Here is a 144,179-nt window from a genome sequence, read left to right as displayed (position 1 = left end):
CTATATATACATGATTCGCGCTCCTGTGGTTTTCACGTCTCTCCCAGATAGTGTCAGATTGCCCGTCAGTACACCAGTCATCACATTTAACCCCTTGATTGCCAGAAACATGCTCATACACAATAAACTTCCATTGCTAGTATAGTGTCTGAACGAATCAATCTCTTTTATCAGATCAGCACTATACCAGCATTCATATTAGTATAGTGTCCCCGAAAATGCAGCGTTAGCGGGATCAGCCCTGGCACCTGCCAGCACCTGCGTTTAGCCCCTACGCTTACCCCCCCTTCTCCCCCAGCAAGTGCAATGTCAGTAGGTCACTGTCCCTTGATACATTGTACACCAAACAGTAGTGTTCGCAGAATCAGGCCTGATCTCTTTTAACACTTGCAGGTAAATTTTGATGACTCTCATATGCAGCCAGTGCCAGTACTAGTGCCATGCTACCTTTTGGTGAACTGGCGAGCACCAGCGGCCTAGAACATCCTGGTCTTTCACATACCATCACTGCAGTATCACTTGGTGACGTGGCGAGTCCCATAAGTGCAGTACAAGCTGGTGCGGTGGCGAGCACAAGTAGTGTCTCACAACCGCCAAGAATTCGCACACAGGCCCAAAGAGCCCCTAGTATCCTTCTGGATGTGCTTGCAAATCCCAATTGGCAGCCCACAAATTCTGCAGCACCCGTACTTCCCCCATTCACTGCCCAACCCGGAATTCAGGTGGAAACAGCAAATTTAACTACTCCCCTTAATGTTTTGGAGCTGTTTTTCACAGAATATCTGTATGCATTGATTGTGGATCAAAGCAATTTATATGCACAACAATTTATCGCCGCCAACCCAAATTCAAACCTTGCCAGACGATTCGCATGGAAACCCATTACGGTTTCCGAATTAAAATTTTTTTTGGGCCTAACCCTCAACATGGGCATTACTAAAAAAAATGAATTGCGGTTGCATTGGTCCACAGAGCCAATTCATCATATGCCTGTGTTCTCTGCTGCCATGGCAAGGCATAGATATGAGAGTATAATGTGTTTTATGCATTTCAACAACAATACACTCTGTCGTCCTCGAGGTGACCCTGAATTTGACCATCTCAACAAAATTCGGCCCCTCGTAAATCACCTTAACCAAAATTTGCAGATGTCTGTACTCCTCAGCAAAACATCTGCGTTGATGAGTCCCTCATTAATTTTTCTGGCCGCCTTGCATTCAAACAATTTCTCCTCAGCAAGCGTGCCAGATATGGGGTCAAGATGTATAAGACCTGTGAGATGGCAACAGGCTATACTTATAAGTTTCAGACTTACGAGGGAAAAGAGCTCACATAGAGCTCCCCAGTGCCCACACTACATGGGACTTGATGTCATCCTTTTTCTATACGGGGTACCACTTACACGTGGACAATTTTTATTCAAGCGTGCCACTATTTAGGGCTCATATACACTGCAGCTGATAAACTCACGTTCAGGAGCTTTTTTGCGTTTTTTCCAGCAGCCCCTGAACTCTTTTATGTTTTCCTATATGTCCATGTACACAGTCGTTTTACAGGCAGTTGAGTTTACAGTTTTTTTGTTTTTTTTAATGCACCAAACTTGCGTTCAGGAGTAGATTTTACCGGCGTTTCAAATGCTTGTAAATGCGTATAAATGCGGTTAAACGCGTTTATAATGTGTTTGCGTTTAGAAGTGTATTTTAACTGTTCCATGTCCAGATGCTGTCCGGTGCCTTCTGGTGCCTTTTTCATCATCAGAAATGCATACAAAGTGTGGACCTAGTACACCATTGCAGTCAGTTCCAGGTTTTGCGTGAAGGAAAAACGGTAGAACGTGCTGCATTATGTTCATGATGGGATCCACAGTGAATACAAACAGAAAAAACAGGTCATGCTCTCTCTGCTTCTGCTCTCTCAATGTCTCTCAGAATGTCTGAAATAGTTAATTATTTACTATTTTTCAGTGCATTCTGGGCATTTGGGAGGGTCTCCTGAGATTATCTTTTAAAAACACTTCTAAACACAAACGCACATAAACACGCATCAATGCGGTATGCAAACATGGCTAAACTAAAGTTTTTTAACCTACGTTTTCCAGCAGTCAGTTTCCAACATTTAGAAGAGTTTTCCAAATGCCCCGTGTACATGAGCCCTTAGACATTTGTACAAACTTGGAACTGGCGCACGTGGCAACATGTGACCTAATGTGTGCCTACCATTAGAAGTGGGTGGATGCAGGGAGGTATATTGTAATGGTGGGCATACCACACACTTTTTCTGGCAGAAATTTCTTCTCTTTTTTTCATTCAGCCCACAGGCTGCATACAAAAAAAAAAAAAAAAGAACATAGCATATTATTATTATACAGTATTTATATAGCGCCAAAGGGTATGCTCAGCACTGTACAGTAGCAGGGGGGACAGAACATGAGACAAGACAGTAACAATACAATACACGAGGGGTTCGAGGGCCCTGCTCTTTCGAGCTTACAATCTAGGAGATATACCGAACAAGGACCAGCGACATACTGGTACATCACTGGACTTTGAATAGTTATACTAGGATGATGCCTACAGCTACAGGCATCATCCTGGTATCGTTTTTTTCAGCCGGCGATTGGCTTTCATGTAAAAGCAATCCTAGTGGCTAATTAGCTGCAGGATTGTTTTTACAAGCAGTGGGAGATGATGCCCCCCCCTCCCCTGCTGCCTGCCACGGTCTTCTCGGGCAGTCCTGTGCCATCTGGAGAACCTGAGAATGCAACCAGTGTTTCTGCCAGCTGACCATAGAGGTCATTGGAGATGAAAATGGTGCCAAGCATATCTATAGTCTAAGAAATTGGAAGCTACGAGCATTTTATTACATCAGTTTCGCAGCGCCATTTGTAAATTGGGAAAAGCATCTGATCACACCGATCTTGGTTTTATTAGATAAGGTAATTAGATTAGGTAAGGGGAGAGGAGATATCTAGAGTCTCATAGACCCCAGATTTCTCAAAAAAGAATATATGACAATGCAAATTGAAGTTACAGGGGATATTTGCATTGATAGCATAAAAAGTGATAAAAAAAATAAATGAAAGGGACAGTGTAAAAATAATATAAAAATCAAAATAACTTATAAACAAAAAAAAAAAAAGCACCCTCGCCCCCCTGCGCGCGCACACCTGTGTGCTCGAGCGTTGACCCTGTGGCGATATGTAAAGAGTGGTTGCACCATGCATGTGAGGTATTGCCATGAACCTCAGATCAAGGGCAGTAATTCTAACACTAGACCTCCTCTGTAAATCTAAAATGGTAGCTTGCAAAGGCTTTTAAATCGTTGCCTATGGATATTAAAAATGTATGCAGTTTGTCGCCATTGCATGGGGCATGTGCAACTTTAAAGCAAGTCATGTTTGGTATCGATTTACACGCCGTACTATCATCTTTTATATTGTACCAAATAATTGGCCAATATATTGTGTTTTTGTGCATTACAAGTAAAAAAAGTGTATTTTTTTTTAAATTTTGTTTGAAAAATGGATGAAATTCCTGGTAATAGACGTGAAGGTAACAGGGAATTGCAACTTAGACAATGGGAGGTTCAATGGATCCATCGTTTAGATATATTAACCCCTAAAGGGTTAAATTCATATTTTTTCTGTATTTATTTCTTCAAAATAATTCTTTTATGGTTTATAATTTTTTGGCTTTTGTATATACGTGTGTGTGTGTATATGTATATATGTATATATACAGTGGGGATCGAAAGTTTGGGCACCCCAGCTAAAAATTTGTATTAATGTGCATAAAGAAGCCAAGGAAAGATGGAAAAATCTCCAAAAGGCATCAAATTACAGATTAGACATTCTTATAATATGTCAACAAAAGTTAGATTTTATTTCCATCATTTACACTTTCAAAATAACAGAAAACAAAAAAATGGCGTCTGCAAAAGTTTGGGCACCCTGCAGAGTTAATATCTTGTACTGCCCCCTTTGGCAAGTATCACAGCTTGTAAACACTTTTTGTAGCCAGCCAAGAGTCTTTCAATTCTTGTTTGAGGTATATTTGCCCATTCTTCCTTACAAAAGTCTTCCAGTTCTTTGAGATTTCTGGGCTGTCTGTCACGCACTGCTCTTTTAAGGTCTATCCATAGATTTTCAATTATGTTGAGGTCAGGAGATTGTGAAGGCCATGGCAAAACCTTCAGTTTACGCCTCTTGATGTAATCCCCCATGGATTTCGAGGTGTGTTTAGGATCATTATCCATTTGTAGAAGCCATCCTCTCTTTAACTTCAGCTTTTTCACAGATGGCATCAAGTTACCATCCAAAATTTGCTGAAATTTTATTGAATCCATTTTTCCTTCTACTCGTGAGATGTTCCCTGTGCCACTGGCTGCAACACAACCCCAGAGCATGATTGATCCAACCCCATGCTTAACAGTTGGACAGAGGTTCTTTTCATTAAATTCTGTGCCCCTTCTTCTCCAAACGTACCTTTGCTCATTCTGGCCAAAAAGTTCAATTTTAACCTCATCGGTCCACAGAACTTGTTTCCAAAATGCATCAGGCTTGTCTATATGTTCATTTGCAAAGTTCAAAGGATGATTTTTGTGGTGAGGACGTAGAAGAGGTTTTCTTCTGATGACTCTTCCATGAAGACCATATTTGTACAAGTATCTCTTTATAGTGGAATAGTGTACCACAACTCCAGTGTCTGCCAGATCTTTCTGGAGGGATCGTGCAGTCAAACGTGGGTTTTGAATTGTTTTTCTCACAATCCTGCGAGCTGTTCTGTCTGATATTTTTCTTGGTCTTCCAGATCTTGCTTTAACTTCCACTGTTCCTGATGACTGCCATTTCTTAATTACATTCCGAACAGAGGATATTGACATCTGAAAACGCTTTGCTATCTTCTTATAGCCTTCTGCAGCTTTGTGAGCGTCAACTATTTTCAGTTTCAGTTTTCTAGACAACTGCTTAGAAGAACCCATGGTGCTGATTGTTGGGGCAAGGTCAGATGAGTCTGGGCATTTAAAACCTTTGAGCTTGACATCACCTGGTCTTCCAAGACGATGATTGAGAACAATCCATGACACTGGCAGGTCTCAGCTTGGCAAAGGGGGCAGTGCATGCTATAAATTCTGCAGGGTGCCCAAACTTTTGCAGACGCCATTTTTTTGTTTTCTGTTATTTTGAAATTGTAAATGATGGAAATAAAATCTAACTTTTGTTGACATATTATAAGATTGTCTAATCTGTAATTTGATGCCTTTTGGAGATTTTTCCATCTTTCCTTGGCTTCTTTATGCACATTAATACAAATTTTTAGCTGGGGTGCCCAAACTTTCGATCCCCACTGTATATATGTATATATATATATATATACTGTATATACATATGTACTTTTTAATTTCTTCTTGTTTTTTCCTTAATATATATATATGTTCTTTTTATAATAGGTATTTATGTCTACATTCCACATCTTTAATATGGCAACGTTTTTTCCTGACAGAATTTTCACTCTTAAACCACCACTTTTATTAGAAGATGTTCATCTGATGTGTATTCAATTTGTGGTTAATTATATAATTGATTCCAATTATGATGTATGTATATTGTTTTTTTTTTTTTTTGTGTATTTAAATGTGTTCTGATCTGAAGAAGGGAGTTACCATAATAGCCAAAAACGTTTTGTTGAACACTATGATGTATGGCTTTGTCCATTTTTTTGGATTACCCATTTGTATGGTGATTTTTCAAGGATAAAAGTTTATGTGCAGCAATCCAATTTTTCTCTCTCTCTCTATATATGTATATACACTGTATGTATGTATGTATGTATGTGTATATATATATATAATTTCTTTTTTCATGTATTTTTTTGTTGACCCTGCTATTTGACTATAAGATTCAGTTTATTGTGTCCTTGGATGTGCTGCCAATCCAAGTCCTCTCCATCCAGCTTTGCCTTACCACCATTGTGCTCCATTTTGGACCTGTCCTGTTATTCTGGCGATTTACAGGGATGCTGTGTACTTTTCATCTTCTGCTTGTCCACATGAGGACGTTGTGATGTATTATCTGTTCGTAGTGGCTTTGTTACAGGAACTTTTCTTTTGATGATGATGTTTTATATACTTTGTTTCTTGCTTATCCACATGAGGGAGTTGTGATGGACTATCCTCAGGGGTGTCAAACTGTGGCCCTCCACCTGTTGCAGAGCTACAAATCTATTGAGGCATTGCAGAGCTGACAGTTAAAAGCATGACTCCCAAAGGCAGAGGCATGATGGGACTTTTAGTTTCTGAACAGCTGGAGGGATGCAGTTTCACACTTGTATCTGTTTGTAGTGGCTTTGCTGTAGGAATCTTTCGTTTGATGATAATGTTTCCAACCTCTCTTTTAGTGGTGAAACCGGATGTGACATCGGACCACGATTGTGCAACTTCTGATGTTGAGCAGTACGTCCAATGGCGCCATCTTGGATTTGAGCAGTAAGTGTATGGAGGGGAGTGGCCCTTCCACACACCATGGACACATCTGGTCCTCATTTGAGGTTGTCCATGGCATGTGAACCCTCCCCCTGTATATTCGCAACCCCTGGATGGTCATTTTTCTTTCTACCTACTGCATAATGGCAGTTTGATGTTTGTTTCCTGAAGTGAGGTAAAGTGGCTATACTTATGGCTTTTTTTTTCCTGGATTCTCTTTTGGTACTTTATAGAATTTATATGGAATTTTCAGACAACCTTAAATCTATATCTCTATTGTGGATCCATTTACATCTCATCGCAGTCTGAGGTAAATCTTGTTAGCTCTTATGGGGCATGCACTGTGGTCTTACATTTTATACATACCACTTTTTCTTAGAAAAGTATTATATCTTTGTGACCCCCCACTATTTTGAGGAGTGCATGTTTATTGCTCTATGATTAGATAACATATAGACATTGTAGACAGTCTTTTTTTGGACTTCTTAGATATCTACATTCAAATCTACCTGAGATTCTGTTCTTACTTTTCTGGGGGACAACACCCACCATATAATTGCATCTTAAATAAATTCTCCATAATCGTACTGGGTATGTACATATTATGCTTAATTTGTTGACACATTATGAAATTGTATGGCTGATGTGTACTTCCCTTTTTTTCTAATTACTTTTGGGCATCCCCATACAGGGCTGCTGTTAGAAACTGTGGGGCCGCATACAGTCAACCTGACATATTTATCAGACCCTTCCCCCAATCTCCATCCTGAAGGGTCCTATTGTGTGCCTGCAGCTGCTGGTGGGAAGGAGAGGTGGGAAGCCAGAACTGTGGGGGCCCAGGCAGCTGGGTGAATCAGATGTGCGCAGGGAGGGTGATTGGCATAGTGGGCGGGGGGGGGAAATTACTGGAACCAATTCCCTGTATGGCTTTCTCTGCAGCAGCTGAAAACCAGCGGGAGGGAGTGGTGAAGAATCCAGCTTTCAGATGCTGCAGAGAGAGCCATACAGGGCATTGGTTCCCGTAATTGCACCCCTAGCGTGCTGATCACCCTCTCTGCCCACATCTGATTCACCAGCTGCCTGGGCCCTCTGTTGGCCCAGGCAGGAGGACTGGTGCTACCCCCTTATCCACGGCCCTGCCCCATATGGGGACTAATTATTACAATTACAGTGGTCCCCCAAGATGCATTCCTTTACATCTATTTATTTTTGTTATTATATGATAATTCCATAAATACATATGTTTTATATACATTTCCTTACTACAATTGGCTCTCTTCAAGTCATGTAGACAGGATCTTTATTTTGGTATATTTGTATATACTTTTTTTGTTAAATTTGTTCATTCTTTTCTTTATTTGCTTTAGAGATTTTTTTATATTTAATCCTGTATATTTCCAAGTAAATAATTTCCGGGTCCTGAAGAAGCGGGGGCACCCGCGAAATGCATTGACCTATGTCCTCGGATGCCTTTTATATGTTAACTCAATAAATTTTGTAATTTTATATATATTTCTGTTTGCAAATCTTTGTGAACCCCAGGGGTATATTTAAAGTCCCACTTTAAATTACCTATTTTTATTTACTTCAATGCAGATCAAGTTCCTTTGTGATTGTACACAATTTACGTTAACTCATACATTTTTTACATGTATGAGGGACCACTACGGGCAGAGTAGAAGCACAGCTGGGAGCCAGGTTTGCCCCAAGCTATGCTAATTTGTTTATGCAGTTCTGGGAGAACCAGTTTATCTGGAAAAATAACTAATTCGGTGCAAACCTGGTCCTATATGTCAGATATATCGATGACATATTAATAATCTGGGATGGAACAGATTTGAAATAGAGGGGATTTTTGGATCATTGTACCCAGAATCCATTTGGCATCACATTCACCCATGTTTTGGATGACGAGTGCCTCATTTTAATTGATTTGGAACTCAGGGCAGACCTGGTGGAAATATTTACTCCAGGATACATTTCAAGCCTAGCGCAGGTAGGTCCTTCCTACAGGCAGGCAGTCACCAGTTACCTTATGGCTGTACCCACAACAAAGATTATGAGGCACAGAACCAATTCCTGAAAACAAAATTTAAATAAAAAGGATATGAGGAGGAACATTCAGAAGGAACTTTCGAAAAAAAAAAAAACAGAGCTATGATGACCCCACTGTATCCAATCCCTGAGAGAAAGTGTCCCATGCACATAATACATCACTGTTTCATTTTAGTTCACATTACTCTAGTAAAGCATTCGTGCTACAACAAATAGTCACATAGAATTGAAAGATTTTAAAACAAGACCCAGTCCTGGGGAGTACACTCCCAGACAAACCCAAATTCATATACAGGAAACCACGTGCCCTAAGTAGCTACTTCTAGCAGGGTCAGAAAAAGTGGTGGTACTAGGGAAATCTCCCATAACCTGTGGAAATCCTGGTTTGACCAGAAAGGGAGTTTCAAGTGCGGCATCAGGAATTGCCGCACTTGCTCAGTCATGTGGCACCATAAGCAGGTGTTCGTGGGGGCAGATGGTAGAATTCACACCATTAAACAGTTTATTAACTGTGGAACCACTTATGTAGTGTATGGGATCATTTGCCCGTGTGGTTGTCTTTATGTGGGATGGACATCCTGCCCCCTTAGAACTAGGATTGGTGAGCACAAGAGTGGCATCTCCACTGGGAAAGGAAAATATTCTGTCTCTCATTACTTCAAGGCAACTCATAATGGTGATCTATCGGATCTCAGAGTATTTGGCATTGAGACCACAAAGGATGATCTAGACCCAGGGAGAATACACCAGAAACTGTGTATGAGAGAAGCCTACTGGATCTTCACCTTGGGGAACCTGGCCACTATTGGACTTAATGAGGATCCAGAAATTCACACTCTGATCTACAGCTACAGGTCCCACTCTTATTATTAATAATAATAATAGTATTACCATCTATCCACTTTTGTGATCAATCATTCAGTCTATAAGGTGATATTCAAGAGAGATATTTGGCGCACTTAGAGGAAAAAGACCAGATTTATTATGTGATGGCCAGTATATGAACCACACAAGTGAAGTTAAAGTGCAAAGGTGGTTAAGGGATAATCCAACAATGCTTGACTCAGTGGCAGCCGATTCAAAAACAGCTAGAAGAGGCTCTGTGTGAACCATAAAAAGGCGAGAAGCAGTGCCATCTAAGTGCAGCAATAAAAACAAATTATTTATTTCCACAAACTTGGCAATTCACAATAGTAGTAGTCAAATGAGTGCTTGTCAAACTGGTTTCAACCTCTGTGCAACTCCTGTCTGGTCCCGCTGCAGGAAGGTCTCCAATGCACTTCCTAGTTGGTGTGGATCCTCAGGCCTGACAGGAATGATGTCAGCTCAAGGGACAGCAGCAGTAGGCATGGCACACATTCAAAACATTCACATTCCTTCATCCGGCATAGAGGGAGCATGTATTGGCAAATGATAGTGGCAGACTATAGTTCCCAGCCAACCCATGGAGAGGACGAAGTGTCATCATTTGACACTTGATGAGATTTTGATGAGATGATTCCATGTTATTGCAGATGTGTATACAAACATTCTAGATGATAATAATAATGCTACCTATGTCATTTAGAAAAATGAAATTAAGAGAAAATAAAGAATAGAAAAATATTTTGAATCATGGAAGGATGGCCAGCTACCAGAAATAATAGGAAATAGATGTAACTATGTATAAGCTAAAGCGCTAGAGGTATCAAGTGTGTGGGTGTAATTGTAAAGTATATGATATTCACAAGCCGGTACAATCAAAGCATATGGTGTATGAACAAACATGTAACATAGTTAGTCTGGCTGAAAAAAGTCCATCCAGTTAAAAAAAAAAGTTATAATCCTATACCCACCATTGATCCAGAGGAAGACAAAAAACCAGCAAAGCATGATCCAATTAGCTCCTGCAGGGGAAAGAATTCCTTCCTGATCCCCCGAGAGGCAATTGGATATTCCCTGGATCAACTTTACTTATAAATGTTAGTATCCAGTTATATTGTGTATATCAATGAAAGAATCCAGGCCTTTTTTAAAGTAATCCACGGAGCTGGCCAGAACCAACTCTTGAGGGAGTCTATTCCAAATTTTCACAGCTCTTACTGTGAAGAAACCTTTCCATATTTGGAGATTAAATCTCTTTTTCTCCAGACATAAAGAGTGCCCCCTTGTCCTCTGTGATGACCTAAGGATGAATAACTCTACACCGAGTTCACTATTTGAACCACTGATGTATTTATACTGTACATGTTGATCATATCCCCCCTTAATCTCCTCTTCTCAAGAGAGAATAAATTCAGTTCCTCTAATCTTTCCTCATAGCTGAGCTACTCCATGCCTCTTATCAGTTTGGTTGCCTTTCTGCGGATCAATTAAAATGCTGGGGAAATTAGGGCAAAAATGTCACCAAGAGACAGACGAGAGGGGCAGTGGAACCCCCCATACAGCTCCACATCTACAAAATGGTCAGCTTACCTCCCAAAAAAGGGGGAGAGCAACAATGAAGACAATGCTAAAAACACACATCTGGAAAATATTTAGAGAACTGTGCTGACTTCAAGTTCCTCATTCAATCTGCCAGGGGCCAAAGTGCCCAAAGTGTACATCCAAAAAAGTCTCTTTCACAGAGACGTTTAGAACAGTCATGGGATATGGCCTCATTGATCCAGACCATCATAGCCTGAGTGGATTTTCGGTGAAATTCCAGGAAGTGCCTGGGGACACTGTGTTTGTCGATGCCATCCTCGACAAAGAGACGGTGCTTCCCAAACCTTTTTCTGAGGGTCCGGATGGTACAGCCTATGTACAGCAAGTCACATGAATAAGAGAGACTGTAGACCACGTATTCAGATGAAGAGGTGTGGAACTCAGGAATGGGGTAAGTTTTACCTTTCGTGGTGAAGTCTCTCTATCCATGTCTGACATGCTTGCATGTGAGACACCTGGGTTTACGGCACTGACAAATGCCTTTGATAATAGAGAAGGTTAGAGATGACCTATCTTGGCCTGAATACCTTTGACCTTACACAGGGTTATTTTACTTTTGATATTTCGGGCCTGTTTATATGAAACTTTGGGCTTGCCTGTAAGTGATTATTTTAGTATGCACCAGTGTTTTTGTAATATATGTTCCATATTTCTGAACTGTGTATAGAACTGGGTAGTGAACCTGAGAGGTTGTGGAGTACAAGTGGGTGTCTTGCTTCTATCTACTTTGGCCCCATCAGTGAGATAAAGGAAGAAAACTCCCTCCACAAGTGTGCTGGGTTAACCTTTCTCCAAGAATTTGTCTTTTAGAGAATTACAATGGGCAATATAGTCTGTGTCATGGTTACAATTGTGTCTGAGCCAATTAAATTGGCTTTTTAGTGTGTTTTATACCCAATGATGGTGGTAATTCTGAAAGTATGGCTAAGAGTTGCCTGCCGTGGGCTTGGTGGGCATAGAAGGTATTACCCTCATGACATAGTTCCAAATGTAGAAAAGTCAGTGTTTCTGCATTACAGACTGAGGTAAAGGACAGCCCCATGTTGTTATTGTTACAGTGTGCTACTAATGACTCCACTAACTTGGCTGAGCCATCCCCGATGACAATAATATCATCTATATAACACCCATAAAAGATGATATGGACTGAATAAGGGTTGTCTCGCCAGATTGATGTTCCTAAAGAACCTTTGCGAGAGTAGCATAGCTAGGGGCAAAATTTTCCCCCATAGCTGTGCCCTGGGTCTGTAAGTAGTAATCCCCGTTAAATTAAAAAAAATTATGGGTCAAACCAGGGGCGGACTGACCATTCGGGAATTCGGGCACTGCCCGAGAGCCCAGAGTCAGTGGGGGGCCCCATGAGATGCCCCTGGTATCTTTCATAGGCTTTTTGAGTGTGGGCGAGGACACAGGGGCCCCATGATCCCCTATTGCCCGGGGGCCCCATGAGTTGTTAGTCCGCCCCTGGGTCAAACAAAACTGTATGGCTTCTAAAATAAAATTTGCCTGTGTAGGGTTAAGTAAGGAATCGTTTGCCAAGAAGTGTTCAGCCTTCAAACCAACCTCATGGTGTGTGGATATATAGTGGGAGTTAATATCGAGTGAAAGCCATAAGTATGTAGTCTCCCAGATCTTCCATGCCACTCAGCTTTCAGAATGGCTGAGTGGCAGAATGGAGTCAAATACTGTCTATGAAGAGTAATAACAAGAGCTATATGAGAGAAATAACTATACAGCCTCCTGTGAGTACATATGTATACATATATTTTGATAATGAATGTTTTGAGGCACAGTACCATGGTAGAGCCTCTTGAATGTTCGATCTCCCTACATAGGAATGTATGTAATATTTTTTTTTCTTTATGTGTGACCTTTCCATGTGCACTTCTTTATTGTATGGCTCAAATTAAATTGCCCCTACTCTTTTTGTTGGGGAGGAGCTTCTGGATATTATGTCATGGTTAGCAGATGGTGATGGAGGAATCTTATCTTTCTGGCTCTGAGGAAGAGGGTTGCCCTTGAAATGGGTAAGCCATTCTTCGATTACTGGATGGCATCCGGTGTCTGAAGGAAAACTGGGTCCCATTACCTATGGTACTAAGAGGCTGCACTTGATAAGCAATCTTTTACATATTCTTTGTGAGTATAATTTTATCATCATTTTAATAAATTTACCTTGGGATAATGCACTAGGCTGTGCAATCTCTGTCTTTATTACAGTCTGTTTTCGCCATCTGTGTCCCATTGGTGAGATTCACCGTTATTTTTTGGATGACAAGACAAAATGTGGGTTTTTCTAGAAATAGAGAATGTTAATCTCCCTAACAGGGCACAGACAGCAAGAAAAACTGACAGATGTTCTAACACCTCTCTGCTGTAAAAGTACAACAACAACAAAAAACCCACACAATACCACCACCACCACACATCTCACCTTCAGTTACACTTTCTTGCAGTACAATACAAGAGTTAAATAAAGAAAAACAAATTAGACAAAAAACTGGTGGGGGCGTGGCCTGGATGATGAGGTGGATGGCCGCACACTAGCTGAGCTCTGTGCTCCCAATTGTCTTCCCACAGCTTAGCGATCTCCCGGTGGTGGTGAAATGGGCAAAATCTTCAGGCATGCACTGTAGACATGCCAGCATCGTTCCTCTGCCACCTCATCAGCCCAAAATATCTCCTCCATATTCAAAGCCCAGGCATCTTCTTGTTCAAGCACGCTGGCAGACAAGATGGTGCAGGCCTGCCCAGAGGCAGATCACAGTAAGGAATTGCTTTCAGTGACAGAGGACTTGGTAAGCCATACTCCTTTGTCTGATCTCCCTCTCACTTATGAGGACATGACTACCATCACTGCAAACATTAAAAATACATTCTCTACAGCTATGATAGATTTGAAGGCTGACTTATTAGTTCTCTCAGAGAAACTGACTTCTGTGGAGTGTGCTGGAAAACAAAGATATAGAGCCATCTTGCGGCTTGAGCAAATGGCTGATACACATGCTCCACATCTCATTGACATGAATAGACACATTAACCACTTGCCCTCCAGAGGATTCACCCCCCTTCCTGACCAGGTCATTTCTGCGTTATGGCGCTGCGTTACTTTAACTGACAATTGCTCGGTCATTCCAGCCGCACCCAGATTAAATTTACGTCCTTTTTTTCCCATGAATTGAGCTTTCGTTTGGTAGTATTTGATTGCCTGTGCGTTTTTTTTGCGCTAGAAGCAAAAAAAAGACCAACAATTTTGAGAAAAAAAAACTATATTTTTGACAGTTTGCTATTAAACATGTCCAGTAAAAAAAATTATTCTGCTACATGTCTAAAAAAAATCTGTAAATTAATTGGTTTACGCAAAAGTTATAGCATTTACAAATGGTGGTATAGATACAGGGATTTTTTTTCCCTACTACTAATGGTGCCGATCAGCGACTTTTAGCAAGACTGCGGGACTGCAGTGGGCATGCTAATCTTGGGGGCGTTGGACTAACTTGGTGTCACTAACATCCCCAGTGACACCAATACAGTGATCAGTGCTAAAAAACAGCACTGACACTGTACTAATGACACTTGGTAGGAAGGGGTTAATGTGAGGGCCGATCAAAGGGTTACCGATGTGTAGGGAGTGTTTTACTAGGGGGGCGGTGTGCTTCACTTTAAGCACACTGATCGGGATGTGCACAGCCATCCTGAGCAGTGTGCCCGAGCTGACAGGGAAGAAGACTGGTTGTAAATAAAACAGTCTTCCTCCCCGCTGGTGATTGTGGGTAATCACCGGCCGGGAATTGGCGATTGACATCTTTGGCCATGAATGGCGGCACGGGTAGGGCACGCACCCCCTACCTGGAAATGCAGAATCATATATATATATATATATATATATATGTGATTTTGTACACACGTGCTGCCGTGTAGCAGTATATCTGCTATATGGCGGAGGGTAAGCAGTTAAGGACTTGGATAATAGCTGTAGACACAATAATATCAGGGTGAGAGGTATTCCTGAGGCTATACCTTCTGAACAAATCAAACCGGTACTTCAGAAGGTTTTCAATACTTTATTGGAAAGGCCTGAAGATACTTTGTTTGAGATTGTTAGAGCTCACTGATCTCTGAGACCAAAAGGCTCAGAGTCCTTGCCTCCAAGAGATATTATTTGCTGCTTACAAAGCTTCTCTCTGAAGGAGGACATCCTCGCAAAAGCAAGAGCAAATGATCAAATCGTCTTTAATGATGACAATATTATTCTATTCCAAGATTTGTCCCTCATCACTCTCAAAAATAGGAGAGCATTACGCCCTCTATTGGAAGCGTTAAAAGAGAAGGGGCATACATACCGCTGGAAATTTTCATTTGATTTAAATATAAATCTTAATGGCAAATCACTCTTGCTACATACTCTTACAGACTTACCCTCCTTCTGTGTGACGCTGCAATTGCCATTTACCAAATTATCTGAATGGTACATGAAATTCCAACTTCCAGAACAAACTCGGAGTCCTCCACTCACTCCACTCAATTCTCCATCCAAACAAGAAAAACAAACTACCAAAACACCAGGGATTGACAACAGGTCGACTATCCTTCCAATCCAAAACATCTAGGACACCAAGGGATCCATTTTGAACTATATCTGCCTTCACTCCTGGTTCTATCCAATAATCTCAGGCTATGCAGGCTATACTTACCCTACCATAACTTTTATATAATACTTTTGGCCTCCAATAAACTGGGCTAGAAATACATGCTGATGCATCAATGTGATATTACAAAGTTACACAGTTAGTGTGACTGAAAAAAGACAAAAGTCCATTGAGATCAACCATTAAAAAAAAATTATAATCCTACACCCACAGTTGATCCAGAGGAAGGCAAAAAAAAAAACCCAGTAAAGCATGATCCAATTTGCTCCTGCTGGGAAAAAAAATTCCATCCTGATCCCCTGAGAGGCAATCGGATATTCCCTGGATCAACTTTACCTATAAATGTTAGTATCCAGTTATATTCTGTGTATGTAATAAAGAAGCCAGGCCTTTTTTAAAGCAATCCACTGAGCTGGCCAGAACCAACTCTTGAGGTCTATTCCACATTTTAACAGCTCTCACTGTGAAGAACCCTTTCATTGTTTGGAGATTCAATTTCTTTTCCTCCAGACGAAAAGAGTGTCCCCTTGTCCTCTTTGATGACCTCAGGGTGAATAGCTCTACACCAAGTTCACTATATGGACCACTGATGTATTTATACATGTTGATCATATCCCCCCTTAATCTCCTCTTCTCAAGAGAGAATAAATTCAGTTCCTCTAATCTTTCCTCATAGCTGAGCTCCTCCATGCCTCTTATTAGTTTAGTTGCCCTTCTCCGTACTTTCTCCAGATCCCCAATGTTCTTTTTGTGAATTGGTGCCCCAAACCTAACTGCATATTCCGAATGAGGTCTTACTAATGATTTGTACAGGGGTAAAATGATATCTCTCTCTCTGGAGTCTATACCTCTTTTAATACAAGAGATGATTTTGTTCACTTTAGAAACCGCAGCTTGGCATTGCATGCCATTATGAAGCTTGTGATCTACCAGAACACCTAGATCCTTCTCCACCATTGATTCCCCCAGTTGTACTCCCCCTAGTATGTATGATGCCTGCATATTCTTAGACCCCAAGTGCATAGCCTTACATTCATCAATAATAAATTGTAACCTTATTACATTCCTCCTTGTTTTTATGCTAATCTTTGCTTCCATACAGGCCTACCTGCCTAGTTATGATGATTAATTTTATGTTAAGCAGCTAAACAACTTAGCAAATTGCTTTTTGGTTTAAGCTGCACATCGTACCCTGCTCCTTTTTAGCCTAAAGTGACTTAAAACCTTATTTGTTCCAAAAGGGTAATGATTGTTATTTTTTAGGTGGTATGTGCTATGAAACATCTATGCACATTTCCTGTACGGCATACCCCTTGGCTTGCTGTGGGTAGATTGACCTATGCTCTCCCTGCTTTATATGTATCAATATGGAACTTATATATATTTTTTTTTCTGATAACATCTTCTAGGTCAGGGGTGGGCAAACTTTTTGACTTGAGGGCCGCAATGGGTTCATATATTGGACCCGGGGGCTGGACCAAGAGTAGATGAATGATGTGTATGTGTCATCCATAGTAAGTATAGTAATATTCCCCCATAGTAAGCATAGTAATTAATCCCCCATAGAGTAATTCATCCCCCATAGTAATTCATCCCCCATAGTAATTAATCCCCCATAGTAATTAATCCCCCATATAGTAATTAATCCCCCATAGTAATTCATCCCCCATAGTAATTCATCCCCCATAGTAATTCATCCCCCATATAGTAATTCATCCCCCATTATTATTATTATTATTACATCTAGTTTATATAGCGCCAAAGGGTTTGCTCAGCGCTGTACAATAGAGGGGGGGACAATACATGAAACATTACAGCACCTACAAACAGCACACGAGGGGTTATAGGGCCCTACTCTTTCGAGCTTACAATCTAGGAGGGAGGGGGTAGTGGTACAGGAGGAAGTGGCTGTGGGGGATAGTGTGGTAGGAGGAATGAAGGAGAGCAGCAGTTAGGTGAGGGTGGGGTAGGCTTCCCTGAAGAGGTGGGTTTTCAGGGAGCGCCTGAAGGTGAGGAGGGAAGGTGACAGTCTGATGGATTGGGGTAGTGAGTTCCAGAGGATGGGGGAGGACCTGGAGAAGTCTTGCAGACGTGCGTGTGAGGAGGCGACCAGGGAGCAAGATAGAAGGAGGTCCTGTGAAGAGCGAAGGGTACGGGTAGGGTGGTACTTGGGAATCAGGTTGGTGAGGTAGTTAGGGGCAGTGTTGTGAAGGGCTTTGTAGGTCAGAGTGAGTAGTTTGAATTTGATGCGTTGGGCGATAGGGAGCCAGTGGAGGGATAGGCAGAGGGGGGTGGCAGAGGTGGAGCGGGTGGTGAGGTGGATGAGTCTGGCCGCTGAGTTCAGGATGGTCTGAAGTGGGGAGAGCCTGCACTGGGGTAGGCCGGTGAGGAGGGAGTTGCAGTAGTCAAGGCGTGAGATAATCAGGGAGTGTACGAGTAGTTTAGTGGTGTCTGGGGTAAGGAAGGTGCGTATTTTGGCGATGTTCCGGAGGTGGAGCCTGCATGTGTTTGTAAGTGATTTGACATGAGGTTGGAAGGAGAGGTTAGAGTCCAGAATGACTCCAAGGACTTTGGCTTGCGGGGCGGGATTGATGGTGGTGATGTTAGTAGTGATGGATAGGATGGGGGGGGGGCACGGGCAGGAGGGAAGACGAGAAGCTCGGTTTTGGAGAGGTAATTCATCATAGTAATTCATCCCCCATAGTAATTAATCCCCCATATAGTAATTCATCCCCCATAGTAATTCATCCCCCATAGTAATTCATCCCCCATATAGTAATTCATCCCCCCTATAGTAATTCAATTTACTTACCTTTGCTCTGCGCGTTCCTCTCGCTGTGTTCCCGCGCCGTTCCGGTCTTCAGGGCGGACTGTGAGAGGAGCCTAGCTCCCCTCACGTTCGTCACGCTGCCCCGCCTACACACATCCTGACAGTATCACGCTCCGCGGGCCGGATTAACCACATGCCGCCCAGCCACCGCATATAAACGGTGGCAGGGCGGCGCTCGTAGGCAAAAGCACGTTTTAAAACGTGTGCCTACAAAACAGGCAGGGGGCGCGCGCGAGGCACGCGCCCGCCCTACCTGTCCCGCGGGTGTCAGCAGCGGGTCCCCGCCGCCGGGTCACGGCCGGTTTTTACCGGCCGTTTTCCCGCGATGAGCGGTGAACACTGAAACAGAGCAGGGCTGCATTGTTTACACACAGCCTGCTCTGTGACAGTTCGCCTCCAAGCTGCAGAGGGAGAATACAGTTTCTCTCCCTGGATCAGCTCCCCCCTCCCTCCCCCCGTTCAGTACACACCCCCGCCCCTTAGTAAAACACTCCCCTCACACAGTGAACACTAAAAATGTTAACCCCTTCCTCCCCAGTGACATTAGTACAGTTTCAGTGGGTTTTTTCACTGATCACTGTATTGGTGTCACTGGGGATGTCAGTGACCCCAAGTCAGCTCCCCCCCAGTGTCAAAATGTCCGCCTCAGTCCCGCAGTCCCACCATAAGTCGCTGGTCGCCGTCATATGTCGCTGATTGCCGCTATATGTCGCTGATCGGCGCCATTATTAGTATAAATAAAAATTAAAAATCCCAGTATCTTTCCCACCATTTGTAAACGCTATAACTTTCACGTAAACCAATTAATTTACACGTTTTGGGTTTTTTTTTAGCAAAGACATGTCGCAGAATGCATTTTGGCAGAAATTTATGACTAAATTTGATTTTTGCATTTTTTTTTACTGGACATGTTTTATAGCAAAAAGTCCAAAATATTGTTTTCTTTTTCCTCAAAATTGTCAGCCTTTTTTTTATAGCGCAAAAAATAAAAACCGCACAGGCGATCAAATACCACCGAAACAAAGCTCAATTTGTGGGGGAAAAAGGATGTAAATTTCATTTATGTACCGTATTGCATGACCGCGCAATTGTCCGTTAAACTAGCGCAGCGCTGTATAGCAGAAAAATGGCGTAAATTGCAGTATTTATACCATAGTTTGTAGACGCTATAACTTTCATACAAAGCAATCAATATACACTTATTGGAATTTTTTTTACCAAAAACATGTAGCAGAATACATTTTGGCCTAAATTTATAACCAACTTTGAGTTTACTAAATATTTTTTATAGCTGAAAGTAAAAAATATTGTTTTTCTTCAAAATTTTTGGCCTTTTTTTGTTTATAGCGTGAAAAATAAAAAGCGCACAGGTGATCAAATACCACCGAAAGAAAGCTCTATTTGTGTGAAAAAAAGGACGTAAATTTCGTTTGGGTGCAGCATTGCATGACTGCGCAATTATCAGTTCAATTAGTGCAGCGCCGAGTAGCAAAAAGAAGCCTGGTCATTAAGGGGGGTAAATCCTCTGGAGCTCAAGTGGTTAAAAGGTCCGCCAGGCCGTAGTTTGCCCATTGCTGTTCTAGGTTGTAAGCCCAAAGAATATGGGTGTAGTTAGAAAATGTGTGCCCTGCCGTATAGCTTAACCTGTATCTTGGCATGCTAGGCATATATGTTTGTTAGGGCTAAAATTCTATGTTGAAGATAGAATACTGATTTTTTTATTTCAGACTATATACAACATTACCGATCAGTAGACGATGCTGCATAATTTTCAAATTTACTTAATATCTTTCTGCGCTCTGCCACCCACCATCATATGGGAGACTTTACAAATTTTTCTTTGGTTTTTAGTTTTGCCATTTTATGGGAAGACTTTGGGTTCAACTTTATGTTCAGTTGATAGTTGATATTTTGAATTAAGGAAGCTGAAACCTTTATTTCCTCCCAAGTACTCCACCAGTAGTAGTTCTTATTGCTAGTGAAAGTTTGTCACAATTACAATATAACTACAATTTGATATTGCATTAGATACTGGTTATCGATAGGCGTTGTTCCTCTTTCTTACTGGTACACCCTATATTCATTTGAATAGTTTGATTCTTCTATCTAGTTCTTCTCTTCCTTTCAACCCCCCCCCTCCCTTTTTTTTTCTGTTTCTCTTTATTAATAGTGTTGATCATCCATACCTGGAGTTCCTGTGGATTGTCAGGGTGAGGCCCAAGCATCTCACATCTTAAAGCGGAGTTCCACTCATGCTGTCAAAAAATAAAAGTCAGCAGCTACAAAAACTTTAGCTGCTGACTTTTAAAAAACAGCCACTTACCTGTCCCTCTGTCCCGTGGTGTGTCCCCCGCAGTCCGTTTCACCGGCCGTCCTGTATTCCAGGAGGCCGGAATCTTCAGTGTGGGCACCCGGCTGTGACTGCTTGCGGCTTCACAGCCGGGTACCCACTACCCATGCGCAAAAAGCGGTGCACCTTGTGAATGGTCCTGTAGTCTTCTGGGACCTGTCACATGTCCCAGAAGACTACAGGGAGGGAGGGAGGACACCTTCTGTTTCCATTCGCCTAGGCAATCGGACCGGAAGTGGGAGTGGGTACCTGTCAAATTTGGGTACCCGCTCCCCCCCGCCCCCCAAAGGTGCCAATCCTTCATGGGGAGCAGTCCTTAAAGCGGAACTTCCCCTTTTGGGTGGAGCTCCGCTTTAATATCGAATAGCTACCCTACATTTTATTTATTATACGTACGGTGAAATTTCCTATTGGTATTGCAGTACTTCTACCCTGCAACTATGACATTTTCTGCCTTAGGGAAAAATCACACAATTATATCTTTCAACTGCAGGGGATTGAAGCTTACTTCGTGAGCTTAAAAAAAGGTGGGCCTCAGCTGTTTTTTTCTAAAGGAAACCCACTTTCGTACAAAATGTATCCCTAACATGCTAAACAAAAATTTTGTCCAAGTTTTTCATGCTACCAACCTGACCTCTAAATCTAAAGGAGTTTCTATATTGGTGGGTAAAGAGACATCATTTATTCTCACTCAACAACTAGCGGATCTGGAAGGCAGATACTTATTTCTTAAAGGTACTTTGGCGGGTCGCCCAGTTACATTAGCTAACGTATACTTCCAAATAACTCACATGTCTCTTTCTGGAAAGTAATAGTTGATGAGTTGAAATGTTTCTCCTCTGGCTGTATTATTTTTGGGGGGAGATTTCAGTGTACCTCTAGACCCACTTATAGACACTTCTACAGGAAAGTCCAGTGTAAGCTTTAGATTACTCAAGAGAATAAAATATCTTTTGCGTTCTCTAACACTGGTTGAGACCTGGAGAACGCTACATCCAGAAGATAAAGATTATACTTGCTATTCAGCTCCACATAACAAATACTCTAGCATAGACTATGTCTTTCTGACACAGCGAGATCTATCAGATTTACATTCAGCTAATATAGGAATCCAATCTACTTCAGATCATTCCCCTATTTCCATGTGTCTTGCTGCCACAAACTCTCAAGCACAAAAAATCTTTAACTGGCGTTTAAAGCTCTTCCTGCTGATGGATCTTGAAATCCAGCAGCATATAACGGGTGAGATTACCAGCTTTTACTCTCTCAATTCTACAGAAGATTTAGCTCCACTGACATTCTGGGAAGTACATAATTGTACACTGAGAGGTGAATCTATAAAGTGGGGGGCCAGGCGCAAGAAGGAAAGAGAACAAGAGATTGTACATTTATCTAACATAATTGCATCTCTGGAAGCACAACAAAAAAAATAATTGGCTCTTCAGACAGCAACTGAACTCAAAGAAACTCGTAAATACCTGCAACAAATTTTACATCTGAAAGTAAAATGCATTCTGTTTTTACGAAAAAGCATTTATTATGAATATGGAGAAATAAGTGGCAAATTCTTGGCTAGGGCCTTAAAAGATGCACAATTAGCTAACAATATCCATGGCATTAGAAAATAAGATGGCAAATTGGAATACAACAGAGAACTTATTGCATTGAGAATTCTACACAAAATTATACAACCTCCCACTACAACACAAACCTCCTACTCTACAGGGTACTAGGGAACACATTCTTAAAGAATACTTACTTAATAGCAAAATGCCTACCTTAAATGCTAGGAGATTGAAGATTTGGAACAACCTATAACTGACGAAGAACTAATATTTGCTATCAAAGCATTAAAGTCAGGCAAAAACCCAGGACCCAATGGGTACGCTGCCTAATACTACAAAACTTTTCAGCAACTATTGAAAGCTCCTCTCTTACGGGCATTCAGTTCTCTTAGCGAACCTCAGGAAATTCCTAACTCTTTCTCCTCATTACGGTACTCCCAAAACCCAATAAAGATGTGACAGACTGTAAAAGCTATAGGCCAATCTCACTCCTAAATTTAAACCTAAAGTTACTGGCAAAGATCCTGGCTAACCGTCTATGACCCTTTCTCTCTAAATTAATCGGCCCTGAGCAAGCTGGATTTATGAAGAGAAGTGAAGGATAATCAAAGCTGTAAACTTAGTACATAAGATGAGCCTGGACAAAGTCGAGGGCCTTTTCCTGTCCACGAACATGGAGAAGGCCTTTGACAGGGTGGCTTGGGATTATATTTAGACACATTGGCTTAGACACCAAAATTATTTCCTCTCTTTACTGTAGGCCTTCTGCTCACATTAACATCAATGGTTCACTCTCTGAACCAGTAACCTGTCAAGGTCCTACCTTTTCCCAGAGGTTATGTTACTCCATGTGCTAGCATCCATCTTGGATTTCTGCTGAGCATGATGGGAATCTTTTATGCCTTCAGGTCTCTGAGGTCCATCCCCCAGAGGGGTGTGGCTGAGTACATATAAGCCTGGGATCTGCACATGCTCTTTGCACTTGTGTCTTGTGTCTTTGTCTTGCTACAGCTCTGTGTATACGCTCGTGACTCTTCTGGTATTCTGACTCGGCTTGTGACTAAGACCATTCTCTGTGTTTCCCTTTGATTTGACCTTCCGTTGCTGAACCCGGCCCTTGACCTGTGATTCTCTGTCTACTGTTCTGTACTGTTTTGTCCCGTTGTTTTTGACCCAGCTTGTCTGACTACGCTATTGTCATTCTCACCAGCTACACGCCATTGGCGGCGGCCATTACCGCAGCTGGGGTGTCTCAGGGGCCGCGACCTGGTCCCTGGTTGCGTCAAGTCCATCCCCACCATCAGGGGCCCTGGTGAAGGGCAGCCTGGGACTTAGACTCCGCGCCCTGAGGGACTTCAGTCTGTTGGTGGTGGTTGTCGTCAGCCAGTGCGTTACCCTGCCACTAGGCCTACCTGTCCGTTCCACAGCCCTGCCCTGACATAACCATATCCAATGGTATGAGACAAGGCTGCCCTCTGTCTCCATTGCTCTTTATTTTAGCTTTAGAACCCTTATGCACACTGAGAATCTTAACCCTTCCATATGTGGCCTTATGGCACAGGATAGAGAGTTGAATGTTGCAGCCTGTACTGATGCCCTCCTTTTTCTCTTGACACAACCCCGAACATCTATTCCATGATTTTGGTTATATTACTAATTTAAAAAATAAATTACCATATATCTGAAACCTTGAACGTATCACTCCCATCCATAAAATTATTAGAGATACAACTAAATTGTCCTTTCAAATGGGAAGCTAAGGCTTTAAAATATTTGGGAGTTTGAATTACATACCATACAAGTAAATTGTTTGAATGTAATTTTCTATCCCTGCTAACATCTATAGAATGGGACCTTAACCAATGGACAGTTAAACACTTTTGGCAGAGCTTCTATTATAAAGATGACCATTCTGCCACGCATACTATATACCAGGGCTCAATATTTCAAGTCTTGAGCTACTAGCCAGGCCTTAAGAGTTACTCGCCACCCAACCCCTACACTGCCCCTAATTCCACCCTAAACGCCCTCGTAAATTATCTCATGAAATGACACTGTTAATTGTTACCCACATTACATCCAATGTCACCCTAAACACTCCATCATACTTAGACCATGCACTGCATACAACCATAACCCTCCCATAATCTTTCACTCACCAAACCATAACTCTACCAAATATATCCTACCTTCTATCCAACCAAGCAGTACCTCAAATACCCCATATTCTACCACCCATAACCACATCATCCTGAACCTGTCCAAACCACCCATACATGTATGTTTACACACAGACACACATACACACACAGACACATGTACATACACTCACACAGAAACATTTGTACACACACACAGACACACACACAGAAACATGTACACACACACAGAGACATGTACACAAACATGTACAGACACATATACATGTATATACACACAGACACGTGTACACACACACAGACACACACACAGAAACACATGTATACACACACACACACAGAGACACATGTACACACACATGTACAGACACAGATACATGTACATACACACAGACACATGTGCACACACACAGACACATGTACATACACACACATATACATACATAAATACATGTACACACAGACACACACAGATACATACTGTACACACAAACATTTCAAGGCCTGCTATATACCATGCATGATCTATCCATCCATATCCCATCCACATTTTTTAAAGCTTTACAGACTCCCCAAACTAAGTTTGTTTGGGCAAACAAAAAACCTTGTATTGCTTTTCATTTAATGACTAAATCAAAATCCAATGCAAGTATGGGTCTCCCAAACTTTAGACAGTACTATCATGCTGTTCAAGTTGCTAGAACAATCGATTGGAACTGACATGCAGGAACCACAGGTGCCACGTTGAAGAAAACTGTAATAATGGGGTGTATCAGTTAGTATAATGTCCTATACATTGATGTCCCAAATATATAACATTAAACAAAAATATATCAAAGAAATACTATGTCTTTTGATAGTATAATAGGGACAAAGAGTAAACTAGACGTTCAATATGTATAACATATGAACAAATATATTAATTAGACATTTAAATCACTCTTTATCTCCCTCTAATTTGAGATGTACTATCAATAAAGCAGGGGAGAAACGAATTAGGTGTTAAAAGTTTTTTGTTAACCACTTCCTGTCCAGACACTTTTACCCCCTTCCTTTCCAGGGCAGTTTTCAGCTTTCAGCGCTATCACACTTTGAATGACAATTGCGTGGTCATGCAACACTGTACCCATATGAATTTTTTACCATTTTTTTGAGACAGATAAAGCTTTATTTTGGTGGTATTTATTCACCGCTGGGATTTTAATTTTTTTTGCTATATAAATGAAAAAGTCCAAAAATTTTGAAAAAAGTGTTTTTCTTATAAAATTTTGCAAATAAATAATATTTCATCATAAATCTTGGGCAAACTTTATTCCGTTATCTTTTTGGTAAAAAAAAAAAAATACACCAAATTAGTTATAACCAAAAAGTATAATTTTTAAACTTTTTTTTTTCATTTTTATTTTATTTTTTTATATTATTATTTATGGGTTTTTTTTGTTTTTTTTACATACCGTCACCCTAGCAGTTCAGTGTCACCATGGTGACACTGTACTACTTGTGGGGGGTGATGAATATTTTCTTTTTTTTTACTGTGATTGCTTTTACACCCATATAGGATGTAAAAGCAATCATTTCTCTTTCTCTCTGTTTGCATTCTTGCAGCCATTGAGAAATACTGTGTGAGCTGTGATTGGTCAGAGCTTGTCACATGGTACAAGGCTGTTGTGAATAGCCTTGTACCATGTGACCTCTGTGATCATTCACAGATTTCACAAATAGTAAGCAATGATGTCACAAGTGACATCTTGCTTACTACTTTGCATGTGATCACTGATTGGCCAATCAGTGGTCACATGATCAGGACCTCGTACAGAGGTCCCGTCCAACGATTGGTGTTTCACTGTGTCTGGAGGACACAGCGGGCACCGGATTGCGGTGTTGCGCGCTCCCAGGGAGAGCGCACAACTAGAAATAGAGGATGCCGTTTATGAACGGCAACCCGCCCCTGGAGTGCCACCGTCCTGCCGTTTAAAAACAGCAGGCGGATGGCAAGTGGTTAAAGATGATCACTTACATTTTTGATATTCACCATGTACATATAAAGACACGGTGCTATAGTAGTCGAGCCTTGAAAGATTTGCCATTCAGACTATAACCGATCAAGAAGTCCAAAATGAAGCGTGGTACATGTAGTTCCGCCTGGGACTGAACACCATTTAACAGCTGCCTCCAAGTTGCAATCCTTAGGGCCTCTCTTAGACTCTGCCTTGTCCCAGACATTGATGGCCACGCTCTTGAAAGGTACTCCACATGCACGGGTGAAGCTAGACCCCGCCTAGATTGTGGCTTGCCTGTGAAGGTGGCAGGAACCTGGCTGCATGTGTTAACCACATGCCACCCAGCCACTGTATAAATATGGCGGCAGGGCGGCACGGGCAGGTAAAACCACGTTTTAAAACGTGTGTATTGTAAACAGGTAGGGGGCGCGCACGAGGCACGCCGCCGCCCTACCTGTCCCGCCGATCACAGCCGCGGATCTCACTCGCCGGGTCACAGCCGGTCCTTACCGGCTATCTCCCGGCGATCGGCGGCAATCAGTGACAGAGCACAGCTGCTGTAGTTGTGCTTTCTGTCACTTCCCTGACAGCTCGAGGACAAGCTGATTGGGACAGAAGAGTTTCTCTCTCCGGATCAGCCTGTCCCCATCCAGCACACACCCCTGCCCCCTAGAAAAACACTCCCCCTCACACAGATAATCCTTCCCTGAAAAATAAAGTTAACCCCTTCCTCCCCAGTGCCATTAGTACAGTGTCAGTGTTTTTTTTTTTGCACTGATCACTGTATTGGTGTCACTGGGGATGTCAGTGACCCCAAGTTAGTACCCCCCAATGTCAGAATGTCCGCCGCAGTCCCGCCATAAGTCGCTGATCACCGCCATTATTAGTATAAAAAAAACCCTAAAAATCCCAGTATCTTTCCTGCCATTTGTAAACGCTATAACTTTCACGTAAACCAATTAATTTACACGTATTGGGTTTTTTTTTTAGCAAAGACATGTCGCAGAATGCATTTTGGCAGAAATTTATGACTAAATTTGATTTTAAAATTTTTTTTTACTGGACTTGTTTTATAGCAAAAAGTCCAAAATATTGTTGTTTTTCCTCAAAATTGTCAGCCTTTTTTTTTATAGCGCAAAAAATAAAAACCACACAGGCAATCAAATACCACCGAAAGAAAGCTCAATTTGTGGGAAAAAGGATGTAAATTTCATTTATGTACCGTATTGCATGACCGCGCAATTGTCCGTTAAACTAGCGCAGCGCTGTATAGCAAAAAAATGGCGTAAATTGCAGTATCTATACCATAGTTTGTAGATGCTATAACTTTCGCACAAAGCAATCAATATACACTTATTGGGATTTTTTTTTACCAAAAACATGTAGCAGAATACATTTTGGCCTAAATTTATAACCAACTTTGAGTTTACTATATATTTTTTATAGCTGAAAGTAAAAAATATTGTTTTTCTTCAAAATTTTTGGCCTTTTTTTGTTTATAGCGTGAAAAATAAAAAGCGCACAGGTGATCAAATATGACCGAAAGAAAGCTCTATTTGTGTGAAAAAAAGTACGTAACTTTCGTTTGGGTGCAGCATTGCATGACCGCGCAATTATCAGTTGAATTAGTGCAGCGCCGAGTAGCAAAAAGAGGCCTGATCATTAAGGGGGGTAAATCCTCAGGAGCTCAAGTGGTTTTATGGGTTAAGTTTAGATAACATGTCCACCAACTTTACATGACCTTAGCCTTTACAGACATAAACATTAGTAGACTGCAAACTGCATGTATTAAAACTAGGGATGCGCCGAAATGTTTCGGTCGAAAACACCCCGTTCGGCCGATATGAAAAAAAGCAACCATGCAAGTGCTGAAAAACCCCGCCCCTCACCGCCACCACCTGCCCTCTGCTGCTGCCACTGGCCACTGCTCGGTAGTTCTCAGCCTTACATGATAAACCATCACATGATCCCGGCGCTGGGCATAGAGATATTAGTGAAGAAAAGATGGCCTGCACTCATGTCCATGCCCTTGGAGGACCGAAGCGATGTCACTTTGGTTCTGGCCATTTTTTTTTTCTTTTAAAGCACTAGATCAATGTGGTTTTTTTTTGATCCAATGCTCTACATTGCATTGGAGAGATGTGGTGTCTTATTGACCCCATATCTCTATATAAGGAGGAGCTGTTACTAATTATTTCTATCACAAGGGATGCATGAATTTCTTGTGATAAGAATAAAAGTGATTAAACTTTTTTTAAAAAATGTATCAAATTTTTTTGGGGTTTTTTGCACTGTCCCTTTAAAAAAACATTTAAAGTGCCCCCGTCCCCTCGTTCTCGCACGTAGTAGTGAACGCATATGTAGGTCATGCCCACATATGTAACTGGTGTTCAAACCACACTTGTGAGGTATCACCACGAACGTCAGAGCAAGAGCAATAATTCTCACACTAGACCTCCTCTGTAACTTTACACTGCTAACCTGTAGACATTTTTAAAGCTTCACCCTTTGAGATTTTTAAGTACCACAGTTTCATGCCATTCCACGAGAGTGCACAATTTTAAAGTGTGACAGGTCGGGTATCTATTTAGTTGCTATAACATCCTCTTTCATATTTTACAAAAAAAGTTGCGGTATATACAGTATTGTTTTTTTGTTTGTTTTTTTAACCACTTCCCGTCCACCCCATGTATGGGAGCCAGATGGGAGCAGTGCAGGGGAGGGTTGCCATTCATAAATGGCGCCCACCATTTTAGCTGGTGCGCGCTCCCTGGGAGTGTACGGCAACGCGATCCGGTGCCTGCTGTACGGGACCTCTGTGTGAGGTCCCGATCATGTGATCACTGATTGGCCAATCAGTGATCACAAGAATAGTAGTAACCAAGATGTCACTTCCTGACATGATTGCTTACTACTTGTGAAATCAGGGAATGATCACAGAGATCACATGGTACAAGGCTATTCACAACAGCCTTGTACCATGTGACAAGCTGTGACCAATCACAGCTCTCACAGTATTTCTCAATGGCTGCAAGAATACAGCCAGAGAGAAAAAGAAATTACTGCTTTTACAGCCTTTATGGGTGTAAAAGCAATCAGTGTAAAAAAAAAAAAATATTCATCACCCCCCACAAGTAGTACAGTGTCATGGTGACACTGTACTGCTAGGGTGACAGTATGTAAAAAAAAAAAACCCAAAAAAACATAAATAATAAAATAAAAATGTAAAAAAGATTTTTGAAAAATTATAGTTTTTGGTTATAAACTAATTTGGGTTATTTTTTTTTACTGAAAAGATAACTGAATACATTTTGGCCAAGATTTATGAAGAAAAATTATTTATTTCCAAAATTTTATAAGAAAAATACTTTTTTCAAAATTTTTTGACTTTTTCATTTATATTCAGTAGCAAAAAAAATAAAAATCCCAGTGATGAATAAACACCACCAAAATAGTTTTATCTGTCTCAAAAAAATGCTAAAAAATTCATATGGGTACAGTGTTGCATGCCCACACAATTGTCATTTAAAGTGTGCCAGCGCTGAAAGCTGAAAATTGGCCTGGACAGGAAGGGGGTAAAAGTGCCTGGACTTGAAGTGGTTAATCAAAGTGTATTTTTTTCCAAAAATGTATTCATTTTTAAAAACTGTGCATTTCGGTTTTCGGCCAAGTGCATTTTGAATTTTCGATTTCGGCACCAGAATTTTCATTTCAGTGCACCACTAATTAAAACCCATCCCGACCTAATTTGTTTATACAGCTTGGAGCATGGTCAGGACTGGGATTACTATAGAGAATAAAGGTCACCTATTGCTGCATGTTCCAAGTTGAAAATGACAACTGCCATTATTTAGTTGGCTAAGCATTTACAGCTCACACTATTGGCTAATTCCAATAGCTATTCTCTATATTTAAAGCTCACGATTATATTAGATTTTCTAAATTCCTATCTCACATTGTTCAGCTTCCCCTGATCAGAACAGTGCTTACAGGCCTCAAGTCCGGCTTTCTTCATAGCTAGTACACTAGATATTTATAGAGCCTGCACACTATGTAATGGCATGTATGTGTAGTCCTCTTGTAGGTTGGAGGGGGAGAAATGGTCCTCCCCAAAACAGGATATTGCACTAAATCTGAGGGTAAATAGGAGAACCAGAACCTTTGCTAAGTGGACAAGGCTTCTGTGAGCAGAGGGGATTCCCTTCCTAATAAACTAATCAAAGTAATTGGGAGAAGAGGAACAAACAGGTAATCTCAAAAAAGGGCCTGAAAGGAATCCTGGTGGAATTGTGCACATACCTGGGTATATATAATTATTAATAAGGATACCTCCACATGATGTTGCAGCAAAGTCCAGTTACAGGAGCCTCTGAGGATAATCAGGATGCTGCATCCGTCTTTCTGTTGAAGACCTGAAGACAGAATCAGTGATGATGGGAAGATCCTCCAACCATTGTCCTACCAATATGGACCATAGCTTCTCACCAACAGAAACCGTGATGTGACACTGGCACTCAGGGCGGCATATCTACGCTGCTTCTTAGTTCCTAGCAGCTTCCAGTCTGCCATGCAATTGAACCTCTAACTACCTATGGACCATTGGATGCCTAACTTGACTTTAGCCTATCCTGGTTACTTAGACTTTAGCTAACACTAACTATAGAATCCCATGCCAAATGGGACAAGGTTAACTAAAACAACAGGAGCCACATTAAATCTCTATTACAGTAAACAGGTTCACCTACTATGGTACAGCAAGATGATCACTACACATGCACAGACTGAACTATCTGGTATAGTACATGTGAGATAACAACAAGGGAACATATATACTTTGTCACCAGTCTTTAAATGTATACATATATACACCCAGAAGCTATTGGCAAGAATAGTAAACTATTAAACAGAAACACATACAATCTCTGCTTCTGGTATAGTTTAATGGCAGCTCTTCTCTAGTAGGTCATGTGAACAGACAGGCTCTCTTTCCCTACTTCCCTCTGGGGTTTCCAACCCAGAAACCCAGAGACTGGAACTGCAATACATAACTAACTCTGTGATTTTAAGTGGCCATTTATTTACAAATACAGAGAGTAGAAGGCAGCAGATCCCCACACATGTATGAATATAGTAGAATGGAGAGTACTGTACAACAGTGTTTCTCAACCTTTTTTCAAGTCAAGGCACTCTTTAAAATTCTAGACAATCTCAATGCACCCTCCAAAATTATGGTCTTCAGGCACTACATTCTAACGTGTAAAAAGTATTATAATAGTTTTACATAATACGTCAACATCCACACACGTAGGACACCCAACGATAGAGGTGATTTATTCTTCCAAATCAAATACACTTTTGCACACTGGTACTGAGTAGCATTCCAATGTTTCTCTTTTCCCTAAGTTTTTCTCCATCACTCAGCTAATGTGACCCCAGCGTTGATGGAGAGGGTCAGAGGAGGGCCAAACAAGGATGCTGTGCAGACGACACCAACATCCTCCTTACCAAATGATGTCATCAGTTGTTGGGATGCTGGCAGCTAGAAGGTTGTAATGGTACACAATGAAAACCTTGGCTTTGTGTAACTAAAAGGCAGGCTTTTACATAATTTTTGGGAAATTTTTAGGCATTTTGCCAAGGCACCCCTGCAGAAACCTCAAGGCACCCTGGTTAAAAAAGCCTGCTGTACAATAAAAAAAAGTATGTGAACACTGTCTGGTCCTGTGCAAGTTAGGTACTGTGTGGCAGGAATATTATTTTTACAAGGGATGTTTGCCTCACACAGCCTAGGCAAACATGCAAATGTTGAAATTAAGGCAGAAACTGAGCAATGACCAGGTGACCTTGCACCAAGAGAAGTATTTGCCGAATTGCTATTTTGAAAGCAGAAACAGCATGGGGAAGCTGCATACCTGCAACCATTTTTTTAACCTTAGGTATGCTTTTATGCATGGATGTTCTTTATAAAAAGTTCCTGAAATGACAAAACATGAAAAAAATGTAGGCATCTTTAGATGTCTGCACATACCTTCCAATATCTGAAGCAGCCTGGAAACCCCAAAAGTCAGGGTACTCTAATATGCTAATTTTGACAACTCCGGATACTTTCTAGTCAAGGCAGAGCCAGTCCATACCTTTGAATATTTTTTTTTTTAATTTTAATTGTACTGCGCATAAAATGTGAACTTACTACTGCATGCACATAGAGAATTAAGGCATTCCCAGTCTTCACCCTCAGCCTTACAATTTTGCTAGAATAGAGTACAAACAGCCTACTTCCAGGGCAGTGAAAAAACTGAAAATTTCCTATCAAATACTTACAGTAATTTTTCTCTCCCAATGGACTCCATGGCAGCATACGTATGAGTTAGTCCTGCCCTCTCCTCTCCTATAGGACCCCACTCCTATAAATCTTTGCTCCTCGCCAGAGGCCATGTTCCATAACTAGCCTACTCATGGCATTGGGAGGGTACTCCTGCAGCCATGGAGTCCATCAGGAAAAGAAAATTATGTATTTGATCGGAAAATTTCCATTTTCCTGACAGACTCCATGGCAGCATACGTATGGGAAATAACTAGCCAAACACACATGAATGGGCAGTTACTCAAACAAAGACTTTAATTTGCCCCATCAACCGACAGGACTTTCAAACCAAAATTAACAGAGGATAAGGAGGCAGGCTCTACACAGTAATGAGCCATAAAAGTGTTGATTGAGGACCATGGTGTCGCTCTGTAGATCATCTCGGGGGCGACATGCCAGGAAGCCGTCCAGGATGTAGCCACACTTCTGGTTGAGTGTGCAGTCACCGGCTCTGGAGCCGCCAAGCCCTTAGCTCTGTAGGCAATTTGGTTAGCCTGTATGATCCAGGCTGCGATTGACCTGGGAGATGCCAGATCTCCTTTACTCTTCCCATAGAAAAGGTTGAATAGACGGTCCGACCTACGGAAGGATGCTGTGACCTGCAAGTATAGCCTTAAGGTCTCACCTACGTCCAAGGGGTGAACGTCATTGACTCCCAAGGCTCTAAATATTGGTAGGACAATCTCTTGGTTCTCGTGGAAGACCGAGGTCACTTTAGGATTATAACCTAGCATAGTGATGAGGACCACTTGATCCAGGAAGAATGTCAAAAAACGGTTCTTTGCAGCCAAGGTTTCCGATTTTGGAGACTCTTTTTGTGATGTAATCACCACCAGAAAGGCCGCCTTGATGGAGAGCTCCCTCACTATGGGTGAACCAGCTGATTCTGGAAGACCTCCAGAGAAGAAGTCGAGGGCAAGTGGAAAGTCTCATTTTGGGAACCTCGGTTTCCTCTGGGGCCTCCACCTTACTGCCCCTTTGAAAAAGTGACCAGAGAGTGGTCAGCCCATGATACTGCAGGGAAGGCCGAGATGGCTGACACTTGAACCCTGAGGGTGCTGACAGACAGAAGCAGGTCCAGGCCTGATTGTAGGAATCCCAGGACATCCCGAACCCTCAGATTACTAAAGGACCCGCCCACGGTCAGATCCTGGTGTAGTACAGCCCCAGTTTGCTGTTGCACAGGGAGGCAAACAGGTTGACTTCCAGTCTGATCCTGAGGTTCAGTATCCCCTTGAAAACCTCTGTGTTGAGAGACCACTTGTTGTTTTCCAATTGAACCCTGGATTGAAAGTCTGCTTGTGATTCCTGGACTCCAGGGACATATACTGCCGATATGTTGGACAGGTTTTTCTAAGCCCCAGCCATGATTGCCTCTACCTCTCACAAGATGGATAGGCTGTGGGTCCCTCCTTGTCTCCTTATGTAGGACACTGCCGCCATAGTCTCATACCTCAGGAGGACTTACTTCCTGTGTTAGATGCTGGAAGGCCCGTAGGGTACAGAGTGCCGCTCGTAATTCCAGGACATTCAACCCCAACCTGTGGGAGGGAAAGCTCCATCTGCCCTGAGTTAACTCTGACTGGCAGAGAGTACCCCATCAGGAGTTGCTGGCATCCGTAGTGATTGTGACCCAGGAGATGGGGGCAATTGAGCAGATTCTTCCGCTCCAGCCACCAAGGAAGGCTCTCCTTCATGGTTGGAGATATGTAAATGACCTGGCCCATGCTGCCTGGATTCCACTGTTGAAGAAAGCCCTTCTGGAAGGGTTGCATTCTCCACTGTGCCCACTTCACCATCGGGGCTGTGAACACCATGGTGCCAATGATCTTCAGGAATTGAAGGGCCCGAAGGTGTGAGGAAGACAGGGCAGGTAGTATTCAGCTCTGGATCACCGGAATCCTCTCCACGGGCAGGGAGGTGGTGGCGCTGATCATGTCGAAGCGAGCCCCAAGGCTCCAACTGGCTCTTCTCCATATTCAGCAACCACCCGAACTCGAGAAGGGGCAAGATGAGGTGGACCCTGTGCTGTAGTAGCTGTTCTCTGTCCTGGGATATTAGGAGCAGGTCATCTAGATAGTGGTGCAGGCGAATGCCTCTGGTTCTGATCAGGGCCATGACCACCAACAAGACTTTTGAAAACACATGAGGCGATGTTGAAAGCCCAAAGGGGAGACACACAAATTGGAGATGCCGATGGTCCACAGCAAACTGGAGGAATCTCTGAAAATCTCTTGCACTGGGCACATGAAAGTAGGTGTCCTTCAGATGTATAGAGAGGAGCCAGTCACCTGGTTGAATTGCTTGTTGAATTGTGAACAGCATCTCCACCTTGAATTCCTACTTCCTGATAAAAGAGTTTAGATGGGTGAGATCTATGACCGGCCTCTTTTCTGGACCAAAAAGAGGGGTGTGTACATATCCTGAAATTCTTCATCCTCCGGAACCGGCATGATAGCGCCCTGCGGCAGCAGAGACTCCACATAGGACAGCAGGATTTCCCTCCTTTCTTCAGAATGTGGAACGGCCGTAGGGGTGAACTTGAGACAAGGAGGGCTCTTGAACGCCCATGCATGCCCTAAAGATACCATGCTGATGGCCCAGAAGTCCTGGATTGAAGCCGCCCAGACATGCCGAAAGTGGCGAAGGCATGCCCCCACCTGGCCTACCTGAGCAGGCCCAATCTCAAAAGGACTTTGTGGACTCACAACCTCCAGAGGTCAAGCCCTTGGAGGATTTCTGAAAAGATGACCAGCTTCTCTTCCAGCTTCTCTTGAATTCACAGCCCGGCTTGTAGAGGCGCGCGTCCCTGGCTCATTCTGAACCTTGACTTCTTGGCTGAGCTCTCTTCTGGCCTAGCAGACGCTGATCCTGGGGCAGGAAACCGGACCTCCTGCCTGTAGCCCGGGCTATAGCACTGTCCAATTTGTTTCCAAACTGGGAGGAACCCTTGAAGGGGATCTTGCACCATCCCTGCTTAGAGGCCGGATCGGCCAACCAGGGCTGAAGCTACAATGCATGCTTGGCTGTCACCAAGGACAGCATAACCTGAGCTAGAAGATGGGTAAGGTTGATCGAGGCCTCCCCCAGAAAGGCAGATGCCAACCTCAGCTCCCGGATAGCTGAATTCCTGGCCACCTCTTCCAGAACTCCTCTGAGGGCTGCATCCACGGTATCCGACCACACTTCCATAGCTTTAGATAAGGCTGTGAAAGCAAGTGCCAGCTTGCAAGACATCCCTGCCATAATGTAGATTCGCTTGAGATTGGAATCGATTCTCCTTTCCAGGTTGTCCTTGAAGGACACCAAATCCTCGAGAGGGAAGGTAACGTGCTTGGATAGCCTCAAGGCCGCATCCACCAGAGGTGTCGATTCTAAATGTTTGACATCCTCTGATTTGAACGGATAAAGCTTGGCTGCTGTGTTCAGCAAGGAGACCCTTTTATCGACATTGCTCCACTCCTCGGACATTGCTCCACTCCTCAGAAATTTGGACGATCCTTCCTGAGATCTTTGAAGAATTTCCTGTGTTTAGAGGGAAATGCCATGGCTTCTTCCCACTTGAGGGCCTCTTTGACTGCTTTGACTAAGGGCGAGACCAAAGCAAAGTCAAAGCCCTTGTACAGATCCTCACTCTCCGCCTCACTATGTGAGGCTCTGGCTGATAGGTGGCTAGGTTGTGAAGGCTCCAATCCCTCTTGGGGATCTTTGGGAGGGGATCCCACCCCGACTGATGGGCTGCGGACGCGACCAGTCCCAATTTTTTTCAGGAACTCTTGAATGACCCATCTGACAAAAGTCTCTACCTGTTGGTTGGCACTTTCTCACTCGCCAGTTGCCCGTGCAAAATTGGAGTCACATAATGACCTGTCATCAGGAACCTGAGATTCACACCCCCAGCAAGTTTTCCTATTGGAGCGGCCAGAGTGCCCCTTAACACAATGCCTGGAGGAGGAATGAGAGCTTCTCCTGTGATGCCTGGAGCTGGAAAGAGACCCCTGTGGTGTCCGGATTTAGAGGATGAGTGATGGCGCTGAGACCTGGAAACACTTACGTCATCGTGTGCCATATAGTGGCGACCAGACCTAGAAGGGCTGAGAGAGAAAAAAAGACACAGAACAGGGGACAGTTAAAAGCCACAGAAAAGCACCAGTGGGTGATCAAGGGGATAAAGCCGCCCATTAGTAGGGGCGGGGGCTGGCCACAAGGAGGTGGTGACACATCCATGCCGGGTCAGCTGCGAAGGCAACCAAGCTGTAAAAAAAAATGACATGCAGAATCCCAGCAGACCACCAGGGGGGCAGGAGGGAGCAGGTACTGACCTTCACAGTGGACACAGCGTTTGGGAAAGCTGTCGCATTCAGCCCGCAGGATTTCCCAAAGAAAACAGCCTTGACAGCTGTTTAAATTTGCCGCCAAAGCTATGATATCACGGCAGCCATACCGCGCATGCGCCTGACCCCGGAACGACTACTCAGGACTAGGAAGCGGCGGCCTGAAGTGCAGCATTATACTCCAGGCATCCACTAGCACCAAGGAAAGACAAAGTAAGAAAAAAAAAGAGGCAAAAGAAATCAGACCCAAACAGAGGGCGCTGCTTACCAACCTCGCACAGCCACGACCACCTGCCTTGGAGACTACCTTGTCCGTTCAGGGCGCTACATGGCCACCTGCTGTTAGCAGGCTATCTGGTGCAAGTTGCCGGTCACCCGCCACTGGCAGGCCTGAGCACTTCCAGGCACCGACTTCTGCTTGCCTCTTTCCACCCTGCTATTAGCTGGGGAATGCTGGAATTGATGAGGGGACACCTGCTAAGACACTCCCGTCACCGCATCCATCTGCTGCATCCCATACCCTGCCTTTTGCTGGGGACACGTGGAACTGACAGGCGGCGCGTCACCTCGCATCTCCCGGAGAGGTTTGCCGGGCCTTGGCCACAGACAATCTGTATGCGAGAACCAGGTAAGACTTGCACTAGGTCCATAGGAGGAGGACAAAAAAGGAACATGGCCTCTGGCACTCTGGCAAGAAGCAAAGATTTATGGGAGTGGGGTTCTATAAGAGAAGAGATGGCGGGACTAACCCATACATATGCTGCCATGGAGTCTGTCGGGAAACTGACATTTCTAAAATCCAAGGTATGCAGTTCTTTTCGGTGTATTGCTGCAAAGGCAACACAAGGAAGAATGATTGAAAGAGCAGTTGGATATCAAGTCTATTTTCTTTTTCTTATTTCTTTATTTTTATATTGCAAAAAAGGAAATACAGACAGTTATACATCTCAGTATAGCAAACCAATCCTGAGAGATATACAGAGCTCATAATTACATCCAGAAAAGGCAATATGCAGTCTCAATAAATATTTCCATAACAAAAAAGACAAAAAAGACAAAAAAAACCAAAAAACCACCAGGCTGTGTATATCAGGCAAAAGACATAACATTGATCCCTCAGCTTTATGACTGCGAACAAGTAATTGTCTTAACTACTCAGAAAACAATTTAACAGCCTCTGAGATAGTATATAAAGAGCACACAGTTATCAGAACTTGAAACCTGTCAACAAATATACAATGTCCCCATTAGCTATTGCATAGGTAGTAACTGGAAAAATGCCTGGTTAGCAAATAAACTGAGCAACCGGACAGTAGTGTGTGGGCATGTATTCCCTGGGGGTGGGAGCTGGGCCCTATGGCTCTCAAAATGAAAATGTTCTGTGGGAGAAAAAAGGGAAAGAAGCTGAGTAGAGATAGGAGAAGAGAAAATGAAAAGAAAAAAAGGTGGGGAGTACCTATTAATAGGTTATGCTGTTAAGAGGAGAGTTCACCATCCGGACAGGTGGCCTGAGTACAATTATAATGGAATCAAAGCTACTCAAGAGGCTGATAAGAATGTCTGATATGCCGATGAGTATATAAAATCAGTCCAATAGAACCAACATTGTTCCCTAGTGCCATTGGTGGATGCTACAGTCACTTCCATAAACTGGATTTCATTGATTTTGCGGAACCAAAGGCTAAGCGGTGGGGCAGTAGTTTGTTTCCACAACAAAGGGATACATGCTTTTGCAGCATTTATAAGATGGATTAGAAGTGATTTCTTATAACGTCTGATGAGAGTGGAGTAAGCTGTAGGAGGAAGGCAACTGGATCATTTCGTAGATTCAGCCAAATTGAGCATGATTTCACTTATTTGTTTCCAGGAGTCTTGCAGCACTGGGTAACTCTAGATTTGCATTGTGGAACCCTCCTGTTGACCACATCTCCAACACAACGGAGAGGAGTTTTGGAAGAGTTTATAAAGAATTTGAGGTACTCTGTACCACTGGGACGTAATTTTAAAACTGTTTTCTTGAATTCTGCTCATTATGAATGCGGCATGCGAAAGCCACATGATCCTCTCCTTCTGCATTGCCATGAAAGTTCTCCCTAGGTCCTGCTCCCAGTGCATCAGATAGGTAGGGGGTTGGAAATATGGCCAGCAGGTGAGTAATTTATAAGATGTCGAGAGCCCATGATGGCAAGTCTTTTGTAAGTGCACTTTAATGTTCTGTATCCAACAATGTCTTTACTCTTAAAATGGACCTTTACCCCCCCTCACCGACAATCTGACATTTATTTATTACTAACTTATTGAGGAGCATTCCTTGCACGCCTTTGATTTTGGATTAGGTGAAAATTATAAACATGTACAGTTGCCAGAAGACTTCTGGGATTTTTGTGTCATTTATTCCAGGAGGCTTTAGGGTACTTTACAGCAAATGTGCCATGGCTCATCATAAGATGGAAGGATGTCTGTGCCTGGTACCTCTCTGCAAGACCCCAGAAGAGACCGGTAACTATGGGGCTACTTGCCGATGAAGAGGGGCCAGGAGTGCTGGTGGGGGACCAGAGAAAAGGAGGATTGGGGCTGCTCTGTGCAAAACCACTGCATAGAGCAGGTAAGTATAACATGTTTATCATTTTAATTTAAAGAAAAAAATGAGGGTTTAATATCAATTTAAATTGTAAAGGCTAAATCTTTTTTTTATATTTAATGCATTTTGTTTCAATCTTTTAAGATTTCAAATAGCATTAGGACAGTAAAGAGTAACAAACTCGCATATAAAATAAAACTGTCATTATATACTGTCAGTATATTATTATTATACAGGATTTATATAGCGCCAAGAGTTTGCACAGTGCTTTACAATATAAGGGAGACAGTGCAATTACAATACATTTCAGTACAGAAGGAATAGGAGGGTCCTGCTCATGGAGCTTACAATCTAAAGGAAGGGGGAGGTGATACAAAAGGTGATAGCTGCGGGGAATGATCTGGCGGAGGTGATTCAAGTACAGTTCTTAGGTGGAGGTGGGGTATGCTTCCCTGAAAAAGTGAGTTTTCAAAGATCGCCTAAAGGCAGACAGGGTGGGGGCTGACCGGACATGCTGTGGTAGGGAGTTCCAGAGGATGGGAGAGGCTCTGGAGAAGTCATGGACGCGAGCGTGGGAGGAGGTGATGAGGGCGCTAGAGAGGAGGATATTATGGGAGGAGCGGAGAGGGCGATTTGGGCAGTATCTGTGGATGAGGTTGGTGATGTACCTAGGGGAAGTGTTGTGGATGGCTTTGTAAGCTGTGGTTAGTATTTTGAATTTTATACGTTGGGTTAGTGGAAGCCAATGGAGGGATTGGCAGAGAGGGGCAGCAGTCGCTGAGCGGTTGGTAAGGTGTATGAGTCTAGCAGCAGCATTCATAATAGACTGAAGGGGGGATAGCCTGTGTAACGGTAGACCAGTGAGGAGGGAGTTGCAGTAATCGAGGCGGGATATAACCAAGGCATGGATAAGTTGTTTTGTGGTGTCATTGGTCAGGAAGGGGCGGATTTTGGAAATGTTCCGGAGGTTGAGGCAGCAGGATTTAGCCAGTGAGTGGATGTGGGGCCCAGTATATAAACAAGGGCAACAATAACAAAAAAAATGAGGAAGGAGGGGTTCAGTCAGGAACCCATAAGGAGTCATAAGAAGGTATGAGGTGTGATGTAATGCGGCGCCCAACCCCTGTCCTTCTCACCAACTCGTGACCAAAGAACCAGCCGATCTTGCACCGTGCTGTCACTTGCATAACAATGCCACTCTCAGCTGCACCCTGTACAAAGATTTTACAGCTTGCGGGACCATAATCTATGTGCCAGCAGCCTTAGAGCGATTGTTACTGGGTTAGGTTAATTACCCATTAATTACCCATTAATTACCCCTTCACACTGCCACCACCACCTTTTTGCAGAGGAGGAAACTCACAAATCCTAGCAATAACACTATGATATTAGCATAAGTGTCTGTAACACACACTGCCACCACAGACAAGTATGTTCAGAGGATTATTACATACAGTAGCACTCTGCAAGAGACAGGGATTCTTTAGTTTGCATTAAAAGCTTTAGAGACAGTTTCAACACTTTTCAAAATAGGGTTTATTACTAAAAAGGTCAAAATGGTGCAATGAAAATATTTACAGAAAAAGATGTTACAAAGACATAAAGAGAATAATAATGCAACAGAGAAATAAAAGAAAGGAGTTAAGAAGGCAGAATACTTGCAAAGTCCTGGTTTAGCAGAGTCCAATTGTCCGAGCAAAAAGGTTGCCTTGGCTCTCAAGTCCGTTAAGATGTTTCTTGACTGATGTTAAACGAGAGCTCTCTTTCACCAGGCCTGTCAGTCCTTTTCTATGATATTAAAGGGGTGTTGCCTAAGAACAACTGACCAATCATCCAGTTTGGGGATGGGTTCTAGGAGGTCACCAAGTTAATGACCAAGTCGCACTACAATTTCATACTAATATTAATAACTTCCAATATGTGCAGGTGGTATTCTAGCAACTGGCAGATTAATATTCAGAATTATATTTCAAACCCAGGGATACCAAACACAGTGTACCCTTGTCACCCAGGAGGGAAGAGACTGCTTTCTCCTCCTTCCTATGTGCTCACATAGTCATGTATGACCTTGATCTGTTTGGCCCGAAATGATCTCTCCAAATATATACCTAATATTAATATGCCCAGTTCCTTTTGCATTTTATGAATTGTGACATGTGGAATAGACATTTTATGGCACGCTCTGCATTTCTAAAGCCCTAATGGTCTAACAGATCATGTGTGACGGCTGACTGAGTTGTTGTTTTATGATAGGGCAGAGGAAAGTGATTTTCATAGTTCCTGAAAACCAGACATCCTGCACAAGACTAATTAGAGGTTTACAACTCGCCTGTATTTGTGTTTTATTTAAGATAAGAGGCTCTTTTGAAATTGTTACAACTTACAGCTACAAATTCCATTTTCAAGACAAGGGAGGAGGGGAGAAAGGGTTCATGAAAAACAAAATGGCTGAGACCTTAACAAGATGGCTGTCGCATACAGCTTCCATGTCGCTATTGCGCATAATCGTTACATGCGGAACTACATCAAAGTTGTCAATTATAGAGAGTCCCAGATAACACTACGTATGAAGCTACGTCCGATGAAGAAGCTTAACCACAAAGGGACCTTGATTTAGTTCTACATAGTAGGCTCAGTTAGAGGGGTCGACTGGGCAGGTGATAACCATGACAATATATAGTTAAACATAGAGCCAAACATAGAGCCGATATAGGAACTGTTATGGTGCTAATCAGTAGACTTATATGTCTATCAGAATGAACATCAAAAAAAGGGGAAGGGGGGAGAATCAAATATATCAACCTCATTACCATATACACCTATTCCCATTGACCAAAGTGTTGAGCAATCTGATTGGTTGGTTTTATGAGCATTTTTGATCTTATGTGTTACAAACAATATGTCTAGACCTAGAACAGCTGTATGCATAGATTTTAATTACAAAGTTAGATAGATACCCCTTGTGTTGTTTATGGCAAAACTGCAATCTTTAACATCCTTGTACAAAAGTGGACACCAGGGGCGGACTGAGCACTCAAGCACTGCTCGAGGGCCCGGGGTCAGTAGGGGGCCCCATGAAATGCCCCTGGTACCTTTTATAGGCTTTTTTGAGTGTGCTTTGAATGTGGGCGAGGACACAGGGGCCCCATGATGCCCTATCGCCCGGGGGCCCCATGAGTTGTTAGTCCACCCCTGGTGGACACAATACCCACGTTGAAATTCTCTTCACCATAAACAAGTACACTGTGAATTTTTAAGAGGCCTTAAACCCATTTACCACATAATTCTCATACTGTTTAAGGGAAAATTGCATGTTTTTAACCTTCTTGCATAGGTACAGACTCTACCTCTTTAAAAAGGCTATTTCTCATAAACAAGGGCCTCATGAATATTTAAGACCTTTCCCAATCTAATGCATTTTTCAATGTTGGTAGATTTGCAAATAACCTGCTCTGAAACTCCCCCTAACTTTCCACATATTTATCCAAAAACAGGTTAGCCCAACATAACAAAGGTAACGTAATTACCTTGTGCATAAATTAACATAAGAAGGAGTCCTTGGCTATCCTTTTTGTCAATAACGTGAATATGCACCATATCTATTTACAATATCCTACATGCCCCCACTTGGATTCTTATAGGATTCTTCTGGTCCACAGCACCGTCCTTTGTTCAGTTTTCTAGCCTCCAGATAATAATTCTGGGGTTCAATTTGTGAATCAGACAATATCCTATAAATGTCCATGAGTTCATGGGTTGAGTGGTGCGATCCGTGGGTCTTTAGTGATGTTAACCATAGTAACTGTGTAAATTAAGGAGTGAACCCATATCCAGAAACTCTGGACCTTGGGGCAGGTATGGAGTGTGTAGCCAACTTGACCAGAGGCCCTGAAGCAGGATGGTGACAAATCCGGGTACATTCTAGAGAAATATTGAGGCACTAAGTACCATCTTGCGAGCATCTTGTACCCTGCTTCAATCAGAGCAACATTCATAATGTCCTTATGTATATGTGTGGTCCAAGTTGACCAGTCCTCCGCATGAGGTCCAGGTCCCTTTCCCAAGCAATGTGATAGGGAAGTTTTGATGGGGGGTAAATGAAAGAGTTGTACAACATGGAAATGCAACCCTTCTGGAGAGTCTCCTGTATACATCTGTTTTCAAACTGTGTTTTGATTGCGAGGTTGGGACTTTTCCTCTGCAGAGAACATAGGAAATGGTGTATTTGTTGTAAATGGAAACTCTCAGAGGAGGGCATCTCCAAATCCTGCACAAAATACAAGGAGGGATGTACTCCCCTACAGGGGAAGTATCTTATATGATAAAGGCTCCTGTTTGTTTGCCAACGGAAGCAGATGACATACCTGGCGGAAACAGAGGGTTATTAAAATAGGGCACTACAGGAGTGTAGGGAGAGCATGACCTTCATGCATTGTATACATGTAGGTAAACCTGGGGTCGAATCACGGCCCTGTGTGTGAATAGATATGCAGAGCAGTGGCTTAGGAGCAAGCCTGCCCGGGTTCCCCCATAACAAGCTTCTTGCTCTGGGGGCACTTGGCAGGAGGAAGGGGCCAGGAGTGCTGGTGGGGGACCCAAGAAGAGGAGGGTCAGGGCTGCTCTCTGCAAAACCATTACACAGAGCAGGTAAGTACAACATGTCTGTTACTTTTTTAAAATTTCCTTTAATATCACTTTAAGCTTTGACAATAAAACTTGGAAGCTGATTGGTTTCTATGCAGAGATACACCAGATTTTGCACCATGCAGGTTTAGTAAATCTCTGCCACGGTGCCTCTTCTATATTAAAGTTTCTCACCAGCCTGTCTGCACTGTACACCAAGCTGTGCACACACAGCCAGAGTACAACTTTGGCATCTGCTGAAACAAAAGAACTCCCGGGCCTGCACAGGAGTGATGTTATCTTGGTCCAACCAATCTAAACTCCTGAAGATCCGACCACAGAAAAGGCCCAGCAGATGTCAGTGTCTCCTGGACACCACATCGTTGGAGAAGTGAGTAGAGTTCTGCTTTAATTTCATTGTGGTGGATGTGTGCATGGTCGCAGGCTCATGTTTCCCATTGATAAGTAGCATTTATATTTTGTACATTTTGGACTGGGGTATGTCGGGATTTTGCATATTTTAAAGGGTGCTGCGACTGCAAAGAGATTGAGGAACGCTGCTCTATGCAATAAATCAGGAGATCCTGAACTTCTGCAGAAGGCATTTCTCACAACTGGAAGATCCGAATTCTCCAGGAAGGATGTCATACTCTTTACTCTTCCTTGGCCCTGCCCTAACATCTGTCGGGGGTCTTGTAAAAAACTAAAACGTTACCCCGATGTGGCAGGAGGGTGCAGACCCCAGTGCAGGAACACAGCCCCCACATCCCAAGTCTGGGGTGTCAGTAAGCAGACAGGGCAGTGAAATGGCTGTGTCATCCTCCAGTGTAGACCATTCTCCTTGTTCATTGAATGGAGCCTTGTGCTCCTCTCCCCATTGTACTGGAGCCTCCTCCTCCTCTCCTGCCCGCCCCATCCTCGTCCATTCCTTCTTTTCCCCACATTTTCGGGGCCCGCCTCTGTCAGTGAGGTAATCGAGGCTTTATAGGCGGCGGGGCTGGTGTGGGCGCAGCAATCCCTCCACTACCAGCAGTGCTTTATAACGGTCCTCTCCTCCTCTGGCTCCATCACCATGAGCGGCTCCGGTCCTTTGCAGCTCGGCCTCATCAACTGTAACAATAAGTACCTGACCGCCGAGAGCTTCGGCTTCAAAATCAATGCGTCCGCCTGCAGCCTGAAGAAGAAGCAGGTGTGGACCCTGGAGCCGGTGGGTGAGGAGGCGGTGCTGCTCCGGAGCCACTTAGGCCGTTATCTGTCGGCGGACAAGGATGGCCGGGTGTTCGGGGAGGCGGAGAGCCCGGACTCGGAGTGCCGCTTCTTGGTCAGCGCTCAGGGGGACGGACGGTGGGTGCTCCAGTCTGAGGCGTACGGCCGCTACCTGGGGGGCTCCGAGGACCGGATCAGCTGCTTTTCCCCCTCCGTCTCTCCAGCCGAGAAGTGGGGTGTCCACTTGGCCATGCACCCCCAGGTCACCATCTACTCGGTGACTCGAAAGAGGTATGCCCGTCTGGGGGCCAATGGAGAGGAGCTGTCTGTGGAACGGGATGTACCCTGGGGGCTGGACTCCCTCATCACCCTGCTCTTCAATGACAACCGGTACAGCATCCAGACCCCCGACCACCGTCTGCTGGCCATGGATGGCACCCTCCGAACCGAGCCCAGCCAGGACACCCGGTTCACCCTGGACATCTCTTCTGGGAAGGTAGCCTTCAGGGCCAGTGATGGGCGCTACCTCACCCCGTCCGGCCCCAGCGGAACCCTCAAAGCTGGCAAGAATTGCAAGGTGGGCCGAGATGAGCTCTTTGTCCTGGAGAGGAGCTGTCCTCAGGTGGTCCTCACCGCCGGCAACGGACGGAACGTGTCCACCAGACAAGGTGAGAGATCTTCTGGGGAGGTCCACACCCTCACATTGTCCTCCCATCTGGAGCACACCCTGACCCCACACACTGATCCGCGATCCCTGATCGGCGCCCTCCCATGGCGATCCCTGATTGCTGCTTTTCCATGTTGATCCGCGATCCCTGATCGGCGCCCTGCCATGGTGATCCCTGATTGCTGCTTTTCCATGTTGATTTGCGATCCCTGATCGGCGCCCTCCCATGGCGATCCCTGATCGGCGCCCTGCCATGGCGATCCCTGATCGCTGCTTTCCCATGTTGATCCGCGATCCCTGATCGGCGCCCTCCCATGGCGATCCCTGATCGCTGCTTTCCCATGTTGATCTGCGATCCCTGATCACTACATTCCACAGTGTCTTCAGAGACCTGACCGGTGGCCTTCCAAAGTAACTCAATATTTTCCTTAAGATTTTGGAATGAATGGAATTTCTCCAACCAAAACCACATTGACTGTTAAGCTGGCCATAGATAAATAGATAAAAAGTCAAATGACCAATCATTCAGTGTTCATATGGTTCGTGCGCTCACTGCACAGTTGACTTACCTTTTCAATATTGAAAATGAACACTTTGGCAATTTTGTCTTTCAAACAAGTTTCTAGTCAATTGTAAATCAGTGTGTGTGTTTTTTGTTGTTGTTTTTTTTTTTTTTTTTTAAAGGGAAATGTGCATGAGCAGTAGGGGTTGTAGAAATCAGAAAAATTTTGAAAATAAGAAAAATGTTGAAGTTTGCTTGCAATTTTCTGATACAATGGTTGGGCTATAAAAACTTAGATCTAAAAGTTTCGACTTTTTTAATTTTTTTTTTTTTTTTTCTACTCCTCTATGCCCAGCTTTAAAATTTGGTTTGTTCCAAGAAAGCGTTTTCCATCCTGCTCCTTCAAATTTTCTTTCAGCACCCTGGCCAAAAAATGATTGACATGACCCTAATAACTGTAAGAAAATGGAATGAAATATTCCAAAAAGAAAATCTTCTCACAAGTGTACTGGAGTATGGCAAGCTTAAGGAAATCTCCATCCATTCATTGCAAGGTTCCCGCATTGGGTGTTGGACTTGTGAGGAGATATGTAGAATAGAAAAACAGTGATATAATGTATTTATATAGCTTTTTAGATTGTATGTCCCTTGCGGGTTAGGGACTGATGTGAAGGTACAATATATATGCAAAGCGCTGCGTAAATTGATGGCGCTATAGAAGTACCTGAAATAAATGACTCGCCATAGTTCAGTGGTACTTCTCTATCAAATACCAATCCTATCCATAAAACAAGGTAGAAGATGCTGGGACTGAGTGTACTGCTGAAATCAGATGACAAAAATAACACGTCCTACGTATTTATAAATGTCCAAAAACATGAACACACCCTCACTGCAGATCTTTATTATTTTATAAATGGCCGCAGTAGAATCTTTAACAAACATTTCACTACAGCTTCCTCATATAAACATCTCGGTACCAATATACAAGCACCATCGCGTGTAACACTCTGCTGTGGATGTGTCCTGAAAATGTCCGTTTCCACACTCAGTCTTTACCAAAATCTGAGCGTTCATTTTTGGTTAAAGATTGATGTGAACTGCTAAGCGGAAATTTTTGTCATTGTGCCCAATCTCCTGATATTGTATTGGTGTGTCTGTCTGATTCCAGCCTTTAGAAAAAAACATAGGAGGTTTCATCATATGAGGATTACATTGTTCATCATGTGTTGTGAATTAACTGTGACAAAGTCGGTGGCATGCTCTACTTTTCTTTGGGATGCGAGTCGCTAGTATGCAGTACATGGAGAATGGAGTCTTTGTCTGATGTTCCACATAGTTGCTCCCCACCCACAGCCTATGAAAGAGGGCTGGTCAAAAGAAGAGGTCCTGAGCCTCCTAGCCAATGTGAACATTTTTGTGGCTTCTGTCTCTTAGCAAGAATAGCCAAGGAAGTCTGCCTGTTAAATCCCTCAGACCATTACTGTGTAACAGATGTTCCACTCAGATTTCATTGACTGTGCTTGCTTAGAAACCTCAAGCAAACTAGTCATGAACAGGCACATGCAAAAATGTCAGTATTTAGCCAATATTCAATATTTAGTCAATACCTGTTCTTGCTGTCTAGGGTTACTAATGAGTTTTTTTTTTATTTTTTATTTTTTTATACTAGCCACTTATTTATCTTCACTCTTTCGGTTAAACTTGACTTCATCTTAAGTCTGAGGGGTGGGGGGGACTGCATGAGCCCTGATTGCTGCGTGTCAGCTTTCCTACCTCCATGTTGATAACACAAGCTTTATAACAACTGCATTAGCACACTAATTTGAGATTAAGAGCAGGTATATAAAAAAAAAACAAAAACCCCACACATTATAATCAATAGCCCCCTATTCCCCATTCTGGGCTAATTTGGTCAGTGAGCAGAGCCTTTCTTCTCACAGCAGCTGGCCTGCTGAAAGCCTGGCCTTTTCAGATGCAGTACACATACGTGGCTTCTTCTATAGAGATGAGTAGATATCTCCTCTCCATGCAGCAAGACCAATTGTGTCTGGTTCTTGTGGATTGTGTGTGTAAGGCAGCATTTGGCAGGCCTGGTTTACGAATTTGGCTACAGGATGGGGGCTGTGGGAAATAGATTTTCAGAACTGTTTTGTGATCAGCATTTAGTCCATGATTTTGCATTGAAATAATCACATTATGACCAACGTGTGTAAAGAAAACAATGACTTGAGACATTTTGGGTGTTTATTTATTTTTTTATACTGTAAGTATATAGCCAAGAAGTGATAGATGATTTACTGGAAATAGGAGATGCCCAGCAATTAAAAGGGGGGGGCTAGGTGTTGAGGACTATCAGTTATACCCCTAATGGTTGCTTGTATATTTGAAATGTATATGAACATTTATCTAACACATGGCTGTGTCGTAATGTGATATAAAAGTTGTCATACAGGTGAGATTATTCCATTTCAGCATCTTCTGTATCGGGGATGTTCGATTCCGATCGCCAATGCCAGGGACATGTAGTTCTGGGCACGTAGTGTTGTGTGTTTTTTTTTTTTTCCTACCTTTTTAGCCCTGCAAGCAGCAGGGCTCGCCTGTCAGGAGGAAGCATTCGGGTGGCAGCACTACCGCCCGATTACTTCCACACAATGCCAGTCTGTGTACTGCATTACATTCTGTGTAGTACAGGATGCCTCTATAAAGAGAACCTGTCACCAAAAATCATCACGGGGGTAAAAAAAAATTAATTGTAAAAAATTAATTACACCCAAGTACATACCATGTAAGTTGAGCCCCTCCCCCCAACATATAGATAGATATACGCACGTACAAACAACAAGCACACGCTGGGGCGCCTATGCATGATAACGTTGATTGCGATACACATGTCACATCGCCGCGCATGCCAGAATGAGAGCAATAATTCTAGCACCAGACCACCTCCGTAACACTAAACTGATGACTTATAAGGAACTTTAAAAGTGTCGACCTATAGAAAATATAGGGTACTGAATTTGTCACCATTTCACAAGCGTGCACAAATTTAAGGTTTGACAAGTTGGGTATCTATTTACTCGGTGCAGCCTCATCTTTTATATCTTACACGAAAAAGGGTAATTTTTGCTTTTTTTGTGCCCTAAAATTAACTTGTATATTTTACTGAAGGGCAGGGGTGTCAAACTGGCGGCCCTCCAGCTGTTGCGAAACTACAAGTCCCATCATGCCTCTACCTTTGGAAGTCATGCTTGTAACTGTCAATCTTGCAATGCCTCATGGAACTTGTAGTTTGGCAACAGTTGGAGGGTCGCCAGTTTGACACCTGGGTGTCTGCTTCCAGAAAATACATAATGTTAGGGGGTTTTATGTAATCTTCACGCCTAAAATATATAATTTTTTTTTTTTTTAACGTGCAAAAACGTCTCTGGCAGCAAAAGGGATAAAGGATAAGCCGGACACTCCCCTTTCCTGACGAGCACCCAATCGACGCTCATTACACTGCATGGTCTTTCCCCTCCCTGCTAGTTCCTGGGTGTGGTACTGGAGAGAGGCAGGGAGGGGAGGAGGAGATAAAGCGTGCAATGTTAAAGATATTACACGTTTAAGTTGCCATAAAGCCCCAGACTTTCCTAATATCGCCTCCAATTTAAATAGTTTTTTGGTTAAAATGTATTTATTTTTTTATCTGGACAAGTAAATTGTTATCCGGGACAAGTAGTTTGGGGCTTTAGACAATGGACAAGTAGTTTTTTCAACAATTTCCACACCCCCGTGTATGTTTTGGATATAGCCTCAAGTCTACCATTTATTTGAAGCTGCTTGTTTGTTCTCCTATATTGGGCAATGTGGAACACTTCAAGCAAATGGCTGCGATAAATTAAAATGTATAGAAGTATAAATGTTCATTATGTTTGAAAATTGGCATAAAAAGAACATATACCAAGAAAAAGCACGTAAAACCATGAGACCCATTAACCACTTGCCTACAGGGCACTTTCACCCCCTTCCTGTCCAGGACAATTTTCAGCTTTCAGCGCTGTCACACTGATTATGGAACCCTGTACTCACACCAAATTTTGAAACCTATCAGCTGAAAATGGCCCTATCAGCATTTTGTAAATGGGAAACTTTTAGCCGATACAGGTGCCTGATAGGGGGCTGTGTGTACTGCAGATGTGGGGGCAGCGGAGAAGGGCAGGAGAGGAGCAGTGTATACAGTGAGCTACCGCTAAATGTCATGGTTGGTTTTTAAATGTAATTACTGGCTTTTTTTTTTTTTTTTTTTTTTCCCCCCCATTGCAACTTGCATTGACTTATGTTTAATGAAGTTGCAAGCCACGGTGAAACCGAAGGTGCAAATCACACTGATCTGCAGCTTTGAAATCGCGCTACTTCAAGTGAAGTAGCGCAATTTCAAATTTGCATTCAGTGTAAGCCAGGGCTTAAAGTGACTTTTTAGAAACAGACAAAAATACTGCCACAGGTGCGCAAAATCGTGCGTGCGTGCGCGTGTGTGTGTGTGTGTGTGTGCCCAATGATTTCCGACAGGGGAGAGACCTGTATGTAAACAATACAGATCTCTCCCCTGTCAGCTCCTGCACACTGCTTTGGCTCTGCTATGCAGAGCCATACAAACCAGTGTGCTTACAGTGAAACACGCACATCCCACATTGTAAAACAGCACACAGTTAACCCTTGATCACCCCACATGTTAACCTCTTCCTGCCCAGTGCCATTAGTACAGTGTCAGTGCTTTTTATTAGCACTGATCACTGTATAGGTGTCACTGTGGGCATATATATATACTGCCATTTGTAAACGCTAGAAGTTTCACGTAAACAATTAATTTTACATGCATTGGGATTTTTTTTAGACATGTAGCAGAATACATTTTGGCCTAAATTTTTACTAAATTTTTTTTTTTCTGATTATGTTTAACCAATTCAATACCAGGCAATTTTACCCCTTCCTGCCCAGGCCAGTTTTCAGGTTTCAGCGCTCTCACACTTTGAATGACAATTGCGCGGTCATACAACATTGTACCCAAACTAAAATTTTATAATTTTCTTCACACAACTAGAGCTTTCTTTTGGTGGTATTTTATGACCGCTGGGGTTTTTTATTTTTTGCTAAATTAACAAAAAAATACCAAAAATTTTGAAAAAAACACACATTTTTCTTTGTTTCTGTTATAAAAGTTTGCAAATAAATAATTGTTCATAAATTTAGGCCGAGATGTATTCTGCTACATGTCTTTGGTGAAAATAACCCAAATTAGGATGTATTATTTAGTTTGTAGGAAAGTTATAGAGTTCACAAACTATGGTATAGATCTGAATATTGATCAATCCTGAAGTACTGACAGCCAATCTAATTTCTTGAGGTCCAAGAATGTCAGAACAGTACAGATATCCCCAAATGACCCCTTTTTGCAAAGTAGACAGTCCGACGTACTTCATAAGAGGCATGGCGAGTTTTTTGAAGTTGTATTTTTTTTGTCATTTTTCGGAAAATGAAAAAATTAAAAAAATTAGTTTCACTTTTTTTTTTTTTTTTTTTACATATTGTCACCAGTGCAGTACAGCGTCATCATATAACTGGCATGGCGGTGATCAGGGACACTGACTGGTGACAGTATGGGGAAAAAAAATATATATATATATTTTTTTTTTATTAAACTTTTTTTTTCCTTTAAGATTTTTTTTTTTCATATTTCACTATGACCAAAGTAGTACAATGTTACCATAGTAACATTGTACTACTTTGGAGAAGTGATCAGTATTGTGTTGTTTTTTTTTTTTTTTTTTTTTAACACAATTCGCTTTTAGCAAAGAATTACTTTGCTATAAGCAAGCATTTACCTGAATGATATCGATTCATTCAGGGTTTTTTTTTTTTTTTTTTGTGCTTTAACTGTGATTTGGCCACAGCTAATCACATGACATGTGCATGTGATTAGCTGGGACCATTCACAGCTAGACACTAGTATACAATGGATCGCATGAATGAAGCCATCCATTGTATACAACTGTCATGTGACCTGCTGTGATTGGTCACAGCAGGTCACATGGTACCGGCAAAGGGGGCCCGATACTCAGATCTGTCATCGGCCGTGTCCGAGGTACACGGCTGGTGACAGATCGCGGCTTTGCAGGAGCGCAATCTGCGCATGTGCTGGAGGACGCCATATGGCGTCCACCCGGAACGCTGATGACATTTGCCGGCCGCCATTCGGCCATAGGGCGGGCGGCAAATGGTTAATAGCAAAAAGTGAAAAATAGTTTTGTTTTTTTTTTTTTTCTGTTTATAGCACAAAAAATAAAAAAAAAAAACTGCACAGGCGATCATACCACTGAAAGAAATCTCTATTTGTGGGGGGGGGGGGGAAGGACATAAATTTCATTTGGGCACAGCGTTGCTTGACCATACAATTGTCAGTTAAAGTAAAGCAGAGCCGTATTGTAAAAATGGCCTGGTCCTGACGGGGGGGGGGGGGGGGGGCTTAAATCCTCTATAGGGCAAGTGGTTAAAGGTGTGGGGGTTCTTCTTTTTTTTTTTTTTTTTTTGTCATACCCGCTTTTCTCCAATGGTTTTTGCAGAGCAGCCCCGATCCTCTGAGGACCCCTGCTAGTGCTTCTGGTTCCTCCCCCTTGACATGTGCCCCCAATGCCAAGCTGCTTGCTATGGGGACTCTGGTGCATGCTCTCTCCTGAGCTCCGCCCTATGCATCAAAAGACACACAGCTGTGGCTCGGCCCTGCCCCCACTCTCTCCTCATTGGCTCACCAGATTTGATTGACCGCAGTGGGAGCTAATAGTTCCTGCTGCAATGTCTTAGCCAGTGAGGAGAGAGAGTCCCGGGACAGCTGAGCTGTGCCCATCTCCGGATTGAGGGGGTTCTCAGGTGAGTATATTTGTGGGGGGGGGTAGCAACATACAAAAGGTTTTTACCTTCATGGATAACATGCATGATGGTAAAAAAAAAGTCTTAAGCCTTTAAAGCCACTTTTAGAGGTCCAGGACTCTTTTTGGAGTGCACCAGTGTCTACAGCTTCCTGAATTCCAGTGGAAAGTACTCACAGCCAAGATGAGCTGCAGATATGAATCCTCCATCTCTCTCAAAGCTGTTAGATCAGCTGCAGCAGGGGGGAGCAGGTCGGGCCTCATAAGTAGGATTATAAAGCGTTTATGAGACAAAGTACTAAATGCACTTTTGTCTCATAGGGGACAGAACTGTAAAATAAAAGTTAAAATCATTCCACAACGAATCCCTGGCTTTGAACAGTTCAGTGTGCCAGACTTTACTGCTAGCTGGTCAGTGAGTATTGTAACACTATTGAAGTCTGCTAGTTGTGTCCTGTGCATATTACACTTGGTATCCTGGGATCGCCTATATGTGCTGAATGAAGTTTTGACATTTTCAGATGTACAGTACGGCTCTACAGGAGGCCTGTGCTTGAAACAGATGTTTGGTCACTTTATCCAAAAGATAGGTTCATTGCAGTAGGCGAAAGGTAGAGTTTGGACAACAGAGAATGTCAAATGCCAACTGATTTTATTCTCTCATGGGAAGCGTAATTGTAAGTTTGAGATTAGGGCCCCGTTACATTGCAATATTGGATTGCTTTGGTATTCAGGTCCTCATATCCTTGAAGAGCTTTCTGTTGTAATATTGATGCCGTGTCCTGCTGAGTCACCAACATCTGTCAGGCTGTATAAGCCTTAAAAGCATTTTCTTTGTAAAAAAAAAAAAAAAAAAGCTATAGCTTCCTGCTCATTACCTTGTCATACCCTTGTTTGGTCATTGAAGCGCAGGCTTCTTTTGTCTTGACGTTTCCTGTAATACCTGTAATGAATGAGTAATGTTGATTTTGCATTTGGTACAATTTGGCAGAGGTTTACTTTGAAAGCTAAACTCCAGGCCAACAACAAAACACATTCTATTTTTTTTTTCATAATTAAGTGCATAAGGTCTAAATACCTGAGTTTGACTTATTTCAACCTCTTGTATACACAGAATTCAGACTGACAGAGGGAGGGATGGCATGTTGGCCAGCCAGATTTGCACACAAGCACAAATCTTTCAATAGCAGCTCCCCTAGCCCCCTCTTAAATACTTAACCTTAATCCATTCTGGATTCAGTGCTGTGCCCGTCTGCTGCAGCCCTTCCTTCCTCTTCTAGTATTCACTGGAGGCTCTGAGGGCAGTGGGAGCCATTGGTTCCTGCTGCTATCAGTCAAATCCAGTGATGAGAGGGCAGGGGCGGGGTAGAGCCACACTGTCTATGGATGTGCACAGCCCGGCTTGGGAGCGAGCCCACACGTGAGCCCCCCCACTTAGCACACCATTTGCTTTGGGTGCACGCTTGGAAGAAGAGGAGCAGAGGGCTGGCGGGGACCCCAGAAGAGGAGGTTCATGGCTACTCTGTTAAAAAAAAAAAAAAAAAAAAAAAAAAAATTGCACAGAGCAAGCAAGTATAACTTTTTTATTATTTTTCGAAAAATTACCTTACAACCACTTTAACACTAGGCACCTAATGTGTATGTCTACATCTGCAATCAAATTTTTGAGAATCCCGCCAGATTTGTATTTTCATTTACACAACATACCAAAAAATTTCTGGTCTTTTCTAGTTGTGTCTTTGGAGCAGGTTTATATATACAGCACTGAGCAAACTGTTGGCGCTATATAAATCCTGTATAATAATACATAGAACCTTTTATAGGAAGCTTATATTTCTTGCATAGCTTGCAATTAAGTTGCATATCTAGCACATCATTCTATGTATTTGGGAAGCGGCAATCTTAAAACGCATTACTGTATGGCTTTCATACTTTTAACACTGATTTAGAGCTTGTCCACGCTAGTTGCGCTAGGACAGGACAAGGCAAAAAGCCTTGTACCCTATGGGGGCAGTTCACACCACTGCATTGCAGTAATATGTGCTAGAAAAGTATTGCATGTTGTACTTTTTCATTGGAGTGGGTTGCAATGCAATGTACTGTACCACGATGCTGCTGTGCGAGTTGAACTTTGGCCAGGTTCACACCTCCTGCGGGAAGGAATGTGCGTAAAGTAGTGCGTGTGCCTGACCCAGAGGGAAAAAAGATTGCACTGCACTTTAGAAGACGTTCAGGAGTGTCATTCTTAACGGCACTCCACCACATGAACCAAGGGGAGAGTTCGTGCATGCTAAACCGCATGGTGCAAAAAGAAAAAAAAATGTTGGGCTTCTTTCCCTGCATTTCTCTCTGATAGGGCAGCTCATTGAAACAGATTGGCTACTCTTCCCGTGATGTGCGCACACAAAGATATGAACGGAGTAATAATGACATGAAACTTGTGCACAGCGCCACCACCATTGCACACTAGTGGTCAATGTGATCAGTGCATCTTGCTGCTGTGAATAAACCACTTTAGCATCTTCACGCAAACTTCATTTATTTTACGTGAAAAGCAATATCTGGGTTACTTATATTATCTGCATATGATTGGATAATTGAAGTGAATTTTCACCAGATTTAGGCCTCATGCACATTTTGGCTTTTATTTTTCTTGCCAAAGTCACTGAACTCCGCTCAGAAGCCTATGTGTCCATGCACAAATAGACTTTTACTACAGTTTAGGAGCAGCAGAGTTTAGAGGTAGTTAAACGTTCCTCTCCTGAATGCAGAAGAATCTCATTCAGGAGAGGAGCGTTTTGGCAAAAAGCCGAACGTGTGTAATGCACTTAAGCACTAGTTGCGTTTAGCACTTGGGCGATTATTTTAAGTGCAAGTACTCTGGCCATTGAAATGAATAAACGTCCAAATGCTAAATGTGGTACCATGTTTTCATGAATTTGTGGCGCATTTTAGTGTTTTTCTGCTGACAGGAGAGTTAACATCTAGGAGTGTTCCAGTGTGCATGCAGCCCAGCCGTACTGTGTGAAGATTCTTAACTTCTTTGGAAAATTCACCCATTTGTGTCACTGACTCATCACAGGTATGCAGATTTTGACAACACTTGATGTGAGTACTTTTTTTTTTTTTTTTTTTTTTTTTTTTTTACTACAAAGCCCTGAATCATGGATTCTAAGTTGGCATAATAGGTGACTGTTGCTATTGCACCAACTTTCCATAATGCAGTGATTGGTGTGTGTTGTCAAATGGACACAGGGTCCTTAGCCTAGTGAAAGTTCTAACGCATTGTTGGGTTAGGATGAGAAGTGCAGGGAAGCTTCCCAAATGGGTATATAGGAAGCAAAAACCTGGCTGTCACCATGAGAAAGGGAAGGGGGGGTTTGGCTTTTTATAGAATTTTACAGTCTGCTGGTAGTGGGGCTGGATGGTGTGCCTGTGCCTTTCAGCTCCAGGAAAATACCAGAATCTCATGCATTGGGTTAAAATGTTACTAAACCCAGGACCCTGCATTCACTAGATCTGGTCTCCCACAGTACACAGAACATGGAAATGCAATTATTTTAGTAAATATAAACTGCTAAATACATTTTCTCATCAGCAGTTGGAGCTCTTGCGACTATCAGTGTTCAGCAGAGCACTGGTAAAAAGCTTGTAGGAGGAGTTTTCTTTCTGCTCTAGGATTATGCATAACCCCTGACCTCCTCTGGACAGTGCTGTTTTGGTCCTGTGTTGATCACATGCACTCTCCCAAGGAAAGACTGATTTTTACTGTTGTGGGTTTAGTAACACTTCAAACTTCCAGTGTGTGAGGCCTCATACAATCCACTTTGCTACCCTCTACCCTGCAAGTGTTCAGACTCCTTTATTATTATTATTATTATTATTATTATTATTATTATTATCATTATTATTCAGGACTTGTATAGCGCCGACAGTTTGCTCAGCGCTTTACATTATGAAAGGAGACAGTACAGTAACAATACAGTTCAATACAAGAGGGATTAGAGGGCCCTGCTCCTTGGAGCTTACAATCTAGGAGGGAGGGGATAGTGGTACAAGAGGTAATTAGCTGTGGGGGATGGAGTGGTAGGAAGAATAGAGGATTCCAGTATTAACTGGGGTCGGGGTAGGCTTCCCTGAAGAGATGGGTTTTCAGAGTGCGCCTAAAAGTGAGCAGAGTAGGCAATAGCCTGATAGATTGGGGTAGGGAGTTCCAGAGGATGGGTGAAGCCCTTGAGAAATCCTGGAGACTGGCATGGGAGGAGGAGACAAGGGAGCTGAAGAGTACAGTTTGGGTGGTATTTAGAGACAAGGTTGGTGATGTAGTTAGGGGCAGTGTTATGAACGACTTTATACGTCAGTGTTGGCGTTTTGAATTTTATCCATTGGGCAATTGGAAGCCAGTGGAGGGATTGGCAGAGAGGGGTGGCAGATACAGAGCGGTTAGTAAGGTGGATGAGTCTGGCAGCAGCATTCATGATGGACTGGAGTGGGGATAGCCTGCGATTAGGTAAGCCAGTGAGGAGGGAGTTACAGTAGACAAGGCGTGATATAATAAGGGAGTGAATGAGTTGCTTAGTGGTTTTCGAGGTTAGGAACGGTCTATAGGTGCAGCAATTCTCATTTACATCTCCCCTTTTAGGATGGCTAATATTCAGTCCTAGCAAAGGTCATGTAAGTAAAGAAAATGGCCAGGAGAGAGACGGCTCTGCAATTGCAAGAAATATAAAAAGCTAGCAGGTGTAAGCTCCTACAGTGGTGACTGATATGGTTTGGCTATCTTTAAGTCCTGAAAAAATGGTGCCTTGTGTGTGTGTGTGTGTGTGTGTGTGTGTGTGTGTGTGGGTGTATATACAGTTGCAAGAAAAAGTATGTGAACCCCTTGGGATTATGTGGAGTTTTGCATGAATTGGGCATAAAATGTGCTTTGAACGTCATCTAAGTCACAACAATAGAAGAACACAGTCTGCTGAACATAATACTACACAAACATTAGATGTTGCCATGGTTTAATTGCACATAACATGTAAACATTCACAGTGCAGGGAGGAAAAAGTATGTGAGGCCCTAGCTTAATGACTTCTCCCAGAGCTAATTGAAGCCAGGAGTGAGCCAAGCTTGACTCCAATCAGTGTGATGATATTGGATGTGTTGCTGACAGCTGTCCTGCCCTTAAAAAACACACACCTGTTTTGGGTTTACTGGTTTCAAGAAGCACTGTCTGATGTGAACCATGCCTCGCAGAAAAGAGCTCTCAGAAGACCTACGATCAAGAATTGTTGACTTGCATGAAGCTGGAAAGGGTTACAAAAGTATCTCCAAAAGCCTTGATGTTCATGTGTCCACGGTAAGACAGACTGTCTACAAATGGAGAAAGTTTAGCACTGTTGCTACTCTCCCTAGGCGCGGTCGTCCTGTAAAAATGACTGCAAGAGCACAGCGCAGAATGCTGCATGAGGTAAAGAAGAATCCCAGAGTGTCAGCTAAAGACCTACAGAAATCTCTGGCACATGCTAACATTTTTGTTGACACATCTACAATAAGGAAAACATTAAACAAGAATGGACTACATGGGAGGACACCACGGAGAAAGCCATTGCTGTCCAAAAAGAATATTGCAGCACGTTTGCAGTTTGCAAAAGAGCACCTGGATGTTCCACAGCACTACTGGCAAAATATACTGTGGACAGATGAAACCAAGATTGAGTTGTTTGGGAAGAACACACAACACTATGTGTGGAGAAAAAAAGGCACAGCACACCAACATCAAAACCTCATCCCCACTGTAAAACATGGCGGAGGGAGCATCATGGTTTGGGGCTGCTTTGCTGCCTCAGGGCCTGGACGGATTGTTGTCATTGATGGGAAAATGAATTCCAGAGTTTATCAAGACATTTTTCAGGAAAACGTGCGACCATCTGTCCGCCAACTGAAGCTCCGCAGAGGATGGGTGATGCAACAGGACAATGACCCAAAGCATACAAGTAATTCAACAAAACAATGGCTGCAACAGCACAGAATACGCCTTCTGGAGTGGCCCAGTCAGAGTCCTGACCTCAACCCGATTGAAATGCTGTGGCATGACCTTAAGAGAGCGATTCACACCAGACATCCCAAGAATATTGCTACACTGAAACAGTTTTGTGAAGAGGAGTGGTCCAAAATGACTCCAGATCGTTGTGCAGGTCTGATCTGCAACTACAGGAAACGTTTGGTTGAGGTTATTGCTGCCAAAGGAGGGTCAACCAGTTATTAAGTCCAAAGGTTCACATACTTTTTCCTCCCTGCACTGTGAATGTTTACATGTTATGTGCAATTAAACCATGGCAACATCTAATGTTTGTGTAGTATTATATTCAGCAGACTGTGTTCTTCTATTGTTGTGACTTAGATGACGTTCAAAGCACATTTTATGTCCAATTCATACAAAACTCCACGTAATCCCAAGGGGTTCACATACTTTTTCTTGCAACTGTATATATATATATATATGGATTTCCCTTGGTGCCACATCTTGCTTTTTTTCATCCTTGAGTCAGCTAATAGGAATATCCTTTGTGGACAGCTGGCAGACTCTTCATCTCTGCATCCTAGAACATTTGCACACATCCTGCTCTGATGAATTCTTTGTCTGTCGGACGTCTGTGTTTCCTCATGCAGTGTGGAAGTGCGGATGTCCTGTTTCCATATATTCTACATGAGAATCCTGTAGCTCAGCACCTGGCTTTAAACAAATTGTGAGTTCTGTCTCTGGATACCTGCATGCTATTCATCCAAGGTTTTTTATTTTCTTATGAATTTTACAAGGTTTACAAAACACATGGTGCCAGTCAATATTTTTTTATTTTTTTTTTCCCCCTCTGCCATAGAAGATATCAGAGGTATACTTGAGTACCTAAACTAAAAATACCTAGCGTAATTATTATGCAGAGTAACAAAGCCGCCATGTGTCTTTTGGAAAAACATTCAGCAGTTTACAGTCTAAAGCAATACGAATTAAAAACCGGAAAGTACTAAAAAGATTGTACAGCAGCTATCTAATCCAACTCCAAAGAAAACTGTTTTATCAACAGTATCCAGATCAGCTCAAGACCAGCAAGGGTTACTGGTTCATAATGCATGAAAGATCCAATCTGAAACAGTTTCTTGAGGCCTCTGTACATAACTTCCTGTTCATCTTGTAGTGCAGCTGAGGCTGCAGAGAAAGGAAATGTCTCCCCACCACCAACAGTATTGTGAAAAAGGTAAAAAAAATAAAAAACTTTTAAGTGTAAAACAAAAATGCTCATTCACACAGGTTTCTCATCCAGTGTGTGGTTTGTGCAGCTGGAGCTGCATGTGTATGGAGATGCAGAGGCTGCACAGTCATAGGTCCTAATTTGACAGGTGTGCAGGCTTGGGTGAGTGGCTGTGTTCAGGGCCATACACATGCAGCCACATTCTTGTTAACCGCTCCCCTCCGCCCTGTAGCAAAAATACTGCTACAGGGCGGCAGGGGTTCGCAAAATCGTGTGTGTAAAAAAATAAAAAAAAAATTCAGATATTTACCAAAACCTATTAAAGCTATAGTTCTATAATGGCTATGGGTTGAAAGTGCACACTCCTCAGGTTTAATTTGAGGGTGTGTACATCCAAACATTGGAGGAAGGGTTTAGGAATTACAGCCATCCCCCCCTTTTTCAAGAGACCAAAAGTAATTGGACAGTTGAATCCAAAAGGTGTTTCATGGCCAGGTGTGGGCTACTCCTTTCGTTATTTCTTCATCGGTTAAGCAGGTAAAAAGTCTGGAGTTGATTCTAAAGTGTGTTTGCATTTGGAATCTTGCTGTGAACCGACATGCATTCAAAGGAGCTGTCCATGCAAGTGAAACAGGCCATTGAAAGGCTTCAAAAACAAAACAAATCCATCAGAGATAGCAGCAACTTTAGAAGTGACCAAATCAACAGTTTGGTACGTTCTGAGGAAAGAATGCACTGGTGAGATCAGCAACCTATAAAAGGCATGGATGTCCACGGAAGACAAGTGGTGGATGATTGTGGGATTCTCTCCATGGTGAAGAAATAAGCCATTCACAACATCCAGGCAAGTGAAGGACACTCCAGGAGGTGGGAGTATCATTATCCAAGTCTACAGTCAAGTGAAGACTTCACGAGAGCAAATACAGAGTGTTCACCACAAGGTGCAAACCATTTATAAGCCTAAGGAATAGAAAAGCCAGATTAGACTTTGCCAAAAAACATCCCAAAAAAATAAAGCCAGACCAGTTCTGGAAAAGCATTCTTTGGACGGATAAAACTAAGATTAATCTGTACCAGAATGATTGGAAGAAAAAAGTGTGGAGAAGGTTGGGAACAGCTCATGATCCAAACCACACAATGTCATCTGTAAAATATGGTGGGAGGCAGTGTGATGGCATGGGCATTCATGGCTTCCAGTGGCACTGGGTCATTGGTGTTTATTGATGACGTGACAGAAGCAGCCGGATGAATTCTGCAGTGTCTAGAGATCTACTGTTTGACCAGATTCAGTCAAATGCTGCCAAGTTGATTGGACGGCACTTCACAGTACAGATGGACAATGATCCAAAACACACTGCAAAAGCAACCCAGGAGCTTTTGAAGGAAAAGAAGTGGAATATTCTGCAATGACTGAGTCAATCACCTAATCTCAACCCAATAGAGCATGAATTTCACTTGCTGAAGGCAAAACTAAAGGTAGAAAGACCCACAAACAAAGAACAACTGAAGACAGCTGCAATTAGAGCCTGGCAAAGCATCATAAAGGAGGAAACCCAGTCTTTGGTAATGTACAAGGGTTCCAGACCTCAGGCAGTCATTTCCAGTAAATGTTTCTCAACAAAATATTAAAAATGAACATTTTATTTATAAATATATTCAATTGTCCAATTACTTTTGTTCCCTTGAAAAAGGGGGGGGGGGGAGGTGGCTGTAGTTCCTAAACCCTTCCTCCAATTTGGATGTACATACCCTCAAATTAAACCTGAGAGTGTGCACCTTCAGCCCCTATCCATTATATAACTATAGCTTGACTATGTCTTGGTAAATACCTGAAAAATCAAACAAATTGTGCCTGTGTCCAAATATATATGAACCTAACTGTGTATGTATGTGTTTTTGCATTTCCAGGTAGGCGGCGCCATTCGTGGCCTTGGCTGTCAATCACCGGGTCCCAGCCGGTGATCACCAAGTATCTCCAGGGGAGAGACTTGTGTATAAACACAGATCTCTCCCATGTCAGCTCCTGCACGCACTGCTTTGTATGGCTCTGCATAGAGTGAAACACACAGCCCACGTATTGTTAACTCCCTCCTGCCCATGACATTAGTACAGTGTCAGTGCTTTTTATTAGTACTGATCACTGTATTGGTGTCACTGGGGATGTTGGTGACACCAAATCAGTTACCCCCCCCCCCCCCCGTGTCAGAATGCCTGCCACAGTCCCACTATAAGTCGCTGATTGCCGCCATTACTAGTAAAAGAAGAGAGAAATTCCAGTATCTATACCACCATTTTGTAAACGCTATAACTTTCACGTAAACCAATTTACATGTATTGAGACGTAGCAGAATACATTTTGGCCTAAATTTATGACCATTTTTTACTGGACATGTTTTTTAATAGCAAAAAGTCAATGACTGGTTTTTCTCGGAATTGTCAGTCTTTCTTTGTTTATAGCGCAAAAACAAAAAAAAAAGCAGAGGCAATCAAATACCACCGAAAGAAAGCTTTGTGGGGGCTGTAAATTTAATTTGGGTGCATTGTTGCATGACCGTGCAATTGTCAGTTTATAGTAACGCAGCACCGTATCGCAAAATATGGCCTGGTCAGGAAGGAGGTTAAATCCTTTGGAGAGCAAGTGGTTAAATTGGGAACTACAGCTGTGTTTATACAGCTGCTGTATCCCTATAGTGTAACATAGGCTGCCTGCACACAGCTACAGTCACATAAAACAAAAAAAATACCGATTAACACTGTACAGGCCACAGTGCCCATGTGAATAAGTCCCAAGACCTCCTTCACAGAGCTTTATTAACTCAATACAGTTATCTTTGCAACAACACTTTAAATTTAGCTCAGGTGCCTCCCATTCCTCTTGATCAATAAAAGGTGTAGAAACATCTCAGCAGTGGAGTCCACCTGTTGTAAATTGATTGGACGTGCTTTTGAAAGGCACACACACCTCTATAAACGGCCTCACACCTGACAATGCATCTTGTATCATAACAAAAGCCATGAGGTCAAAAGGAACTGCTTGCAGAGCTCAGACAGGATTATTGCAAGGCCCAGATCTGGGGAAGAGTACAAAAAATCTCTGCTGCACTGAAGGTTCCGAAGAGCACAGTGGCCTCCATAATTCTCAAATGGAAGACTTTTTTGCACAACCAGGACTCCAAGAGCTGGTCGCTTGAGCAATCAAGGGAGAGGGCCTTTAGTAAGAGGTGACAAAGAACCTAATGGTCACTCTGCCTCACCTCCACGCAGGATTTCTCGAGGTCAAAGATTCAAGACAACCATCCCTGCAGCCCACCACCAATCTGGGCGTTGTGACAGAGTAGCCTTTTCCCAGTGCAAAACACATGAAAACGCTCTTTGAATTTATTAAAAATAAACTGCAATAAAAAGCTTTTGCAAATTCCAAGATATTTCTAAAATTCTGTGAATGCACTGTAACTTTATAAATGATCACCTGGTTGTGGAGGTGGATATTCCCAGTGAATGACTGACTGTGTGTGGGTGGAACGTTCGCACGAGCTTGGGTATTGTGGGCCAGGCGAGCTGTTCTTCAAGCACACACAGAAAACGGACCACTCTTGGATGCATGTACTGTCATGCCTAGTGTGGTCAGTTTGAAATAGGAGAGCAGGGGGGCTGGCAGGATCACTAGGTACAGTATTTCACACAAAGGAAGCAATACAAACAGGTTACAGTTTGACAAAAGTACATGGTACAGCAGACACCTATCCGGAATATGAAATGTTGGGGTGACATGTTCTTTAAGAATATATTTAAATGTCCATAGCTTGACCACAGTTCTGCTTTTAATATTTTTAAAATTGGTTCTTCAAAAGATGCAACTTTAAATTTTTAAGTTAATGGGTTGTTGGACTACAGGCATGTACTGAGTGAGCCATCCATGGCGTGGGAATTAGATTTGTGTGGGCGTCTTTATTATTTCCCCCCCCCCCCCCTATTTCCTCTGGTTGGGCCAGTTGAAGGGAAGATGGGTAGAAGGGCAGATTGGGTATTCTCTGAAGTGGAGATAAGTTAAAGTGGTTTGTAAAGGCTGAAGGTTTTTTTGCATGAAGGTAAAAAACCTGTGTGCAGCAGCTCCCCTAGCCCCCTCAATGCATATCTGAGCCTGCGATGTGAATAATGGCCTTGGTTGTCCTGGGTCTCTACCGCAGCATTGGATGAGACAGCGAGCGGGAGCCACTGGCTCCTGTTGCTGCTAATCACAGCCAGTCAGCCAATGACAGGTGGCGGGGCCAAGCTGCAGCTCCGTGTGTGAATGGACACATGGAACAGTGGGAGCCCCCCTAGCAAGTTGCTTGCTGTGGGGGCACCCGACAGACAGGAGGAGCCAAGAGAGCCTGCAGGGGACCCGAGAAGAGGATCTGGCCTGCTCTGTGCAAAATCGGTGTACACAGTAGGTAAGTATAACTTGCTTATTTTACCAAAGAAAAAAATGAAGCTGTTAGATTCGCTTTAACAAAAACACACCTTTTTTGTGTAGCTGAAAAAGATTAGAACAATGGTAAAGGGTTTTTATTGCTTTTCCTGTCCCAATGAATCTTTTTCAACTCATTGTTCTGGTGTCACTGAGTTACACAATGAGGGATCTCCTCAATACAGTCAGAAAACGGCAATACAGTTATGGTAGAGGCACTAATCCTTTTCTCACGCTATACAAAACTGCCAAATCCTGCTAGAGGGGTTCTTTAAAAACCGTATATCAGAGTAAGATGTAAATGCAGAAGAATACAAAGCTCAGCATAAATATTGTGAAAACATGCAATGTATACTTTGCTTATTTGCCATATCATTTCATATGTAGTTATCCTTTTAATACAGTGTAATAATAGGACTCTGGTGCCCAATTCAAATGGGAAATCTGTGTTTGTGTAAAACCTTAATTACCAGTGTTGTCTATTTTATCTTGAGTTAATTGACTCCCTGAAGGATAAGAACTTCAAAGTGGTAAGATGTGCTCCACTTCAGACTAGACTCACAATTTGCACTGGCAATGCAAAGATCCAAATATGGCTTATCAAAACTGTTTTAATGTATTTAGCATGATTTAACCGATCCTAAGCTCAATCTGTTCAGGATATTGACTCATTAGGGAAATGTTTGTTGTGGCAGTGCAATTGTAAACACGATTACAATGGTACACAGCCTTTTCATGTTAACTGGACTACCTGGATGGAGAAAATATGGCTGCAGTTATGCTGAATGGACTCAGGCAGCCTGTGTGCAAGTGCCCTAAGTTAGGTTTGTCTCTGACTTCCGCTTCTTTTCCTAAGGCAGTTTGAAAGACCTGTTATGTCTACATTAGAGGGCTGATAGGCTGCCAAGAGTTTGGTACAGTAGAAAACACTAATTTTGAAAGACATTTTCTGTGCTTCTGTTGTGAGCTCTTAGGCTTGGCTCCAGGCACACTAGCGTTTTTTTTACGCTTCCAGAAGCTATTTAGCTTTTTTTTTTTTTTCCCTACATGCACTGTAAAAACACTAAAAAGCTAACGCTACTACTAGGAAAAAAAAAAAATGCTATTACCAGCATTTTTTTTATTTTTTTATGCTTAAAAAAATCAAGTGTGCATGGAGCCTGAAAATGAACTCCTAAGATGCTACAGAGGTGATTGGCTTTAAGTGCAGTTACTGCTTTTTTAGGGTGCTAGGTGTAATCCTGGACTGTGGACTCTCCTTTAGGCCCCCACATCCAATCGCTGTCTAAGTCTGGTCACCTCAACCTCTGCAAAATATGCCTCTTAACCAACACCACAAAGTACTAATTTACTCTCTGGTTATCTTCCGCCTTGACTATTGCAACTCTCTCCTTTTTGGCCTACCTTTTTTTTTCTTCATATAAGCTATCTCCGCTTCAGTCCATGAATGCTGATGCCAGACTCCTCCACCTCACCAACGTACAAAGCCATCCATAGGTATATAGTTAGTCTGGCTGAAAAAAGACAAAAGTCCAACCATTAAAAATATTATCCGTAGAAAAAAGTTATAATCCTACACCCACAGTTGAACCAGAGGAAAGCAAAAAAAAACCCCCAGCAAAGCATGATCCAATTTGCTCCTGCAGGGAAAAAATTCTTCCTGATCCCTTGAGAAGCAATCGGATATTCCCTGGATCAGCTGTACCTATCAATGTTAGTATCCAGTTATATTCTGTGTATCTAAAGAAAGGAAAGAATCCAGGCCTTTTTTAAAGCAATCCACCGAGCTGGCCAGAACCAACTCTTGAGGGAGTCCATTCCACATTTTCACAGCTCTTACTGTGAAGAAACCTTTCTGTGTTTGGAGATTAAATTTATTTTCCTCCAGATGTAAGAGTGCCCCCTTGTCTTTCTGTGATTACCTCCGGGGTGAATAGCTCTACACATAGTTCACTATATGAACCACTGATGTATTTATACATGTTTGATCATATCCCCCCTTAATCTCCTCTTAAGAGAATAAATTCAGTTCCTCTAATTTTTCCTCATAGGCGAGCTCCTCCATGCCTCGTATCAGTTTGGTTGCCCTTCTCTGTACTTTCTCCAGTTCCCCAATGTTCTTGTAGTGAATTGGTGCCAAAAACTGAACTGTATATTCCAGATGAGGTCTTACTAATGATTTGTACAGGGTAAAATGATCGATCTCTCTGGAGTGAGCTGTGGTTTCTAAAGCGAGCAAAATCCTCTTGTATTAAGAGGTATAGACTCCAGAGAGAGATATCATATTACCCCTGTACAAATGATTAGTAACACCTCCTGGAATATGCAGTTCAGTTTTTGGCACCAATTCACAAAAAGAACATTGGGGAACTGGAGAAAGTACAGAGAAGGGCAACTAAACTGATAAGAGGCATGGAGGAGCTCAGCTAATGAGGAAAGATTAGAGGAACTGAATTTATTCTCTTGAGAAGAGGAGATTAAGGGGGATATGATCAAACATGTAACAATACATCAGTGATTCATATAGTGAACCCGGTGTAGAGTTATTCACCTTGAAGTCATCACAGAGGACAAGGGGCACTCTTTACGTCTGGAGGAAAAGAAATTTAATCTCCAAACACAGAATGGTTTCTTCAGTGACAGCTGTGAAAATGTGGAATAGATTCCCTCGAGTTGGTTCTGGCCAGCTTAGTGGATTGTTTCAAAAAAGACCTGGTTTCTTTCTTAGATACACCGAAATATAACTGGATACTAACATTTATAGGTACAGTTGCCAGAAAAAGTATGTGAACCCCCTTGAGTTTTGCATGAATTGGGCATAAAATGTGCTCTGAACGTCATCGAAGTCACAACAATAGAAGAACACAGTCTGCTGAACATAATACTACACAAAGATTAGATGTTGCCATGGTTTAATTGCACAGAACATGTAAACATTCACAGTGCAGGGAGGAAAAAGTATGTGAACCTTTGGACTTAATAACTGGTTGACCCTCCTTTGGCAGCAATAACCTCAACCAAACGTTTCCTGTAGCTGCAGATCAGACCTGCACAACGATCTGGAGTCATTTTGGACCACTCCTCTTCACAAAACTGTTTCAGTGTAGCAATATTCTTGGGATGTCTGGTGTGAATCGCTCTCTTAAGGTCATGCCACAGCTTTTCAATCAGGTTGAGGTCAGGACTCTTGACTGGGCCACTCCAGAAGGCGTATTCTGTGCTGTTGCAGCCATTGTTTTGTTGAATTACTTGTATGCTTTGGGTCATTGTCCTGTTGCATCACCCATCCTCTACGGAGCTTCAGTTGGCTGACAGATGGTCGCATGTTTTCCTGAAAAATGTCTTGATAAACTCTGGAATTCATTTTCCCATCAATGACAACAATCCGTCCAGGCCCTGAGGCAGCAAAGCAGCCCTAAACCATGATGCTCCCTCCGCCAGGCTTTACAGTGGGGATGAGGTTTTGATGTTGGTGTGCTGTGCCTTTTTTTTTTTTTTTTTTTTTTTTTTTTTTTTTTTTTCTCCACACATAGTGTTGTGTGTTCTTCCCAAACAACTCAATCTTGGTTTCATCTGTCCACAGTATATTTTGCCAGTAGTGCTGTGGAACATCCAGGTGCTCTTTTGCAAACTTCAAACGTGCTGCAATATTCTTTTTGGACAGCATTGGCTTCCTCCGTGGTGTCCTCCCATGTACTCCATTCTTGTTTTCCTTATTTCCATCTTTCGCCATTCCACCCACCAATAAGTACTGATCTCTGTCTGTTATAATCTAATTCTCCTCAATCCTAGTTTAAATACTCCTCCAGCCTTCCCATAAACCTCTCCCCTAGCATAGCAGACCCCTTCCATTTAGGTGCAAACTATCTCTAGCATATAGGTTGCACCCCAATGAAAAGTCAGCACCGTGTTCTAGAAAGCCAAATCCTTCCCTCTTACACCAGGTCTTCAGCCATGCATTGAGTTCTCTAATCTCCCCGTCTTTCCTGAGTTGCGCATGGCACAGGTAATATTTCAGAGAATATCACCTTGGAGGTCCTTCCCTTCAACTTGCAGCCTAGTTCTTTTAAATTTTTATTTTTAAGGAGCCTCCACCTTCCATGTATTCTGTCATTGGTTCCAACATGAACTAAGACAGCTGGTCATGCCCTGCCCCTCACAGTAATTTATCAGCCCGGTCCACCACATGCTGAACCCTGACACCAGGGAGACCGCAAACCATTTGTTTGAGGCAATCCAAGACTGACAGAATAATTTGTCGCCAGATTATACTACCACCAGCTGTGTAGGCCTTCCTGCAGTACCCTCACCACCCCTCCCAGATGGTCTGCCCTCCCTGCTGTTAGGGAAAGCAGTGACATCCAGGGCTGCCACCCCTGAGCTTGCCACCCCCACGTCTTCACCCAGCTTGGCAAATCTGTTTGGGTGCACAAACCCAGGACTGGTCTTCCTTTTCTGTGAGCCCCTACCACTCCCTCTCAATACAGTAACCCATCTTCCTAGCTGATAATCCTGATTAGCCCCTCCACATCAATCCCATTGGCTATCTGCTCAGAGCAGAAGACTCCTTTCAAGGTTGTCTGTTCTGCCCATTGTTGCAACTTGCTCCTCCAGATCTTTAACGTTAGTCTCCAGAAGGGCAACCCGTTCACATCTGTCGCAGCGGTATCCATCCTGTAAGGCATACTGTGCACTGCACAAAACCTTCCACCCTGCTAGCACACATTATCCCAGTTAAAATATTAACAGGAAATATCAGTTGTCACTTACAGGCTAGTAGGCTCCTGTTATAATCTCCTGTTTTTAACTCTGGCTTTTTAACGCCACTTATCAAATGTTCAAGGTCCAGCAACCAAAATACAGGCAAGTTCAGAGTGAGCTCTACAGCAAGTTTTTTTTTATATAGGACCTGTGACCAATTAACCCCTCCCCTTAATTTTTTTTTTTTTTCTGCCATTAACTAATACACTGTACTTTCTCTGTCAGCTCACCCCTACAGTTATTGCACTTTTGTAGCACTTGACCCTTCCATTTAGATAGTAATCATCATGGTCTGAGCACAGGTTCACTTTGTTTTAGTGTTTTGGGTAGAGTGAGTTGAAGTTTGTTCTGAGTTAGTCAGAGCCATGTCAAGGTTTTGTAGGCTGCTGTAGGTAAACACTGGCAATCCTACACTTCTAGTGGCTTCCTGCAGTGTTTTTGTCACTTCAAGCTGATTATTTGTGTGCCCAGGGAGCTCATTAGCAACTTGGCAACCTTCCAACCAACAATTCTGGCTCCCACAAATGGTTGTGTGCTCATGTGGTACACAGCTTAGTCCTGTCAATTCAAGAAGGTGCTCCTAAGGACAACTTATGTGTAATAAAAGACACCTGTCCACAGAATCTTTTTTTTCCATTCAAAACTTGCCATCATGGGCAAGACCAAAGAGCTTTCAAAGGACTTCAGTGACAAGATTATAGAACTTCACAAGGCTGGAATGGGCTACAAGACAATTGGCAAGAAGCTTGGTGAGAAGGAGAAAAAAACAAAACAAAGGAGCGCTCCCAACCATGTGGAAGTAAATAGTCACAAAGCCAGGAATGTTTGAAATTTACTTTTAATGTTGGGTTAAAAAGCATGACCTGTAGGAGCGCCCAGATTGATGCATCACCAAGCCAGTGGAGAGGAGAAACACACATTCCAAAAAAAAGCTGAAGGATGACACGTACTCCTGGACCCAACAGTAGGTTGCTCAGCCCAAGAGCCTCAGGACCGTGGTAAGGGTGTATAGATGGCAGCCGTTGGGATCATTGAGATGGCGCATCCGCTGGAATGCGTGTCCTAGATCCGGTTGTTTTGTCACACACCTGGTGAGAGAACGTCCGAACAAGGGCTGGTGAGGGCAAACTGATCATGATTGATGATCTGAGGAAGGGGCAAGTCCCTGAAGCATGTTATCATGACTGGTTTCTTTCCTTTGATTTGACATAGTTTTAAAGCATGACATGTTGGGTATCTATTTAGTCAGCGTAACATCATCCCTCATATTTTACAAAAAAGTATTATATATTGCATTGTGCTTTTTTTATTAAAGTGTCTTTTCCCCAAAAAATTGCGTTTTGAACAAATAAGTACAAATGCTGTGTGACAAAAAATTGCTGCTACAAAAATATATGTTTTGGGGGTTCTAATTTTTTTTTTTTTTTTTACATTATAAGAGACGTGTCGGAATTGGCTCAGTAATGAAGTGGTAATTCATATTTTGTCTTGAGTTGGGAAGTCATGGCTTGGTCTGCTATCTTGTGCCATTATTCTGCTACTGTGTGCCATTTTCTGGTTCAGAAGGATCATTTTAAGGGACACGGTAAGATGGGCTTATCTCCCTGCTCAAGTTCAAATATACAGCAGTCAGACGTCACTAACCTGATCAATCACTGTTTTTGGTAGAAATTATATTTCTACATGGCAAATAATTTACTAGCAGGTGTAGTAGAGTAATAGAAATCCAACAGTCATGACATGCATGCTGCTGATTCTGTGTAATTGAATCACTAATTGAAAGGGGCATGTTCAAAATAATAGCAGTGTGGAGTTCTATTAGTGAGGTCACTCATTCTTTGAAAAACGGCAAAAATTGCCCATATTTAAGGAAGGCAGCAAATGTTGTACATGCTGGTTACAGTGCATTTATCTCTGAAATTCTGAGGAAACTGGGTCGTTCCAGACATTGTTAAGAAGAACAGCGTACCTTGATTAAAAAGTTGATTGGAGAGGGGAAAACATATAAAGAAGTGCAAAAAATGATAGGCTGCTCAGCTGAAATGATCGCAAATGCTTTAAAATGGCAACCAAAACCTGAAAGGTGGAAGAAAGCGAAAAACTACCATTCAAATGGATAGAAGAATAGCCAAAATGGCAAGGACTCAGCCAACGATCAGCTCCAGGAAGATCAAAGAAGGTCTAAAGTTACCTATGAGTACTGTTACAATTAGACGCCTATGTGAAGCCAAGCTATCTGCAAGAAGCCCCCGCAAAGTCCCACTGTTGAAAAAAAGACGTGCTGAAGAGGTTACTATTTGCCAAAGAGAACATTGACTGGTCTAAAGAGAAATAGCGCAACATTTTGTGGACTGATGAAAGTAAGATTGTTCTTTTTGGGTCTAGTGGCCGGAGACAGTTTGTCAGACGACCCCCAAACACTGAATTCAAGCCACAGTACACTGTGAAGACAGTGAGGCATGGTTGCGCCAGTATCATGATATGGGGATGTTTCTCATACTACGGTGTTGGGCCTATTTATCGCATACCAGGGATCATGGATCAGTTTGAATACATAAGAATACTTGAAGAGGTCATGCTGCCTTATGCTGAAGAGGAAATGCCCTTGAAATGGGTGTTCCAACAAGACAACGACCCCAAACACACCGGTAAACGTGCAACATCTTGGTTCCAGACCAACAAGATTGACATTATGGAGTGGCCAGCCCAATCCCCGGATCTTAATCTAATAGAAAACTTGTGGGGTGACATCAAAAATGCAGTTTCTGAGGCAAAACCAAGAAATAGAGAAGAACTGTGGAATGTAGTCCAATCATCCTGGGCTGGAATACCTGTTCACAGGTGCCAGAAGTTGGTTGACTCCATGCAACACAGATGTACAGCAGTTCTCTGAAACAGTGCTTATACAACTAAATATTAAGTGATTCAAAGGAAAGCAAAATCTTCAAACATTTTTCAGTTTATATAGTGAATGTTTGCAAAGAAGAATGTAAACACTGCTATTTTTTTGAACAGTCTAATCACTTTTCTTCATTATTATTATTTTTTTTTTTTTAGAGGAACACAAATTTGATATTTTTCTTCATGTTTTTGATTTTGGAATAGAATGTGTAGTGATCCCAATGCATTTGTGTATATGGAAATAAAAGCTATTAGAAGGATTTTGAGCTTTATTCACTTTTTTCAACACAATTATTTTGAACACAACTGTACATAAATATGCTTTGTGGGCCAGAGCTGTATTTAAAGCAGATTAAACTTTTAGCTACTGCAGCCAGGCACTTGCACAAGAAAATCTTTCTTCATTAACCTTTTGAAAGGATTTGAGTTGGTTTTCATTGCATGACTGAACACAAACTACTTTTTTGTTTATTCTGATTCTGTGGAGAATCAGGACTGCTGTCCTGTCAATTGATTGGAGATGTATGTTTTGCCATAATTGTGTGGTTTTTAGTCTTTCGTTTCTTTGCTTTTCCAATTGTACTATTGTGACCATACATTTTAGAGCATTTTCCACTTATTGTGTTTAAAGCTAAAGTATGACCAAAAGCTAATTTTATTGTACATTTGCACAGAAACAGTTGCCTCCAATGTTGACTTTTCACTAAATGCAATGCTTTCTGTTATTAGACGCACGAGATCGTGGGGTAAATCCCACCTTCCCCACTAATAGAACACCTTTCAAACAGTGGAAAGAACTGAATTAAGGAGTGTTGATCGTGCAACCTCCTGTGATATCTACACTACAGCTGGAAGTCTTGGTGCCTGTAGGAAAGTGTTCGTTGATTTAAATGTTATGCTGCAGATAGAGAGAGAGAAACCTGTTTATTGTGCAAATTTTGCAAAACTTGTCTTTGGCCATACTTCCTCTTTAGGGATGTAATAACCTTGTTATCTGCACAAAGTATGTCCTGTTATGACCACATGTGGTATAATAATTGGGCTGGTTTTACTAAAGAATTTTGGGAATATTCATGTTTCAATTCAGTCATGTTAAGGCAAATTCTTGTTAACTTGTATTTATCTGCACATAATTGGATAATCAAAGAGAATATTGTGTGAAGATTTCCACCTTGTGTAAATCTGCCTCAGTGTGCGCTTTTTCCCTAGAGTTTTTGGTTCAAATCCCAATCATGGCACAGCCTGCCTGGAGTCTGCATATCTTCCCTGTGTCTGCATGTGTTTCCTCTGGGTGCTCCAGTTTCCTCCCACACTCCAAAGACATGCTGGTAGGTTAATTGGCTCCTGTATAAATTGGCACTCATATGTGTGTGTATGAATTTGAAGTAGTGACCTTAGATTGTAACCTCCTTGAGGGCAGGGACTGATGTGAATGTCTAATATGTACAACACTACATACAGCGAAAGGAAATAAGTATTTGATCCCCTGCTGATTTTGAATGTTTGCCCACTCACAAAAAAAGATCAGTCTAAAAATCGAATGGTAGGTGTATTGTAACACAGAGACAGAATAGCAACAAAAAATTCAAAAGAAATGCATGTCTAACAAATTATGCACTGGTTTTCATGTTCATGAGGGAAATAAGTATTTGATCCCCTATCATTCAGCAGGATTTCTGAATACCAGGTGTCTTTCATACAGGTAACAAGCTGAGATTAGAGGCAGTCTCTTAAAGGGAGTGCTGCTAATCTAATTTTGTTACCTGTATAAAAGACGCCTGTCCACAGGAGCAATCAAACAATCAGATTCCGAACTCTCCACCATGGCAAAGACCAAAGAGCTGTCGAAGGCTGTCAGGGACAAGATTGTAGACCTACACAAGGCTGGACTGGGCTACAAAACGATCGCCAAGCAGCTTGGTGAGCAGGTGACAACAGTTGGTGCAATCATTCACAAATGGAAGAAACACAAAACAACTGTCAGTCTCCCTAAGTCTGGTGCACCATGCAAGATCTCACCTCATGGAGTGTCAATGATCATGAGAACTGTGAGGAATCATCCCAGAACTACACGTGAAGATCTTGTCAATTATCTCCAGGCAGCTGGGACCACAGTCACCAAGAAAACAATTGGTAACACACTATGCCGACAAGGATTGAAATCCTGCAGAGTCCGCAAGGTCCCTCTGCTCAAAAAAAGGCATGTCCAGGCCCATCTGAAGTTTGCCACTGAACATCTGAATGATGCAGGGGAGGACTGGTTGAAAGTGTTGAGTTGATGCCAAAGAGCTTGATTTTGGTCTCCTCTGACCACCACTTGCCATGTTTGGAGGAGGAGAAATGCTGCCTATGACCCCAAGAACACCATCCCAACTGTCATACATGGTGGTGGAAACATTCTGCTTTTGGGGTATTCTTCTGCTAAGCGGACAGGACAACTGTGCCGCATCAAAGGGACGATGGACGGGGCAATGTACCGTCAAATCTTGGGTGAGAACCTTCTTCCCTCAGCCAGGGCATTGAAAATGGGTTGTGGATGGGTGTTCCAGCATGACAATGGCCAAAAACACGTGGCCAAGGCAACAAAGGAGTGTCTCAAGAAGAAGCACATTAAGGTCTTGGGAGTGGCCTAGCCAGTCTCCAGATCTTAAGCTGATTGAAAATCTGTGGAGGAAGCTGAAAGTTTGAGTTGCCAAACATCAGCCACCAAACCTTTTAACGACTTGGAGAGGATCTGCCAAGAGGAGTGGGCCAAAATCCCTCCTGAGATGTGTACAAACCTGGTGGCCAACTACAGGAAACGTCTGGCCTCAGTACTTGGTGGCAAATCCCTTGTTGGCAATCACAAAGTCATGTTTTGTGAAGGGGATCAAATACTTATTTCCCTCATGAACATGCAAATCGGTGCATAATTTGTTAGAATAGCAACAAAAAATTCAAAAGAACTGCATGTCTGTCTGTGTTACAATACACCGTGTGTGTGGTGTGTTTTTTTTTTTTTTTGACTGATCATTTCTTTGTGAGTGGGCAAACATTCAAAATCAGCAGGGGATCAAATACCGTATTTTCCGGCGTATAAGACTACTTTTTAACCCATGAAAATTTTTGGAAAAGTCGGGGGTCGTCTTATCTGGCGAGCCGGTGTCAGGGCGGCACTTTTTTTTGGGGGGCGCCCCCCCCCCTTCCAACGGAAGGGACACTAAGTACAGAGGCGGACAGGGGGCTGCTGTTTCTTTTTTTATAATTTAAATATTTATTCATTTTCAGATAAACCAATACAAAATTCCACAATAAAAATTCAGCATAACAAAGTCTCAAATCTTTTTCTCCCCATCCTTTCGACCCCCCCCCCCCCCTCCACCCCCCCCCCCCATTAGACCCCTGACATCTATCTACTCGACTAACGTCTCTCATCCTCTGGATACAAAGGTTTAAAGGAAGGAACGAAAGTGACCAATTACTATATTTTCTCTCTTTCCTCTTCTTCCTTTCCCCTCTTCCCCTCCTCTCCTCTCATTCTCTCCTTCTCTTTTCTTTATATTTATTTACTTACTAAGTACCTTCTTTTGCCTTTAGCTTAAACTTCTCCCATTTTGTATAATATGCCACCATTCTATCTTCCTGTATATAATAAAGTTTTTCCAATCTAGCAATCTGGTCCACCCTAATCATCCAGTCCTCTTTTCTCTCGGTGCCTCAACTTTGCGCCAGAACCTAGGAATCAAACTTTTTGCTGCATTTAGGTAGCACCATATACCTAGCTCTTTACATTTATTCCCAGATATTATTGAATTATGAAAAAGGCAGGTTTCAGGGTCCAGTCTGAGCTCCATTCCAGTAATAATCCTAATTTGATTTATAATTTTTCTCCAATATTCTTGTATTTTTGTGCATTCCCACCATATGTGATACATTGTGCCCAACGCTCCACACCCTCTCCAACACCAAGGTTGCTTCTCCTCACTCATCTTGTGCTCTATCGTCGGTGTAACGTACCACCTTGTCAAACATTTAAAGTTCATTTCCACCTCCCGCATGCCAATATTTACGTGTACCATTCTATATATTTTCCTCTGTGTGTGCTCTTCCCACTCCACTCCTAAATCCCTTTCCCATTTTTCTATATACTGTAATTTAAACTTACTATCTAAATCTGTGAGTGCTTTATATGCTTTTGCAGTGCTGTGTTTCCCATCCCCTTTAGCTTCTAAGTATTTCTCAACTTCATTCCACTCTTTCCTAGTTCTAAGGGGCTTCGTCAATTTCTCCACAAATTGTTTCAATTGATTGTACCTCCATATATATCTATCCTAGTGAAAATCTTTCCCTCTTCCCTTTTCAAATCCTCCAGTGTTCTTAAGTTTACCCCCTCCATTACTTCTCTCAACTGAACGTCTTCCTTCATTATCCATCTACCTGTAATTTCCTCTTTACCTGGGGGAAAAAACTCTGAATTTCTCAGTGGCATCAACAGTGAATTAAAATCCCACTTCCTCTGGCTGTGCATTTTATCCCACTCCCTTATTACAATCCTTGTGTATATACTCGTGCTCTCCTCTAATTCTCTAAACTGTGGTGGCACCCATATACTCCTACTCAAATCCTTTCTACTAAGTGTATTTTCAATTGTGACCCAATGTTTACTTTTTGAGTTATATGTCCAGTCAAAAATTCTTGCTAAGATGACTGCCCTATGGTATCTTTTAAAATCCGGTACTCCCAACCCCCCTTTTTCTTTATTTCTGCTTAGCACTTCATATGATATCTTAGGTTTTTTATTTTTCCATATATATTTTACCATTCGCTTGATTGTCCTAAAATACTCCTCTGGAAGATTAATGGGAATCATCTGAAATTTATACAGTATCTTAGGAACAATTACCATTTTTATCAGGTTAATACGACCTAACCAAGAAGGGTTTCCTCCACCAATTTTCTTCAGTTCCTCCCTAATTTCGTTTAGCAATGGGATATAATTCGCTTTATAAAGATTTTTCTGTGAGGGGGTAAGTTTTACTCCTAGGTACTTTATTTCTCTATCTTTCCATATAAAAGGAAATTCTCCCTGTATCATTTTTTTTCACTCTTTGGAAGATTTATATTTAATATCTCTGTTTTGCTCGGGTTAATTTTTAGATTTGACATCTCCCCATATTCGTTAAGTGATTTCATTAGGTTAGGAAGTGTTATTCTAGGGTTTCCTACATAGAATAATAAATCGTCCGCAAAGGCGGCTATCTTGTGTTCTGTCTTTCGAACCTTAATTCCCCTTATATCTATGTTTTTCCTAATTGTTGATAACAAGGGTTCCAATGATAGAACAAACAGTGGGGAGAGTGGGCAACCCTGTCTAGTTCCATTTGACATAAAAAAAGTCTCTGATCTCTCACCATTTACCGTTACCGTCGCGGTCGGTCCTTTATATAACTTTACAATCCACTTTCTCATCCTGTTACCAAATCCTAGGACCTCCAGTATGTCCATCATGAAACTCCAGTTGACCCTGTCAAACGCCTTCTCCGCATCTATCGAGAGCAGCACTACTGGATTTTTTTCCATTTTACTTTTCTGGATAAGCAACAGGGATCTCAACCCATTATCTCGGCCCTCTCTTCCTCTAACAAAGCCTACCTGGTCTCCATGTATCCAATCTGGCATCAAATCTTTTAACCTATTCGCCAATACTTTTGCATGCAACTTCGTATCTATGTTTAATAGCGATATCGGTCTGTAACTTGAACATTGGGTGACATCTTTACCTTCCTTTATGTATTAGAACCACCTGTGCCAGAAGGGATTCCTGTCTTATCTCCATCTCTCCTCCCAACGCCTCCATATATATCCTTAACTTAGGTAAAAGTAGGTCACTATATTTTTTATAATGCCTCATGGTATACCCGTCTGGGCCAGGGCTTTTTCCCGTCATAAAGCTTTTTAATGCTATTTTTAATTCTTCCTGTGTAATTTCAGATTCTAAGGAATTTAGTAGTTCTTCACTTAATTTTGGCAATCCTGCATTTCTCAAGTAATCCCTTCTTTTTTCAATATTTACCCTTTTATCTTTATTTGTAGCATCCTTGGGCTCAATATTATATAATTTACTGTAATAATCTTTAAATACCATTGCAATGTCTTTTGGTTGAATGGACTAACTCTCCCTTGGAGTTTTTTATTTTATCTATATAGTTCCTATTCTTCTTTCTCCTCAAGGCTCTCAGGTATTTTCCCGATCTATCTCCCCATCTATATCTTTCCCCACTGATCTTATTAAATGTTCTCATTTTTTCCTCCTCCATTACTTTCTCAAGTTCTTCCCTCTTTTTTATCACTCTTTGCTCTATCTCTTTCCTTATGTTATTTTTATGTAGGAGTTCAATCTCAGCTATTTCCTTCAAAAGCCCACTAATCTTCTCTCGCCTTTTCCCTTTTTTTCCTTGCCCCAATTGCAATAAGGATTCCTCTTATATATGCTTTATGTGCCTCCCACACTGTAGCTAGTGATACATCCCCCGTTTCATTTTCCTCGAACCTCTCTATCTCCTCCCTGATCTTCCGGTCGGTATCTTGGTCCATGAGGAGTGCCTCATTCAACCTCCATGACATGCCTCCTAGCAACTTCCCTCCCCATCTTAATTTCATTACTACAGGTGCATGATCTGAAAGTTTTTGCTTCTATTTTTACCCTAACCAAATCCTCAACGAGTGGATGGTCCACCAATATATAGTCCAGTCTAGAGTATGTCCTATGTACACTAGAGAAAAACGTGTAGTCTCTATCTCTCATGTTGACAATTCTCCAGCTATCCACCAATTGGCACTCTTTTATCACTCTTTTCAATAGTCCCAAGGGCCTATTTTCCCCTCTCTGCGCTACAGATGTTGTATCAATTTGTGGATCCATGCATATGTTAAAGTCTCCCGCCACTATTAAATATCCCTTTCCAAAGTCCATCAATCTTCTCATGACCCCTTTCAAAAACATTTCCGGCTTCCTGTTAGGGCAATATATGTTTTTGAGCGTACATTCTATGTCCTGCAGTTTACCTTTCAAGAACAGAAACCTCCCCTCCGGGTCCGTCTTTCTATCTTCCAACTCAAACCTAACATTTTTTGCAAATCCTATAGCCACACCCTTCGCTCTCTTAACTGGGGAATCTGCATAATACCATGTCGGGTGTTGTCTAGAGTTCAGCTTAATGTTTCTTTTTAACTCCAGATGTGTTTCCTGCAAAAAAACAACTGAGGCCTCTCTATGTTGTAATTCTCTGTATAGTCTAAATCTTTTACCTGGGCAATTTAATCCATTTACATTATGGGTTACAAACCGTATTTCCTCCATATTTTATTTGTCTTCTTCCTATTTTGCCCTTTCCTTTTCCTCTTCCCCTTCCCTGTATCTTTTTCTCTCATACAAGATGTCAGTTTTAAAAACTCCCTCTCCCCCCTCCCACCCTAGTTCTCTCCCTCCCATCCAAACCCCCCACCCATCCACCCATCCCGCAAGGCCCCCACCCCCTCTCCCCTATTAGGCTTTTTGTTTGCCTATGAATCATGTGTGGAAAAAATCCCACTTTTTGATTCCAACCTGGGGGTTCAGCTCCGTCCATGTACCGCTCACCTTCCCCCCCTCCTCCCCTGTGTCCCTCTATCTATATACTCTCTATTTTCTCTTCTAACTAGCTGCCATTCCTCTTTTCCCCGCATATATGACTCTCCCTCCTCCTCTTCCCAACCAGGGATCTCTATTCTTTGCAGTTCAAATTTATTACAGAAGTCTTTCATATCTTCAGGAGATCTCAAAAAAGCTGTGACTCCATCTTTCCAACCGATTAAACATGCTGAACGACCTCATCTATATTGCACGTTCTGTTTCTTCAACAATTCCAATAATGGTTTCAATGACCTCTTTCTTCTCAATGTCTCGGCTGCTATGTCTGCAAAGATTTGAATATTTTTCCCTCCATATTTAATATTTGCTCTTCCTTTGATCTTCTTCCATATCTCGTCTTTATCTCTAGAATTACGGAATTGGACAATTATATCTCTTGATTTTTCTGGGCCTTTTTCTAGGTGAATCCTTCCTATCCTGTAGACCCCATCCAATATAAACATCTCCGCATCAACTCTTTCCATTATGGAGTTCAAAAATTTTCCTGTGGTCTCCTTTAAATCTTCCCCCTGTAGCAGCTCTGGGACTCCTCTTATTCTGATGTTAGTTCTCCTATCCCTATTTTCTTGGTCCTCCATCATATAAAGCAATCTTTTTTGTTCCTTCCAAGTATCTATTATCAATTTCTCTAATTTTGGGATAATTTGGGTGTGGTATTTAACTGTTTCCTCCGTTTCTTCCTCTAGTTAACAACTGTCCCATTTCCTTCCGAATTATCCCCATCTCTTGCTTTATGGATTTTTCCAAGTTTTTTAAACATCTCCGCCATTTCCTTTTTATTTGGTAATTGCATTTCTTTTTCCATTTCTCCCATCTCCATACCTTCCAATGTTTGTTGGCTATTGTTAACTGATCCCAGGGAAGATCTTATACTATTGTCTAAGGTTATTTCCAATTCACTCCTATCACTTATCTCCTGGGATTTTGCTGGAGTCAATTTCCCCTGCGACGTGTATTTTTTTATCGTTCCAGTTTGGGAGTTCTTAGGCATATTTCCTTTACTATTTTTTCCTTTCATGTCACCTAAAAAGTTTTTTTTTTTTATTTATTTATTTATTTTTTTGAGATTCTGAGGTATATTCTTAAGCTGTCACTTCTTTCTTACAGTCCTTTCAGACCCTCTCTGGGAACCCCCTTCTTGTTTCCTATGCTGGATATCAGGTAACTTTTAACACAGTCTGACAAGCTTTCATAAATAGAGACCAACAGCTCTCACTCGCCCTCCTCTATGGAGCAGCTTCTCAATTGCAGTCCTGGATTGCCCTGTCTCCTGCAGCCGTATCCTCCTCTTCTAGGGGGTTCCCTTGGGTCTCTTGCTCCTCTTTGTGCTCCGAGATTTTCCCTGGGGGGCGCTTTGCCTTGACTGTCAGCGCTTCTCCTGTCTCCTAAAACGCCGGCCGGTATCTTCCTCTCCCAGCTGTCCACCGCGGCAGCCCACGTGGTAACGCCACTCCTCCTCGTTGCTCGGCAACCCACACACTCTCGCCGGGATTACCGCAGACAAACCCCCGGAGGAGGGCAGGTTCGGCTCTCCGCTCCTGGACCGACCACCGCAACCTCGCCGGGATCTCTCCCCTCTCCAGGTTGGTTCTCCAGCAGCTCTCCGACACAGCTAGTTAGCCTCGGGACACTTTAGGGAGGGTAGGTGGGGGAGGCTATCGGAGAGTTCCTATTCCCCGCTCTCCTGTGCCGCCATGTACAGGCTCCACCCCCTTCCCGGGGGGCTGCTGTTTCTTACCTGGCTCCGGTCCCACGACGGTCCAGTCCAGGAAGCGCGGCTGCTCCTTCATTTAGTTCGGCCGCTCGATGTTCGTGTGGCCGCTCGGCTCCGCCTCCTCACCTGTGATTGGGCGCCAGAACTGTAACTCAGGAAAGGCACACAGGCGGCCAATCACCGCCGAGGAGGCAGAGCCGAGCAGCCCCGCGAAAATCGAGAGAGAGCGGCCGGTAAGTGTGCAGTAGCACCATGCTGGAACACTATTGGCACTATTAATCCCCCCCCCCCCCACTGACACAAACGATGGGGCACTATCCCTCCACCCCCCCCCCCCACTGACACCAACGATGGGGCACTATTCCTCCCCCACTGACACCAACGATGGGGCACTATTCCTCCCCCACTGACACCAACGATGGGGCACTATTCCTCCCCCACTGACACCAACGATGGGGCACTATTCCTCCTCCCCAGTGACACCAACGATGGGGCACTATTCCTCCTCCCCAGTGACACCAACGATGGGGCACTATTCCTCCTCCCCAGTGACACCAACGATGGGGCACTATTCCTCCTCCCCAGTGACACCAACGATGGGGCACTATTCCTCCTCCCCAGTGACACCAACGATGGGGCACTATTCCTCCTCCCCAGTGACACCAACGATGGGGCACTATTCCTCCCCCAGTGACACCAACGATGGGGCACGATTTCTCCTCCCCACTGACACCAACGGTTGGGCACTATTCTCCCCCCCCCCCCACCCTGACACAAACGGTTGGGCACTCTTCCCCACCCCACACACTGACACCAACGATTGGGCACTATCCCCCCCCCCCCCCCCACTGACACCAACGATGGGGCGCTATTCCTCCCCCCCACTGACACCAACGGTGGGGCGCTGTTCCTCCCCCCCCACTGACACCAACGGTGGGGCGCTGTTCCTCCCCCCCCACTGACACCAACGGTGGGGCGCTGTTCCTCCCCCCCCCCACTGACACCAACGGTGGGGCGCTGTTCCTCCCCCCCCCCACTGACACCAACGGTGGGGCGCTGTTCCTCCCCCCCCACTGACACCAACGGTGGGGCGCTGTTCCTCCCCCCCCCCACTGACACCAACGGTGGGGCGCTGTTCCTCCCCCCCCCCCACTGACACCAACGGTGGGGCGCTGTTCCTCCCCCCCCACTGACACCAACGGTGGGGCGCTGTTCCTCCCCCCCCACTGACACCAACGGTGGGGCGCTGTTCCTCCCCCCCCACTGACACCAACGGTGGGGCGCTGTTCCTCCCCCCCCCCCCCCCGACACCATCGATGGGGCCCCGTCATTGGTGTCGGTGGGAGGAATGGGGCCCCGTCATTGGAATCAAATCTGATGGTTTTTTAATTTTTATTTGGTGTGCGTTGGAAGAGGGGTAGTCTTATACGGTGAATATAGCCCATACCCTATATTTTAACAGGAAAAGTAGGGGGTCGTCTTATACGCCCAGTCATCTTATATGCCGAAAAATACGGTACTTATTTCTTTCATTGTAAATGAATGGCTCTATATGTAAGTACCTATAATAAATATTGGTCTGTCCTGCAACTGTTCTAAATACACTCTTAAAGTTCACTCTCTCCACTGTAAATAGAGCGGGGAATAGGAACTCTCCGATAGCCTCCCCCACCTACCCTCCCTAAAGTGCTCAAACATCTCTCCCCAGCAGACTAGGACTCGCCAGAAAATAATGCCTCTATTTACAGATTGTCATATAATGCTTATACAGGTAATTCCTATCGAATATGGCTTCCAGACCTGTCTCCTTTCTTGTGGAACCCCCCTATATGGTAAACAAAGATCAAGGGGAGCCTATAGTATAAAACCATCTTACTAAAAATGCGCTCTATTTGTAATAACACACACAATTGGATAAAACAATCCAGCATTAAAGTTTTACTAAACCCACAACAGTAAAATGCATCTGTATATGCATTAATAAAAAAAACAGGTGGGCTGGAGGAACGTATGCGCTCTCTTTTGCGGACCGCGGGGCTAGCGGACGTCTGGAGGGAACCTCATCCAACTGAACACGACTTTACGTTCTATTCTAACCCTCATGACAGTTTTTGTAGAATTGATCATATATTCATGCAGGTCCAGCAACTCCCCTCGGTCCGGCGGATAACTATTCCCTCCTCACCCTGGTCAGACCATGATCCTTTGGTACTCCTCCTTGCCCTTTCCGGGTCAGAACGACGCCCTTTTCATTGGCGCATCAATGACTCTTTACTGACCACTCAGGCTACCTGCCAAGAATTAGAATTCTTCTTACGGACATACTTTACGGAAAACTCGGGATCGGTCTCTTCAGCAGTGCCCCTATGGGAGGCGCATAAGGCCACGGTGCGGGGTCATGTTATACAGCTGGCTGCAGTCCGGGAGCGGGAACGTCGACTCTCGGAGCTTCATTCTCTCCTGGCCTCTGCGGATGCGCGTTGGAAGTCATCTCCATCCGTGGCCCATAAACGCGCTCGGGACGCTCTGGCGAAGAATTGGACCTCCTTGCCTCTTTGGAGGCGGAACGGGCCTTGTGTTGGACCAAACATAAATTCTATTCCTGTGCTAATAAGCCGGTCCCATGCTAGCCAGGAAACTCAATTCTGTGGGGAAACCCCATAAACAGATTCGGCTTCGACTTTCCACGGGTGGCTGTACTTCTAATCCCCAGCAGATTTTTTCCCGATTCTCGGACTTCCTTTTGTGCCTCTATGCTTCCCCAGATCCTTTCCCTGTGGCCCAGGCAGAGGCATTCTTTCAGGACCTCCATCTTCCTGGATTAACCGAGACAGCACAGGCGGCCCTCAACGCAGGTGTCACCGTACCGGAAGTGCTACAAGCAATCAAATCTTTACGGTCCACCGCGGCCCCAGGTCCAGACGGCTTCTCCGGTCTCTATTATAAAAAATTCTCAGCCCTTTTGGCGCCCTTTTTAGCTGCCTACTTTAATGAGTTACGACAGGGCTCCTTGCCCTCTCCGGAGGCACTTAGGGCACATATCTCTATGATTCCTAAGACGACCGCTGATGTCCAGGAACTGCAAGCCTTCCGGCCCATCTCTCTTCTTAATGAAGACTTGAAAATATTGGGCAAGATCCTTTGTTTTCGCATCAATAAATATTTGTCTAGCCTGGTCCACAGGGACCAAGTAGGGTTTGTCCCTGGGAGGCAGGCGGGTGATAATGTCCGTAAGGTGGTCCATCTTATACATTTTCTGCAACAACGGAAAATCCCAGGATTCTTACTGTCCTTGGACATATATAAAGCTTTTGATTCTCTATCCTGGGAATATCTGCAGTTTGTGCTGTCTCGCTGGGGTTTCGGGGATTCTATTCTCTCTTGGATTCAAGCCTTGTATTCCTTTCCTTCGGCTTCCGTTAAATACGCTGGGTATTTCTCGGATCCCTTTCCTGTTGGGCGAGGGACGAGGCAGGGCTGCCCGCTGTCCCCGGCGCTCTTTGTCCTGGCGCTTGAGCCACTGGCCTTAGCACTCCGGACCGACTGCAATGTATCGGGGGTTCCACACGCGGGACAGGAGTTTAAGCTGAGCCTCTTTGCGGACGATGCCCTCTTGACCCTTACTAATCCTCTGACGACGCTTCCTAATTTGCAACGGGTTCTTGAGCGCTTTTCCTTGATCTCGGGTCTACGTATTAATTTGGATAAAACCGTTGCTCTCAATATTACTTTGGCTTCAGATTTGGTTTTGCGCCTACAATCCCACTTCCCTTACCGGTGGGCTTCCTCTTCTCTTGAATACTTGGGCATTCGCTTGACCCCCACCTATGACTCCCTTTTTGCTGCAAATTATTATCCTCTGCTTAACTCCTTATCTTCTCTTATGCATTCCTGGCAATTTCCGCACCTGTCTTGGATAGGACGGGTTCATTCAGTGAAAATGACCATCTTGCCGAAATTGTTATAATATTTTCGCACCCTCCCAGTGCGGGTTCCCCCTCATTTTCTTCGGTTGCTTCAGGCGAAGTTTATGCGTTTTTTATCTGGGCCAATAAGCATCCCAGAGTTTCTAGAAATACTCTCTTTGCTCATAGACTCCAAGGTGGTCTTGGGGTACCCAATGTAACTAAGTATTATCAGGCGAGCCAAATTGCCCCGCTGTCTATGTTGCACGCTTCCTCCGATGTTCCTCTCTGGGTCCTGCTGGAACTGCCTAATTGTGCCCCTATCGCACTATCGACACTTTTATGGCTTCCCCCTGCCCTGCGCCCTACGGCGCTGAGTCCGATGTTGCTCCATGGCCTATGAGTCTGGGACTCGGTACGTTACTCCAGTGGCCTGATGTCACCTTTCTTGCCCTTGCTTCCAATCATTAATAACCCTCTTTTCCCGCCGGGTCTAGATCACCCGCGGGCATTTTCTTGGTGGGTGGCTCATGGTTTCTCACAGGTGCGACACTTTTTGATTTTTCGGTCCTTTCCCACCTGGAATGTCCTCCGGGAGTCTCGGGATGTTCCCCCAGCGGAATTTTTTTGGTACCTTCAATTGCGGCACTGGCTACTCTCGCTGAGGGCCATTTCTGCTTTCCCATATCAGAAATCTGCCTTTGAACGGCTTTGCCAGCAGTGTCCGGGCACCCCGGGCCTTATCTCCCTTCTTTACGCAGCTTTGAACAGATGCTCGTCGCACACTTCTTTCATATGTAGTTCAGTGGGAACGCGACCTGGGAGTGGCTGTGGATCCGGAGGACTGGAATAAAGCCTGGTCACTCATAGCTAAATGTTCGTTTAATACGACCACGCTGAAAGCAGCCTATAAGGTATTGTTTCGTTGGTATTGGGTGCCGGCTCGTTTGGCCCAGGCTAACCCTGCCTGTAGTGATCGATGTTTTTGGGGTTGTGGCGATGTACTGCATATCTGGTGGTCATGCCCGAGGTTGGTTCGTTTTTGGTCTCGTGTGTTTGGCCTCCTTTTCACTTTGTTTCATCTCTCCATACGCCGGGATGCTCGGTATGCTTTGCTTCATTGCCCCATACCGGGCCTCTTGGCTCGTCAGCAGCGGTTGGCTTCCTATTTGTTTTTATCGGCCACTAGGACAATTGCCCAGGCCTGGAAGAGTCCGTTTGTACTTTTCCAGGGGGTGCGGGATCGTATGACTACTATGATGCTCAATGAACAGATGTCGAGTATATGCAACGACTCAACATAAATTTTTGAAAATATGGGAGCCGTGGTTGCAATATGCCTTTCCCACGCTCCCCCTGGCCAGTGTAGGGAGGTGATGGAGTTTTGTATTGGCGCTCATGGACCCTTGCTCTCTGGTGTGTGTTTTTTGTTTTTTTTTGTTTTTTTTTTTTTTCTCTTTCTGCTCTGCTTTTCTTCTTTCCTTTTCTGTTTGTTTTGATGTGACAGTGGACAGCTGTCTTTAGTTGCGATAATCTGAGTTTCACTGATGTTATTGTAACCTATGTGCCATTGATAGCCCCTACGTGGGCATACGTTTTTGCCTTATTGGAATTAGAGCGTTGTCTGCTCTATTATGCATTTTCTATCGGTGCAATTGATAGCCCCTGCGTGGGCGTATTTTGTTGCCTGTTTTATACTGTTTAAAATTAATAAAAACCATTGAAATACAAAAAAAACAGGTGGAACATGTAACCTGTTCCACAGGTGAACTTCTCCTAGAAGAGCACAGTGGCTAAATGGTTAGCACCGACTGGCAGTACTAGAGTCATTGGTTCAAATCCCAGCCATGGCACTACCTGCCTGGAGTTTGCATGTTCTCCCTGTGCCTGTGTGGGTTTCCTCCGGGTACTCTGGTTTCCTCTTACCAGCCAAAAACATGCTGGTAGGTTAATTGGCTCCTGTCTAAATTGGCCCTAGTATATGTATGTATGTATGAATGTAAGTTAGGAACCTTTAGATTGTATGCCCCTTGAAGGTTAGGGTCTGATGTGAATGTACAATATATGTGTGTGTATGTGCTGCGTAAATTGACGCTATATAAGTACCTGAAATATATAAAATAGAGGTCCCCTGTCTCTAGTAAGGCATTTAAACACTTGGAGGTGTGGGGATCACATGGCTTGTAGGGTTTCCTTTTGCAGGGCCTTTTTGGCAGCGTTTTGTGGACTTGGAGCATGAACGTTCCAACAATATGTGTTATTAATTTATTGAATTAGTTTCAGACTTTGAACATAAACTATCAATTATGTATGATTCCCTTTTTTTTTTTTTTTTTTTTTTTTTTTTTTTTTTTTTTTTTTTTTTTTTTTTTTTTTTTTTTTTTTTTAAGTTGGGTTGTATTACATAGATTTAAAGTGCTACTGCACAAAAAAATTAAGTTTTTTTTCTTAAAAGCAGCATTCTTTTTGATAGACTTTATTTACATGCCATTCTAAACAGAATTACAGCATGACGGTAGGTGTTGGCACTCATAAGACTATAACAATATGGATTCCTAAAGATTTTGGCTACAATCAGCTTAGTCTGGCAGATTTTCAAATTGAAGACAATCCAGTAAAGTTATGGCTGTTTCCAAGCTCTATTAAAACATTTACCACTCCGTGGTACAATTTTGTGTTGTAGTGGCGAGGCAGTCAATTCTAAATTTTGGCTATACAGCACCTGAGATCACAGCCACTATACAGGCTACAACGGCAATGCTGTCAGACCATTTATATTGCATTTAAATAGATTGCTATGCTGTTAAGTGGCAACAGATCAGTATAGGATTTGTAATAGACTGTTCTAATTCAAGTTACAAGTCATTCAGTTTTTTGTTGTGTAATGTGTAAAATTTGCCTATCTGTTGCTTTTAGGCACCAAATCTCCACCTCCCCCTTCTTTGTGGGACTAAAGACAATATTCAGAACATACTTAGTAGTTTTTAAAGACCATTTTTGACCATTTTGAATGAGTAATTAAGTGCATTGTTCACCGCCACCTAAGAAATGTGATATTGGCGGACATCTTCCTTCCTTCTCTGTCTAGCCATATGCTCCATAACTATGGTACAGTCTTAATGGGATCTACATAGATCAGAATGACTTTGTGTTTGGCTAAATGAACAACTTTGTTCTGTTCCTTTTTCAGTAATGAAATATTTGATTAGTGATCCAAATGGAGGGGGTGGTTTGCCGTGCACATGACCATCTTTTCACAAACCTGGCTGTATTGCCTTAATGTTTTGTGAAAACTGGCACCTGTTTATGTATGTATGTACAGTGGGGATCGAAAGTTTGGGCACCCCAGCTAAAAATTTTGTATTAATGTGCATAAAGAAGCCAAGGAAAGATGGAAAAATCTCCAAAAGGCATCAAATTACAGATTAGACATTCTTATAATATGTCAACAAAAGTTAGATTTTATTTCCATCATTTACACTTTCAAAATAACAGAAAACAAAAAAATGGCATCTGCAAAAGTTTGGGCACCCTGCAGAATTTATAGCATGCACTGCCCCCTTTGCCAAGCTGAGGCCTGCCAGTGTCATGGATTGTTCTCAGTCATCGTCTGGGAAGACCAGGTGATGTCAAGCTCAAAGGTTTTAAATGCCCAGACTCATCTGACCTTGCCCCAACAATCAGCACCATGGGTTCTTCTAAGCAGTTGTCTAGAAATTTTTTTTGCTTTTACTTTGAGGTTTTGCATACAGTGGTAAAGTTGGGCCCTCTATTTTTGGTGCCTGTCTCCCTTTTGCGAAGATAACACCTGGTGACCATTGTCACCAAAGCAAAGTGAGTGGCAATTACAAATTTTACAGTGGCCACCAGAGCAAGAGGTAAGATTTAAAACCAAATAAATCCAATGAGGGCAGATGTTTTTGGCAGCTAAGATGAGAATTGTCTTCATTTTGAGAACATCTTGCAAAACTAACCTAGTAGGAATTTAAATCCTTCCCTATTCTAAAATTCGGGAAAGAAACAAACGTGTTTTTTTTTTTTTGGCGTCTCTAACTACATATACTGCCACATAGCAGGCCTGTCTACTTGTATGGAAGAAGATAGAATGAATATATATATATATATGTATATGTATTTTTTTATACATTCACTCACCCATAGGACTCCTGATACATACATAAAATCCTTTTATTCTACACACATGGGTATCGTGTCACATTGAAGGTTTAGTAATACAACCGGAGTCACAATATCACTAACCTGAGCAATTTAAACTGTGCATATGATGAAGAAATGGATAAGGAGAGGTTAAATCTGAACACTGCTACTTATAACTGAATCTACTTACCAATTTGGCATGCAAAGTGTGATGCACAATCTCGCTGGCATGTTCTAGGGCTTGCTTATAGTTTAGCATGCCTGTCCTGGCTATATGCATTGGTAGGTTTTCATTCAACCTCAGCTAGCACCTTCCACTTCATTGGAGCAGTGGCTTCTACTCTAGTAGTCCATATTCCCTGCCCTGTCAGAATGTAAGCACAACAAATATGCTAGGAAGTCTTACTTCCACTATTCCTGTCTGGTACTGAAGTGTTTCAGTCATTTACATATTGATCCTGACTAGGTGAGCCTAGTGATGTAGACAGAAATGCAAATACTAGTGAGTGTGCAGGCTTGTCCAATACAGAACTAAGTGTTTCTTCTGGCCTAGACAGTAGGACACTACATTATGGATAAAAAAACGAACTGGTTAGAGTATGACTGTTCTCTTTTATAAATAACACAGTGCAGCGCTGACAAAACTAAAAAATAAATAGTGATCATATAAACCAACTTTGTGCATAATATTCAATCCCCTTGATATCCACACCAGGGAGATCCACATATAAATATAAGTGTATATTAATAGATGTCACAGGTCGGGCGGAAGCACCGCCTACTTTCGGCTTCCAGTCTTCGTTGCGTCTTGATGTCAGCGGGAAGCTAGACTGGCACTGGTCGCTTAGGAAGGTAAATAGAAGAGCGAGGAGCTGGCTGCTAGTTGGTTGAAGGCTGGAGACGCATTCCACCATTGAGGGTAACCCTGGGAGGAGTCTGTCCTTGTAGGATCGGTTGATCCCCAAAGCGAGCTGGCCCTTTGGGGTCTAAGTAAGGAGGTGAGGGGGCATTCTGGCTATTGGAGGATTGTCACTTGTGAATCACCCACACAGCACTACAACTGCATGAGAGTGAAGTTTGAGTACCACTATATGTGTTATTTTTGGGACAATTTATAACCATTTGTCTACAGTTGGTCTGCACATTTTTTTGTGTTATTTCACAGTATAGTGTGTGTGGTTAACATTTCACTATGTGCACTGTATATTCCCAGTGAGAACGGATTCACGTGTTACACAATTATTGATATATTAATATACACTTTTATTTATATGTGGATCTCCCTGATGTGGATATCAAGGGGATTGAATATTATGCTCTAAGTTGGTTTATATGATCACTATTTATTATTTAGTTTTGTCAGCACTGCACTGTGTTATTTATTGGTTCATTCACTTATTGGGTATAAGGTTAATGTCAGCAGCTTTGAGGTTAGGACTCCATTTAAGCGCAGGAGGATCCTCGTTATATATGTTTGTCCTCTATGGTTCCTGTAGGAATGTAGCCACCCTCTCTTGCTCGAGCGAGGGACTAGGAACTATGGGGTCTATAGTGCATAGAGCTGTGTTCCAACTTGACTGCCTGTTCCATACAAAAGTTTTTTTGCCTAGGTTTTTATATTGAATTGGACCTTGGCGTATTAAAGTACTTTGACTGTAAAATATATAAATCCTTCTTTTTTTTTTTTTTTATTTGTAGGGATAGATCTCTCCGCCAATCAAGATGAAGAGAGTGACCAAGAGACTTTTCAATTGGAAATCAACAAGGACACAAAGAAATGCGCTTTTAGGACTCATACTGGAAAGTACTGGACCCTTTCAAATAATGGTGGCATTCAAGCTACTGCTTCAACACTGTAAGTTTAAAGCAAAACGTCACCCTTTTAGTTCTGCTCCCACCCAGCCCCCATCCGCTACATCTGGAATATCTTTTTCTTTTTTTGGGGGGGAAGGGATGAGTACCTGGTTTTGACAGGTACCTGCTTCCTCTTCCAGTTGATCGCTCCTTCGGAAGTTCCCACATGCCCAAAAGACTGTGGGACTAGTCACAAAGTACAGCGTGGCTCACACATGCGCAGTGGTGAGCTGGCTCTAAAGCCACATGGAGTCACAGCTGGCTGCCCAGTTAACATGCTGGTGTGGGGGAGCCGAAAACTGGTGAAGTACTGACCTGTGTGAGGGTGGTGCTGGATCCTTGGACAGTGAGTGTCCTCTTAAGGCCTCTTGCACACTACTGATATTTGAGAATCTTCTTTTTTTTAAATGTAATTTCACGCTCTTGTTTTGCACGCACAATATATTCTTAGGGAAAATTCATTAATAGTTATGCTCATCTGCGTGTATTCGCACACACGGCATAAATTACTGACCAAAAATGCTAATTTTCTCTCTTGCTATATTTTAGGTAAAAGAAAAAAAAAATGCTGTACTGAGCTTTTTCAAGCTGAAGTTTGCAAGAGGCCTAAAAGTCAGTAGGTACAGTTTTTGTAGCTGCTGACTTTTGTAGATCGGGCTGAAGTTTGTGTGTGCAAAAAACTAGTAGTTTTAAAGTGTCATTAAACCCACACCATAAACCATCAATGCTGTATTACATGCTGTTCATACTTGGTTGGTCACTAGGATTTGTTTTCTGTGTTCTGCAAAAAACCTGGTTGTTCTGTTATCTCCCCCATTTTTTATCATGTCCTCAATGCATTTGGGGACTTTCCAGAGCAGTGTTGGCAGCTAGTGCACATGATCAGTTTTCAGTGAGTTTCTGAGATAAGCATTTCCTTCCTATCACCTCTGACCAGCCCATGTGGCTATAGAGTCTGACATGTAGGCATATACACAGTGGTAAATGACAGCTCACTCCTTCCCTCCTCCATGCCCACTAACCAGCTAAACTCAATGGGTTTTGGATATTACATCTTGATTGATGGAGGCTTCACCTCTCTGGTAGTCAAAGACACAGGTTAGAGGGGTGTGACACAGCCTGTGACTGGCAGAAATCTGCTCACACCATGTTCTTGTCAAAAAATAAGGATTTGATTTCAAATATAAACGGTTTATTAAGATTATTTCTACTCTGTATCCGTAACTCAGGTTTCACTGTGCTGTAGCTCTGCAGTGTGTGAGATGTCAGATCCCCACCCCTTGCCTACTACTGAGAATTAGTCTTTTTATCTGTGTGTTTTAGGTGTCTGTTTTTGTGGCAGGGCACAGACAAATTTTCCACATCTTCCGACCCTGTAAACGTGATCGGGCAGCTATAGAACTGGTCAGATCACTTTTACAGGAAAGAACATTGCTGGATCTAAAACTGATTATCAGGATCATAGAAGCAGCCACGATCCTGGTATAACCACTTGTTCCCTATGATATATAGGTATGTCCTAGGGATGGGAAGTGGTTAAATGTCAAACATGAATACACATCCAGCTGAAATTGAGGTGTTGCATCTAAAGGGAGGGCTTATGCGGTGGAAGGATTCATTTTACCATTTGTTGACTTTGCTAGTTTTGTGGATAAAAACTGTAAAATTGAGACGCAGCAGATTTTGGACTGCTAGTGCTGTATCGTGCTCTATTTTCATTATCCAAAGCAAGAACTTGTGCGTGATAGTCTCACTAATGTACTGTTTTTTTTTTCTCTGGGCACCAGAAGAAATACCCTTGTGGCAGGGCCTCCTCGCACTGCAAAAATTAAATGCTCATTATGTCTAGGTGTTTAAGAATAAACAACTAATGCTTTTTCCTCAGTCCAGGCGCCTTCTTTGACACTCGTGGTCCCCTTTCGCCTCTTCTCTAAAGAGGTTGTGCTGGCAGCTGCACATGGACCACATCCTGTACAGTGCAGGAACAAAAAAAAACCAAACAAAAAGCATAAACCAAGCAGTGTTTAGAGAAACCTTTCATGAGAGGAGAAATGTTACTGCAAATCTTCAGTGTGGCAAGTGCCCATGCTTCACACACTTCACAATTCACTTTAGTAGTAGAATGTGCCCAATTTGATTGACCACTTGTTATATTTGCTATCGCATTAATTGCCTTAAAGGTTTGATAAAACACTGCATGGCTTATGGACTTATAAATTGATTTATACAGTAGAATTGAATCTGCACATTGTATTTTTCTCACTGCATTTCTTGTTGGATGGATTGATGACTTGATTTATGCACTTCTTTTTTTGTTTTTTAATATTTGTTAGCTGCTCTTTTCTCTGTGCAATGGTTTTGCACAGAGCAGCCCCAAACCTCTTCTGAGGTCCCCTGCCAGTGCTCCTGGCTACCCCTCCCCCCCCCCCATCCCCCAGGAATGCATTATGGTAAAAAGCTTTAAGGCTTTAGAACCATTTAAATGCACTTGTATAGAGTATGGTATGCATTGGTTTTATCAAACGAAAATTCTCCTGCGCTCCGGGACCCAGACAGGTGGCACAAGATGGAACCAAGCCTAGAGGGAGCGACCACCAATGCATAAAGGGCTGTGCAGCTCCAAACCAAGGCTGGGGAAGCCCAATCAGCACTGCAAAATGAAATAAAAAACAAGAAGCGCACCAGCCTTGCGCATTACCTCAATAACCAAAATTTATTGCTTATAAAAAACATACTCACAAACAGCGAATAAAATCAGGCATGTAAGTCCTCTCAGGGACTTGGGGATTACAAGAGTCCCATCAGGAGAATGGGTGTTCAGTACAGCTGACGCGTTTCGAAGGGAGTCCCTTCTTCCTCAGTAGCTCTGAGGAAGAAGGGACTCCCTTCGAAACGCGTCAGCTGTACTGAACACCCATTCTCCTGATGGGACTCTTGTAATCCCCAAGTCCCTGAGAGGACTTACATGCCTGATTTTATTCGCTGTTTGTGAGTATGTTTTTTATAAGCAATAAATTTTGGTTATTGAGGTAATGCGCAAGGCTGGTGCGCTTCTTGTTTTTTATTTCATTTTGCAATGCATTGGTTTTATATACTGTGCTTTTTTTGGGTAGTGCTTAAGTGATCTCAAATAAAAAGGCAATCTTGTATTATATAGCTTAACAACTCTTTGATGTGGTGGCTGCATTAGGCTTTCCTTTATTTTTACCTGTTGAGCACCTTACCCCAGTTAACCTTTTCTTCACAAATATTACTGTTCACATTTTTCCTTCAATTACCTTTTTCATTGTTAAAACTGTTTTTAGAATTTTTTTTTTTTTTTTTTTTTTTAAGGTTGCTGAGAAGTATAAATATACTTTAATAAAAATGCATTCAAGGACTAAAAACTTGAACCTTTGCAGTTATTCTGTCCCTAGTCACATGATCAGTGGTGCAGCATGCATTACAAAAAGCAGAAACTGTTAGGCAGATATGCTGGTGAAATATAATTGGGTTTTTATAAGCTTAAAACATTTTTTTGTTTTTATCTAATATTCTGTTCTAGAAGGCTACTAATGATTTACAGTTGTATGTAGCTCTGGCATATAATACTTTTTTTATTTTTGGGCTCTGAACAGAAATGAACAGTGTTACTTTGATATTGAGTGGTGTGATCGACGGATAACTTTAAGAGCAGCAAATGGAAAATATGTGACGGCTAAGAAGAATGGACAGTTGGCAGCATCTGTGGATTCTCCCGGTGAGGCGCTTTGCTTTTACTTTAAATCTCTATTTTCAGATGCACATTTTGAAGACTGACACTTTTTTTTTTTTTTTTTTTTGCTCTCCCTCTCTCCTGAGTTGAACCTGTCCTGTTAAACCACTGTATGGTCTTGACCACCGTGCTACAGCTCAGTTTCAGGGTCTTTGCAATCTTTTTATAGCCTCAGCCATTTTATTGTAGAGCAACAATTCTTTTTTTTTTCAAATCCTCAGAGTTCTTTGCCATGAGGTGCCATGTTGAACTTCCAGTGACCAGTATGAGAGAGTAATAACACCAGATTTAACACCTCCCCATTCACACCTGAGACCTTGTAACACTAACAAATCACATGACATCAGGGAGTGAAAATGGCTAATTGGGCCCAATTTGGACATTTTTCACTTAGGGGTGTGCTTACTTTTGTTGCCAGCGGTTTATTATTATTATTATTATTATTATTATTATACAGTATTTATAAAGCGCCAATAGTTCACTCAGCGCTGTACATTACAAAGGGGGACAGAACATGTGACAGAACAATACCAATACAATGCAAAACATGAGGGGATCGAGGGCCCTGCTCTTTCGAGCTTACAATCTAGGAGGGAGGGGATGGTGGCACAGGAGGAGATAGCTGTGGGGGATGGAGTGGTAGGAAGAGTGGAGGAGGTCAGCAAGTTAGCAGGGGGTGAGGTAGGCTTCCCTGAAGAGATGGGTTTTCAGGGTGCGCCTAAAGGAGAGGAGAGTAGGTGATAATCTGATGGGTTGGGGCAGGGAGTTCCAGAGGATGGGTGACACCCTGGAGAAGTCCTGGAGGCGGGCATGGGAGGAGGAGACCAGGGAACTAGAGAGAAGGAGGTCTTGTGAGGAGTGGAGTGTGCGTGCTGGGCGGTACTTGGATATTAGGTCAGTGATGTAGTTCGGGGCAGTATGGTGGACAGCTTTGTACGTCAGTGTTAGGATTTTAAATTTGATCCGTTGCGCAATCGGAAGCCAGTGGAGGGATTGGCAGAGGGGGGTGGCGGAAATGGAGCGGTTGGAAAGGTGAATGAGTCTGGCAGCCGTATTCAGGATCGACTGAAGCGGGGATAGCCAGCGGCGAGGCAGGCCAGTGAGGAGGGAGTTGCAGTAGTCGAGTCGTGATATGAGGGAGTGGATGAGCTGTTTAGTGGTTTCTGGGGTTAGGAACGTGCGGATTTTGGCGATGTTGCGGAGGTGGAGTCTGCACGAGTTTGTTAAAGATTGGACTTGGGGCTGGAAGGATAGGTTGGAGTCCAGAATGACACAAAGTACTCTGGCCTGCAGAACGGGTTTGATATTGGCGTTGTTGGATGTGATGTAGAAGTCAATGGGGGGTGGGGTTCGGGCTGGGGGGAAGACAAGGAGCTCGGTTTTGGAGAGATTCAGTTTAAGGAAGTGGAGCGACATCCAATCTGATATGTCGCTCAGTAGGTGTGTGATTTGGGCAGAGACCGAGGGGGTGAGGTGGGGGGTTGAGAGATAGATTTGTGTGTCGTCGGCATAGAGGTGGTAGTTGAAGCCGTGAGAGTGTATGAGTTGGCCAAGGGTGGAGGTGTAGATGGAGAAGAGAAGGGGCCCAAGGACAGAGCCTTGAGGGACCCCAACAGAGAGGGGGAGGTGGTAGCATTATAGGTAACGCTGAAAGAGCGTTGTGACAGGTAGGATGAGAGCCAGGAGAGAGCAGAATCTCTGAGGCCGAGGGAGTGTAGTATTTTGAGGAGGAGGGGGTGGTCAACTGTGTCGAAGGCCGCAGAGAGGTCAAGGAGTAGGAGCACTGAATAGTGGCCATTAGCTTTGGCGGTTAGAAGGTCGTTGGAGAGTTTGAGTAAGGCGGTTTCGGTGGAGTGTAGGGGGCGGAAGCCAGACTGTAGGGGATCGAGGAGGTTGTTGTCGTTGAGGTGAGAGCATAGGCGGGTGTAGACGAGGCGCTCGAGGAGTTTAGATGTAAGTGGGAGCAGGGAGATGGGTCTGAGGTTGTTCGGGTCATTGGGGTCCAGGGAGGGCTTTTTAAGTATGGGGGTGATGTGTGCATGCTTCAGTGGGGAGGGGAAAGTGCCGGAGGAGAGGGAGAGATTAAAGATGTGGGTGAGGGAGCGTAGGATGGAGGGGGAGGGAGGTCGTAGGAATTGTGAGGGGATAGGGTCGAGGGGGCAGGTGGTGAGGCGGGCATCAGAGAGGATCTTGGAGACTTCCTCGATGGTAGTAAGGTCAAAGGTGTGGAGTGTTGGGGGAGCTTCAGTATGAGGAATGTGGGGTGGGAGTGGAGGTCAGAGCAGTGGTGGGGCCGTGGGAGAGGGGTGATGAGGGGGTAGCTGAGTGAGGGGGAACGGGGTTGGAGGGAGTTTGAGCAGTGACTAAGTCCCTGCGGGTTATGTCGAGGGGGAGGGGGGATGATGGGGTAGCTGTGTGAGAGGGGACGGGCTGCGAAGGCGTGTGAGTTGCGGCAATGTCCTTGCGAATTGTGTCAATCTTGTTTTTGAAGTGATTGTCAATCTCAAGGGCGGTGAGTGAGGTGCTGGGTGGAGGTGGGGGTGGAGAGAGTAGAGAGTTGAAGGTGGAGAAGAGTCGGCGAGGATTGGAGGAGAGGGCCTTGATGAGGGTCAGGAAGTAGGCTTGTTTGGCTGCGTGGAGGGAGGAGGTGTAGGTGCGGAAGGCAGATTTGTAGCAGGTGAAAGCTTGTTGGGATTTTGTTTTGCGCCATAGTCGCTCCAGGGCACGACTGCGTCGTTTGAGGGTTTTGGTGTGATCAGTCTGCCAGGGCTGGAGCGGTCGGAGTCTGATGTTGCGTGTGGTTAAAGGCGCTAGTGAGTCAAGGGCTGTTAAGAGCGCGTTGTTGTAGGCGGTCATAGCCAAGTCGGGGCAGGACAGGGAGAGGATGCGGTCGTGGAGTTGATCAGCTGCAGAGTGGAGGGGGGCAGGGTTAAGGTTGCGGAGGTTACGGCTGGTAGTAGTGTGACATTTGGAGGGGTAGGCGTTGGAGGACGAGGAGATAGAGAAGGTGATCAGGTTGTGGTCAGAGAGAGGGAAGGGGGTGTTAGTGAGGTTGTGGGGAGCGCAGCGGTTGGAGAAGACAAGATCAAGGATATTACCGTCGGAGTGGGTGGTGGATTGTATGCACTGTGCAAGTGCAAAAGAGGTTAAGTGGAGGAGACGGGCTGTGTCCCGGTTGTCAAGGTTGACAGGGATGTTGAAATCCCCAAGAATGATGGTGGGTAGCTCAGAGGAGAGGAAGAAGGGTAGCCAGGAGGAGAAGTCTTCCAGGAAGCGGGGTATGGATCCAGGAGGCCGGTATATCACAGCAATCTTCAGGGGGGTTGGGGAGAATAGTCGGACGCAGTGGGCCTCGAAGAAGAAGGATAGGGAGGGGGTGTTTGGGAGGACTCGGAAGGTGCTCTGCGGTGACCGGAGGAGACCAACCCCACCACCTTTACGACCGTTAGGTCTGGGTGAGTGGGTCCAGGTGAGACCTCCATAGGAGAGTGCAGCAGGGGAGGTAGAGTCAGTGGGCTGGATCCAGGTTTCCGTGATCGCCAGGAGGTTGAGGGAGCGGGAAACAAAGAGGTCGTGGATGGCGGTAAGCTTGTTGCACACCGATCGGGCGTTCAGGAGTGCACATGAAAACGGGAGGGGAGATTTTAGGGAGCAGGGGGACAGATACTAGGTTGCGGGGGTTGCGGTAGGACATGGAGGCGGGAGGGTGTTGTGCGGGTGAGGGAGGTGGTGGAGGGCCAGGATTCGGGGAGATGTCTCCCGCGGCTAGGAGGAGGAGGAGAAGGGTGAGAAATGTGGCATGGGAGCGGGATGTGCAGGAGCGTGAGAAACTCCTAGTGGAGGTGTTCGGGTCAGTGGGAGAGTGGAATAATAGGAGGAGGTGGTGGGTGCCATAGAGGGGCGAAGGAAGCAGTGAGGACACAATATACAAATGTTTAGGAGGAGCAGAGGGATATAGTGAATGGATTTTGGGAATGGAGGAGAGGAAAATGAGGAGTAGAAGAGGCATTTTGGGGGGTGATGAGAGCAGTAGTAGGGAGATGATAGCAATGAGGGGGAGATGTGCAAGTTTTGGGGTGGAGCAGATTAGACATTAATGGCTGTGAGTGTAAATTTGCTGTCCCCTCAAAGTAACTGTTATACAAGCTGTACACTCACTACTTTACATTGTAGCAAAGTGTCATTTCTTCAGTGTCACATGAAAAGATAAAAAAAAAAAGTGAGTGCACCCCTCACATTTTTGTAAATATTTTATTTTTTATTTTTTTGAATGCAAGTGCATTGGATATCAGAGTGTGTGTTTTTATATATCCCCGTTTCCTGCAATTTATAAATGTATAGTACAATAAATACTGATTAATGTACTACAACAGATACTAACCATAAAACACCAAAAATCTATACATCATTTTGTAATATTAGGGACAACTGTGCAAATAGTTTACTTGGGTATAGATCACAGATGTTCTAATGTCTGGTCATATTCTGATGAAATTGTTTGGAGAGAATATTAGGGCTGCAACTAACTATTATTTTCATGATCAATTAGGCAATTGTTTTGATAGGATAAAAGCCTCAGTGTGGTGTACAATTTAGTGAATAAGTAAAGTTTAAAAACCATTATATATAATTGGCAGTTGAATCTAGTACACATGAGACTCCGATCAAAATTTTTATTTATGCAAAAAAAAATTAAAGCCCTAAAACGTTTGTAGATTTTCAGACAGGATTGTTATATAATATACATGACAGACTCCTTTTTCAAAGGCAGGTAGCTTGCCCCTGGTGTCACTAAGACATTTAGTAGCAGCAGGATGCTCTTGCAACCCGTCTTGGTGGGTTTAAAAACGCCCCCCAAAAATAGCCCTTTTTAGGCCCCTTAAACACTATCAGTTTGAAAAGCTGACAGGTGGACCTGATCGGACCCTCCATTTTCTACGGAGCGGTGGATGTAAAAGGACTAGTGTCCAATTACACACTTACCCTAAATCCACAAATATTGTGAAGTGAATAAACAAATCTTGTATACAACCCCCTTATCCCCAACTAGGGGATAAATGAATAATAATGAAATGTATAATGGTGAATAAACCGTGAATACCCCACAAATAAGGGATAAATATACAGTGTCCCCTAACTAGGGGATAAATGTTATCACCATTTTTTATAGGTGACCTATCACTGTTGTATATTCAAATAAGTGTTCACATATAAAAACAAAAAAAAACACAAAACATCAAAAAATTGCAGTCCACATAACGATTTTTTCGCTTTCATCACGTGCGTGATTTTTGTTTGTGGATCACGTGCAAGTTTTCATTTGAATTGGACTGATGTTATGTGGACTGCAATTTTTTGATGCTTTGTGTTTTTTTTGTTTTTATATGTGAACACGTATTTGTTATCACCATTTTTATAGATGACCTATCACTGTTGTAGATTAATTTATCCCCTAGTTAGGGGACACTGTATATTTATCCCTTATTTGTGGGGGATTCATGGTTTATTCACCATTTATTATATATTTCATTATTATTCATTTATCCCCTAGTTGGGGATAAGGGGGTTTTATACAATATTTGTTCACTTCACAATATTTGTGGCATTTTTCACTATATAAAGACTCACCATTTGGATCTAGTCTAGATCCTACCACCTGGTATTCATGTTGCGTGTGATATTCACATATATTGATGTATTTATTTGTTTAGTATTATGTTTTTGGCACATTAGTGCTACACCATTTTTTGTATAAATGCCTTTTTAATGTACCTCCAGTTTATCAGCCTCCAGCTTCTCTGGGTTCAGATGCTGATCTTTCCTGCACAGAGCCCTTAAAGCGATTTTGTTTTTAATAAAAAAAAAAAAAAATCCAGTGGTTACAAACATATTATTATACTTACCTGTTCTGTGCAATGGTTTTTCACAAAGCAGCCCCGATCCTCCTTTTCTGGGGTCCCCTTCTAGCTCTTCTGGCTCCTTCTGCCTTCAGAGTACCCTTATAGCAAGCCACAAAGTATAGTAGAGTGCCCCTAATAGCAAGGTAAAAAAACCCTGCATTTTAGAATCACTTTCTTCTCCTGCAAAGGACTAAATGTCCCATGAGGCATTGCTCCTCATTCATTTTCACATGTTCTCAGGCACTTACTGACATGTATGAATGGTGTACTGAGCTGCATGTGTGCTGTACTGTATTTCCTGATATGTAAACAAATAATGCTTTCCTTATGTAGGCCAACTAAATGGCTGACCAACTAATCGATTATAAAAATAGTTGTCGTCTATTTTCATTATCGATTAGGGATGTCTGCTTAATTCATTGCCCTTGGACATACAGTGAGTAAAATAAGTGTTGTAAAATAAGTGTTGAACGCATCACCATTTTTCTAGGTAAATTTCTCAAGGATCTATTGACATGAAAATTTCATCAGATGTCGGTAGCAACCCATGCAATCCATACATACAAAGAAACCAATAAGTTCAGAAATTAAGTTAGGTGTAATAAAATGGAATGACACGGGGAAAATGTATTGACATGCTAACTGAAATTTTGTTTAATATTTCGTACAAAATCCTTTGCCAATAACAGCTTCAAGACTCCTCCTGTATGGAGAAACAAGTCACATGTATTGCTCAGGTGTGCTTTTGGCCAATTCTTCCATATGGCCTTCAGATCTTGAAGGTTCGTGGACCTCTTCTATGAACTCTGATCTTTAGTTCGTTCTATAGATTTCCTATTGGATTCAAGGCAGGTGATTGGCTGGACTATTCTAGAAGCTTTATTTTCTTCCTTTGAAACCGATTGAGCATTTCCTTGGCTTTGCATTTGGGATCATTGTCTGGCTGAAATGCCCACCCTTGTTTCACCATCCTGGTAGATGGCAGCAGACTTCCATTGATTCTTCCTTCAATGACATGAAGTTTGCCAGTACCATATGCCCGATCCCATGATGTTCCCATCTCCAAACTTCACTGCTGGTATGGTTTATTTTTTTTTCTTTTTTGGGGTGAAGTGCAGTGCCATGTGACTTCCAAATATGGTGTGTATTATGTAAAAAAAGTGCAGCGCTAATAAACAAGATGCCTGTGCTATAACAGAGGCTGGCCACACCCTCAAAGACAGTATGAAGTCCATAGGAACAATGTCCAGTAATAATGACAAATAGATGAACTCCCAGTGAGGCATTCGTCAAAACCGTGCAGAAAATGTAAGAAATGCGCACTCACCAGATGCGCAATAAGAGCAAGAGGTCCCCTCTTATCGTGTGGAAGGTGCAGCTCACACTGGACAGGCTTTCCCACAATACTGGCACCTTGTGAGATCTCTAAATGGTGGAAGCTACGATGGGGGTCAGCATGTATGAATCACTCTCCTCTGGGCCTCAGGGTGGTCACCATATGGTCCTGGGGGATTAAATGCTCGATGTGGAGCAGAGAATAGTGGCCATAGTGTAGTAGGTCAAAATGCTGATTCTTTAATGATTGAAAGTAATGAGCATACATAAAAGCAAATGGAAGCCTTTGCCAATGAAATATAAGCAAAGCATGCAGTAAAACGTTCATGAACCATTCAGAACACTGACCAGCTGGATAGTTATACAGATCTGTGCCCGGGGAAGCAACTGATGGACTACAATCTCGTTCCATCAACTGCAGTGAAGTGTAGGAGCAACATCCAGAGTCTAATACATTCTCTGAGACATCCCCAGTCACATAGGGAACTATTGGTTCCTTATGTGATGGCAAAAAAGTTGTGTAAAAAGGAAAAAAAAAGCTTTTTTTTTTTTTAAAATTTTTGAAGAGGCACGTACAAATAAACACGTGTTGGAAGCACCTGCGCATGAAAATGTCAATCGTGATACACAAGTCACAGATCTTTGAGCACACCAGAGAGCAATAATTCTAGCACCAGAGCTCCAGAGTAACTCTAAACTGATGACTGATGGGCTTTTAAAGCATTGCCTTTGTAAAAAGAGTACTGAAGTTGTGTTTTACAGGTGCACAAAATTTTTAAGGCGTTGCATATTTGGCATCTGTTTACTTGGTGCAACATCAACTTTTATATTTAAACCAAAGACAGGGTAATTTTATTGTATTTGTGCCCTAAATTTAGTGTGTGGGTTTTTTTTCTTTTAAATTTTTTTTTTTTTTTTTTTTGCTATAATAAATTGGAAATGCCACTATATTTTATTCGCTTCAGCCTTTGTGGATTCTGTTTGGGATTCATTATTTTAAATTACCGTAAGTATGCAAGGGAATTTTAAAATTGTATGTTTGCCCAGGAACTATTGGTAGGTAGGTCTCCGCCTTTGTCCATATGATTTAAGAAGCCACAGTTGCTGTAGCCCTATGCAGTTTACCTATATCTATACTATAATATGAATAGACTATCCGCATTAAGTGTGTGTACTTTTTTTTTGGATAAAATTTATTTTATTTATTTTTTTTGTAGTGGAGACGGAGCATTTCTTGATGAAGCTTATCAACCGTCCACTAATTGTCCTAAGGGGAGAACATGGATTCATAGGCTGTCGTAAAATGACTGGGACCCTCGATTCTAACCGCTCAATTTATGATGTCTTTCAACTGGAATTTAATGATGGGGCATATAGTCTCAGGGGTAAGTCATTAAAAGAAAAAAAAAATCCACTTAAATGAAGGAATCCTTTCTGGCCATGGATGCTATTGTAATTTTCACATTGGAATCAATCCTGTCTTAGATTCAGCACTGGCTGCAGAGCCTGCATGGATATCCCATAGACTTACTAGGGGATATCCATTTTCCCTTGTCTCTCCCTCCCTGAGAGACTATCATGTAATCGGACTGGAGCATCCTTGGATTAGGTAAGTATACAAATCTTTCCTTTTACAGTGTAATTGATTTAGAATAGGGGTGGGAGTAGGTTTAAGGTTAGTTGGGTTTTGCCGGACTTCTACTTGAATAATTTAATGGTCCTGGTGGAGGATGCTAATTGTATAGACAAGATTTGAATTGCTCTTAAGGTCTTTTTGTATTTTTTGGCCCTGCCAGACAGCCTGTGATTTGGTTCCATGAAAATTTGAGACCCTTGCGGTTTGGACCAGATGTTCAATCATATTGGCACCTGTGCATTCCTGTCAAATAATGCACCACTTCGCCCAGAAAATTGTTGCAATTACAAATGTTAAGGCATTATCATGTTAATTTTTTTTTGTCATACATTGGTATGATGCAAAAAAATGAACATGAGAATGCCTAAAACAAAAGAAATAAAGAAATAAGAAATGACACATTCCACCCAACTCTAAAAATGGACTGCGGATTTGAGAACAAAAATTGTGGAAAAGCATGGGCAATCTCAAGGTTATAAGTCAATCTCCAGAGATCTTAATGTTCTTCTGTCCACTGTGCGTAACATTGTCAAGAAGCTTACAGCCATTGTCACTGTAGCTAATCTCCCTGGACAAGGACAAAAGAGAAAAATTGATCAAATATTGCAACCATGGATTGTTTAAATGGTAGATAAAGAGTCTTAAATAACTTCCAGACCAGCTTCAAGCTGACCTTCAGGCACAGGGTACAACTGTTAGCTTGCACTATACGTCGCCATCTGAAAGAAAAGGGATGCTATGGTTACAGGACCCCACTGCTAACACAGAAACATAAAGCCAGATTGATTTGGCAAAACTTGCCTGGGGAAGCCAAAATTCTTTTGAGAGAATGTGCTTTGGACAGATAAAACAAAATTTCAGCTTTTTGGTAAAACCAATCATTCTACTGTTTTCAGAAAAAGCAATGAAGCCTTTAAAGAAAACCGTCCCTACTGTCAAACATGGTGGAGGTTCACTGTTTTGGGGTTGCATTCCTGCTTCAGGCACTGGATGACTTGACCGTGTGCATGGCATTATGAAATCTGAAGACTACAAAAGAGTTCTGGGGTGCAATGTAGGGCCCAGTGTCAGAAAGTTGGGTCTCCGTCAGAGTTCAGGGTCTTATAGCAGGACAATGAACCAAAGCATATGTCAAAAAGCACCCAAAAATGGAGCGCTGGAGAGTACCAAACTGGCCAGCAGTGAGTCCAGATCTAAATTTTATAGAGCACCTGTGGAGAGATCTCAAAACAGCAGTTGGGTAAAGGAACCCTTCCAATCTGAGAGACCTTTAGCAGTTGGCGATGGGAAGAGTATTCCAATAGAGAGGTTTAAGAAATTAATTGATGGAAGCAATTGATTTCAGCAATTTTTTCCAAGGGGTGTGATAAGTAATACATTTGAGGGTGACTATTTTGTCCAGTCCATTTTTGAAGATTTGGGTGGTATGTGTCAGATTTTGCTGTTTTGTGTCTCCATTTTTTTTAGGTGTCTTGTCAATACAAGCAAAAGAAATCATGGGAATGCCAAAACATTTGTAATTGCATCAATTTTCAGGGCAAAATGGTATATTATCTGACAAATGCAGGGGTGCCAATATTTTTGGCCATGACTGTCCAGGGACCCTGGTTTCATTTTTGAAGCAGAACTTTACCCATAACTTCATTAAATATGTTCATACATTCCATATGAATTATGCTACCAAAATTAGTGTGCTGTAAATGGCTTCCAGCATTGCGCCTCTTTCTTCTTGCCAGAGGCTGCCATTTCGTCGAAGCCCAGAGCACTGTGCCAAAAAATAGAGCAACTGAGCATGTGCAGAGCAGGGTGAGCGTGTATTACTGGATTTTAAACCATATAGGCACTTTTTAATGTTTTACATACCTGCAAAAGGGGCCAGCCTGAAGTGGTCTAGCAGGACTCAATTTTCTGACTAAAGTTCCACATTAAAGATTCTTCTGTTCTTGAGCATCTGGAGATTCTTCCTACTGCTCTGCAATTACGTGTGCAGTTTTGGAGACTACCTACAACAGGCATCCAGGGCGGGCCTTCTGTCCATTTCAGATGCATCTGATCCTGTGGCAACTGGTCATCAGTGATGAGAGCACATTTTTTGTGCTGCATAAAGATGGCTAAGGTTCCAGCTGGCAAGTCCTCATCTTTTCTTTACAGTAGAAAGAGTTCCTTTTTGTCCATCCCTCCCAGGGCTCTTCCTCCAAGTCCTAGAACATCACCCCATTTCATTGCAAATCCCAGACTCCAAAGTCTGCTAAGCCTGACTTGAGCCAACACCTGTGACTGGATGCCCCCACTTCTACAACTGGGGGGAGTCTACTGGCTTTCACATCTACCTGAATACAAATGGCTCTGAAACATCTGGGTCCAAAATGTCTCCAGGAAGTACAGGCTGCATTTCCTTTTCTCCCTCCACCCAATTCATGCCTTCAGATCTGCCATAATCCCCTCAAACTGAAGATTTGCATGTTGCTCTTCAGCAGTTACTTGCCTCATGGGTTATTGTACATGTTCCCACAGAAAAGAGGTTTCAGGGTTTCTACTCCTAACTTGTTTTACAGTCCCAAAAGCCAAGGGTGATTATTCACACTTCTTATCCAAGATTGGGTGAATGTCTTACCTTTTTGGGTTTAAAAATTCCGCATTGAGTCAGCTAGGTCGGTTAGAGCCCCCTTGAGCAGAAGGATCTCCTGACATCTGTGGACATCCAGGATGCACATCTGTACCTCCCCATATTTCATCAGCACGTTTTGTAGTTGGCAACTGACACTTTTCAGTTTGTCACTCTGACATTCTCCATGGCTCCTTGGGTATTCAGGAAAGTGGTGGCCTCTGTCCTAGCTCCACTTCGCTCTGAGTGTCCACATTGGGTGCTACCTGGATGAACTACTGTTAAAGGAACGCTCCATCTAGACACTAAACTGTCAGCATACATTTAGTTTTTGGTGAATAATCAACTTTCAGAAGTCTATCATTGCACATCTTGTGAGCTGCTTTGTAAAATTTAATTACCAAGCTGCAAGCACCCCAACACATTTTCATAAAATGTGTACCAGTTATAATCAAACCAATGTGGTGCAGCACTAGCAAAAAGTGACCTCAAACAGTACATATACAATGTCTTTGAATTTCTTTGTTCTTCAATAAATGTACTTTGGCACGCACAGTACATACAACATATTTAAGGAACGGTGGATATATTGGCTAATGTGAGTAGCATTAATTTTAAGGAGTATGTTGCCATAAGGATAAGGCGCTATATACCTTTTTTATATATTCACATGCACTTTGCGTGAAAGAATCCAATGAAGATATTTCCAACATGCATGTTTTTGATTTTTCCATTTGAGGTACCAATCCTAAAAGGATCAGCAGGAGTGATTGCTTGAAAAGCGTTGTGACCATACTTGGTGTTACTAAACCTAGGACCCTGCATTCACTATATCTGGTCTCCCACAGTACACACAACATGGAAATGCAATTATTTTAGTAAAATATAAACTACTAAATACCTTTTTTCTCATCAGCAGTTAGAGCAGTCTTGTGACTTCGGCAGAGCACTGGTTAAAGCTTGGAGGAGTTTTCTTTCTGCTCTAGGAGGATGTCAAAGTCCTGATCTCTGGACAGTGCTGATTGGCCCTGTGCTGATCACGAAATATTTTAAGCCACAGACAGCATGGATTCATGAAAGACAGAAGTTGTCAAACAATTGTGATTTTTTTTTTTTTTTTTTTTTATGAGGTAAGCAAAACCTTGGACAGAGGGTTGGCGGTGGACGTGGTATACTTGAATTTTGCAAAAAGCGTTTGACACAGTTCCCCACACACGGCTAATGTAAGGTAAAGGCTTAGAAAAATCAGTTTGTAAATGGATTGAATACGATCTTTTAGCCAGTTTTCTGAGAGTAGTGGTTAAAGCGGAGCTCCACCTAAAAGGGGAAGTTCTGCTTTAACCCTTTGTCCCCCGCTCCCCATTAAGGATTGGCACCTTTTGGGGAGCGGGAGGGAGGGGGTACTTGAATTTGACAGGTAACCGCTTCCACTTCCATTGCGATCGCCCATAGATCTGGGAGTTTTGGTAGATCACAAGCTTAACCTCTTTAGGACTGCCCAAAGTACATTTACTGCTACATGATGGCCCCTGTGCGCAGGATCACGTATAAACATGATTCTGCATTTCCAGGTAGGGCGTGAGCGCCTTACCCGCGCTGTCTGTTGCGGCCCCAGGTGTCAAGCCCGGGTCCTGGCTGGTAATTACCCGCCAGTGCCCAATAATTACCAATGATCACAGACAGGGAGGAAGGCTGCATTGTTTGCCAACAGCCCTCCTCCCTGTCAGTTTGGGCACACTTCTCTGGATTGCTGAGCAGAGCCATCCAGAGCAGTGTGCTTACAGTGAAGCACACCCTCCCCCCTCCCATCGCACAGTTAACCCTTTGCTTTCCCCTATATTAACCCCTTCCTGCCCAGTGCCACTAGTACAACGTCGGTGCCTTTTTTTTTTTTTTTTTTTTTTTTCTTTCATTTATTTAAGCACTGACCACTGTATTGGTGTCCCTGAGGATGTCAGTGACACCAACTCTCGGTTCCCCCTAGTGTCAGAATCCCCGCCGCAGTCCCGCTATAAGCCGCCGATCGCCGCCATTATTAGTATTAAAAAAAACCCCCAAAATTCCAGTATCTATACTGCCATTTGTAAACACTATAAATGGGTAAAATGCGCGCTTTTCCTGTAAGCAGCTGTACACTCAAGGCAGCCAACAGAAATCCTTATTCACATAAAAGATAAAATAGTGCAGCGCTAATAAAGATAAGTAAAAATGATAAATATTACCAACTGGATAGTAAAATGAAAAACAAATAGATGTCAAAATAGTGCAAATGAGCATGTGGAGTGATTAGTAAATAATACTGAGTATAATAGATCAAAATATCCGCATAAGTAATTATGTAGAAAGTCCCACAGCTTCAAACCGGTGCCATTTGCTAGTATTAATATGAGAAATGCGCACTCAGCGGACGTGCACTATATTCGTGCATTGTGTAAAATATCCAATTGGCTCTTTCTCTGATGTGCGTGGCACGTAACGCATAAGAAGGAGCCTACGCACGCCGTGACGTCACGCCGTCGGAGCATCGTGGAGCTCCAGCGGCCATTTCTCCATAGGGACAGTTAGTCCTTTTGCTTATTGTACATGCTCTTAATTTTCCTGGATGCATCCTACATATTTTAAGAATAAATATATATTTAATCATACTACACTATGGGCATCCTTCTGTTCTGACCCCATGCGGGGAGTATAATTTTCCTTAGACGCCCAGTACCCTGTGTAACTAGAGAGGGAGCCTCCTGCCTATCCTGAGAGAGCTGCACCCATCCATCCGTAAAGGGGAACTCTGGACACTCCTAAATATCTACATTAAAGTCCCTGGACCCTAACCATCCTGAGAGGGAGCCTGTTCCATCTTGTGGCCCAGATGACTACTTATTGACACCAGGATATTTTACACAATGCACGAATATAGTGCACGTCCGGTGAGTGCGCATTTCTCATTAATACTAAGCACTGGCACCAGTTTGAAGCTGTGGGACTTTTTCTACATAATTACTTATGCGGATATTTTGATCTATTATACACAGTATTATTTACTAATCACTCCACGTGCTTATTTGCACTATTTTGACATCTGTATGGATTTGTTTTTCATTTTATTATCCAGTTTGTAATATTTATCATTTTTACTTATCTTTATTAGTGCTGCACTATTTTATCTTTTATTTGTAAACCCTAACTTTCACGTAAACCAATTAATTTACATGTGTTGGGATTTTTTTAGCAAAGACATGTCGCAGAATATATTTTGGCCTAAATTTATAACTAAATTAGATTTTTGCGCTAAAAAAAAAAAATAAAAACCACACAGGCGATCAAATACCACCGAATGAAAGCTCAATCTGTGAAGAAAGGACAAAGATTTTAATTTGGGTGCAGCGTTGTGTGACCGCGCAATTGTCTAAGTAACGCAGCGCCATAACACAAACCGCTTCTTTAACTGCTTCCTGACCGCTCTATAGCAGAAATACTGCTACAGGGCGGCACGAGTGTGCAAAATCACGTGTTTATATACGTGATTCGCACTCCCGTGGTTCTCACCCCTCCCAGATAGCATCAGATTGCCCGTCCGCACACCAGTAAATTGTATTTAACCCCTTGATTGCCAGGAACACGCTCATACACAATAAATCTCCATTTGCTGGTATAGTGTCTTTGATCCGATCAGCACTATACCAGCATTCACATTAGTATAGTGTCCCCAAAAACACAGCGTTGACCGGATCAACCCCGGCACCTACCAGCACCTGTGTTTAGCCCACACGCTTACCCCCCTTCTCCCCCAGCAAGTGCAGAGTTAGTAGGTCACTGTCACTTGATACATTGCACACACAACTGCAGTGTTCACAGAATCAGGCCTGATCTCTGCTAGCACTTGGCGGCAAATTTTGATGACTCTCATGTGCAGCAGAGTGCCAGTAATAGTGCCGCTCTACCTTTTTGTGAACTGGGGAGCACTAGCAGCCTAGTACATCCTGGTCTTTCATATTCCAGCACTGCAGTATCACTTGGTGATGTGGCGTGCCCCATAAGTGCAGTAAAAGCTGGTGCAGTGGCGAGCGCAAGTATTGTCCCACAACTACCAAGAATTCGCACACAGGCCTGTAGCGCCCCTAGTATCCTTCCGGATGTGCTTACCAATCCCGATTGGCAGCCCACAAATTCTGCAGCACACGTACTTTCCTCATTCACTGCCCAACCCGGAATTAAGGTGGAAACAAACAAATTTAACTACTCCCCTGTTTTTCACAGAAGATCTGTATGCATTCATTGTGGATCAAAGCAATTTTATATGCACAACCGTTTATCGCCGTCAACCCAAATTTAAACCTTGCCAGACCATTCACATGGAAATCCATTACGGATTCCGATTTTAAAGGGTGTGTGTTTTTTTTTGTTTTTTTTGGACCGAACCCTCAACATGGGCATTACTTTTAAAAAAAAAAAAAAAAAAATTGCGGTTGTATTGGTCCATAGACCCGATTCATCATATGTTCGTGTTCTCTGCTGCCATAGCCAGGCATAGATATGAGAGTGTGTTTTATGCAATTCAATGACAATACACTGTCATCCTTGGGGTGACCCTGAATTTGATCAGCTCCACAAAATTCGGCTCCTCGTAAATCACCTTAACCAAAAATTTTCAGATGTCTATACTCCCTAGCAAAAAATCTGCGTTGAGTCCCTCATTCATTTTTCTGGCCGCATTTCATTCAAACAATTTATCCCCAGCAAGCGTGCCAGACATGGGGTCAAGATATACAAGACCTGTGAGAGGGTAACAGGCTATATATATGTTTCAGATATATGAGGGAAAAGATAGTCACGTGGAGCCCCCCGGATGCCCAGACTACATGAGTAGTGGCAAGATAGTTTAAAGACTTGGTGTCATCCTTTTTCCATATGGGTACCACTTATACGTGGACAATTTTTATTCAAGCGTGCCACTATTTAGACATTTTGTACAGTCTTGGAATTGGCACATGTGGCACCGTGCAACCTAATGTGTGCCCACCATTAGAAGTGGGTGGATGCGGGACAGTATATTCTAATGGTGGGCATACCGCACTTTTTCTGGCAGAGATTTTTATTTTTCATTCAGCCTACAGGCTGCATACAAACAAAAAAAAGAACATCGCATATATACCCAACAAGGACCAGCGACGTACTGGTAAATCACTGGACTTTGGTTATACCAGGTTGATGCCTGCATCCTGGTATCGGGTTTTTTTTTTCAGATGTCCATTGGCTTTCATGTGAAAACAATCCCCACGGTCTTCTCGGGCAGTCCCGTGCCATCGGGGGAACCTGAGAATGCAGCCAGTGTTTCTGCCAGCTGACCATGGAGCTGATTGCAGACCGGAATGGTGCCATTCATCTCTATAGTCTAAGAGATTGGAAGCTACAAGCTTTTCATCACTAAAGTTTCACAGGATATAAACTCCATTTGTAAACTGGGAAAGCATCTGATCACACAGATATTGGTGAGATTAGATAATGTAAGGGCAGAAGAGATATCTAGAGTCTCATAGACCCCAGAATTCTCAAAGAATAATATGACAATACACATTGAAGTTATAGGTGATATTTGCATTCCCTGTGATAGCGATAAAAGTGATTTAAAAAAAAAAAATTAAAGGGACAGTGTAAAAAAAAAAAAATCTAACTTAAAAAAACCTTCCTGTTCCTGCACGAGCGTTGACCCTATGGCGGTATGTAAACAGCGGTTGCACCATGCATGTGAGCTAATTCTAGCACTAGACCTCCTCTGTAAAATCTAAAATGGTAGCTTGTAAAGGCTTTTAAAGCATTGCCTATGGATATTAAAAATGTATGCAGTTTGTCGCCATTGCACGGGGCATGCACAGTTTTAAAGCATGTCATGTTTTGTATCTATGTACTCAGCATAGCAGCATCTTTTATATTTTACCAAATAATTGGCCAATATATTGTGTTTTTGTGCATTCAAAGTAAAAAGTGTATTTTCTTAAAAATATTTGTGTTTAAAAAATCGCTGAGCGAGTACTATGTGACATAAAAAATTGCAGCACTCTCAATTTTATTCACTAGGGTGTCTGCTTTAAAAAAAAAAATGTTTGGGGGTTCAAAGTAATTTCCTACCAAATACTTTTTGTTCACATAAAGTGTCAGAAAAGGCTTGGTCTTCAGGTGGTTAGAAGAGTGAATGATGTGTGGCATAAACTGCTAATGCTGTGCCCCCACCCCCCAAAACGACTCCTTTTTGGAAAGTAGACACCCCAAACTATTTGAGAGGCATGTTGAATCAATAGAATTTTTTTTTTTTTTTTTTACCACAAGTTTTTGTAAATGACCAAAAAAATTTTTTTTTTTTTTTACACAAAATAGTCACTTAAATGATTTATTGCTCAAACATGCCATCGGTGTATGTGGAATTACTCCCCAAAGTACATTCTGCTACTTCTCCCGAGTACGGGGGTACCTCATGTGAGACTTTTTGGCAGCCTAGCCAAGTATAGGACTCTAAAAGCCTGAAGGTGCTTATTGGATTTCGAAGGGCTTTATTTCCTCATTACACTTCCTGACTACCTATCGGTTTCAGAGCCCCTGAAATGCCTGGATAGCACCCCCCAAGACCCTTTTTTGGAAAGTAGACACCCCAAGGAATTTGATAAGAAGCATGGTGGGTATTTTGCAGATCTCGTTTGTTGCCACAAGTTTTTGGAAAATAAAGAGGAAAAAAAAGGGGGGAAAAAAGTTTGTTTTCTATTTCAAAACTTGGAGAAAAAATTAGGTCTGCAAAATACTCACCATGCCTCTTTTTAAATTCCTTGGGGTGTCTACTTTCCAAAAGGCTCATTTTGGGGGGTTTGGTGCTATCCTGGCATTTCGGGAACTCCGAAACTGTGATAGATAGTGAGGAACTGATATGAGGAAGTTGCATACCTTCAAGCTTTCAAAGTGGTCATTGGATTTCGGGCTCCTGTATGTGGCTAGGCTCCCAAAAAGTCTGTGTGGTATCCCCATACTATGAATGTATTTTGGGGTGTAATTCCACAGATACCCATGGTTTGTGTGAGAAATATATATATAATTTAAATGCCAAAAACTTTTTTTTTTTTTTTTTTTTTTTTTTCCTCTTCAAAAACTTGTGGGGAAAATTTGTACTTTCTGAAAAGGGGTCATTTAGGGGTGTTTGTAATGTCCTGGTCGTTTAGCACCAAGAAATTTGGGCAGTCAGAAAGTAAAAGCTGTGTAAATTCCATTAGTTATGCCATAATTTGTAGATGCTATAACTTTTTGGTTATTTTTTGACAAATTCAAAAATATCCTTTTTTTTTTTTTCCCGAAACCTTTTTTCTTTTATAGCGCCCAAAAATAAAAAGCACGCAGGTGTTCAAATACCACCAAAATAAAGCTCTATTTTGTGTGAAAAAAGACATAAAATTTTGTTTGGGTAGAGCACTGCATAACCGCGCCATTGTCAGTTGAACTTGTGCAGCGCCAAATGGCAAAAAGAGGCCTGGTCATTAAGGGGGGTAAATCCTCAGGATGACAAGTAATTAATAATTGTGTGCAATACCAAGCTGCGGTTTCTAAAGCTAGCAAAATTTTCTTCCAGAGAGATATCATCTTACCCTTGTACAAATCATTAGTAATACCTCATATAGAATATGCAGTTCATTTTTGGGCAACAAGTCACAGAAAAAAATTGGGGAACTGGACAAAGTACAGAGAAGGGCAACCAAACTGATAAGAGGCATGGAGGAGCTCCGCTATGAGGAACGATTAGAGGAACTGAATTTATTCTCTTGCGAAGAGATTAAGGGGGGAGATGATCAACATGTATAAATACATCAGTGGTTCATTGATGTCCTCATAGTGAACTCTGTGTACAGTTATTCACATTGAGGTCAAGGGGGCACTCTTTATGTATGGAGGAAAAGAAATTTAATCTACAAATACAGAAAGGTTTCTCCACCGTAAGAGCTGTGAAAATGTGGAATAGACTCCCTCAAGAATTGGTTTTGGCCAGCTCAGTGGATTGCTTTAAAAAAGGCCTGGATTCTTTCTTGGATACACAGAATATAACTGATTACTAACATTTTATAGGTAAAGTTGATCCAGGGAATATCCAATTGCCTCTCGGGGGATGAAGAAGGATCTATTTTCCCCTGCAGGAGCAAATTAGTTCATGCTTTGCTGTGTTTTTATGCCTTCCTCTGAATCAACTGTGGGTGTAGGATTTTTTTTTTTTTTTTTAATGGTTGAACTGGATGGACTTTTACTTTTTTCAGCTAAACTAACTATGTAACCTGCACTCTTCTGAGAAAAAAAAAAACCTAGCAATACACACCAAACTGAGCATGTGACTACAGATTCAGTCTGGTCATTTCAACAAGAGAAGGGGCAGAGAAGAAAGGATCAAACAGCCTTTTTACACAATGCAGAGGATTAACCCTTTAGGTTCCACAGTGAGTATAACAAGCATGCTTTACTGCATATACAGACTGATTTTACTGCTGTGGGTTTAGTAACACTTTAAATGTAGGGTTTATTATTTAAGGTAAGTGCACATCTTGAATTTTGAAGGATTGAATATTAGGAGGCTATAAGGCACATTTATTGAAGAACAAAGAAATTCAAAGACATATACTCGTTGTTTGAGGTCACTTAGCGCTGCACTGCATTGGTTTGAACTTCCCGCCAGTAAGATGTCATATGTTTTCCTGGACTTTTAGTGGTTGTATCGGGATGATTCTTGCAGCAGCAGACATCAACCCAGTATCAAAATTTTTAGCTGGTGATGAAAGTAAAAGCAATCAGAGCAGCTAAATAGCTGCTGGATAGCTTTCACATGTGGCAGGAGGATGTCCTTTCCCTCCTGGTGTCTTTCCAGGCTCTTCTGTTCTTCAGTGGGACAACACTGGGGAGCCTGGGATTGAAACCACTGGCTAACTCCCCCCCCCAACCCCCTTGGTAAAGTTTTGAGGGAATGCTCATTATTGCTTTCTATAAAATGTAGATTTATTTTCCTTAAGTTTCCTAATTAAATATTTCCCAGGTCTAATCCCCCACTGATGTCTTTCTTTTGAGACCCTGTTTAATATCCTTCTTGACTCCTGTTCCATAAGCTTTCTAATTTATAAAGCTCCTCCATCACCCTCTTATTTTTTTTTTTTCCCCTCGATCTTTCTTTTTTTTTTTTCTGCACCTATCGAGATCACTATACCCATGATATATGCTTTGTGCCTCCCAAATTGCAATGAAACCGAGGAGGTCTCGGTGGCCACAATCAAAAAATTGCTCAATTTCCTGCCTAAGCCTTTTCTCTATTTCTGGATTCTGTAAAAGCCTCTAATTTTAGTCTCCACATATTTATTTTGTCCTGATTCCTTCCTACCCTTAGTCTCATTGTGACAAGAGCATGATCAGAGATGGACATAACTTCTATGTTGGAACTCGCCAACGCCTCCAGTTGTCTATGCTCGATCATTATATAATCCATTCTTGAGTAGGAACCATGTACCGGAGAGAAGGTATAATCCCTTTCACCTGGTGTTTTACTCTCCAGGTATCGCTCAGTTGCCACTTGTATAGTAATCTCTTCAGTAATTTTGGATTTCCTACTCCTCTCTCTCCACGTATATGAAGATGCATCCATCTGAGGTTCCAGACACATTTAAGTCTGAATTCAAAAAAGGTGACCTGGTTGTGGCAGATTGTTTGTTTCCCTAATACACCCTTCAAGAACATCTCCGGATTTTTATTTGGACCATAAATATTAGCTAGTATATATTCAACTCCTTGTAACTTTCCCCTCAAAAATAGGAACCGGCCCTCAGGATCCTCCATTCTTTCCTCCAGGATGAAATTAGCTTTTTTGAGAACCCAATTGCTACACCTTTTAGCTATTTTAACTGGGGAATCGGCATAATACCACACTGCGTGGTGCTTTTGTATATAACTTAACATTTTGTGTCCTGAGTTGTGTCTCTTGAAGTAACACAACATCTATGGCGTAATGGTGGATGTCCCTCAGTATCTTATAACGTAAAAGGGTTAAACTCCCCAACAAAAAGACGTAAGTCATAAACTTTCACACTCATTTCAAATATTATATTATCCTGTTATCCTACTAATATTCCCATCACGGGAGGACAGATACAGACCGCTTGAGATATGGACTCTCTCCCTTCCCTCCTACTACCAGACCTATCCTCTCTTCCTTTCTTCTCCTCCCTCCCCCCCCCCCCCCTTGAATTTGTCGTGGGACCTTCCAACTGTTGATTCCTATATTGGGGTGGGGCTCTAAACACACATGCCCACTTGGTTCTCCATCTAGGGGATGTAGAGTTTGGCAGCGCATTCAGCCTCCAGGCAGCCCACCCTCACCTTCTTTTCATCTGCAGGATTCCTACTGCCCTTCTAACCCCCCTGATGTCTCCACACAAGAAGAGAGGGAAAAAAAAAAGATGGTCACCCCACACCGGTTTACCCTCTCCTTTATTTACCGTCTGCCATGTTTCTTTTCCCGACCCTGACCACCCCACAATGTCCATTTCCTGTAAAGCTAATTTTTTTACAAAAGTCACTCAATTCTTCTGGGAATCTCAATCTTGCTGATTTTTCCCATGTTTTCACCCAATTGGGAAGGCTGGGAACCCCCAGTTATATAACATTTTTTTCTTCTCTCCCTCATCTGCTCCAACAACAGTTTTTCAGGGATCTTCTCCTAGCTAGCATCTCAGATGCCATGTCAGCAAATATTTGCAGCTTTATCTCTCCATATTATATTATTTCAGGGATCTCTAAGGCTTTTTCCATATTTTTTTTTCTCTGTCCTCATAGTGATGGAATCGGACAATCTCTGGGCAAGTCTGTTGGCACTCCTTGCAGTCTCTTTATCCTATGTATGCTCTTAAATGTATGCATTTTTAAATGCTCTATTGAGGATCTACCCATCAATGGGTTAAGTACTTTTTATATCCCAAATCTTCTCCATGGGACTCTTCTGGCAAACCGTGAATCCTTAAATTATTTCTTCTTTCTCTATTCTCTTGATCTTCTAATTTTAAATGCAAGCTTTCTCTGTTCTCTTTGCATCTCTTCTACCTGCCTCTCAAGTTTAGTAATCCAAAGCTCCTGTGTCTCCATTTTCCCTTCTACCTCTTCCACTTGTGTCAGTATTCGGCCCAGATCATTACTTATTGCCACCATTTTTCAGACATCTCAATTTTGCAAACATTTCCGCCATATCAGCATTTGTAATGGAGCTCCCTATTCCAAATCACTTTGATCTGTTATACTGTCCGCATTTATCCGGGTCATTTGACTGGTTTGCTTCTTGTGTCCGTAGTGACATTCTTGAGTGATCTCCCACCCCTTTTCTAGTTCTCTCCTATTGTTTCCCGGTCTGCTCTTCATCCCTTTAAACTTTACCACTGAGTTTGCTATTCATGCACAACTGCTGTATTATCCGTCAGCCCAGGAAAGTCCCCCGTATCCTCTAGTACTCAGTAGTGCATTTAGACTGCAGCCATAACATCAGATCTATCACAATAGAAAGTCCCGCTGTTGCTCACGGCAACTCGGCACCACTTTTCGTGCCGGTAGATCTGGATCTCGACGTCCCGAGGTGCACTCAGTCCCAGCCGTTGCCACTGGGCCTGACACCCATTGAGATTAGATGAGTTAATGAGGGGTCCCTGTATATTAGACATCTAGGGTATCTCAGGGTCTCCCAAGGCTGCTATCCAAGTCCTATGACGAATGCCTCTTCTTCAGCTGTGAAACCAGACCACTTTCCTGGACTTTTGGAATAGCTTGTCACTTTTCAAAATTACCGCCATCCGTCACATGAGCGGTCACCTGGTAAATCTCATGGTCACATGTGGGCGGTCACATGAGTTGTCACTGGGACGCTCTCCCCATCCCCTTCTCTGATGCCGCCACCTCCTGCTTCCGGGGGATGGCCGAGCCTCACCGACCCGCTGCCTTTCCCAGGGGCACAGATCCAGGCTCCACCGACATGCAAAAAGACAGAGGGCGCACAGGCCTAGTGCATTACCTTTTTAAAAATTGGTTTAGTGTATAAAATGTGATATACTCACAAAAGAATAAAAGTCAGGCACATCATAAGAAATACAGCAAAGTCCAGTCTCCCTGGAAGGTGTGTGGTCAGGGACTATAGACCTCCAAATGGCTGATGCGTTTTGAGGCAATGCCTCTTCCTCAGAGCTGCTACCACCATAGTCCACAGACATCGACCGCCTCCGGGACCACCACCAGGACACCTGGACTTGGATCCGCCGCGACTCTCCGCTCCCACCCAGGCTTTCAGGTAGGCTAGAGCTATCTACAGGGCTGGACACATGTCTAGCAGGCACCTGGAGCTCACGACGTCATGTTCATGCCCCTTCCCCCTCGGGTATCCCCGAGTCTCCGATCCTGGAAAATCGGGGGGGGGGGGGGGGGGTTGCTCATTAAGCTCCTCCCTGGTGATTTTTTTTTTTTTTTTTTTTTTTTACTCTAACTTTTGTTATGCAGTATTCAAGGGTGCATCCAGTAACCCTAAAGGTCCAACATATTTCTCTCATGAGTGTGCAGTCTAAAGTCTTCTTTCCTCCTCCCAATTACTGTCTTGGTACAAGTTTGTTTGGGGATGGTACACTAATAATTTTGGCAAAAGCCTTTGTTTGGTACTGGCTTTTCAACTCTACAACCCTGTGCTCGTCCATACTTTTTAAAGAGGCTGCAATTAGTCTTGAAATTGATTATGGTAAGGAAGCCAGTTATCTGGACTCCAGGGGTAAGAGACACTGGAAATTTACTAAAACTACATGGTGCAAAATCTGGTGCAGCTCTGCATAGAATCTTGCTTTGATGGGCAGCCATCCTTTATATTCGCTCATGATTAACAACCTACCACCCCACCCATAACAATATAAAACTAGAGCACCTTTATGGGGATAGCACTTTGCTAGGAGGAATGTTGCTGGGGTTCTTTCCCTTAGAATAATTTCAGGAAAGGATCACTATGTACAAGTGATATACACTTCAAGCTTTGCACTTCAGCGAATGCACAAAGTGAACATACATGGCAAATTGCGCTGAAAAGCAACATACAGGCTGCAGGTGACCCTCTCTATTTGTCTCCCCCTTCCACGCTTTCTACCACTCCTTGTGATAATTTTTTCCTCTTTTCTTTTGACCCACTTCTCCACCCCACAGCTTATATATTTCACCCTCGCTTCTGTCCTCTCCCTGGTACTGCACTCCCCAACTCCTGCTAATTCTGAATCCCCACACTTGTAAAACCTCCAGGACACTGAGGTATGGCTCCTCATATACATTGCACTCCCATATTACCTCCCTCACCCTTCTGCTTCTCCTAATCGCTGAAGATATATCCCGAAACCGTGGGCCTCAATCATTTACCTGTTCCCAACGCTCTCATCACCCCACTCCCTCTGGCAGCAGCCACAACCCAGAGAACTTAGTCTCCATTCCTCTTTCCAAAACCTGCCTCCCCTTTTCCTTCGCCCTCTGGAATGCCTGCTCTGTTTGTAACAAATGCCCGTGATGAATGCTGAGAGCGAGGCCTAGGGATAATTCTCTGAGTAAAGACCATACAGCTTCCCTTCTAGAGTGGATGGAAAGTTGTAGTAATATTATACAGGTTAATGGTCAGAGGAAATATGGGGCGCTCCTGTAGACTGGGTTGGAGAAGCTCCTACACTTGGGACAGAGATATTTATCAGCAATCTCCCTCAAATCTATGAAGAGATGAATTCCACTTTCAGACTGTTGGCATATTGTATGAGTTTTGTCTTATGATGGACATATTCTTCAAGTGAAAGCAAACACCTGAGACAGAGGAAGGCAAAAAACCCCAGCAAAGCTTTATCCAGTTTGCTCCTGCAGGGGAAAAAATTCCTTCCTGATCCCCCGAGAGGCAATTGGATATTCCCTGGATCAAAATTTCCTATAAATGTTAGTATCCAGGTATATTCTGTTAATTATATCACTGTTGGCTGTACTGGTTTAACGTTTGCACTGTTCAGGATAATGTGATCAAGCTCTTACCTAATCAGTGTGTGATGTTTATCCCAATGTGTTATTGTTTTTATTGTAAATGTGGGAACTGCCCCCATTTCTTTGGTGTGTAAAAACCTGTATTTATGTTCAATCAAGTAGTTCCAGTTTTTTGCACTTTAGCTAGTGTTGCCTAGTCTTGGGTACACCTTCTTGATCCCATTCAGTCCGGATTTTGCCCACAACACTCCACGGAAACTGCTCTCCTTAAACTCAAACTATCTGTTAATGGCTAAATCTAGTGGACATTGTTCTGTACTCCTACTCCTGGACCTCTCTGCTGTCTTTGACAAGTTGGACCACTCCCTCCGTCTCCAAATAAAACTACTCCTTTTGGTCTTTGCGACTGTACTCTTTGCTGGTTCTCCTCCTACCTCTCCCACCGCACCTTCAGTGTCACTTACTTACAATTCTACTTCCTCTTCTCTCTTTGCTCCATTGGGATTCTGTTCCTGGACACCTCCTATTCTCAATCTACATCTCCTCCCTGGGTCAACCCCTCACCTCACTCACTCTCCTCACACATCACTAATCTACTAGCAGACATATCAGCCTGCTCACATCACTTCCTGAAAATTAATCTATCCAAAGGTGTAATCCTGGACTCTGGATGTGTGCCGAATGGATTGTTCAGTCACTGCCCAAAGCCTGCCATCTCCACCTCCAACATCTCCAAGATGCACCCCTTCTTAAGCAATGACACCAAACAGATTCTAACTCACTCACTGGTCCTCTCCTGCATCGACTACTGCAATTCTCTCCTCACTGGCTTACATTTTGTTAAAGTTTAACTGAACAAGCTGAATTTAAAAGCTACCATGCACAGCTGCACCAGATTCCGAGTGCACTACATTTTAGTAAGTCTCCCACACTGCTACTTGAAATGGGAAACTGCTATCCCTCTCTTAGAGCTTACAATCTAACTAGCAGGGCCCTCAAATTCCTTTTGTACCAAATTGTATTATCGCTGTAATGTCTGCCATCTTTGTAAAGTGCTGCAAACTGTTGGTATTCTATTAATCCTGTGTAATAATCATAATCTTAATCATCAATATTAACCACAAGTGGAATTCCAGAATATTATACTGAAACATGTGAACAGTTTTTACTTGTCAGTAGATTTTCTGTTATCTTTAGCTGTACCTAATTTTCCTGTTATGGCAAAGCGTGTGAATAGTGCTTCACCACTTCTGGTTCAGTTTTGTAATCTCTTGCATCACAGATATTCTCATTAGACAAACATCATGGTGACAAATTGATCCTTGAGCATGCTGGTGGTATAGAGATGACATTGGAAGCTGAAAAGCTAAACCAGGAAGCAGGGTTGTTGCCAGTCTGCTGCATTGGGTTTGACGTGTGTAATTCACAAGGTGTATGTGTCTGTGTGTGTATACACATTTAATATCACCACTATTTCACCGGCTTAAGAGCATTTTCAGTCTAACTTTTTAATCCTTCCCCACTTTCCATTCATATTGCATGGTACGCGTGCTTGCGTGACAGTTTCTAACTGTTTATTTTTCTTTTTTAGACTCCACAGGGAAATACTGGACCGTAGGCAGTGATACATCTGTTACCAGCAGTAGTTCTTCCCCTGTTGATTTCTTCTTTGAATTCTGTGATCAGAATAAGGTAGCAATCAAGGTGAATGGCCTCTACCTGAAGGGTGATCATGCTGGAGTTTTGAAAGCCAATGCAGAATCCGTTGACTCATCCACCCTGTGGGAATACTAAAAACCTGGAACCTGTGGCCTCCGTTAGCTGAATCTCTCATGATTGGGTACAAAAAATAAATGTGTTCTTGTCGCTCTGCTTGTGCAGGGCATTACGCAAAGCTTTGTTTACTGGAGAGGTTGTTATTTCAGTTAATCCTATAAACCTTGTATAGATTAACAGGACCCACTCCTGTCAGCAATTAGATCATAACGATTTGCTCTCCATAGGGCACAAATTGAGGTAAATGCACCATTGTTCATAGCACATCCTAATAGAATAAACTGCTACCTCGTTTACAACCTTTTTTATGGAACATGATCTTGGCACCAAAGTTCAGATTATACTTTAGCCTGGGTTACCTTCTATAATACCCTGGGTTACCTTCTATAATACCGTTTTAATGAAACCTTGAGGAGCTGTACATTGTAACCCTAACAACTGGCGCTTCCTTTTTACAAACTGCACACAAGGCACTGCAGAAGAATACAATTTGGTGGTGAGCTGTCCTACATGGAAGGCTTCATAGTGCTGGTGGTGAGCTGTCCTATGTGAACGGCTTGGTGCAGATGGGTGATTCTTATCCCTGTAGCTTCTCGCATCCACCTCAAAGGAAGTGTGCTGCTGCTAGGATGAGAAGCGGTATTGTCACCATGGAGCTGCCTTGAAGAGTCTGTGCAGGGTCTAGTGAAAAATTTAAGAATGCATTGTCTAATATAAATCCTTCTTTGTGTATATTTTACATCCTAGACAGATGTTTCCTGTGTGAATCTCCTGCTCCTACACAACTGTACACAAGAGAGATGAGAACTACCTCAAACGGGGATTTATATAATTTTAACCCAATTTGTAATGTCTTGAAAGCCAAACCTTCTATGTACGTAACAGCTACACATTAGAATAAAATTGATCAAGCAGCATCTTAATACCAGCATTTCAAAGTATAAGGTGTCTTCTGCTAAAATTTAGCAAAATTTAGAATAAAACTTGTTAGAGGTGTATTTTACAAGTGAGCTCCACCTGAATGGTGTTACAATAGAAGTCATTTATTTGTCTATTTCAACAGTGTACCAACATGCCATGCATGGCTTTGCAGCGTCATACTATTGGGACATGCTTTATATAATGGTGCTAAAGTTTGAATATTTTAGTCTGGTTGGAATATCTTTCTGGGCTTCTGTGAAATCCTAAGATTTTGTTCTGTAAAATGCAATCTTTCAAAAACTGTTGTTAGAGGTAACAGTACAGATATCAGTCTTAATTGAAATAACATACTGTAATTGCATTTCTGTGGTCTCTTTACTGCTTCTGCATATACAGCCTTCACTTGTGTAGATGTCCCAGGTTTAAGTCTCCTTTTTATAGGCTTTCAGTCCCGGTGCATTATTGTAATGGGCAATCTGTTCCGTATACTGGCTACCTTCTTCCCTTTTTTTTTTTTTTTTTCTTTAACATTTTAGACCACAACCTGTGAACTAAGTAAATTCTACTTTCCCATTTGTAACACTTTTTTGAAAAGCAGTGAACATCAAGCCTCATATATATACAGTTTACCCGAATGTTATGCTGTGTCTGCACATTGAACTATTTTTTTTTTTCCTCTGGATTACTTGGAATGCCTTTTTTATACTGGAAGCTAAGCAAGGGAAAAATGACCGTAACAGTATTATGTATTTGTTTTTTTGTTTGTTTTTTTTCCTTTTGTTTTTTTTCCTTTAATTGTTTTTCATCCTTGTTTTTCTAGTAGTTGCTGTAATTAATGCATTTTATAAAATGTGTTGTATCTACAGTAAATTTCAAATCTCGCCAAGACAAATTCAGGTATCTGAAGTTTATAGTGGACGTTTGTCCTCCTGTTAGGTTTTTTTTTTTTTTTAATGTGGTCTTTAAGGATGGAATAGGATATATTTCCAGTGTTCCTTAGCCTGCTGCTTGTGAACTTGTGCTGTTTTCCATCTAGCTGGTCTACAAACCTGCTGCTTGCTGATAACTATGGCTTTTACCACTTAAATGACAAATAAAACTGGAAAAAACCTTTATATGCATTTTTCGTCTTATTTCTGGAGCTACCTTATTTTATTCCTTTGTAATGCACATACAGTATACTTAGTACAATTTTAAATCTATACAACTGTAGTTTGTACAGTCCATCAAACTTTAGGTTTCTGACAGCACACCCTATGCTTCCAAGTGGCAGCATTGTTCAAGATTAGTCAGATAAGGTAAAAAATAAAGGTGAACTTTACTTATTGCAATTGGAGATTGGATCAGTGTGGATTAACAGGAGTCCTCTCACATCTATTTATGCTACTGGATATTTATATTCCAGTAAGGTGCATGGTTTGGAAGACGGAGGAGATGTTTTGTTTCAGTAAGTGGACATGTGATAAGTGCTCCCCTCCAACACCAAAGGATAATACACTATGATGCGTTTTTATTTATTTTTTTCCTTCAGAGGTATCCCTTATAAGGATGATTGTGTCTGTAGGATCAGCCATGTGTGGATTCTTATGGGGAATGAGATGTAAAGCTATATAAAGTGTTTTTTGTAGAGTAAGAGTATTTAATTCAGCCACATACCGTGTAAACATGGACACAAAAGAATTGATTTTGGAGATGGATGAAGTTTTTATATATGATATTTTGAACATTCACAGATGCTGATGAGGTTTCTTTAACTTTAATTACCAGTTAAATGTAATAAATCATAGGATTTGCTAGGAAGGAAAAGTTTGAACCCACTTCTCTCCAGAATCCAGTGGCAAATACAGAAAATATTGCATGAGGGCATTCTGACTTTCCCTTTACAACAATTATGTGCAAGAATATTCATAAATCCAAATGGCAGTGTGCTTCTTTGCACACTGCTATTTTGTGCTATTGATCAATGCAGGCAAAATGTATGGTGTGTTCAAAGCGCACAGAGAACAATTGTTTTTGTGTCCATGCAAGTGCATTGAGAAATAATGTAGACACTTTACATGCAACACAATATAATAATTTGTTGTTTTAACCGTTTGATGTGGCCTGTTTGGGAAAATTTGTTTAGAAAAACCGTGTGACACATTAAATACAAGTTGACTTGCGCATGCGTTTCCTGTGCTTTTGTGTGAACAAGCCATTCAAATGTGCAAAATAGTGTGGCTTCCAGATACAAGTTACAGGAAAATTGCAAGCTGCAACATTCAAGATGCAACACCCTAATTGAAACTTACATACATGAATGACTCGCCGTAATTCTTCTCACTGGGGCCTTTAAACAGGTTTTATCGCAATTTTGGTACATTGCCTTTAACAAATGGATATGACTTTGCACATTTAATACCTTTTGCAAGTGCTAAAGACTTTTTTTTTTTTTTTTTTTTTTTTGTGGTAATGCTTCAACTTGGCTACATTGGGCCAGCCTGTAAAGTGGCTTTGGGTACTACAACCTGTTTAAGGCTCTCCTCCTTGGCAGCCACAGGGTGCTATACAGGTCCAGGGCAGTGGTTATCAATGTAGGTGTGACTCAGTCCTTGAAGTCCCCTTCATGGATATAGAGACCAACAAAGAAATTTGTGAAAAGAGATTCACAAGAAAGCTGCTACATTATGGACCGAATGCGATACTCAGAAAAATTTCCAAAAATTATGCTTTATTGCACATTAATAATTGACAATCGGGCAATCGCCCTGGTTTACCATCACCTCAGTATGAGACAATACACACAGACCTAAAACCATTTAAAAATCACACCAAGACCGGTCTGTATATATATGTGCTGCAAAGGCTGTGACAACCATAGTCTAGAGCATTTGCAGCACTGCACATTGGTTACACTCCCTGTAGGAGGTGTTTTCAAAAAATTGTACCATAGGTATGTAGTATCACATGCTATGCATATAAGCAAATACAGTTACCACATGGAGAGAAACATAACCCTAAGCCTATACAAGGCAATGTGGGTAAAAAATTTAATGAAAAAAAGGGGATATACCCCAGTAATGTAATTATGGATTCATCCCGTACAACCCTGTGAAGGCACATGTGGTTGGGGCCCATCTACCCGTGGTAGACGCAAAGATTCTTATAGATGAAAGAGTCCCTGTTGCTGTCTTGATGGAAAGATGAATGTAGATAGCAGAGGCCTGCTTTATATGGTTTCTTCACCACAACATGTGGACTGCAAACCACTTTAATATTTGAAATAGAATGAGGCCCAATGGGTCTTCCGCTTATTGCTATATATGTTGTAAGCCTTGCATCTAGATAATGCATCATAATGTCCCCATCCTAAAATAAGACAAATATGAGGATAGTCACTCTGGGTACTCACTCTGATGTGTATATATAATATAAGTAACAAGAAGCCTTCTTCGCTATTCTTGTAACAGTCCACTCACCACGTGTGCCATGGGTAGTAAAAAATAGAAATATCCTTAATAGGTACTGCCGTGTTGATCCAGGAAACTACCGCTTACATCAGCCAACATTTCGCGGGTTCCAACCTCTCCATGGCGCCTGTACAGCTTTTGCATGACTCATGGCATGTGAAGATGGCTGCCTCCTTGTAGATCGGTGTGCATATCGCCAATGCACATGCCCGGAAGTGACGTATCTGACGTATGACGTCAATGCGTTTCGCCGATGGGCGTATCTCACTCAGCTTCATCACGACCAATGAGATTCCTGCCTTTCAGCTTCCTATTTATAGTGGGTTTAAACCCACCCACATATGCAAATTATTAACCTGCAGCTATTCTCAATGGGAAAAAAGGCTAATTACTTTGCACAAGAGCTGGTCATTTATCACATTTAAAACAACAGGCAACTGGACACATCAAAGAGAGGGAAGGCGTATCATGTTCTATTGACATTAAAAGAGATAAATAATTACCGCAAACTCACCAGAAGATGGTGATATTAGGAAATCCCTGTATAAGGCTATTTATCCAATAATACCTGGAGATCACATTGAACATTTATTAACCTAGCTATTCTCAATGGGAAAGAGGCTAATTACTTAGCACAACAACTGTTTTTTTTTTATCACATTTAAACCGACAGGCAACTGGACAGATCTACAAGAGGGAAGGCTTATCATGTTCTATTAACATTAAAGGAGATAAAAAATTACCGCAAACTCACCACAAGATGGCGATATTAATTAGGAAATCCCTGTATAAAGCTATTTATCCAAAAATACCTGGAGATCACACTCTACATTTAACCCCTTTGGGAACAATGTATCAAGTTTATATATCCAATATTTTTCCTTTCTTAATAATTCTTTGTCAAAATCACCTCTCCTTTGGGGAAAATGTAATGCATAGAAACCTTTCACTTTTGTACCATCCAATTTAACCCCGTGATGCTTAGCATAGTGTTGGGCTAAGTTACTTTCAGGGTCATTGGATCTGATATCTCTAAAGTGTTCACCTATTCGTACTTTAAGTTGTCTTTTAGTTTTACCAATATACATCTTTTTACAAGGACAAGTCAATATATATAATACTCTTATATCAACTTATACCAGCGCAAAACCCACAAAACAATAAAATACAGTCATGGCCGAAATTGTTGGCACCCTTGATATTTCTCCAGGAAATCATGTATTTCTCACGAAACGTATTGCATTAACACATGTTTTGCTATACACATGTTTATTCCCTTTGTGTGTATTGGGACAAAACAAAAAAAGGGAGGAAAGAAAGCAAATTCGACATAATGTCACACAAACCTCCAAAAATGGGCTGGACAAAAGTATTGGCACCCTTTCACAACTGCGGATAAATAAGAATGTTACAAGCATGTGATGCTCCTGTAAACTCACCTGGGGCAAGTAACAGGTGTGGGCAATATAGAAATCACACCTGAAAGCAGATAAAAAGGAGAGACGTTCACTTAACCTTTGCATTGTGTGTCTGTCTGTGCCACACTAAGCATGGACAACAGAAAGAGGAGACGAGAACTGTCTGAGGACCTGAGAACCAAAATTGTGGCAAAATATCAACAATCTCAAGGTTACAAGTCCATCTCCAGAGAACTAGATTTGCCTTTGTCCACAGTGCGCAACATTATCAAGAAGTTTGCAACCCATGGCACTGTAGCTAATCTCCCTGGTCGTGGACGGATGAGGAAAATTGATGAAAGATTGCAACGCAGAATAGTCCGGATGGTGGATAAGCAGCCCCAAACATGTTCCAAAGACATTCAAGCTGTCCTGCAGGCTCAGGGAGCATCAGTGTCAGCGCGAACTATCCGTCGACATTTAAATGAAATGAAACGCTATGGCAGGAGACCCAGGAGGACCCCACTGCTGACACAGAGACATAAAAAAGCAAGACTACAGTTTGCCAAAATGTACTTGAGTAAGCCAAAAGCCTTCTGGGAAAACGTCTTGTGGACAGATGAGACCAAGATAGAGCTTTTCGGTAAAGCACATCATTCTACTGTTTACCGAAAACGGAATGAGGCCTACAAAGAACAAAACACAGTACCTACGGTAAAATATGGTGGAGGTTCAATGATGTTTTGGGGTTGTTTTGCTGCCTCTGGCACTGGGTGCCTTGACTGTGTGCAAGGCATCATGAAATCTGAGGATTACCAAAGGATTTTGGGTCGCACTGTAGGGCCCAGTGTCAGAAAGCTGGGTTTGCGTCCAAGATCCTGGGTCTTCCAGCAGGACAATGACCCCAAACATACGTCAAAAAGCACTCAGAAATGGATGGCAAAGAAGCGCTGGAGAGTTCTGAAGTGGCCAGCAATGAGCCCAGATCTAAATCCCATTGAACACCTGTGGAGAGATCTTAAAATTGCTGTTGGGAAAAGGTGTCCTTCCAATAAGAGAGACCTGGAGCTGTTTGCAAAGGAAGAGTGGTCCAAAATTCCGGGTGAGAGGTGTCAGAAGCTTATTGATGGTTATAGGAAGCGACTGATTTCAGTTATGTTTTCCAAAGGGTGTGCAACCAAATATTAAGTTAAGGGTGCCAATACTTTTGTCCAGCCCATTTTTGGGGTTTTGTGTGACATTATGTCATATTTGCTTTTCTGCCTCTGTTTTATATTTGTTCCAATACATACAAAGGGAATAAACATGTGTATAGCAAAACATGTGTTAATGCAATACCTTTTTTGTGTGAAATACTTGATTTTCAGGAAAAATATCAAGGGTGCCAACAATTTCGGCCATGACTGTATATCACCCAACCCATAAATAATAGTTACTAAATAAGACTTGAGAACGCCCTGTGGGTGGGGCGAAACGCGTTGCCGTATTTCCGACTGCCTGTCCCGGCGTCTGACGTCATTTCCGGTGAGTGGAACGCACGCCGAGCGGTGCGTTCCAAGGGGCCATCTTTGCATAGTGGATGAGTCTGCATCTGAGGTCTGTTACCCTGCTGTATACCTGGCTGTGGGGTCTCTATACAAAAATCGCTTCATATGAAAGAAAGATCGTTTTTATGAAAGATTGTTTTGCTTCAATAAAATGCGGGTTAATATCTGCTAAAATGTGAGTGGTCTGGAAAAATTCTTTTGAGATTGGAAATCATTACGGTATCACACTATGGTCTTTTCTTCTTCCTGATTTTCTCTGGGGGATTTGGTGAGAGGAGTAACCAGAGGAGGTGTCCATATCCTAGAGGAGGCAATATTTGGAGGTCATATACAAAGTAAAGGGGGTCCAGGAGCCCTTAATATCCCTGAAAGGCGTTTGACTCACCATTATCTGGTGAGTGCGGTTAATGTTGGTTTTGCACTGGTGGATGGTGGAGGTATCACTGGCACGGAAGAATCCAATGAAAATATAACATAATTAATTTTTTCACAGGACTGTTTTTTTGGATTTTGTCACTGGACTTATTATTTTTTAAATTATATATATTTTTTAAATTATATATATTTTTTATTTCATTAATATTTTAATTAATATTTTTGTGTCACAGTGTATTTTAAGTTTGTGATATTTAGTAACTATTATTTATGGGTTGGGTGATGTATTTTATTGTTTTGTGGGTTTTGCGCTGGTATAAGTTGATATAAGTTTTTTGGTCTTGCACCTGTTGTACACAGCATTTCACAGGGAATAGTGTGTGGAATAAGAGAATCCTGGGCGCTGAGGTTTTTTCTCTTTTGATATATAATACTCTGGCTGTGGAACAATTTATAAGACTTTGAATTTTATGGTACTATTTTTTGAATCACAGAAAAAATCTGTGCGATCCACAAATTTACAGATCTGACATTTTCCACATCTATACATCCCTTTTGTACGTGACTTCAACCATGTTGTTTGTTTTAACGGTTGATAGTCAGAATGAATAAGGAGGTCACCAAGATTTGGTGCTCTTCTTGCTACCATTTGGGGGCGCTCACCTACAATTTTACTCAGAAAAACACTGGAAGATTCTAACCCAATGCCCCACACTAATATTTGTTTCACAGCCTGCCATTGAGCTCCAAATTGAGTTCTCATTCTAACAGGTTGCTCACTTAGTTTAACCTTCTCTTCCTTTTTTGGGGACAATAGACTCTTACGATCAGTTTGATATGCCCGTCTCTGAGTTTTTCTAATCTGAGAGTGAGAATATCCCCGTTCTCTCTCTAAACCTTTTATAGAGGTCCTGCGCTTCCATCCTGAAGTCATTAATGTTCGAGCAGTTTCTCCGACATCTCAGAAACTGTCCTACCGGAATTCCTGTAATCAGTGAACGTGGGTGATAACTTCTGGCCTCTAATAAGGTATTGGCTGCAGTTGGTTTTCTGAACGTTTTAGTAAGGAGCCTCTTGTCTTCAAGTCTAATTTCAAGGTCAAGAAAGGAGATACATCTTTCATCAAACACATATGTGAGTCTAATATTGAAGGAGTTTTGATTTAACTCCTCCAGGAAAAGTTTTAATTCCTCCGATGTTCCTCTCCATATAAGGAAAATATCATCAATATACCTCAACCAAATCTGGGCATGCGCAAGAACCCCTACTGACCTGAAGACAACTTGCTCCTCCCAAAAACCTAAATGTAGACAGGCATAGGCCGGGGCCCATGGTGCCCCCATACTTGTACCTCTAATCTGTTGATAAAAGGTATTGTTAAATTGGAAAAAATTATGTTGTAATGCAAAATCCAGTAACTCACTAATAAATTAAAATATACCCCACTCTGGGGGGACAAAATTATCAAGAAAGTGGAAAGTCGATCTTAAACCACATTCACGTGGGATAGATGTATAAAGTGACTCTACATCTATTCCAACTAGAATAGAATTTTCATTTATTATTAAATTTTCAATTTTAGCTAATACATCTTTGGTATCTCTTACATAAGAGGATAGATTAGGGACCATATCTTTGAGGAACAAGTCAATATATTTCCCTGTTTTATCTAAGGGACCATTAACGGCGGAAACAATAGGTCTACCAGGAGGATTTTCTTGATTCTTATGTATTTTAGGGATGATATAAAAGGTAGGATGATTAAATTCCTCAATTCTTAGATATTCAAACTCCTTTTTGGTAAGAAGACCCGCCTCTTTACCCAACGTTAACATAGAGTTTAATTTTTTCACCACTACAGGGAAAGGATTAGTAGTTAGTTTTCTATATGTAGATGAATCCCCCAATAGGCGCTTCACCTCTTCGTGGATATACTCTGCTGAAGAAAGTAAAGTGCGATACGGCGCTGCATTAGTTTAACTGACAATTGGACGGTCATGTAACGCTGCACCCAAATTAAATTTTTTTTTTTCTCCCCCACAAATGATTTCTTTTGGTGGTATTTGTTTTATTTATTAGTGCAAAAAATTTAAACTGCAGAGGCAATCATTTTGAAAGAATCTACATTTTGGCATAAATTACAAAATTTTTCTTCTATATGTGTTTGCTGGAAAAAAAAAAATCCTAATCCGTGTAAATTAATTGGTTTATGTGAAAGTTACAGCATCTACAAATGGCGGTAGATATACTGGAATTTCTTTTTTTTTTTTAACTAGTAATGGCAGCAAGCAGCGCCGTAGAGCGGACTGCGGTGGGCATTCTGACACTGAGGGGAACTGACTGCCACTGACATACCCAGTAACACTAATACAGTGATCAGTGCAAATAAAAAGCACTGACACTGTACTAATGACACTGGGCAGGAAGGGGTTAACATCCGGGGCGTTAACAAAGGGTTAACTGTGCTGTATGTGGTTTACTGTGTTCTGTGCTTTTACCGTGTAAGCACACTGATTTGTATGGCTCTGTGATGCAGAGACATTACAAAGCAGCATGCAGGCGCTGACGGGAGAGACCTGTATTGTTTACATACAAATCCCTCCCCCATCAGTGCTAGTTGGCGATTGCTGGGCAGCCGCCAATGCTCCCCCTCCCTGGAAATACAGTATCATGTGAATATATAGTCTGCTATAGGGCAGGCGGGAAGCAGTTAATCACCACTATTGATATAGAAAATGAAGATGGAAAAATATTTTGTTTTTGAAAAAAATTTTCTTTATAACAATAGGCTAAAGTGTATTTCACATTTCTTTGGTAAAAAATTACCCAAACCAGTGTATATTTAGTGAAAGTTAGTCTACAAACTGAGATATACAAGGTGTGTCCATAAAGCAATGAATATTTAAAAACATTATTGAAAAATGTTAATTGTACATCGTCTTCTTCAAAGTAAGCACCTTGTAAGTGTACACAACGCTCTCCAGTGATTTTTTTTTCCCCAAATTTCATTCTTCATAGCATCCCTGGAAGTCTTCAAGTGTAATGGCATTCAGAGCCTCCGTAGTGGCTCTTTGGACATTATCCACACTACCAAAATGGTGTCCTTTTGAACACCTTTTCATCTTTGGGAATATGAAAAAGTTGTAAGGAGCCAAGTTGGGGCTGTAGGATGGACGGAGAAGCACTGTGATGTGTTTTTCAGCCAAACACCCTTTTGACAATGTGTTGTCATGATGGAGTCAAGTTGAGCTGAACTTATGAGGCACACACACTCCCTTTAAGCCTTATGGACATTTCCACAGGAATCAAAACGATCCCCATTGATTTGACTTTTGATATGCTTCATTTCTGATGCAGATTTACCCAATTTCATACTATTTTATCGTACACCTCTGTTCAAACTCACTTGGATTTTTCTTACTACAAGGCACATTAGTATTATCACAAAATGCCTCAACTCTGACAGGACTGGAATATAACTGATCAGTGTTGTAACGCATACCTGCCACCCCACCCCAAGTGGCCATGCCAGACTTCTCCCTTCAGAGCCCTTCTCGAGCGTAGGAATTCTCATTATATTCTGGACATACTTTGTATAGTCAAAAGTTCACCAGTCCTGATGTACTTGTATATTTACATAGTCTGGCTGAAAAAAGACAAAAGTCCATCCAGTTCAGCCATGTTGAGAAAAAAAAAGTTACAATCCTATACCCCCAGTTGATCCTTGTACTGATGACCTATCTCATTGTGAAAGGCACTAAAATGCCAGGACAGTACAAATGACCCTTTTTTTTTTTGGTACAGTATCATCATATGACTGGTGTGCTGGTCATCTGGGATTTTGACTGGTGACAGTGGGCTCCATTCACAAAGTGGTATTTATTGCATGAATGTGTGCTTCTCTTAAAAAGCCTCCCTTTTGAACCTATCTGGGCTCTTCCCTTAACCGCTTTCCCTCCAGTGACTTATCTGTATGTAGCTGGATTAGTGATATCTCAGTCACTGCTGCACCTGCAGCAATGATTGAGATATAATATTTTTTTTTTCCTGCCAGCAATTACCTTTACTGTAGAAGTAAGCCACTGGATTACTTTTACAGGCGGAGGAAGGGGTCCCCCCCCACTGACTCCTTGCACGGGAGAGCTCAGCAAATAAGGGAGCCTGGCAAGGATGCAACCATTGGTAATCAGATTCCTGGGACACAGTGAGAGGACTGATGTTCCTGCCACTGTGTGACAACAGAAACCAGATGCCATGAGGATTTTGTCACTTTCAGCTTCGTTCTCATGTAAACAAGCCGTTGCGGGCTTGAACAAGCATTCGATCAAATCAATCTTCGTTTGATCAGATGCTTTTGAGGCTAGAGGAGAGATATTAAGAAGACCTGCCATGGCCCATACTATAACAAGGAATGTTGTTCATCCCTTCTGATGGCAATAAAACAGTTAAAAATGGAAAGCTAGAGTGGGGTGTGTGTGTGTGTTTGTTTGTTTTTTTTAATTTTTAATCCTAAAAAAAAAATTACTACACCCCTGTGCTCATGCGCAAAGGTAAATACACATGTAGGTCCTGCACACATGTTCACAGTGGTACCTCACGTGTGGTGTGAGTACAGTTTACATCAGAGTGAGGGAAATAATTTTAGTGCCAAACCTCCTCTGTAACTCTAAACTGATAACCTGTAAAGGCTTTTAAAGTATTGCTTACGAACATTTCAGGTACCGTAGTTTGGTGCTGTTCCATTCGGCAGACACAATTTTAAAGTGGCCCATGTTTGGTATCTATTTACTTGGCGTAACATCATCTTTTATATGTAATCAAATCCGTATTATATTGTATTTTTGTGCACTACAATTCATTAGTATTTTTTTTTTTTCTCCAAAAAGTTTTCTTTGAAAAACCGCTGTGCAGATACTGTGACATACAAAAAAAAAAATATATACAATACGTACCATTGTATTCTGTATGGCCTCTGCTATAAAATTTGGGAGCTCTAGTAGTTTTTCTAGCAAAAATTATTTTTACATGTAAGGAGAGAAATATCAGAATTGGCCTGGGCTTGACATGGTTAAATGAGATCACTCACGAAGTGTTGTCGCCATCATTTCCGCTAGGTATTAAAATTGCGACATTGTTTTGTAAGGAACCTTTCTAGGTGTTGCACAAGAATAAGATTGTCCAAAGGCTTCCTATCTGCCCAAGGTGGTCTCCTCCTTTCATCTTTGCCAGGATGTTGTCCAGATTCTAAGCACCCTAGAAAGGTCTCTTCACTGCTTGGATTTGGTTCATGCTGTATGAGTTTACTTGTTGACTACAGCTGTCCTTAGACTTTTTGGATGGTTCTTGCAGGGGCAATCTGGTGTATCTGTTCCCTAGAGGATAACTTTTTTTTTTTTTTACATAAAACTAGAACTAAAGGCAAAACGGTTTCCATTTTGGATACACTAATGGAGGGTTATGATTCCTACCAAATTTTGTTTTTGACATTTATGTCCCATTGGGGAGATTTTCCTTTTATTTCCTGTCCAATAACCAAAATACGAATTGAGAAGAAATTCCTTCATCGTAGGAAAACCTCGCCAGATCCATTCTCCCCATTTGAAATTTTCACATCGCATAGTTTTCTGAGGCCAAGCCAAAATTTTGTATTGTTTTATACTTTTACCTTTGATAATGATAAACCAAACAAATAAGAGAGGGTGAATGTCTCCTGAGTGTGCCGAAAGCAATAAAAAAAAAAAAAATCTCACCTTTCTCTCCTAAAGAAAAAAAAATTTCTGTTTTTAATTAAAAAAAAAAAAAAAAAAAAAAAAAATTATACATTTTCTGAAAGCAGAAGCCTTTAGAATTAATGGTGGTAGTGGCTCTTTTTTGTTGCACACGTATTGCGCAACTGTTTATCTAATTGATATTTGCATGCATTTAAATTGTGTGGGTTTTTTTTTTTTCTCCTTTAATCATACACTACAAGACACAGGCAACATATTCATATACCATAGGTAATAGACTTGCACCGTCAGGTGATTTGAATAAGCTGGCAAGCATTTGAAGACTCCCACTTTCAGATTAATGTAACCTCAGTTGGGAACCGTATGCTGTGGGGAATGCTGATTAATATTGCCTCAGGCGCTGGATCCTTTTTGGGGTGCTCACCTTGGCACTTGGAGCTAGCCACAATGGTACCCAGCCCCTGAAAACACCTTTGGGGGGGTGCCTACCGTGACAGGTAAAGCCTGGACCAGATCTTCAGTTCAGCATCATGAACAGGTAAGGCAGGGTCAGCCTGTGTGGTTACTGTGTAAAATGAGGCTATGGTTGGAATTTTTAATTTTACAGTGTAAGGTTTTCAAACTTGCTGCTAAAATGTATCTGCTTAGAGCTTAGTCTCAGGTGGATGGCCAGGTGTTATATCACACCATTGGTTGCACACTTTAACCAAGAAGGGCTTTAAGCAAAACTGGCATTACTCAGATACTTCCTCCTGCCTTTTTGCTAGGAGGATTTATAGGACGGTCTATAGTTGTGCTAACATGTACTCCTACCAGACACCCTTACCCTCTCTTTTAGCTATAGCTGAGACCAAGCAAAATGGAGCCATCTCTGAACAGCAGGGAACCATGTGCCCTGCCGAAGGCCTGCACAACACTGAGTGGTTCCTGTTCAACTGTAAGGGATGCATCTTCAGTCTTAGAATCAGATGCAGAAGCCGGTGTTAACTCTACTTCAGCCATGGAACAAGATGTGTTCAATCTGAACAAAAATGGGAGACATACTGTAGCTGGCGGTTTGGATGTCCACAGCAAAACAAACTGTTTTTTATCTGGAACCAGGGACCCCTCTAGCTCTGGCCTTAGATGTTCTAGTCAGCCCTTGGTTCTGGCTAGTTTTTATGCCTTCCCTCCACTGAGCATTCTACCTTGCCTACTCAACAGAAAATATAGAGAAAAGACAGTGATTCTTTTGGCACCAAACTGGCCCAGAAGAACCTGGTACCCAGATATATTAAGGCTTGTTGTAGGAGACCCTTTGCTTCTTCCCAACAGACTATCACAATTTATGGCTTTGAGAGCATTGTGGTTGAAAGCTAGGTCCCTAATAGAAGGGTCTGTCACCTTGCTAAAAGCAAGAAAAACCACATCATGCAAAGTAAGATTTCCAGGTATGAAATCTTTCTAGATGTCGGAGTGCAGTCAATTCAATCCCAGAGATTTCGCTGTACCCTACATTCTGGCCTTTCTACAAACAGATCTTAACCACAATCTAACTCAACAACCTAAAAGGGCAAGTTTCAACCTTATCCACTGTTTTCCAAGCTTCTAAAGAAGCATCACAAGAGAATGCATCAAGTGGGGTTGGTCGGGGACATCCGCACGCCACAGGGAGGTGCTCCTAAACAGCCATCAGGAGGATGGAGTGAGCTGATCAAGGCACCAGGCAGTAGAGTGTGTATGCACAGGTGGACTACATATTGCAGCTCACATGCATTTTAACGTGGGTACAATTCTGAGGTCAGTAAATGCTTAGCTTATATGCACAAACATGGTCAGTCAGTAAATGCTTATATGCAGAAAATTAGATAATTTCCCTTTTTTGAGAAATTGTCACATGCTATCTAAACTTTGGAGAAGGCTGTAGCACTTAGCAACAGAATCTTCACTCTAGGAAGAAAACTCCACTGCTGATAATACAGTAAGGAGGCAAGACTGATGGACAGGATGCAGCATTTTATATTACAAAAAGTGATATTGACCATTTTTAATAGTGCATATATTTATTACACGTGTGGTTACAGCACAAGTGTTTTTGGCATGTATAGAAATGATTATTGAACACTTTATTGTGGACTTATTTGGGTTAATAATTGCACAGATTTATTTGATCCCAGAATGTTTTTGTGTACATAGTGACTTGGAAGGATCACATTTGGTGGAGTGATATTCAGGAGGCCTAATTCACCATTTTGTCCTGAGTGATTATGCTATAAGGATTTTTATTGTTTGCATAAGTTGTTAGGGTATATGGGTTTAAATTCATTAGGAGTAGAGCACTGCACTGTAATTTAAATTTTCATTTTTGGGTAGCTGGTGATTGATAGCTTTACAGTAAGAAAACTACTGCTGGGTCTCTGCCTAGGGAGAATAACATTTAAATTGGTTAGTCTCTCTACATTACTTCAACGTTGTCAGTCATTAGTGAGTACTTCACTTTTTTAACATCACTCTCCCCCCTGCTGTAGCACTGACAGTTGTCAGGGAAGAGAGGGGTGAGGAGGGTGAGCTGGCTGCAGACAGCTGTCAGGATGGAGAGGGGTGGAGGGGGCTGGTAAGCATGTGTTTAACAGTCCCCTTCCGTACCTGAATGAATACAAACAACAATCAAAACAGATCTCTTCTGCATTCATTAATCGCTGCTGTATAGTAAACTGTTTACTGTTTTTATGTGTCTGTTTCATAACATGGAACATAGTAAACCGTGTTTACTGTGTTTCATTCACAATGAATAGGAGTCTATACAGACACCTATCCATTCAACAGTGCAACTCAGACTGCAGATAAAGGGACTGTCTTCAGTCCCTTTCTCGGTCTCAAAAAATACATTAGAGGTCTGTTTTGACCCCTGATGTCTCTCCAAAGCACCCCTCTCCCCCCCAAAACAAAAAAAAATGTATTTGGTTAAAGTGTAAAAAGAAAAGAAAAAAAAAATTAAGAGGGGCACACTAGTGTTGTACCCATGTTTCACACAAGAAAAAAAAGTGCATGCGCCTTTTCCAAAACACTTCCGCAGGGAAGCAACATGATCTTTTTGGAGATCACGCTGGGGGCTGAGATCTTGCAGGAGCAGCATGATGTGGTTGCGGGAACAGGTGTGATTCCCACATCCGCAAACAGCCCACAGCCAGCGGGATTGTGTTAACCAGCGGTAAGGGTAGATTAGACATGCGTTTAAATCTACATTACCTCTGAAGCCTCAGGCTATGCTCCAGAGACTACTTACAGGCGGTGAGGAAACAATACAACACCTTCCTCACCACCTGTTTAACCCCATTTTTGCAGACAGATGCACCACAGCTGCATGCGTTGTCTTAAATGTATAGCGTCGGTCAGCTTTGCCATAGGCATGAAGAATTGCAGCCCCAGCATGTAAACGCCCTGTCCGCTACCTATTGCAGCTTAAGTGGGTGGTTGGTGTGAGGCAGAAACGCAACTCAACCATGCATTTTTGCCACCCCCCCAACTGCAGATCTAGACAAAGCCTAAGGCCTCGTTCATGTGGGGCATACTACTGCAGGGCTGTGTTTTAACTGAACAGGTATGCACAGGTGTTCCGTGCATTCCCAAGCAGGCAGTACCATTGAGATCAAATAGGACACAGCGGCTGCATGGGAATGCACAGTTCTTCTGTGCAGGCAGTCCCATCAATTTTAGTTGGGACGCAGTGGTTGCATGCACACTGCCCACATGGATACCAAGTTGGGAGCAGTGGCTATGTCCCTGAACTCAAATTGTCCGTGTTTGGGGCCATGCAACTATACCCACACAGATATCTGATCTGTCTTTGCAGCCACGGCTTCCCAACTGACACGAATATGACTGCCTGCACAGGGATGCACAAAACACCTGTCCATCCCCGGGCAGGTAAACATGGCCCTCAATGGGCTTACACTTTAGCGCACCCATTGAATGAGACCTTACTAGAAATTTAGCAGGAATTTTGTAAGTTATGGTGCGTTTGTGTGCTAATAAAGAATTTGTGTTTGTTTTTAGTGAAAATAGTGATTTGATAAACATTTGCGCAAATATTGTGAGGCCTAAAAAAAAAAAGAAATCAGTAGTACCTTCTTGTGCTTTCAGAAAATATATGGTTTGAAGGAGGGGGGTCTTTTTGAAACTCTGAAAGCTATAAATGAAAAATTAAAACCTTCAGGTTTTTAGAGAATTTTTGCGTATGTTTGTAAATTTTGTATTGTGCCTTTCTGGGAAATGTTGAAAATCAAATATTTTTGTTATTTATTAACTCAATACAGGTTAAGCTTTTATATTTACACCCTGTTCCAAATTATTATGCAAATGATATTTTTCTCATTTACCGAACTCCCATTTACCTAAACAGTCAGCATAATTCTCATGTTAATTGCAAAGAACCTCCTGCGCTTATATGGAATTCTAACCTAAAAGAAACCTGCTGACACTAAACTTATACCCAAAATAAGTGAATGATCAATTAAATAAACAGTGCAGCGCTAATAAATAATATATATAAATATCCAGTGAATAGGTGATATCAATAAATAAACTCAATAAATATACTCAATATACACCCCATAGGAGTATCCAAACTCATCAATAATTATATAATAGTGTCATGCGTGTAATCCCTCATAGGGAATATCTTGTGAAAAAAGTGACAAATATAAACATAAAACAATATAGTGGCAAGAAAACATACAGTGATCAAAATGAGTGAACCAATATTCAGTTGCAAAAAAAGTCCAAACAATTGATAAAACATATAATTCAATGCTTTGTGGTAATCTTCCCACTCCACTCTTCATGCAAAAAACAGTGTGCAGTGTGCGTGATTCACACGTGCCAATCCTTTAACGGCCAAAATGCCCCCTCACCCCCCACAGGGCCAGCACGCTTTAAGGATCAAACGATCCTATCAGACTGGAATCCTCTCTGGGTTACGCCTTCCACCTCCAGCATCAACCAGATTAGCAGCCAGCTCCTCCCAGGGTCATAGTGAAACACAAACAGAGACCCTCCATAGTGCAACCAGTTTTATTATGCAATAAACAGATACAGATAGAGTTCCACTCACATTAGTAGTGATTCAATCCAGCTTCCTACCGCATGCTACTTCATCAGGGTGAAGTCACGAGTTGAACGTGACGCAACGCGTCAGTACGTTGGGAGGAGCTTCTATTAACGCAGTAAAATAAGGGGGGATATCCTCCTGCGCTTAATATGGGTGGGTCCCTATCTACTAGCTGCAATCATTCAAACTCAACCAATAAGTCAAAAATACCGTGCATAAAATAGTGAAGCGCTCTCAAATTAACTAAAAAAATAAGTAATCTCGTGCTGGGAATGGCGTTCCCAGCACGAGATTACGTCACTTCCGGTCACGTGGGGACGTTTTTGTCCGGACGCAGCGGCCATATTGGTTTCCCTCCCTGTATGAGAGTACACCCATGATGTGAGGTGAAAAAGCGCTGTATCCAAAGATACCATGTGAGTTGGAAAGTCTGTTATGCTATATTACTTATAATAAACGGTGTTATACTATGGGAAGTTTCTGTTTGTGCCCTATATGACGTGGTAAGAGGAGGTGGAGTGGAAGTCCTGAGGTTCCTGCCCGAGTTGCTTGGAGGAAAGGATTGCCTTTAAGGAGAGCCTTTTTGCCTTTTGGCCCTGTGTGGGTCGAGGAGGGGAGGTGAGCAGGCATTTCTGCCGTTGGAGGATTCCTTTCTTGAGCACTAGAAGTGAAGATCACAGAGTGTTTCACAATTTTGCATGGATTATTTGAGTTTTTTTGATACACTGAGTTTATTTATTTATATTTTTTTGATCTAAGAAGCAATTTTTTCTAATTTGTTATAGGGTTTACCACAGACATATGTATTTACCTATCGCAGCATCACTAGATACCTTTTTTTGATATTCAGTTGTGTCACAAGTATCACGATTTGTCACATTTTTATGAATCAGTAGTATTATGTTAATTGTTTTTATCACTATATATTATGAATTGTATATCTATTAACGCAGTGACGTCATTTCCGGCGTGGGGGCCATATTGGATCACCCTGTTGTATTACCCATGCAGTACACCCATAGCATGCGGTAGGAAGCTGGATTGAATCACTACTAATGTGAGCGGAACTCTATCTGTATCTGGTAAATAGGGTAAAAACGATCTGACAGATTCGAGCCGCTAGCATAAAGGTAAACCTCGTATAACCTCTTCATAGAAAATAAAATACAGCAAAAAATGCAGCGCTTGAGTGTATAGTAAGGGGAATTAACATATGTACAACAGAATTAGAAGGAAATACATATATAGTATGACATGCACCAGGTTTAACGTTCATAAATTAATGTAAACAGTGGTCGGGTAAGTAATAAAGATTCATCCAACCAATCGAAGTGCATATAGTGATAGGGATGTTAGAGTCATTAGATCTGGGGGTACATCTAAGTGCCAATCAAATCCGTGACTTCTGTGATAGAATAGCTGTAAAGTGCACTAACCAGATAGCGCAAGTAAAAGCGCATTGGAGTATAATGACCTACTCCTGGTCACAGCCAAATGGTCATCAGCGTAGAGCCCTCAGGAACACCTGTGCACCACTCTTGCCGTCTCCTACCACCAGGGGGAGTGCGCCTCTTTACAGTAACACGAATTTGCCTTATATCCTCTATCGCCAGGGGTGGTGTGCTTTCATATCAGGAGATCACCTTAGGGACTCGGCAATAAGACCCAAAAGAGAGAAATCTTGATAGTGTAGTATTTTTATTCAAGAGATTGGTAAAAACAGGTAGCACACTTACTTGGTAATGTCCAAAGAAGTTGATTCACAAAATCCAAAAAGATGTCCGACAGTCAGATGCATGAACCAAGTAGGTAACAAGTGGTATGAGAGGTATCCTTATCCCTAACGCGTTTCGTGGCAAGCGCACATTATCAAAGGGAATGTGCCTCTCAACCCGGTCCCTTATTTATAGGGAGGACCTCTAATTGTTCAAAAGACGCATTTTCGCGTCATTTTAGCGCTACTGCGCATGCGCGAGGCCGGGACGCCCGCCACGTCATCGCGGTTATCCCACACATGCGCAGATCGTATACAGCGGCCATTTTGTTGAAGTCAAGACATGCAGAGCCAAATAGACGATCCTCAGCACAGGAAAAGAGGGGATTTGGATAGGAGAAAACCATCCAAAAAACACATCTATGCTGAAAGATCTCAACATCCCAGCATCCATTAAGGGAGGGTGATGTAGAGATATTATTAATGTGCAAAAAAGGTGAACCACTTAAGGTACTGTGTATTACCAATGAGTATTGGTGTTGTGGAA

The 144,179-nt window shown here is 42.4% G+C and overlaps 1 protein-coding gene across 1 annotated transcript; it reads left to right on the top strand.

The window, feature by feature from the left end:
- The first annotated feature begins 45,442 nt into the window (after positions 1–45,442).
- FSCN1 (fascin actin-bundling protein 1) lies at positions 45,443–125,447 on the top strand. The gene is made up of 5 exons (XM_089657198.1): positions 45,443–46,330; positions 92,231–92,387; positions 96,004–96,125; positions 104,593–104,760; positions 123,227–125,447. Exons 1-5 carry the CDS (start codon positions 45,529–45,531, stop codon positions 123,427–123,429), a joined length of 1,452 nt encoding a protein of 483 aa, XP_089513324.1. The 5' UTR covers positions 45,443–45,528; the 3' UTR covers positions 123,430–125,447.
- Positions 125,448–144,179: the final 18,732 nt, after the last annotated feature.

Source organism: Staurois parvus, unplaced genomic scaffold (assembly GCF_062004578.1).
Source record: "Staurois parvus isolate SC_StPar_1 unplaced genomic scaffold, SC_StPar_1.0 ptg000975l, whole genome shotgun sequence".
In the NCBI taxonomy this organism is placed as follows: domain Eukaryota; kingdom Metazoa; phylum Chordata; class Amphibia; order Anura; family Ranidae; genus Staurois; species Staurois parvus.
Note: the sequence above shows the minus strand (reverse complement) of the source record. Positions and strands in the feature narration are given on the sequence as shown.

Coding starts and splice junctions, on each gene's coding strand:
- FSCN1 (XM_089657198.1), top strand. CDS start 45,529: ATGAGCGGCTCCGGTCCTTTGCAGCTCGGCCTCATCAACTGTAACAAT. Junction 92,388..96,003: donor CAAGCTACTGCTTCAACACT/GTAAGTTTAAAG, acceptor GGCTCTGAACAG/AAATGAACAGTGTTACTTTG. Junction 96,126..104,592: donor AGCATCTGTGGATTCTCCCG/GTGAGGCGCTTT, acceptor TTTTTTTTGTAG/TGGAGACGGAGCATTTCTTG.